General features: G+C 44.0%; 1 protein-coding gene across 1 annotated transcript; it reads left to right on the top strand.

The window, feature by feature from the left end:
• The first annotated feature begins 691 nt into the window (after positions 1-691).
• On the top strand, positions 692-91,799 carry LOC115085097 (ADP-ribosyl cyclase/cyclic ADP-ribose hydrolase 1-like). The gene is made up of 8 exons (XM_029590699.1): positions 692-987; positions 28,166-28,295; positions 52,005-52,140; positions 69,462-69,544; positions 78,092-78,168; positions 80,498-80,590; positions 84,351-84,437; positions 91,457-91,799. Exons 1-8 carry the CDS (start codon positions 701-703, stop codon positions 91,527-91,529), a joined length of 966 nt encoding a protein of 321 aa, XP_029446559.1. The 5' UTR covers positions 692-700; the 3' UTR covers positions 91,530-91,799.
• The last annotated feature ends 30,097 nt before the right edge of the window (positions 91,800-121,896 follow it).

Below are 121,896 nucleotides of genomic sequence, written 5' to 3'. Positions count from 1 at the left end.
GAGTTGACTACTAGGTGTGCCACCCCAGAGGCTCTCCTCTCTACCTACCCCTCTCTCCTCTTTCCCCACCTGAAAAAGACCAAAACAGAATTTGCAGTATTTATTACAAATCCTGCTTTAGGAATATTGCACAGTTTAGCATCAGGAAAAAACTAGAGTTATTTCTAGTGTTAAAAGCATGCAATAGCATGCATTATGCTATTGCACGATGCAATAATGCCCCTTGTTCTCATTGATCCCACCCAATCCCACCCCCCTTAAATAAACTCAACAAATGTGCATTCGCATTGCAATAAATAGTGCATGCTTTATGGCATTATCACAGGCATTAGGCCCTAATGCTCACCATAACACATTTTGATGAATGACCCTGTCAGTTCGCAGACTGGGCTGCATCTCCGAAGGCAGTGGTACTCTTGCCTTAGCTAGCTCTGCCTGTGTCAGTCTCCCATCTAACGCTTCTCAGCTTCTTGCTCTGTTACTGTGCAGTTTTACTGTGGTTTTTTCCCTTAGTTCCTTGTCCTCGGATCAAATAAATCTATGCAAGGCAGTCTCCCAGGTGCTGTATCTGCATGGGAGAGAGAGAAAACCCATTGCATTGTTAGGCCAATAAAGTTGCCGGAGTCTGAATCTAATCTGAGAGAGCGATAAATAAGAGTGCGCGGGGAGGAGACAGGGTGACACATGAGAAAGCCGCTGCATGGCTCAGCCTCCCCAGCAGAAGCGCAGCGCTCCGGCAGGGCTCGGCATGTCTCCCCGGGGGGCTTCGCTCTGCGGGCAGCGCCAGAGGGTCTTGCTGGTCCTGGCACTGCTGCTCGTGGTCATTGTGGTGACCTCGGTGGTCGCCGTTCACGTGACGAGCCACCGGCGAAGCCCGGAGCTGCTGTCAGACGAGGGCTGGAAGGGTCCAGGGACCACCGGAAACCTGCGGGAAATCGTCCTGGGGCGATGTTACGACTACGTCAGAGCGTCCAGTCCCGGCGTTGGGTGAGTGCCGAGTGTGAGCCCTGCGCGCTGTAAGCAAACGCCGGCAGCCACGGGCAGAGCTGAAAGCGGATGAAATGTTTCTGTGCGTCTCGGCCAAGTGGAGGAAGCCGAGATGAAAGAGGGACTTCGCAGAACAGTTTAGCTCTAGGTGTTGCATCTGAGTCCTTTATGCTGACATTTACAATAATGCAGTGGCTCTGTTTTTAATCGTTTGTGTTGCAGGTACCCTATGTACCAGAATGTTCACACCGAAAATACTGTTACCAGGGGAGTGAGCAATATGGTATGGACTTTCCTATTAGGATCTGCTGGGTTCTTCCAAAGGATCCAAGCTGGTCACTGTCACAACGCTGGGCTGAATGAATGGACCACTGGTCTGTCTCAGCACGGCACCTGGTGTGCTCTTATCCTTTCTGATGAGAAATGAAAAGGTGCCCAAGGAGATTTTGCATCTTTGTTTAAAGCAAATGATAATGTATTTTGTAAAGCATCATGGGACAGAGAGTACCAAAGTGCAGGCAGGATGGGACGATTTGGGAATATTAAACCACACTAAACCAGCACATTTTATAACCTGTGGATCAGAAGAATATAAACAGACAGCCAGAGAACCAAGGGGATTTTTTGTTTGTTTGGTTTTTCCACTATTTTCTCACTCAGCATAGATGTACATCAGCCAGTGACTAAAACCTTCTGTGACTTTGTGCCAACAGGAGTTGCCTCTACTCCTTACTCCCCTTCCCACCAAGAACAGTACTTCCATGACGTGCCTGTGATCTTCCTTGCCCACTGGCAAGGAGACTGGAAGGGGAGTCTCCTGCATCTCTACTGTGCTTTAAAAGCATGAGCCATCCCACCAAACATATTTGCACACTTCACATGTTGTGCTCAATACACGATTTTCTGATTGTGCAACAACTTAGAAATGTTTCCCACAATTGGGGCAAAACACTAATACAAATAGTGAGGCCCATATTCAAAGTCATTTAGCTGGATAACTCTCAAGTTATTTTTATTTATTTAGATTTATATTCTGCTTTTCACACTTTTTCAGCATTTCAAATCAGATTACATGCAGGTATTTCCCTAAGCCCAGATGGCTTACAATCTAAGAGGCTAATACAGTATGGTGTGCTCGGCTGAGCGCACAGTTAGCCCCTGTTTGGCCGCGCATTTTTGAAACGCTATTTTTACCCCTTATACAGTAAGGGGTGATAGCGCATGGAAAACACGCGGCCAACCCCCCCCCCCCCCGAAACTAATAATGCTCATCACATGCAAATGCATGTGATGAGCCTATTAGCTATTCATCCGCAATACAAAAAGCAAAATGTGCGGCCATTGATGGCACCGGGTAAGTGTACAGAAAAGCAGAAAAAACTGTTTTTCTGTACACTCTCCGACTTAATATCATAGCGATATTAAGTCGGAGGCCCCAAAAATAAAAAATAAAAAAATCTTCTGAAAAAAAAAATAAATCTGCCAGCAGCCTACGGCCCACGGATTGGAAAACGGACGCTCAATTTTGCCGGCATCCTTTTTCCGAACCTGTGGCTGTCAGCGGGTTTGACAACTGACGCGGGTAAAATTAAGCGTCGGCTGTCAAATCCGCTGACAGCCGCCTCTTCTGCCAATAAGGAGGCATTAGGGACGCGTTAGTGACCCTAGCGCCTCCTTATTAGCGTGGGCCCTAATTTGAATACAAAAACCACATGCCTAGGAGAGGGGCCTGGGCATGCATTGGGAGAGCAGGCTCTCCCACACAGTTTACTGTATTGGCCTGTAAGTTTGTACCTGAGGTAATCTGACTCATGCAAGGTCACAAGGAGTGACAATAGGACTGGTCTCCTGGTTTATAGCCTACTGCTCTAACCACTAGGCTACTTCTCCACACAAGGAGGAGCTATCTGGCTAAAGTTATCTGGCTAAAGGCTGAGTTTTCACACTCTCTGGTGCTTATCTAGCTAACTTTTAGATCTTGAGCGAGCTAGGAGAAATTGATGAGAAGTAAAGCTTTAGGTGGCTTGGAACTTCCAAACATCAAGTTACATGTGCTGCACACCAGAATTCTCTGCCTGAGACATTACGTATTTTACCTGATAGGAAGTTTTAAATGCGAACTAAAAAAACGTGTATGAATTAACCTAATACACCTGAAAGTTGAGAACCATAAGGATAGAAAGGAGAAAAGATAGTAATAGAAACCTGTAAATTAATCCAGTGAGAGATATAACTAATATGTAATATAAAATTCACGAGATAGATATGAATAGATAACAATACATGTACAGGAATACTACATCTGTAATATATCATTGTTTGTTTGTTAAGTCATAATTATGATTGTCACTTTGTAAACAACAGTATATAAAATGTCCAAACAAACAAACAAATAAATACATAAATAAGGGAATGGCTAACAAGAGAATATAAATAGTGCATTTCAAAATTTGAGGAAAATATAATATCCTCTTATTCACTTCTATCAGATGTCTCAGTACTTTAGGTAGCTAAAGATAATATACTGACTCGACTCCTAGTGTTGACTCAGAGGCATGTTTGTAAGTGATGGGAGTTAGAGTCAAATAAATATTTATAACATACAGGAAGATGTAGATTGATTTCTTGCTGGGAATGGAAAGTCACATTTTCTCTGGGTGAAACACTAGGAGATTATGTTTATTTAAATATTTTTTTTTTTATGATGAGACAGGTTATTTGCACAGCTTTCCTCAAATTCAGAAAGATTATAATATCCCACATAGGCATTTTTATGCTTTTTTGCAATTGAGACACTGTGAATTTCTTAACTTTTGTTGAGGGGAATGAAAAAAGCTAGAAATGGAAATGGATCAAGCAGGAATTAGGAAAAACTGTCTTACAATGGTATATGATATGCAGCTAAAATACAATACATGACTGTTTAATGGATTTAGCAGGCTTTTGGCAGAGAGAAATAGGATTCGCTGTGACAATTGAGCAAATATAAAGTGTTCCTAGAACCTCATAAACTACCAGCTGACTTTGTGCTAAAGGAAATACGATTTAAAATCCTACATCACAGTTCTGTAGACAATGTGAAACAGAAAAGAATGGAGTTAGCTGAAATAAATTGTTTCCCTAACTGCAAAACTATGCAAGCTCTTTGGTTCACAACTTTTTTTATTATGTTTTAAACTTTATGAAGTCCATATTCAGAAGCATTTAGTAGGATAACTCAGAAGTTATCTGACTAAATGAAGATTTGGCTATTTATCAAGCTAACCTCATCATAATGTATTAATATATGAGAGAGAGAGAGAGAGAATTTACAAGGCCCTCATAATAGTTATGTATTTATATCTCTATAGGAGGGGAACCTAATAGGTCGAGGTGAGGTGTTAGTGGTGGTTATGGTTTAGGGGCCAGTTTTGCATGTAGAGTGAGACGTACAAACAGCACAGTACACCTTGGTGAAGGTTTGACATCATTTGTAGTGAGGAAAGTCTCACAAAGATGACATTTTGTACTATGTTCTCTCACCCTAACTTGATGGACAAATTTTCACCAGCCAGAGTTCACCAGCAGAAAGGAGGTCCAAGCCTCTGGGGCCCTAGGTGGATTGGATATTTTCTATTACAAGTCACTTTTAGCCATGCTCCAATTAGTATTCACTGATTACTCCTGGGGGAATTATATGCAAAAAAAGTTAAAATTCTGCACACAAAAACATAAAATTCTGCAAAATTCTACATATTTTATATTGGTCAAAATAACACAATATTCATGACAGTCTTTAAGTAATTAATTAAAATGTAATACAGAAAAAAGTTATTATTTAAAGAGGCAGAATTTAAAATATTTTGAGCAGAGTTCCCCTAGAAGTTCTGTAAAAGTGTCCCTTCCACTCTCTCTCCCTAATCCCCTGGCCACTTTGCTCTCTCAGGCCCCACCTTCTCCATCTGCCAGTATCTCTCCTCTCCCTCTCTAGGTTCAACCCCTTCCACTCTATCTCCACTCCCAGAGTTTGACCCCCTCTCTCTGTCCTGCTCTGTCTCTCTCACACACAGGCTTCCTCTCTCTAGTGCACATTCACATCCCCTCATACAGAATCCCTCTCTCTCGCACACACATATCCCTCAAACAGAGTCCCTCTCTCTCTTGCATACACACCCACACAGGCTCCCTTTCTGTCCATGCATACACCCTCACACAGGCTACCTATGTCTCTTTTTCACACATACACAAACCCTTCACACAGGCTCCCTCTCTCACAAACAAGCAAGCACATTCACATACACATAATCCCTTTTTCACACACACCACTCCCAATCTCTCACACACATATACACACTCCTTCACAGTCTCCTCACATAGGCTCCCTCTCTCTGGCACTCACACTCTGTCCCCCCTCCCCCCCGCAGGCTTGCAGTCCTACACACACACACACACACACACACACCCCTCTACACACATTCACTCTCCACCGGGGCCTGCTCCATCTTTGCTGGGGCCTTCATCTTCACTGCAAGCAGGATGGGCTCTGCTTGTGGCATGCCAGGGCCTCCTCCATTCTGCACAGAAAATGGCAATTATGAGCGGGGGGAGCGGGGGGAAGATTTCTGCTCAAATTCTGCGCTCCTCAGTAGTGCAAAATTCCTTCAGGACTAACTGATAGCAGTCTTCAGCAGCCAGGAACAATATGGAGAAACCTACACAGTGGTTTGGATGGGATTCAAGAAAAAATAGGTTGACTTGGAAGGAACAAAATCTTTTAAAGGAACCAAATTTTAAGGATTATAAATATCAGGAAATGCCAAATGGAGACTTTTTTATTATAGGCCCTAAGATGTGGCATATTTGAGGAAACTGGAGGAGTTAAAATTGTTTAGGAAAATTTAGAAAAATGATCTTTTTAAACAAGCTTATGGAGTATAATATGAAAACATTTAAATAGTGTACAGTCTTTGTGGTATGATAAAAGTTTATGTATGTTTTGTACTGTAAACCACATAGATCAACAATGTTGCATATTGTGGATTATAAATGTAACAAATAAAAAAAGAAAGAAAGAAAGAAAGAAAGAAAAGAATCCATGCCAAAATGGCAAACATCTTCATTATCAACAAAAGAATTATAATCCTTAGTGTCGTAGTTTCTTTATCCATTGTACTTCTTTCTACTCTTTTCTGTGGCTCCTCCTCATTTGGCATAGGATGGGAGATAAGAAAGAACTAGAAAAAATGCTCTCCTCTAAAACGTCTGGGTATTTCAAACTTCTCACACAAATCCCAGTTGTTTAATCCCACTGTTAAATGGTTGTAGGCCAAACAGCTGCCAGTCTCTTAGAGCAGGGGCCTTTAGCCCTACTAGTCAAAAACCTTCTCCAACAATTCACCCAACTTGCTCAAATAAAAAAAATGCACTTCGTCATCAGTCAAGGCCGCAGTGTTGAGTTTGTGATGGATCTCGTTATGTGGGCGGTGCAACCTACTGGAACATCTCTCAAAACTGTGAACATCCAAACAAAATCCAGCTAACCCAGAGAGCAAGAAACAGAGAATTCGTTATGACCATGCTTAACTCAGTATTTATTGAGGAGCAGGACCAATCCCAAAATGGTCAAATACCTAGTGAGAGATCAAAAATACAAAACATTCCCCAAACCCCTGTCACAAGAGGAAAGTTTAGTGAGGGTTGCAATGCTGCTGTCACAGAGATTTCCTCTAGAAACGTTTTTCAAACCTCTTTTAAACCTTCCTATGCTAGTCGCCTTGACTACGTCTTCTGGCAACAGATTCCACAGCTTAATTGTGCACTCACTGAAAAAGTTTTTTCTACAATTTGTTTTAAATCTGCAGGTTGTTAGTTTCATGGCTTGTCCCCTTGTTTTAGGATTTTTTGAAAGGGTAAATAACTATTCTTTAACCATTTCACGCCACTCATAGTTTTATAAATTTCTATTATGTCCCCTCTCAGCCATCTCTTTTCCAAGTTGAAGAGGCCTAGCCTGCATAGTCTCTCATTATAGGAGAACCACTCCATCCCCTTTAACATTTTTGTCTCTCTACTTTGCACCTTTTCTAGTTCTGCTATGTCTTTTTTGAGATAGGATGACCAGAACTGCACACACTACTCAAAGGGCCTGATTTTCAAAAGTATTTACATGCTTAAAAATGGGTTTTACACATGGAAATGTACTTTACCCAAGGAAATGGGCTTTTGAAAATTGCTACAGTATATTCCATTGAATTGTCCATAGGATATTCACATGTAAGGGCACTTTATGCAGGTAAATGAGCTTTCGAAAATTGCTGCAATAGTAGTTACATTTATACGTGTAAATCCTTTTGAAAATTACCCCATGATGTGGTCACAATATGGCTCGATACAGAGGCAATATGATGTTATCTGTTTGATTCTCTGTTTCTTTTTGGATCATTCTTAACACTCTATTTGCTTTTTTGACCTGTACCATGCGCTGAGCTGAGGATTTCAATGTATTGTCCTCAAGAACTCCACAGTGCCCAGCATTGTGTACCTGTTTTTTCCCTATGTGCATCACTTTGCGTTTTTCCACATTAAATTTCATCTGCCATTCAGTTGTCCAGTCTTCTAGTCTTATAAGGTCCCTCTGCAGTACCTCACAATTTGCTGCTGTTTTAAGAACTTTAAATAAATTTGCTTCATTTGCAAATTTGATCACCTCACTCATCGTCCCCATTTCCAGATCATTTATGAATATACCAAACAGCACAGGTCCCAGTACCGATCTTTGTGGTACTCCACTAATGGCCTTTCTCCATGTCTCCTTGATCATTTTGTCCTACCTGTTTCCTGTCTTTTTAACCAGTTACCATCCAAAATAGGACATTGCCTCTTATTCTATGACTTTTTAATTTCCCGAGGAATCTTTTCATGGGCGACTTTGTCAAATACCTTTTAAAAATCCAAATACATTATATCAACCAGCTCAACTTTATCTATGTGTTTATTTATACCTTTATCAAAATCTAAAAGGTTGGTAAAGGCAAGACTTTCCTTTGTTAAAAGCATGGACTCTTCCCCATTAAGCCTTGATTATATTTGGCCAGTGATTTTGTTTCTAAGACTGGCTTCTACCATTTTGCTTGGCACTGATGTCAGGCTCACTGGTGTAATAGTTTCCCAGATCACTCCTGGAACCTTTTAAATATCAGCGTCATATTGGCCATCTTCCAGTCTTCTGGTACCATGGCTGTTTCAAATGACAAGTTACAGATTACTAGTGACAGGTTAGTAATTTCATGTTTTTAGTTCTTTTAGAACTGTGGGGTTTTAGTAACAGCACAAGAAGTGCTTTTTAAATTTCTTCATTAGAATTTACATTTGTGACTGGCTGATACCGCCAAATCCACAGCGATTTACAATCATAATTTAAAAAAAACCCAGAATAAAACAACCACATATTTATTTATTTATTTATGTAGAGGTTTTATATATCGTCATTCTAAGTGAGAATCACTAGATCACAACAGTTTACAGCGTAAACATTCACAATTATAAGTGACCAAAGGGAAAAAAACACAGCTTGAATGCTAATTGAGTCATGGTTCACAGGTAGTAAGCAAGTGTAGGAGATGGAAAAGTCTCTTCATACAATCAGTTTCATAACTATAATTTTCATGGGAATCATTCTATTGGATTTGTTATTTAGATATTATGGATCTGAGAAATCAGACAGTTTATTTTATTATCAGATTGTGTAATCAGACAGTTTATGTTAAGTTATATGAGTTTTAGAACAGCAATGTTTTCAGGTCCTCCCCTTATCACTTAAAACTCTAACATCTCCCTCCTCCAGTGCTCTTTCTTACCCTTTCTTCCATCAGCAACTGGTTTCACAATACAAAACAGATTCATCAAGAATGGCTCTACTTCAGCCTGAGTCTCCCAAGTTTCACACTCTCGCTACCCATCTCTCTACACAGTACCTGCAGGGCTCTAGCAGCAACTCACAGAGCTTCACTGTGATGCCACATTATCAGGCCGATACAGTACATTAGTCATTAGTCATTAGTCATTAGTGTTAACCTGCTCTTGGACGCGTGTTTTCCCTTACCCCTTATTCAGTAAGGGGCGGAAAACGCGCGTCCAACCCGCGGCACCTAATAGCGCCCTCAACATGCAAATGCATGTTGATGGCAAATGAAAATGCATGTTGATGGCCCTATTAGGTATGCCCGCGCGATTCAGTAAGTAAAATGTGCAGCCAATCCGCACATTTTACTTTCAGAAATTAGCGCCTACCCAAAGGAAGGCGCTAATTTCTTCGGGCACCGGGAAAGTGCACAGAAAAGCAGTAAAAACTGCTTTTCTGTGCACCCTCCAACTTAATATCATGGCGATATTAAGTCAGAGATCCCAAAGGGTAAAAAAAGTAAAAAAAAAAAAAATTTAAAATGGGCAGATTACAAATGAAAATCATAATAAAATACAAGAGGCAAAAAACAAGACAAATTAAAACAAATAAAACATGAGCAAGAGTACAAAAGCCTGTATAGCTAGAGCCTGGATGTTAAGAGGCCTGTAGTGAAAATATTCAAAGTATTAAATAAAGATAATGCTAAAAGGGCCTGAAGTGAATCTTAGTTGGCAAAAATCTTTGCATGCTTGACTGAATAGATATTTTAAGGCTTTTTTGAAATCCTTTGCTCTTGGTAGCGATCTTAAATAGGATGGAATGGAATTCCATATAATTGGACCAGCAATAGAAAAGGCTCTTTCACGAGTTATGACCAACCTGATAATTCTTGGAGAGGGGACCTCTAGCAAAAAATTGATTTTTTGATCTTGGACTGTGTAAGGGAACAAAGAAATGGAGAATAGCATGTAACCATGGCTGTTAACATTGTATATTAGGCTGTGTATTGTAGATAATAATTTATATAATATCTTCCACTGAACTGGCAAACAGTGTACAGAAAACAAAACTGGTGTGATGTGATCATGGAGCTTTGTGTTAGTAATCAGGCTGCAGAATTTTGGACGAGCTGAAGGGGCCTTATTGTAGATTGAGGAAAACTAACATATAGCGAATTACAAGTCAATTCCTGTGAATACTACTGATTGAAGGACAGTTCTGAAATCATCAGGCTCAAATAATGGTTTAATTTGTCTGAGAAGACTAAGGGGCGGATTTTAAGAGCCCTGCTCGCGTAAATCCGCCCGGATTTACGCGAGCAGGGCCTTGCGCGCCGGCGCCCCTATTTTCCATAGGCCTACCGGCGCGCGCAGAGCCCCGGGACTCGCGTAAGTCCCGGGGTTTTTCGAGGGGGCGTGTCGGGGGCGGGGCCGATCGGCGTGGCGTTTTGGGGGCGGGACGCGGCGTTTCGGGGGCAGGCCCGGGGGCGTGGTTTCGGCCCGGGGCGGTCCGGGGGCGTGGCCGCGCCCTCCAGAACCGCCCCCAGGTCGCGTCTCGGCGCGCTAGCGGCCTGCTGGCGTGCGGGAATTTACTTCTCCCTCCGGGAGGCGTAAATCCCCGGACAAGGTAGGGGGGGGGGTTTAGATAGGGCCGGGGGGGTGGGTTAGATAGAGGAAGGGAGGGGAAGGCGAGGGGAGGGCGAAAGCGAGTTCCCTCCGAGGCCGCTCCGATTTCGGAGCGTCCTTGGAGGGAACGGAGGCAGGCTGCGCGGCTTGGTGCGCGCCGGCTGCACAAAATTGGCAGCCTTGCGCGCGCCGATCTTGGATTTTAGCAGATACGCGTGGCTACGCGCGTATCTACTAAAATCCTGCGTACTTTTGTTTGCGACTGGTGCGCCAACAAAAGTACGCGAACGTGCATTTTTTGTAAATCTACCCCTAAGTTTATAGTAAGATGATTGCAGCGCTGATTAATAACTAGATTCATCATTCTGCTATATATAGCAGAATGATGAGCCACAGTAAAAAAAAAGGGGCAGGGGTTGAAACTGTGCAGCCGGCCGCATTGCGGCGGTGCGTTTTCACCTGCCACAGTTGCGGCTGGGTTGCACACTTTTGCACCCATAGCACCATGGGAAAAGGTGGTGTTATTTCCTGCGGTGCTGCTGGCGATAATGTGGAAAACATTATCACCCACAGTGCTGCCGGGCCATAACCCCACCTAAACCCCCCCCACTCCTCCCCTTCCCCTCATTTCAATAATACTGCTGCAATGCGGCTGTTATCGCATGTGGTAGGGCGTTATCGCACGTGATAAGGCCCTAACGCCCATGATAAGGCCACATTGCATTTTGATAAATGACCCTGTTAGTTTGTAATTTCATTTTGAGATTGTTGTGAAAGACTACTCCAGGGTTCCGAACATGTTGAGAGATGTGGAAAGTGATATTATCAAATGAGAAAGTTCTGGGGCTGTTAGAGAAAGCAGGATTACCAAGGATTTTTATTTTAGTTTTTGAGAGATTCAAGCAAAGTTTGTTGTGAGATAACCATTTATTAATAGATGATAAACATAGGGAGATGAATTGGGTTATGGAATGCCAGTTCTGTCGGATTGGAACGGAAAACTGGATATCATCCGATTAGAGACGGTAAGAAAACCTTAAAGTGGAAAGAAGTTGACAAATAGGAGAGTGATATAACTGCCCTTCTGACCCTCACCCTCTCTATTCTCCCTCCCTACCTCCCACCCACTGTGGGTATACTCCCCACTTCCTTCCCCCCCCGTCCCCTTCCCTTCATTACTTCACCCTACTAATTATCCTGACTGCTTTGTTTAACTCTCTTGTTAAATCTAACTTGTACATATGTATATAATTCTCGTTTTATCATCTCCTGCCCTTGTTAACCCTCTCCCTGTTAATGTTTTTATTGTAAAGCTAGTTGCTAAGTTGTGTTACATTGTGAACCGAGGTGATGTTTTGCAAACGTGCCTCGGTATATAAAAAACCCTTAAATAAATAAATAAATAAATAAATATATTGAATAAAATTGCTGAACGTGCCAAATCTTGTGGGTCACAAGAGTTAATTGGAAACCATGAAGAAGTTGCTATATGTAAATGTATTTGCTGTGACTGGTCCTGTAAGTAGGATTTGAACTAGGAGTGTACTGTGCCAGCTAGACCGATATTGGCAAGACAAGAGAGACATATGGCTTGGTTGATGGTATGAAATGTGGCAGAAAGATCTAAAAAGATCAGGACATAAGAGGTACCAGAATCAAAGCCCCTATGAATTATATTAGTGCTGGATCTAAATGCAAATTGGTAATGGTCTAGTATGGAATGGTCATTAAGGTAATTAGTGAGTTGTTTTAAAACTACAGATTCAATAATTTTGGAAAGAAATGGAACAGAAGAAAAAGGATGGAAATTACTAAAGTCAGTACCGGTGGCTGATGGTTTCTTTTGAATTGGTACAACGGAAGCAGCTTTTAGTGGGCTTGGGAGGATACCAGTTGACAAAAAGGAGTTAACAATTTGAGCAGTTGGTAGGAGATGTCGTCCCTAATAAGTTTTAACAGTACAGTTGAACAAGGGATTAGGGAACAGGTAGAGGACTTCATTTTGGAAATAATATGAGTAATTTCAGTACTGGCTGCATATACAAAGTATCCTGCACATTGTCTGGTGGGACCTTGGGTGTTAGTAAGATTCCTGTGGGAAATGAACGTAGAATTTTCAAATTTTTAAATTAAAATAATTTTCCAAAGCATTACATAATTCAGGCAAAGAATTATCCTCGGGATATTTAGGTCCACTGTCTCGATTTTTTGTAAGACATTTTACAGTATTAAAAAGAATCAGAAGGTTCTGGAAGCACAAATGCATTTTAAGAAATGGTTCTTCATTGCTAGATTAACTGCAGTTCTATATTGGGTAAGCTGAAAAATGTAGTGATCTACTTGATTCTTAGGTGTTCTACGTTTTTTCCGCGCATTTTAGATTTACGGAGATCTTTCTTTAGAAATAGTAGAGTATGCAAGTACCAAGGAGCATAAGATTTCCTATAACCAGATAACCTTTATTTGGGGGCAAGTTTGTCCATAGGGGTAGATTTTAAAAGGAGCGCACGCGGCGTACATGTGCGCAAGTTATAAAATCAGGGGTCGGCGCACGCAAGGGGGTGCACAATTGTGCACCTTGTGGGCACCGAGCCGCACTGCCTTCCCCTGTTCCCTACCCCCACCCCACCTTACCTTCAACGTGCTTTCATTTATGAATGTATCTAGTTGAATGAATAGCATCAGGGTGAATTGAATTGATCTCAGTTGCAGCTTTAATTAAATAATGGTTCGTCTAAGCTAAGGAATAGCAGAAATAAAAATATTGGTAGGGTCATAGTAAAACTCTAATAGATTAAGAAAGAGTAGGTCTAGTATACGTCCAGCTCTATGAGTTGGTGCAGTTATAATTTGTTGCCAGTCACATGCATTCATCAAGTTAAGAAAATGTTTGGTTGCGTTGTGAGGGAGGGTCTTGGTCTATGTGTAGGTTAAAATCCCTTAGGATTAGTTTTCTCAAGGTAGAGAAGAGAAGTCGATAAGAATTCAATGTGGAGAGAACAATTATGAGCCAAAAGGCCTGGAGGGCAGTATACCAAACATAGATTTATATCTTTGCTAGTAAGGAGCATGACTTCAAAAGGTGAAGGTATGTTAACCTGAATCTGAGAGAAATTAAAGGTGTGTTTATGAAAAAGTATAAGACTTCTACCACAGCAACGAGTCTAAGGTTGACAACAGTAGATATAATCTTGAAGACTGCATTGATTAAATAGAGAGGTATCACTGTCCAAGATCCAGGCTTCTGTGATGCAGAAGTAGCCTGGCTTATTAGTGGCAAGAATATCTTAAATGATTGGAGCTTTTTTAGTTTTTTTTTTAATTTTTAATTTATAGATTTTCAATAATTATAACAAAATTATAGTGTATACTGATAAATAAGCATACAGTGATTAAATTCTCACATATAATTTCAACATTTAGTTAAACACAACGTATCAATATTTTCTAAAGGAAATCCAAAAGATACAGATTATACATATTTATGAGCAATATAAAGTTAATTGAAAGAGAGAAAATAAACTCTCCTTCCTACCAATTTCACACTCCAGAGATAGCAGTTGTATTCTACGTTTGCTCTCTAACCAATTTCTGCATTTAGGGGGTGAGAATCTAGGAATGCCTGAAAAGCATTTACCTCATAAAAAGCTTATTGTTCTTTAAACCAAATTTCACATTTACAGGGGTACCTTAGAAAGAATTTGGCACCCCTGACCAAGGCTTCAGATTTTAATTTAAGAAATTCTTGCCTTCTTATTTGAGTTTCTGTTGCCCGTGAAATTTCTCCATCCTATGTCTCATGAATAAACGTAAAACGGTATCACTTTCCATCGGGAACATAAATGATACAAATAAGGATGCTCTTATCGCTATTTCAGTATCTATCATCATTTCTATCATTTTGGAAACATTCAAGGATATCTCTGGTTGCATATCTCCTGTTTGCATTCTTTTTTGAGGTAAATAATACATTTTTGCTTTGGCTGGAATAGACTGATTTGGCATTTTCAAAATATGCAGTAAATATTCCTTAAACATTTCCCTAGGTGGAATCAATTTCTGAAAGGGGAAGTTTAAGATCCTTAAATTAGAATATTTTAAATTATTTTCTAAATATTCTAACTTCTTAAAGTTAGATAACTCAGACATAGCAAAATTTCTGGAAAGTCTCTACTTTTTCCAATCTTTCATCATTAGCTGCCAATTTATTACTATATTGAGATACAGAATTTTCCAACTCCAATACTTTCTGTTGTGAATTTACATTGATATTAGTCAATTTTATAATTGCTGTTTCTAACGATTTAATCGCAGCCCAGAGAGTATCCATTGTAATTTCTGCCGACTTTACAGGTATAATTATTTCTAATTCAGGCTAATCCTCTTTACCACCCCCAGCAGCTTGGTCCCCACATCCCAAACCTTTATTAGGCAAAACATTTAAATCTAAAGAACTCCCTCCAACTAAGAAGGGATCTACCAAATTTTTTATAGAAGAAATCGGCGGAGAGGGGGTATTGGGAGCTCCGGGGCTCAATGAGATGGCTTCGGCCTGTGGTATAAGTTCTCGCTCAGGAACTATCTCCACTACGGCCCTCTCCTCTGGTGATACTCCTGCTGCAGCCATAAAGAAAGATGATATCTGAGGCTGGGTTGATCCAGGTAAAGGAGCCGAGGTCATAGCCTCCCTAATTCGGGCCTTCCGTTTTGTATGAGGCATATTGTTTTAAGGCAGTGTTAGTGTTAGATTACCAAACCAGAGCCTCTGTTTCTTAATGGATATCCCTTTAGTCAATTTTAATCTAGTATCTCTTGGTATAGGGGGAAAGAGAGGAGAACAAAGTAAAATTTTACTTACTAAAGTTGAAAGTTCCCCAAATCTTCAAAAGATTAGAGTTAGAATTCAACAATAATCAAAAAATCAAAGAAAGCCGTGCGCCCCTTTGGTGCGCGTGGCTTTGGCAGCGCGCTGGTGGTGTCTGCGCGCCACGAGGGGGCCGGTTTTAAAGCTTACCAAACCCTCCCCTGATGACGTCAAAGGAGCAACAGCGTTGAGTCAGGGCCAGGATTTCTCCTCACACGCTGGATTCAAGGGTAATTGTCTCTCTTTCAGGGCCGGGCTGCTCCTTACCCCGGAGGTAACAATTCTCTCTCCTCTCTCTCCTCCGGAGCTTTTTTAGTTATGGAGCAAGCTAAAAGTAGGGCAATGGTGGTGGAAACAGTTAAAAGTTTAATCGGATGTAATGATATATTAATTAGGGCCGACTTTGATCGGGAAGAGTACTCCCTTGGTCGGAGATCTCCATATCTTCCTTGATCAGTGATAGTTGTGATATTTATGATGAGAAGAAGCTCAAAGTTCTACATGGTGAAATCATATGAGGACAAATAAAGGGGCAAACAAAGGGGCAGGCTCCTTTGTTTGTGCTTCTTCATGCCGCACCTTTGGAGCACGCCCCACCAGCGCAAACACCTCCAGCATCCATGGCCCAAATTAGTAGAGCTGATGCCCCTAGATGTTGTCACATAAGGGGTGGGACATGCAGCTCTAAAGTGGGAGCTCTGATTGATGGCAATAGAGCTGCACCTGGAGCTGGTGATGAGATTTGCGCTGGTAGGTAACACAGTCCAACAGAGTGATGTTAATCAGGAGGGCAGACAGCAAACAAACTCATCCTCTGGTGCCCACGGCCCAAATTGGTAGGGCCTGTGCCTCTAGATGATGTCATGGGAGAGGGCGGGACTTGCAGTGCTGAAGTGGGAACTTTGATTGATGGCAGTAGAGCTGCACCCAGAGCTGGTGATGAGATTTCTGCTTGTAGGTAGCACAGTCCAAAAGAGTGCTGTTAATCAGGTAGGTGACAGCAAACAAACTCATCTTCCAGCATCCACGGCTCAAATTATTAGGGTCGGCACCCCTAGATGATGTCACATAGGGGGCGAGACTTTCAGCACCAAAGCGAGAGCTCTAATTGATGGCAGTAAAGCTGCACCTGGAGCCAGTGAAGAGATTTGTGCTAGGTGGTAGCACAATCCAACATAGTGATGTTAATCAGGCAGGCAGACAGCAAACAGGTATTTTTAGTAGGGATGTGAATCGTTTTTCTGACGATTGAAAATATCATACGATATCGTTTTGGGGGAGGGCGGGAAAAATGGCACACAGAAACAACCCCTAAACCCACCCCGACCCTTTAAAACAGATCCCTTAGCTTCCCCCACCCTCCTGACCCCCCAAAAAACCTTTTACAAGTACCTGATGGTCCAGTGGGGGTCCCGGGAGCGATCTCCCACTCTCGGGCTGTCGGCTGCCACTAATCAAAATGGCGCCGATGGCCCTTTGCCCTTACCTTGTGACAGGGTATCCGTGCCATTGGCCAGCCCCTGTCACATGGTAGGAGTAATGGACGGCCGGCGCCATCTTTAAAAATGGCCGGCTTATTCTCTTTTTCCAAATAGGAGGTGTATTGGTGTTCTAGAGCCTGATATAATATTTGCAGTGTTATTTTTACATAGGTAGGGTCTTTACTGTTTGAGTGCTGGCAGTTAGTGCTGTTTTGGTATTAGAGGTTTGCTATATTGTAATTTTTAATTCATGAATTTCTGAGGGCCAAACCCACACCAAGTACATTTTACAATAGGCCGAATGCCAATTAGGTTCCGAGTGTCATCTGTGTCTTGGGAAGAGGAGGTTGAGAGAGCAAGACTGCTAGAGACCTGAAGAGTGGGTGTGAGAGGGGACTGAGAGAGCAAGACTGAATCCCCTGCTATCAATGTCACCGCATACCACTGCCTTGTCCCCGGAGGGCTCACAATTAATGGGCATGTTTTACCAAGGTTTTTCTCCTTTTCTATGTCTATGGGAAAAATGCTTGGTAAATCAGGCCCTTAGTTTGTACTTGAGGCAACGGAGGGTGACCTATGAAAGTATGTGCATGTTTTCTGGCAGCTAAAAATCCACTAGCAAGATATAACTGATTTAAGAAAGTTAATTTTATTGTTCTGTGTGAGAGCTAAGAGACAATGAGTGGTTGAGCAAAGATCTAGGTCCTTGTGACAGCCTGGGGGCCCACCAGACCTGCGCCAGACAGAGAGCAGCAGTCATTTTAGGGCTTTGAGGAGTTTGCACGGAGTAAGCTGAAAAGACAGTGGCTTGGAAATTGGTCCATGGGATTGGGAGGCAGGCTCAGAGGACTCAGCCACAGCAGAGGACCTTCACAGGAAGTTTATATAAGAGCAGTAGATTTCCATATTATTTGTGTTTTAAATGTGATCACAAAAGAAGACAACTTGATGCTGCTTTTTTTTTCTATAATTTGGAGGGGAGAAAAGAGCCTAGAGCAGTGATGGCGAACTCCAGTCCTCGAGTGCACGAACAGGCCAGGTTTTCAGGATATCCAGAATGAATATGCATGAGATAGATTTGCATACAATGGAGACAGTGTATGCAAATCTTTCTCATGCACATTCTTTGTAGCTGTCATGAAAACCAGGCTTATTTGTGGCACTCAAGGTGTGGCGTTCACCATCCCTGGCGTGGGGGGAAGGAAAGAACATAGGGATTAACGCGAGAGAGCTCATGAGATCAGACCGGGGGGAGTGGGGTACAAGAGAGCACATGCTATACAGCTACCTGATCTTACAGTTTCTGGAGTTATTTTCATTTTGCCAAAATATTTCTTGCATATTCTTGGACTTAGATTCTACCTAACAATCTGTGCTGCTTGTGTTTTGAAATCTTTTTTTTTCTTTCAAGTATATATTTAAAATCTTTTGCTGGCCTTTTTTAAACTTGTGCTGTTTTTAAAGGGATTTTAAAAGAGACTTGAGCCTAAAGTTTTTTTTTTTATTCCTTGCCATCCCTAGAGTCTGTTCTTCCTGAATAGTTCTTCCAAGGACAAAGGTCAAATATTGTTCATTTTACTTAAGTACTAGTATTACATCTTATAGATTAGTCCCAATAAAACCTGTTAACAGAATGACATTTATTCAGTGTAGTAATTGTGGTAATTTAGTCCCAAGGCTTACCATATGGAGGTTTAAGGATTATCCAATTTTCCATCACCTGTCTGCAACAAAAAAGGAGTTGACTCACCTGAAAGAGGAATTGTCTAGGTTTAAAAAAAACAAAAAACCCTCCCCAACTATACAACATCCAGAATATCTGCTCCCAGCTCTCACAGAGGACTTGAAAATTCAGGAATAAATCGATTCTAGTGGACTCTGGTAGGATAAGATCTGTGATCCAGAGCTACTCGCTCTCCCCCAACTGTGCAGTAGGGATGTGCTTTCATTTGAAATGACACTTGAGGTGGGATGTTTGTAGGGGTGATTGTTTTTTTTTTTTTCTGTTTTTTGCAAATAGTGCACACTATTTTCCAAAACCGAAAAAAATGGAAAAACCCCTGAACAATACAGAAATTGGTCCCCAAACGAAATAAAGCAAAACACAACATTTTTTTGTCCTGCACATCCCTACTGTGCAGTAATCAGGATATCCCCCCCCCCCCCCCACACACACACTTCCATAGACAATTCAGAAACCAATGAATAAATGGATTACAGTGGACTCTGAAAGGGTAAGATCTGGGCAGAGACACCTGTGTGTGAAAAAGTAAAAGGCTATACAGTAAAGATGATCTGCTTCTGTCCCAGGCAGGAAAGAAGATCCTAGACGAGAAGTTGAGTTCATATGTCATTAAAGCATTTAAACTAGAGGATGGGGATGGCAGAAGAAAACCCATGGAAATGAAATGTTTTCTCACAACAAATACAGGAAGTGGATGGAGATATTAACAAAATTAATTAGCTCAATAGTCCACTCTGAAGCAAAAGGAGAGAAAAGTTGACCAGGAAGAGCAGCCAGCTGATGGAGAAAAGCTAGAAAGCTATGAACACAAATGCTCATAGTCTGGGCAACACAATTCCAGATCTGCAGGTCCCGATTGGAGGTGGACTTGGACATTGTTGCTATGATCCCCTATCCAGCTGACATTTATCTGCTATTCTTAGAGTGGCCAACTGTCCTGATTTTTTCAGACTGTACACATTTTTGGGGTATTGTATGGAAAAAGAAGGAGGGCTAAATTGTTCGGAATTAGCATCCAGTCCTCCTCTTCAATTATATAATATAGAGAGTGTGCTTTGGTAGCCACTCTATATTCAGTATGGGGCAGATTTTCAAAGGCTACGCGTGTAACCTGAGAAAATCTGCTCCTGCGCGCCTATTTTGCATAGGCTTGGTGGCGCGTGCAAGCCCCGGGATGCACGTATGTCCTGGGGCTCGCAAAAAGGGGCGGTTCGTGGGCGTGCCAGGGGCGTGATGGCAGTCTGGGGCGGTTCAGGGGTGGGGTCGAGTGCTCCTGCATCAAAGGTAGGGGGGGGATTTAGTAAGGGATGGGGGGTGGGTTAGATAGGGGAAGGGAGGGGGAAGGTGGGGGCCGGAAAAAACATTCCCTCCAAGGCCGCTCCAATTTCGGAGCGGCCTTGGACGGAACGGGGAGCCATCGGGGCTCTCCTTGGGCTTGGCGCGCGCAAGGTGCACATGTGTGCACCCCCTTGCGCGCACCGAGCCTGGATTTTATATCATGCGAGCAGCAGAGTGCACATGTTATAAAATCGACCGTAGATTTGTTCACGCCAGGTCGCACGTAGATTTTAAGATCTGGCCCAATGTGTTGACTATATTTATTTTGTGTCACTTACATAGACTTCAGTCCATGATTAATCAGAGGACTAAAAATGTTATAAAACAGTAGTTTGGCCCCTCGGCTGGTAAAAGCAAACCTTTTTCAGAATAAAGAAGTTTGAGAACTAGTGGCCATGATATGAGGCTCCAAAGAGGTAGACTCAGGAGTAACATCAGAACATATTTTTTCACAAGATTGGTGGATGAATGGAACAACCTGTCAGTGGAGGTAACAGAGGCAAAAACAATAACAGTTCAAGAAAACATGGGATAAGTACAGAGGATCATTAATTGCAAAATAGTGAGGGGAAAACCAGGGATCAACTGGAGCCTAAGACACTATAGCAGGAAGTAACTTGGGCAGACCAGATGGGACTTTATCTGTTATTTGTGTTTTTCTAATGGTTGCATGTGTGCAAACCTCATCAGTGAAGATATTAAACAGCATCTCCAAATGTTTATAAGTTTGATGGTTAAAAGTTGGCAACCATAGCTGTGCTTTGGGCACCAACTTTCTCTTTTTCTGCTTGGGAGCCCAACATGACATTATTGGGCTGCCCCTTATAGCCACGAGGTCTATGCCAAAGGCACCGCTTCTTGGAGAGTGCATGAAAGAGCATGACAAAGGAACGGCTTCGTTATGCACGCCATCATGTGCTCAAGTGGGCCAAGTGTCAGTGTTTTGAGCCAAGCACTAGGGCAATGAAGGAGCCTATCGGTGTCTCCCAACAGATACCAGTAATGTGAGGCAAAGGTCATTATATTGGGATTAGGCAGGTACCATAAAAGCCTTTTTCACATTGCAAAGTCAGTTTAATCACCGTGCCAATTGAATCTTTTGTTGATATCTCTTCTTCTATGGTATTATCAATCTTTCTTTTAAATGTTAGATCTCTTAAGAAAAAATCCTCTATGGTTTATGATATTCTGAAGGATCAGCAGCCCGATATTTTTTGTTTAACTGAGACATGACTGTTGAACTCTGATGTTTATTTATTTATAATAATTTCTGTTCTGCAACCTTACCAAAAATGTTTGTTTGAAGCAGTTTACAACAATATAAAAAAAAAATGCAAACAAAGAAATGAAACATTAAAAGGTAAATAAAATAAAACATCTCAATTAAAAGCAAGCCTGAACAAATATGCCTCCAGTGCTTTCCTAAAACATCTGTAATCTGTGATTTCACCCAACTCCAACGAAGGGCATTCCAGAGCGAAAGAGCAGCAAAAGTAAAAGCACAACATCTGGTATTTTGGAATTGAGTTGCTTTACTGAAGGGGTCACCAACAATAGCTGGTTCTCTGAACGCAACACTCGTATCAGACAATATGGTTTTAATGTGTTTCTAATATACAATGGACCTTCTTCTTGTAAAGTGCGATAAGTTATAGTAAGGATTTTAAACCTAATTTGTGATTCTGCAGGCAATTAATGTAACTTCTTTAGAATAGGAGTAATATAGGCAGACAAAGGACACTTGCACTAGTCTAGCTGCTGCATTTAGTAATAGTTGTAGTGCTTTCAGATGGATTTCAGTAAGCCAATGTAAAGTGCATTGCAGTAATCCAGAATAGATAAGGAAAATGCATGCATAATTGGTTAGTAAACCAATTGTGTCCTTCTTTATATGTTACCTATTCTAAGCCTAGTGTGGGCAAAAGAGGAGGTAGAGTGCTTATAGAAGAAAACACTTGAGTTGTTACTCAAGGACATTGATATTGATAAGAGATATTACATGCTATTCTTAAAAGTTCAACTATGGGGTGTGTGGCCTCTCCAGGGCTCTTAGTTGAGAATTTTTCAACTGTAATTGAAGCCTTGACTCTGTTAGATGCTGATTTAAAAATGTTATTGTATTAGGAGATTTTAATTTGCACATGAACAAAGTGTTTTTATCCTTACAGTGTGAAGAGTTTGTATTGATTATGAGTGCCTTGGATTGGGCTCAGATAATAAATGATCCTACTCATGAACTTGGACATTCGCTAGCCCATGTTTATAGGTAAAGCTTGGAGCATGGATCTTTATTATGAGCAGTTTTCTGAGAAATTTCTGTAGTCTGATCATTAACTATTAAAGATGAAAATTCCAGTTCTAGGGAAGAAATGTTCTATGCTGAGAACGGGTAGTTATCGGTATAAATGAGGCTATATTCAGATTGACAAGCTGTGGAACAACTGGTTATCTATGTTAAAACTGACCAAGGTATCTGATTTAGATTGAGCTATGAGCCTTTGACAGAATTCTTTAATAGAAGTTCTGTGTAAAGTGATCCTATAAAAACTGAAGAGAAGTCTTTAAGCCCCTTGGTTCTCAGCTGAACTTAAAGAAAACAAAACAAAAGTTAGACATGCTGAATGGTCTTGGTGAAAAACATAGTCCACACAATAGATCAAAAAAGCTGTGTAAAGTGTTTAGAAGAGTACAAGTATCTGATTGAACACTCTAAATAGAATTATTTTACAATTTGCAACAATTCAGCTCTGAATCCCCTGAACAGCTATTTCATGCTGCTGCGAAACTTAGACATTCGAACATCCAAACTCAAGTGTTCGGAAACTGTAGCGGATATAATTGCAAGGATTTCATCATCTTCTTTAATAAAGTTGCAGTTATATGTGCCAACTTTTCCTCTGATTTTTTGGAGGATCATGAGATGAAATAGTAGTCTCTGCGATCTCTTCTTTGAAGGATTCATTCTGCCACATGAGTTATTCCTCTGCTGTGGTATTTAAGGCTGTGCAGGGAGATAATATTGCTGAGTTTCTGGCATATATGGTTAATGTATCTCTCACCAAGAGTCTTGCTCCTGCTATACTAAAACATGCTACAGTGTGGCCTGTCTTAAAACAATCTGTTTCTGACCTACAAATTCTAGAAAAATATCGACCTATGTCCTCTTTGCCTTTCCTGGCGAAGGTAATCAAGCATGTGGCCCTGAAGCAACTTCAAGATTTCCTAGACAGGAATGAGGATTTATTCCAGTTTGGTTTTCAGCCAAAATGCATAATGCTGAAGCCTTATTGCTGTCTTGTCTAGATGTGTTCCACCATGCGTTTGATGCTGGTACAAATTTTGTGTTGGTGCTGTTGAGAGAATTTGGAATTTCTCCCACAGTCATTAGGCGGTCTGAATCATTTATTTCAGGTCGCACTCAACAGCTAAAAGTCAGTTCAGTTACTTTTTGGTTTGATCTATGTTCAGGTGCACCCCAAGGATTGTCATTAGCAGTAATACTTTTCAATGTACCTATTCAGCCTATATGTCATTTGCCGACAGCTTTAGGGATTGGCTATCATTTATTTGCAAGGGATATTCAGTTTTTCATTTGTGTAGAGTCAACCATTTGAATGTTGTCTGCAGAGACAAAGTACTGGAGTTCAGATTGATCTCATCGATGAGGGATCTGAGGTAGATATTGAAAAGGGTGGAAAGGAGGATGGATCCCTGTGGGATACCACATAACAGGGGTTTGGGGAATGTGGAGTTTACCTTTGAGAAAGTCTCCAGCTGTCTATCTTGTATCAAAAACTGGTTGGACCAAGAACAAATTATCCTTGAATGTTAAGAAAAATGAGATAATGGTTCTAGCAAGATTTATGCTAACAGATATCCTAGATTCTCTCCACTTTAAAGGAGATGATATTCCTATATCCCACCAGGTTCATGATCTAGGGGTAATTTTGGACCCTGCCTTATCATTTCATCCACATGTTATCCAGTAAATAATAATAATAATGTTAAAGCTGTGGTGAAAGCAGTATTTTAGAAATTATACTTGCTGCAAAAAATTAAGCCATTCCTTGAGTTGGAAGACTTTCATACAATCCTACAAGCTGTGATTCTTGATGGGTTGCACTACTGCAATACAATATATGTGAGGTTGCCTGCTGTGACTTTTAGGGCATTCCAGATCTTCCAAAATGCGGCAACCAGATTCTGACTGGTGTAGTGTTGAGACCTGTTCTCATTGCAGTGGTTTCCTAACTATCTATAGGATCAAGTTTAAAAATTTGACTTTAATTCATAAAGCTTTAAATGGAGATACTTCCATGTGTATGAGTAGTATATTGAAACATATATAAACCTCTCTCTATTCACTAAGGGGTGGAATTTAAAATGTGCGTGCGTGCGGGTATTTTATAACATGTGCGCATGTGCAAGTGGGTCGGAACTCGCGTGCTTAGGGGGGGAAATTAAAAAAGCTATGTGCGGCGACGCGAGTAGGGCTTCTTCAGTTCCTTCCCAGTCCGCTCCAATTAAGGAGTAGCAGTAGACACTGCACGCCCGCTGGCTGCCGGCGTGCGCTTCCCCAGGACAGTGGCTAATGGCGCTGTCCCGGCCTGCCCCTAGCCTCACCTTGCCCAGACCACGCCCCCTGGCCTGCCCCTTTCAGACAGGCCGACACTTTGGCGTGTATTGGGGGATACTCGCGTGGCCAGGCTCGTTAAAAAATGTGCGTGTAACCTACGAAATTTATGCATGAGGCCTTTTTAAAATTGGGGCATACGGTTTTTAGGTCATAATCTCTTGGATATTCTATCCATATGGCTGGTTTGTCTTGCAGAATCATGTGAAAGGATGCTAGCAGTAGCTGGCCCCTTGGCCTGGAGTGTGCTTCCTAATACTCTGAAGCAAGAGCCATGCTTTAAATCTTTCCAGAAACAGTTCAAATCTATCTTATTTAAACAGAAATAGGTAGGAAGGTAATCTTAAGTAGCTAGTGAGCACAGTAAGCACTCTGGATTTTGGCACATCAAGGAGGACTAGCAACATCAAGTTGCAGAAGTAGAAGTTGAATGTGTGTCTAAGTTTGTATTATTAGTTATTTATAATTTTATGGATGTTTTTAGATGTGGTCTTCCTAGAGCCAAGGGTGGTATGCAATACAAATGTATTCCACACATTAAGAAAGGTGGAAAGAAGGCAAAACGATTACCGGCATGGTTAAAAGGGGAGGTGAAAGAAGCTATTTTAGCCAAAAGATCTTCATTCAAAAATTGGAAGAAGGATCCAACAGAAGAAAATAGGATAAAGCATAAACATTGGCAAGTTAAATGTAAGAAATTGATAAGACAGGCTAAGAGAGAATTTGAAAAGAAGTTGGCTGTAGAGGCAAAAACTCACAGTAAAAACTTTTTAAAATATATCCGAAGCAGAAAGCCTGTGAGGGAGTCAGTTGGACCGTTAGATGATCGAGGGGTTAAAGGGGCACTTAGAGAAGATAAGGCCATCATGGAAAGATTAAATGATTTCTTTGCTTCGGTGTTTACTGAAGAGGATGTTGGGGAGGTACCCGTAATGGAGAAGATTTTCATGGGTAATGATTCAGATGGACTGAATCAAATCACGGTGAACCTAGAAGATGTGGTAGGCCTGATTGACAAACTGAAGAGTAGTAAATCACCTGGACCGGATGGTATACACCCCAGAGTTCTGAAGGAACTAAAAAATGAAATTTCAGACCTATTAGTAAAAATTTGTAACTTATCATTAAAATCATCCATTGTACCTGAAGACTGGAGGATAGCAAATGTAACCCCAATATTTAAAAAGGGCTCCAGGGGCAATCCGGGAAACTACAGACCGGTTAGCCTGACTTCAGTGCCAGGAAAAATAGTGGAAAGTGTTCTAAACATCAGAATTACAGAACATATAGAAAGACATGGTTTAATGGAACAAAGTCAGCATGGCTTTACCCAGGGCAAGTCTTGCCTCACAAATTTGCTTCACTTTTTTGAAGGAGTTAATAAACATGTGGATAAAGGTGAACCGGTAGATATAGTATACTTGGATTTTCAGAAGGCGTTTGACAAAGTTCCTCATGAGAGGCTTCTAGGAAAAGTAAAAAGTCATGGGATAGGTGGTGATGTCCTTTTGTGGATTGCAAACTGGCTAAAAGACAGGAAACAGAGAGTAGGATTAAATGGGCAATTTTCTCAGTGGAAGGGAGTGGACAGTGGAGTGCCTCAGGGATCTGTATTGGGACCCTTACTTTTCAATATATTTATAAATGATCTGGAAAGAAATACGACGAGTGAGATAATCAAATTTGCAGATGACACAAAATTGTTCAGAGTAGTTAAATCACAAGCAGATTGTGATAAATTGCAGGAAGACTTTGTGAGACTGGAAAATTGGGCATCCAAATGGCAGATGAAATTTAATGTGGATAAGTGCAAGGTGATGCATATAGGGAAAAATAACCCATGCTATAATTACACAATGTTGGGTTCCATATTAGGTGCTACAATCCAAGAAAGAGATCTAGGTGTCATAGTGGATAACACATTGAAATCGTCGGTACAGTGTGCTGCGGCAGTCAAAAAAGCAAACAGAATGTTGGGAATTATTTGAAAGGGAATGCTGAATAAAACGGAAAATGTCATAATGCCTCTGTATCGCTCCATGGTGAGACCGCACCTTGAATACTGTATACAATTCTGGTCACCGCATCTCAAAAAAGATATAATTGCGATGGAGAAGGTACAGAGAAGGGCTACCAAAATGATAAGGGGAATGGAACAACTCCCCTATGAGGAAAGACTAAAGAGGTTAGGACTTTTCAGCTTGGAGAAGAGACGACTAAGGGGGGATATGATAGAGGTGTTTAAAATCATGAGAGGTCTAGAACGGGTAGATGTGAATCGGTTATTTACTCTTTCGGATAGTAGAAAGACTAGGGGGCACTCCATGAAGTTAGCATGGGGCACATTTAAAACTAATCGGAGAAAGTTCTTTTTTATTCAACGCACAGTTAAACTCTGGAATTTGTTGCCAGAGAATGTGGTTAGTGCAGTTAGTATAGCTGTGTTTAAAAAAGGATTGGATAAGTTCTTGGAGGAGAAGTCCATTACCTGCTATAAAGTTCACTTAGAGAATAGCCACTGCCATTAGCAATGGTTACATGGACTAGACTTAGTTTTTGGGTACTTGCCAGGTTCTTATGGCCTGGATTGGCCACTGTTGGAAACGGGATGCTGGGCTTGATGGACCCTTGGTCTGACCCAGTATGGCATTTTCTTATGTTCTTATGTTCTTATGTTTAAATAAATATCTACAATGGCTAAGCAACAAAGGGAGGAAGGTGAAGGAATAAAAACAAAGGAAAAATTGCTTTGTTACCCCGAATGAAGACTTATAGAAATAGCTCTAGCTGGGGCAGGTTTCAATTGTATATGGAGCCCAAAAGGTTGGGAGGAAGCTACCAGGCTCTTCAAAAACGAGAGAGGAATTTGGGCATGCTCATTCAGACCCTAACAGATGACTTCATTCCAGTTCATGAACATAGCTAATATAACCATAACAAATTTCTGTACTTCATTTTTCACACCCATTTTCCCTTTATTTTGCTTTGGTTAGATCAGTGGCTCTCAACCCAGCCTTTGGAGCACATCTTGCCAATCAAGTTTTCTGTATATCCAGAATGAATAAGCACGAGAGAGATCTGTCTGCACTGCCTCCATTGTATGCACATCTATCTCATGAATATTCATTGTGGAGATTCTGCAAACCTGACTGGCCCCAAGGACAGGGTTGAGAACCCATGGGTTAAATAATGCAACATTGTAGTTTCCCATCTTCCCTGGTGTTCTGTTGACACCTAGCACTGTCATCACTCTTGCATGACTGTCACATTAAGGAGACTTCCTCAAAAGTGCCAGTGCTGAGCATGGAGGACAGCGCGTTGGGCTTTTCTATACCCTGCCTGCTTTCCCTTGGATATGCATTATTATACATTACAAAGCAAGGCTGGAAACACGGGGAAATGCTTGCAACTTTGCATGTTTTACAGATCTACCAACCTGCATAGAGAGATTCTCAATATTTTCAAGAATATAAAAAGGAGTATTTATTCTTTGTGGATCTTCCCTAGTGAGTTTGGTGGCTTTTAATAGAATAATTGCCTTAGGTAATTTTTTGGTTAGAGGCATATCTTTAAAAATTATTCTAGATACCTTTCTTTTACATTTTCTGCAGAGAGAAGAACTGTATGCAAATTTGGGAAGAACTCCAAAATGTATTTGTTTACAAGAATCCATGCAGTGTTATGAAAGAAGATTATCAGCATTTATTGGATCTGACGGAACATCCATTACCCTGTAACAAGGTAATAATGTCAGATGTAAAATTGTAATGCTTTTTTTTCCTCTGTGTGCATGTCCTTTAAGATTCATTCATCCATCAGACATATGCTGTAGGTTGTTTGGGATTGAGAGCACCCTCTGATTAGCATCCTTATCACTTCATCAATTTCTGCAGAGAAGCCAAGGATTAAATAATTAAGAAAAACCGAATCACACTTTCAACTATAAAGCTGGTCCCCCTAGATCAGGTGCATTGATGGAGAAGTGTGACATAGCTTGCATTGCCCTTCCTCTACTGTTCTGAAGTTCATATAATGGACTTCACTTTCCCCTTTCATGAAGATTACATTTCTCTGGAGACAGAAGAAAATAAAAAAACAAAGACTTATAGCTTTGATTGCAGAGGAACATCTGTTTCTTCAGGCTCTTGTCCAGAACAATGCTTTCTAGTAGATTCTATTAAAGCATGGAATGTTTTTATGAAAGGAATAACTAGTGGTCTTATAATTACTCTCTGTAAAAGTCACAAGCTGTTGTTTCCTTAGAAAAATATTCTGTTCAGAAGAACATTACATTTTTTGCTGGTCAGGAAGTTCTAAACCAAGAGGTCATGACATGAGGCTGGAAGGGCCAAGACTCAGGATAGGAGCAACATAAAACAATATTTCTTTGCTGAAAGGTTAGCAGATTAATTGGAACGGTTTCCTAGTGAAGGTGGGAAAGGGGACAAGGGAGGGAAACTATATCAAAATTCAAGAGAACTTTGAATAAGAACAAAGGATTTTTTTTAATGGTCAAAACTTTTTATTTTATAACATATAAACCAACAAAAAAACCCCCCAAAACAAAACAGTTACATCTGTAGCTGCAATGGCAGGGAAGCATGAATAAAAACAGAGACCAAGTGAGGTTTGTGATCTTGTAGTAGGCAGGGGAAATTGATAGACTAGATAGGCTTTGCAATCTTTTTCAAAAGTGATCATATTCATAGAACAATTAATAACTAGAAAAGGAGGTCAGTAAAACTTTCTTAAACCAGAAACTGTCTTCAAGTTGATATTTTGATCCATCTGTTTTCTTCTGATAAGACTGAAATTAAAAGTCCTCTTACAATGGTGTTTCCCAACCTTTTCAAGCTCAAGGCCTACCTACTTTAACAAAAATGTTGTGTGGCACGCCAGCCTCCACAGGCAGTGCAGATACGGCCAAAACAAGAGCCAGGGTAGCACTGAAAGCTACCCTGGCTTTCAGTGCTACCCTCTTTCAAATTTTAAAACAAAGCGGGGGAATCCATCATGATGGACCTCTCTATCTATATACAAATGCCGGATGAGGGAAAAGTCGTTGTGATGTGGACTCCTGACTCAGTTACCTTGGCTGCTGCACGTGCCAGAGTTCCTCCGCTGCTGTTGCTCCCAGCACTCAAGAGTGAGTCACATCCAGTGCTCAGTGCACACTTTCCCCATCTCATTCAGCCTGGGGATAGGACAAGGCTGGAAAGACTCAGAGGAGGATGATCACGAAGGGAAAGGGAAACAGGTGCTGTGCGCAATGTGTGTACTGTACAATGCAGGGCCAAGCCATCTGCGCCCTACATGCTGCCCTTTTAACTACTACACTGTGGGGGCTCACGCTGTAGAAAGGAAGAAGAGGCATGCATGATTGCAGATGATCTCAGAAAGGAGCTCCTCTGGGTTTAAGGGCCACCACTAATGTCTCTAGTAGTTGCAAGCTGCTAAGAGCAGAGCACCAATGTTCCCACAGATTAGAGCATCAAGCAGTGGTGACATTTCTGTGGCACACCTGATCAAGCCTGAAGGCACATGCCGCTAGTTAGGAAACACTGTTTTACAACATATGAGGGTGGATTTTCAAAGGCCCGTGCACGTAAAAATCGGGGTTTATGCACGTGGCCGGGCCTTGCGCGTGCTGCGTGCATTTTAGAACGTGCCTGGCCACGCGCCTAAACCCCACTACGCGCACAAGTGCCGGGCCTCTCTGGGGGGGGGGGGGGGGGGGGGGGAGGCCGGGAGGCGGGGTCGGGGCAGGGAGGGGCGGAGCAGGGCAGGACGGAGGCTGCTGTCCCGGGGGAAGGAAGCATGCCAGCAGCTGGTGGCTCGTGAAACTTGCTTCTGCTCTGGAGGAGAAGTAAGTAATAAAATAAAAAAATTTCGGCTAGATAGGTAGGAGTTAGGGGTCGGGGTGGAGAGGGGAAAGTGAAGGAAGGTTAGGCAGGGGTGTAGGGAAGTTCCCTCCCAGTCCGCTCCTTAATTGGAAATTCGGCCCCCGCCCCTGCATGCGTCGCATGCACATGTGCGCACGGATTTTAAAATCGATCCATTAGAAAATAGCATTTAATAGAATTTTGTTAAGTAATTATTTGAAATCTGTGTTTCTTTTATCAGTTGTTTTTGTTAGTTATTTCAACTACAAATGGATTGAAACTGCAACATTTGTTACCATCACTATCACCATCATCATCATTTATATCTACCATGCTTTTCACCAAGAGAGCTCAAAGTGTATTATAACAGGTTAGTGTCTACAGTGGATATACAGAACAGTAAAAATATACAGAAAAAAAATGGTCCAGTGTAGTACATAAATAGTGCAGTACAGAACGTACTGTTACAATAGGTTAATAACACAGTGACAGTGACAGAGAGTAAAAAAATAGCACAGTACCAAATGTACTGTTATAGCAGGCAGGATCTGTCGTAGAAATAAGTTTTGAGAAATAAATACTAGATACATAGAGTCGGATTTTAATATCTATGCGCGGGCGTAGATTTGTGCGCGCAACCCAGCGCGCACTGATCTACATCCGTTTATAACATGTGTGTGCAGCCGCGGGCATGTTATAAAATCCGGAGTTGGCGCGCGCAAGGGGGTGCACACTTGTACACCTTGCGCGCGCCGAGCCCTAGGGGACCCCCGATGGCTTTCCCTGTTCCCTCCACCCCCCCACCTTCCCCTCCCTTCCCCTACCTAACCCGCCCCCTAGCCCTACCTAAACCCCCCCAACCTTTATTTAGCAAGTTGCGCTTGCCTCCGGGCAGGCGTAGGTTGCGTGCGCCGGCCGAGTGCCGGTGCGCGATCCCTCGGCCTAGCAGCCTTAGGGAGGCCTCTGGCCACGCCCCCGACCGCCCCCTGTCCTGCACCTTTTTTAAAGCCCTGGGACATACGCACGTCCCAGGGCTTGCGCGCATCGCCGGGCCTATGCAAAATAGGCTCAGCGTGCGTAACTCCCCTGCACGCGTAAATCCACCAGCTGGATTTACACGCATTGGGCTTTTAAAATTTGCCCCATAGTCATACATAATTTATAAATTGTGTAATGTGGAGCAAATTCAGGCCTAGATTCATCAAAATGATATAAATTTTGCATGAATAATGCCCGCAATAAGGAAAAGGGGTGTGGCTATGATAATTTTAGAGTTTCTGCACCGTGTGCTATTTTAGCGCTTCGCATAGGTATTTTATCGCAATGCATGTTAAATTTATCACTTCATAAGCTGCGAAGTGCCCAGACATGCATTTTCTTATGTTGGGCTGCTGAGAGAGAGAGAGAGAGAGAGAGAGAGAGAGCCTCTTTATAAGGCCTTCATAGTAGTAAACTATTTATTTCTGTATAGGATGGACTCTATAACAGTGTACTATCAAGCTAGGGTGAGAGAACATTGTAGAAATCTCATTTTTGTGAGGCTTTCCTCCCTCGAAATGACGTCAAATCTTCACTGAGGTGTACAGTGCTGTACGTATGTCTCACTCTGCATGTCAAACTGGACCCAAAACCCTAAACCACCACTAAAACCTCACCTCGTGTTATTAGCTTTCTCTCCTATAGTGATATAAATAGTTGAATACTGTGAAGGCCTCCCCAGAGGTTCTCTCTCTCTCTTTCTTGGATTTTGGTGTTCATATCAGAACAAACAGCACTTCAAAACACACCACAAATGTTAAGAGGAGTTTAAGAACAGCAGAATCCCAAGATTTAGCTGTGTTCAGCGCAAAGTAAGTTATTTATACAGCTTTGTGAGAGCAGCGTTGCGGCAGCTTCAACCCTCTGCATCTGGTTAGGTGCAGAGCATAACTGGTAGTCTGTTTCTGGGTATCCTGATTGGATCACTATATATTTTTTTTTTAATTTGCTCACTGGTATTGTGAACCTTTCTCTTACACAGGGCATTGTTCCTGATTTTTGTAAACAAGCTGTGGTAACCCCAGTTTTCAAAAACGCCAACCTACCTATTTCCTCTGTTAGTAGCTATAGACCTAACAAAACTGTTAGAGAAGCTGGTCTTGTCTCATTGTACTAAATTTGTTCAAGATAATCACTTGTTGCATCTCAATCAAAATGTCTTTAGAGCCTGTCATAGTACTGCAACTTTCTTACTCTCTTTGTATGATTACATCTTATGGCATTTTGATTTGGGGAACTCCCTAACCTCGGTATCAGTGGATGTTTCCACAGGCTTCAACTGTGTCGATTATTCTGTTCTTTTGGATCGATTGCAGTATTATGGTTTTAGAGGAGTGATCTTTTCCTGTTTTCGTTGTTATCTATCACAGCGTAGATTTCATGTCAAATCTGGCCAGTCCATCTCGTCCTGGAAGTCTTTAGAGAGAGAGGTTCTCAGGGTTCGGCTCTCTGCTCTATGTTGTTTAATCTATATTTGGCACTATTGTGTTCAATAACTGCTTCTTTCATAGATGATTTCAAAATCTACATGGATGATATTCAGCTAGTATTTCCTGTTACCACTTCTTTAGCTACCGTATGTGAGAGGATAGAATCTGTGTCTCTTCTGTAAACTATTGGCATAAAATCAGTGGCCTAACTGTCAGTCTAGCTAAAACTGAACTTCTATGGTTAAGAAGACAACCTTCCTTCTTGCCTTTTACCTAAAATTGTTGTTGATGGCCTTACACTTACTTTTGCTACTACTATTCGGGACCTGGATGTTCTTTTAGATACTGCCTTCTCTCTCAAGCCTCAATTGAGAGCAGTAGTCTGGTCATCTTTTTTTTAAGCTACGGATGTTTCGCCCTTTGAAATTTATTCTGCCTGCCAATGACTTTAGAATTGTAGTTCAAGCTTTCATTTTCTCTACCTTAGATCACTGCAGTTCCCTATATGTTGGTTTGCCACAGTATATGCTGGGTTCTCTTCAACTGCTTCAAAATGCTGCCATTCGCCTACTCTTTTCACTTTCACTCAGAGATTTTATTTCTCCCATGCTTCGGCAGTTTCATTGGCTCCCAGTAAAATATAGAACCCAATTTAAGTTGATGACTTTAGTTTATAAAGCTCTTCACTTAGATGGTCCAATTTATCTCACCAGTAAGTTAGCCAAGTAGGTTCCCCTGCAGTCTGTCAGATCAGCTGATCACGACTTATTGTCTGTTCCTAATGTTAAAAGTTGTCATTTGCAAATAATTCATGTTAGAGCTGTTGCGCTAGGGGGTGGACCCTTGTCCTGGAGCAGTGGAGAACAGCTCCCTGGTAGGGACCAGGAAGCACCTGCCCCCAGGGGGCAGAGCACTGGAGGAGACAGAGACTAGGATGAGCTTCACCATTGGAAGCCCGAAATCCCCCCGGGAGGAGCCTGTAGGGACCCGGGCCACTTGGACTTAGGTGGGCCTCACAGGGTCTTTTGGAGAGATGAAGGTCAGGCGTGCCCACAGACAGGAGGGGAGCGTGGTCAGGTTTGAGACTGGAGGTCAGGTGGAGCAAGGAAGACCAGAACAGCGTAGGTGATGACAAGGCTAGGAACAGAGCCAGAATCTTGAGATGTGGTCAAGCAGGCAGAGGTCAGAATCCGGGGATCAGTCCGAGGAGTGGTCAGCAAAGCAAGGGTCAGGCTCCGGAGGTCAGACGAGGTCACAGGCAGGCCGAGGTCAGAAGGCAGACAGCAGGCAGACAAGTCGAGGAACAGGCTGAGGTCAGAAGGCAGGCAGGCAGGTCAAGGAGCAGACTGAGTCAGCAGGCAGGCAGCAGGCAGGCAGGTCGGGGAGCAGACTGGAGTCAGAAGGCAGGCAGCAGGCAGGCAGGTCGGGGAGCAGACTGGAATCAGAAGGCAGGCAGCAGGCAGGCAGGTCGAGGAGCAGACTGAGGTCAGTACCAGAGAGACAGTCCGAGGGTACTACCTGGGTAGATGAACAGACGAACAGGAATAGGAGGACGCTGGAGAACTAGGATGCAGGAACAAGGCAGGAACAAGGCGGGAACAGAAGGATCCTGGAACGAGACTTGGAACAAGACTGGAACAAGGTTCAGACACAGTGATAATCTAGCAAGACACTAACCCGATTGCCAAGGCAAGGAAGTACAAGCAGGGACCTGAAGTTCATTCCTGTCAAGGTATATCCACAACAAACCCATTTAGAGACACTGCCCCTGAGAGATAACCACAAGGACATATGGTAAGTACAGGAAATGGTCACATTTTGAAGTAAGGCTTGACCTTATTTGATCTGCTTAGGGCAGATTTAATATATCGTATATCAGAGAACATCAGATTTGGAAAAAGTGATAATTAGTAAGGGGTTTATAGACAGGGGGTTCAGATTACAGCTGTGAAACGAATGTTGTTTCAAAGAACCAAGATTTTACTTGTTACCTAAAACTATTAGATCGGAAGCTAATCTAATATGAGGTGGTAGAGAGTTTTATAGGATAGGGATGGATCCTGAGAAGAGTCTCTTTTCTGGTTCTGGTGAGAAGTATTTTCTTACGGGCCGGCATCATTAGTAGAAGTGAGCGCAGATGGCAGGAATGTGTAAAAAGAGTGAGACATCTGCTGATGGTTAGGAACAAGATTTTAAATTTGACTGGGAGCCAGTGTAGGGTTTTTAGGACTGGTGTGATTCATTAAAATTTACATGCATTTAGCATCGTTCGTTCTGCAGTATTCCATATGAGTTGCAGATGTAGGTATGGTTTGTTTGGGATTCTGATGCAAAGTGAGTTATAGTAATCCAGATGGGAGATTACACATCCCTGAATAACGGTAGCAGAGGTAATGCATTTGAAGAAATGACAAAAATGATAAGAGTTAGCTTAATTGGAAGAAAGTTGATTTGACTAGTAATAGGACCTGGGCTTTGGTGATGAGCCGAGAGTCCAGTTTGAAGCCAAATCTCCAGGCTTGAGAGCTGAAGGGAAGGGCTGCCCCTTTAAGGGTAACATTTGAGCATGGGTGTGTGTGAGGCCTTTTTCCAATCCATAATACCTTATTCTTTTCTGTGTTTAGTTTCAGTTTATTTTGGCACAGCTAGTCCGAGATCTTTCCTAAGCAGTTTGTTAGGTTTGTAATTTCCTTGTCAGTGCTTGAACCAAGAGGGATCAGCAGCTGAATATCATCAGCATAGGAGCAGTAGATGAGCTGATAGTCTCTGATGAGTTGGCCTAGGAGGGGGAGGAGGTCATGCAAATGTTGAACAGGAGAGAGGGGGAAGGATATAATCCAAGTGAGTCAGTCTGAAACTGATTTTGCAGAAATGATTGAACTAAGCAAGTATTGACTTTATAGTCCTAGGTCTTTTAAGCAAGAGATTAGAAATTCTTAGTCAACAATGTTAAATGCTGCTGAGAGGTCAAGGAGTACCAGCACAACTGATTGCCTATGATGTAAACAGAGTTGTAATTCATTGACCAAGCCTCCTAGTGCAGTTTCTGTGCTGTAGTGAGGCCTGAAGCTAGATTAAAATGGTCCAAGCTATTTATGATCTGCAGGAACTCACAGCTGTTTCGATGATCTTACCTAAGAATGGAAAATTAGAGAATGGGCAGTAATTACACCAGACATTTGTGTCCAACTTGTTTTCTTTGTAATGTAGCTCTCACAATTATGTTTTTAAGCACTCCGGTAGGTGGTTCTCTACTAATGATGCATTGATGGTGGGTTAAGGTGACCAAGTAATTTGGATTTGGCTTCTTTGATTATCCAGGAGCAAAAAAAAAGATCTTCCTGGCATATTGTAGCTTTGAGGTCAATGAGAAGAATGTTGGTCTCTTCGCCTCATAGTAGGCAAAATTGGTGAGAGTGTGGGAAGGCGTAGTGTGTTGTGCCTGTGGTAGACTTATTACAGTATTTCTATCCAGTTCTGTCCAGATGCATGTGATTTTGTCAATAAAAAATGTAAGTAGTTTGTTGCAGTGTATTTGAAGGGGGCAGAGGGGGGCAGGAAAAATGTGGAGCCTAGGAGATTATTGTCATGAATAGTTCTCTTGGGTGAGTTTTTTCTTGGTCAATTGTTTCTGTGAAATAAGCCTTTTTTTTTGCTTTGATAATAGCCTTGCAGTAGACTGCCAGGTGTTGTCTGCAGTTATTCCTATTGTGCTGTGATGTTGATTTCCGTCATTTTTGTTTTAGCCGTCTGTCAATTTGCTTTAATTCTTTTATTTCTGGTGTAAACTAGGAAATAGGTTTGGGATTTTTGATGTGGCAGATTTTCACTTGGGCAATAGCATCCATGTTTATTTTGAGATCTGTGTTTCAGATGTCAACCAGAGAGGTTGCAGCAGTTGGTATGAAGCCAATATCAGGGCTAGTGTGATGCATACAGTACGAGTAGGTTTGTTGACTAATTGAGTTAGGTCTATGGCTTCCGATAATGTCAGATTCCAAGTTTCTTTTAATACTTTTTTTAGTTATTTGATTATATTTTATGTATTTTATGATTGTTTTGATTGTAAGCTGCACTGGATGGAATTTTTCCTGGAAGTTTGTGGAATATAAGAATTTTTAATTTAAATAAATATAGTGTGGTATTTTATCATGGATACTGAAATAGTCTAGGATTAGTGTTCTAGGATGCACTCTGATATCTCTGATATTAATGTTAGGAGGTCCTATAGAGCTTTATTCATGTCTGATGGTGGGTGATACACTAAGCAGATCTGTTATTTGGAGTAGGCATCAGGCTGCAGGAAGACTCTAAGCCCTCCTGGGCAGGGAAATATCTACAATACATGAATTGTAATTCGCATTGAACTTGGATTTGGAAAAAGTGAGTAATTAAATCTAAAATCCAATTCTACCCAATCCAAGAAGGACTTGACTCCCTTGACCTCCCGTATAGGGGAGTGGATCAGGCTTAGTGTTTCTTTAGAAATTATTGCTACCCCATCTCATTTACTTCTATGTGGGTTTGGGAATAGGTCAAGCCTTGAGGGCAAATTTTGAGAAACTGGGGCATGTCGGCCTTCTATGCCCATGTTTCTGTTAGGCATATTTATTTATTTATTTATTTATTTATAGGCCACTTAAATCAAGGCCCTAAATGGTGTACAAATCAACATTCATAATCCAAACAAAATAGCATAATCAGAAAAAATAATAAATACAAATCAGTAATAAAGTCTGAGCAACTATAGCTGTCCTTTGGTAATAGGAGAGCAGACTATGAGTAGAAGGCCAGTTTGAAAAAGAAAGTTTTAACTATTTCCCTAAAGGTTGTATGACAGTCCATGAGACGAAGTTCCTGGGGCAAAGTGTTCCATAACATTGGTGCCACAACTGAGCATTCTTGCTCCCTCATGTCCATCAGTCTCACCTGCTTTACAGAGGAACATCCAACAAGCCTCTTTGTGCAGAGTGCAATGCTCGATCTGGATTATAGATATGAAGTAGAGCATTGGTCCATGGAAATGCATCAAGGGCCAGTAACTTGTGCACAACCCAGCCGTTTTATACTGAACTCTCTACCGGATAGGGAGTCAATGGAGGCCGCAAAGTACTGGGGTAATGTGGTTTCTAATGCTGTCACTGGATATCAGATGAGGGGCAGCATTCTGGAGTAATTGGAGCACTTTGGTAGCTGTTAGTGGGGCTCTCAAATACATAATATTATAATAATCAATTGCAGGAAAGATCAGGGCTTGTACAACTGAGTGAAAGGCATCTGGAATTAATAACAAGCGCAATTTGTAAAATCCAGTTTTAAAAACAGATCTAATCTGTGGGGTCATTGTCAATTTAGAGTCCATAATGAGACCAAGACTCTGCACAAGGAAAGATTTCTATTTCAATATCATCCACTTTGAAAGCAGGGGGGATTAAGAAATTCTCCTTATGTCGGATTACCACAACATTAGCAGGTTCACCTATGAATAAATTATGTATTTGGTCCAACTTGTTATGGATAGATTGGATGTTCAGGGAACATTTTACCTGACAGTTACCTCCACTATGCATTGAGTTTCTTTTTGGGGAAGAGTGACAGACCTGAGGTCTCTCATATATTTTCACAGTTAAAGGTGTAGTTTGGGGAGTATCTATTCTGACCTGTGATAGTTATGATTGATGATGAAGCAGGGGAGGTGGAGGCTAGGTTGGAATGAGGCGCACATTGAAATAATTGGTGGGGGAGGCATGTGGTGAGTGGGCAAGGACAGTGGAAGTAGCTTACAGTCCCTCTGAGTCAAAGCAATGCTGAATGCTGCCAGAAATGGTAAGAATGCACCATGCTCCTGACAGCCGTGGGGTTTTAGGGAGATTATAGAAACATAGAAACATAGAAATGATGGCAGAAGAAGACCAACGGCCCATCTAGTCTGCCCAGCAAACTTCACACTTCTTTTTTCTCATACTTATCTGTTTCTCTTGGCTCTTAGTAACCTTTTTGGTTCTATTTCCCTTCCCCCCTCCATTAATATAGAGAGCAGTGTTGGAGCTGCATCTAAGTGAAATATCTAGCTTAATTAGTTAGGGGTAGTAACTGCCGCAATAAGCAAGCTACACCCATGCTTGTTTACCCCGACTGTGTAATTCCAGGTGGGAAGGGGAAGGTTGGGGTTAGGAGGAGGTTAGAAGCTGCAAATGTTTGGCAAATTTGGGGGGGAGGCTCCTTAGGCAGATATAGCCCACAAAGTGTTTTCCTTCACTTGCCAGGCTTAGGGCGGGGGAGAGGAATGGAATGGATTCTATGCCCAACTTCATTTTTAGTGATCTTTGACCTGTTATGTATCAAAAAATCAACCTAATAAATGAAGGTTGACTGACGTGCCGCAAATGCGCAGTAGAGAGCAGCTCTACTGCGCATGTGCGGGCAAGCACGTCGGTCTCACTAAAATGGCGGCGGCGGTGGCATCGGGCGGCGGCGTTGTTGAACGGCGGCGGCGACGATGAGGAGCGGCGGCGGTGGCATCGGGCGGCGGCGGCGTTGTCAAGCGGCCGTGGCGGCGGCGACGAGGAGCAGCGGCGGCGGCGACGAGGAGCAGCAGCGGCGGCGACGAGGAGCAGCAGCGGCGACGGCCAGTAGCGAGGGAGGAGCGAAGGAGGAGCAAGTGAGAGGGAGGGAGGAGAGAGAGAGGGAGGGACTGAGTGAGAGGAAGGGAGGAGAGAGGGAGGGACTGAGTGAGAGGGAGGGAGGAGAGAGAGAGAGGGACTGAGGGAAGGAGGAGAGACAGAGACTGAGTGAGAGGGAGGGACTGAGTGAGAGGGAGGAGAGAGAGAGAGACTGAGTGAGAGGGAGGGAGGAGAGAGAGAGAGAGACTGTGTGAGAGGGAGGGACTGAGTGGGAGGGGGCGTGAGAGGGAGGGACTGAGTGGGAGGGGGCGTGAGAGGGAAGGGTGAGGGAGTGAGAGAGGGAGGGAGAGAGAGGGAGGGAGAGAGGGAGGGGGCGTGAGAGGGAGGGACTGGGAGAGAGGGAGGAGTGAGTGTGTGGGAGGGGTGGGGAAGAGTGAGGGGAGAGAGAGAATGAAGGGGAGGTGAGAGACAGAGGGATGTGAGTAAGTGGAAGGGTAAGAAGTTGTGGAGCAGAGAAAAAGGGAGTGGAGGAGGGCTGAGGGAGAGGGGATGGGATTGAGAGAGGGTGGGGAGTGACTGAGGGAAGGGGAGAGAGGTGGGAGTGACTGAGGGAAGGGGAGGGGGGCGTGAGAGGGAGGGACTGGGAGGGAGGGAGAGGGAGGAGTGAGTGTGTGGGTGGGAGGGGGTGGGGAAGAGTGAGGGGAGAGAGAATGAAGGGGAGGTGAGAGACAGGGATGTGAGTAAGTGGAAGGGTAAGAAGTTGTGGAGCAGAGGAAAAGGGAGTGGAGGAGGGCTGAGGGAGAGGGTGGGGAGTGACTGAGGGAAGGGGAGAGAGGTGGGAGTGACTGAGGGAAGGGGAGGGAGGTGAGAGTGAGGGGAAGGAGGCAGTGGGAGACAGAGGGTGAGTAAGACTGAGTGGAGGGAAGGGGGTGAGTGAACGAGGGGAAGGGGGAGTGAGGGAGAAAAAATGTAGAAGGGTGCTGTGTTTGAAAATGGACTGAAATTTTTTTTTAATGTAGCCCGTTTTAACGGGCTTAACGGCTTGTAAATACATAAAATAAATCCTAACCGGCTATATATTTAGTATATGCAGTTAAGGTAAAAGTTAGGTAGATGTACATACCCATATAACTTTAAATCTAACTGGTTATATTCAAAACATAGATGGATAGATTTAAAAGTTATCTGGGTAACACTAACTGGATAACTTTAGCTGAATATATTTGGCAAGAGATTTGTCCTGTTGAATATCTGCCCAGCAAGTATTTTTTTCTTTTAGGCTAGTACTGCCACCTAGTGCATGTTACCCCCATGCCTTCTGGTAAGGGTAGTAACTGCCACTCTGTGCAGGTAACACTTGTAGCCAGCTACTAATTTTGTCCCCTATTTTTTTAGCCATTTAAAGGGGGTTGCATTTTTTAGGTCCACCCCTTGCTTTTACCCCACCTCTTTGTGGGATGGATCTCAGGGGTATAAATTGCCACAGAGCAAGTGCTGTAGTTGGTGAGTGTGGTGGCTTAGTGGCTGCTTCCCTGCTGGACTGTTACAGAGGAGTTGGAGTTTTGGAGAAATATTGTGGAGTTTTGAGGAGCTTGGATGTTTGGAAGATTTTTGGAGTGAAAAGGAATTTTTCCTTCTATTGGAACCCTGTGCTCTAGCTCCTGAGGGACAGGCAAACCCCTGGTCTTGAAAGGGCTGGGTTTCTGGTTTTCACCTTTGCGCAAAGGGTGAGGATCTGAGGGGATCATTTTTAAGAAGTTTTGGAAGATTTTGGAGACCAGTATTTGCAGTAAGGCAGGTCATCCCTGACAGCAGGAGGAGCATAGCTTTCCAGTTTTTATCCCTTGGCATGTAGTTCTTATAGGGCACATTTTCTTCCCTTTTGCTTAAGAGTGGACTAATTTTGTTCTTTTTCCACCCACTTCCTGTATTTGTATGTGTTGGGGTGACATTCCATTCCATAGACTTCCTTCTGTCACTTCCATCGTCTGGTTTAAATGCTTGACTGCAATTATATTCTAAGTTTCTCACTTAGGATCCTTTTACCTGCCACAGACAGATGTAACCTACGTAGGTAAATATAACATGCATATCCTCTGAAAATAGACAAAGTGATATCATACAAATCAGAGGTGATAAAGAACAAATTCTCCTGGTTATACTTTATTTTATAACATATTTGCATATCTTCAATATTTATCGCGAATGGACCATGTACAGATCACACTTTTGCAATTGTTAACACATTAAGACAATGTTTACATCCTAAATTTTAAATATCATACCCACTAACATACCGACTCATGCTTGACCCCCATTCATACCACACCTCATGCATACATATCCTACCATATAAACATAACCCCACATAATTAAAACGTACACAGGTAAAAACCACTGTACTTTCTTCAAAATACAATATTTTATGTAATTTGAATGAAAATTCACTTCCCCCTACGAGAGCCTCGTTTCGCCTTGTACCACATGGCTTCCTCAGGGAAATTCAATATGCTGTCCCACTCTCGACTATCACCCCGTATTCTATTCTTGAATTTCGTTTCTTCACGTAACTACTGCAGTCAGCTGTATCTCATTACTTCAGATGTCTGAAGCGGTCCATATCGCAAAGTCCCATCTATAATATAACTATCAGTAATCAATTCCCATTTTAACTCCTTCTAAACTCCAAAAAACTTTATCCCACAATACTCTCATAAGAGCCAATTACGGCTCCTATACTCATATGATTTTCAACAAACAACCATATTACTGGTGCATATAATGTTAATGAATATACCAGTTATCATCTAAACTCACTTAAACTGCAACCAATTCACAAAATCACCCATTATCCACTTCTCCGATGACCGATTTCACTCCTTTACAACAGCAAGTCCACTTATCATTTCACAATGTCTGAGCCTCTCAAATCTGCAACACAAACACTCGCTATAATTTCTCATCAATATTAAACCTTCAGTTTCCCCTTCTATCGATAAATACTCATACAGCCACTTACTATTTCAACATCATTCACTCAACTTCACCGTAATTTCTCTCCTCAAAGCTGTTACACCGATCATTTTCTCAGGATGTTGAACACGTCCACAGCACTTGGGCATGTGGAAGCCTCTCTGACACATAACCCAATTTAAATATCCTTTCTCCAATTACAAAAACGAACTAACCCCTACGTCACCTAGCCTTACATCCGGGTTTTTTAGAATTTCAACAAACTTTATACAAGACCCTGTATACCTTCAGTATACAACTAAGTTGTCTCAATAGATCCATCTTTCTCTATTCTTTTCTTAGTTATTCTTTACCTACATAACGTCACCACCTGCAGGAGTGACATAGGACAGGAGGATGGGAACAATAGCAGATTATCTGGTGAGGCTGGGTAGAGTCTCTGGAGCCGGGTGCAGGATGATAAGAGTCTCTAGTGCTGGGCGCTGGCTGAGAGGTGTCTCTGGAGCTGGGCGCTGGCTGAGAGGTGTCTCTGGTGCTGTGAGCATGGGGGAAAGGGTGAACTTCAGGAAACACTGGAACAGCATGTGGGTACACGTGGATGTGAATGCAGGTAAGAGTGGTCTGTTATACTGGAACTGAGTGTAGGAATGGGTGGAATCAGGATAGCGTGCAGGTAAGCATGAGACTGGATTCAGGTAAGTGTGAGCTGGATGAGGGGAACCAGGGCAAGTAAGACAGACAATGACAGGACTAGACAAACAAGGACAAGGTCTACACTGAACATGAAACCACCAATGCCGAAGGCAGCAAGGCAAGGAAGTCCAAGGAGACAGGGGGAGCAGAAGAGTAATAGGGCAGCAATAGAAAGGGATTCGGGGACAAGAAGGCAGGCAAGGCTAAATGCCTACAGAGCAAGATCAGCAGAAGCCCGAAGGTGCAGAAGGCTAAAGCAGGGAGCCCAAAGGAACTCGATGCCGAAGCACCAAGGCACGGGCTAGGCAGGGTTAAATAGGGAGTTCTGGACATGGAGAAGATAGGCAAGGAAGACTGGGCCAGCCAGGGGAGTGTGCTCATGGGGGGGCCTCTGGTGGTGAGGAGGCTGCACAGCAGCCATAGTCGTAACAGAGGGTAATATGATATAAGGCAGGTGGCCAACTGTCATCTTGTGAGCCACATATAACTTTTTCAATTTCTAATTTTGGCTTCTGAGCACTGCAGAAATCTGGCACCAGTCCTCCAACAACCCCTTGATGCGTGCTGGCCTACTGTCTGCCTCCTGGTGATCCTCCCCCTTCTGAGCAGCTAGCGCTATAATGTCTGCCAGCTGCTGGCTATTCGGAAAGGAGAGGATCACTATTTGAGAAAGTCACAAGGCTGTTATGGCCACTACTGCTGCATGAGAGGGTTGTCACTAGTGCTGCCACTCCTGAATGCTGCTGGTCTTATGGACCAAAGTCCTCCAGTGTCTCCTGCTGCTGCCACACTAAGGAGGTTAGGACATGTGCTACACAGATGGTAGGGGAGAGAGAATGAGAAAGGGTAGTGGGGAGCAAGGGGGGCCAAGTGAGAAGCGGGAGGGTAGAGGAGCTCATGATGGTGAGTGTAGGGGGGGTGGTGGGAGAGACAGAGATAGGGAAGACTGGATTCATTTTCCTTGTCAGAGCACAACATCTCCTTCCCTTCCCTGCTGATCCCATCTCCTGATATCATCACCATCCCTTCCTGCCTTTCCCTCTACCTCTTGGCATCACTACCTTTAATTCACTCTCTCTCTAACATGATCATCTTCCCTCCCTCAAACTCAAACCGTAGTATCACCACCCTCCTTTGCCTTCCTTTCCCACCAACCTTTTGCCATCTTCCTTTCCCTCCAACCTTTTGCCATCTCTCACTGCCCGCATCACTATCTTCCCTTCACTCTCTCCTACCCTCTGGCATTATCACCTTCCCTTCCCCCTTTTCTCTAACCCCTTGGTATTACCACCGTCCATTCCCTCCCTCCCTCCTCTCCCACTTTAGCTCCTCAAAGGTGAGACCGTCTGTCTCCATCTGTGCATTCTGGTTTCATGGTTCATGATGTGTGAAAGGTTGACTAACCCTGATGTAAGTGATCACGTTAAGCTGGTTCCATATGGTTCTGTAGAATGTAGGATCAGACCAAATGCTTTTAAAATAGCAAGAGGTGTGATATTTTGTTTAGAAAGTGGCCAAACAGGTGGATAAATTGACGGCAAAAGAAAGATTCTTGGCTACATAGGGAGAGGAATGATCAGCATAAAAAGGGAGGTGATATTGCCCCTGTATAAATCCCTGGTGAGACCTCATTTGGAGTATTGTGTACAGTTCTGGAGACCGCACCTTCAAAAGGATATAAACAGGATGGAGTTGGTCCAGAGGATGACTACTAAAATGGTCAGTGGTCTTTGTTCTAAAGCATTTGAGGACAAACTTAAGGATCTAAACATATATATCCTAGAGGAAAGGCAAGATAGGGGACATATGATAAAGACATTCAAATATCTCAAAGGTTTCCAAGCACAGGAGGTAAACCTCTTGCAATGGAAAGGAGGCTCTAGAACAAGGGGGTCACAGGATGAGGGTGAAAAGGAGTAATCTTAGGAAATATTTCCTTACAGAGAGGGTGATGGATGCATAGAACGGTCTCCTAGTGGAGGTGATGGAGTCAAAAACAGTATCTGAAGAAAGCATGGGATAAATACAGGGGATCTCTAATGGAGTGATGGGAATTATAAAGTTGAATTAATTGGGTGGATGGGCAGACTAGATGGGTCTTTTTCTCCATCATGTTTCTATGTTTTTAAAAGTAGCTTTGACCATCCAAAACTTTAAATGCTGATTTTTAGTACAGAAAGGTTTTTAAAGATTTTCTTCTGATGGCATGTGGTCAAGGCCGGCGGAAGCACTAGGCGAACTAGGCGGTCGCCTAGGGCGCCAGCTTCCCGGGGGCGGCACTGCCCCGGTAAAATTAAGAGAGCCGCACTCAGCTGCTGCCCCGGTAAAATGAAAAGAGCTGCATTAAGCCGCCACCCCCCCGATAAAAATAAAAGAGCCGCTGCTGGCAGCCCGCCCCAAAAGACCCATCTGACCTCCCCCAGCAGTTCGCGTGCTCCCGGTCTCTCCCGCTGCTCTTTCTTCCCTGCTGCCGTTGCCGCTGGGCTATCAGCACGTTCAAGCCCAGCGGGAACGGCAGCAGTGCAAAAAAAAAAAAAAAAGCTGTGGCATCCGCGGCTGCCCTTTTCTTCCTCCCGCCCCCCCCTGACCCAGAACAGGAAGTGATGCGCGGGAAGGAGAAAGAGCGGTGCCGCATGAAAAAAATAGCGGCAACAGCAGCATCGGCCCCCGAGCAATTGAAGCAGCCGGTAATCGGGAAAGGAGTCAGCAGCATGAGCCTCCCGCGGCCGATGGGATTCTTCCTTTTTGGCCTGCGGGGGCTGGAGGAGGAGGCTGTTGCAGCTACCATTTGTGCTGGGGGGGGGGGGGGAAGTGAGTGAGAGAAAGAGAGAGAAGCAGCCAGCCTGCCTGTGTGTGATTGAGAGCCTGTGTGTAAGTGAGAGAATGTATTTGATCGAGAGCATGTGTGTGTGATTGAAACTGGTCAGAGAGCTGATGTATGTGTATATGTGAGAGACAATGAAAGTGACTGCTCATGGAGATGACTGATGTGTGAGAGTGTGAGACAGTCAGGGATGTGACTGGTGTGTGTGTGTGTGTGAAAGAGAGAAAAAGCATGGAAGTGAGAACTCTGGGTATGTGAGAAAGCATGGGAGTAAGAAGCCTGGTGTTGTGGGGGTGTATGTGAAAGAAAGCATTGGAGTGAGAAGCCTGATTATGTGAGAGAGAGCATGGGAGTGGGAAGCCTGTGTGTGTGTGCATGTATGAGAGAGAGACTGGTTGGTAAGGTGACGGTGTGACTGGTGTGTATGTGAATGTGAGAGAGAGAGAATGTGATTCAGGGAATGAGAAGCCTGTGCACCTGGAGAGCGAGCATGGAAATGAGAGAGAGACTGGTGTATGTGTGTGTGTGTGTGTGTGTGTAACAGAGAGAAAGTGATTATGGGAATGAGAAGTCTGTGCATGTGAAGAGAGTGAGCATGGGAGTGAGAACCTGGGTGTGTGTGAGACACAGCATGGGAGGGAGAAGCCTGTATATGTTAGACAGAACAGGTGACTGGTGTGTGTTTGTGTGTATGTGAGAGAGAGAAAGAAAGTGATTATGGGAATGAGAAGCCTGTGCATGTGAAGAGTGAGCATGGGAGTGAGAAAGCTGGGAGTGTGTGAGATACAGCATGGGAGTGAGAAGCCTGTATATCTGAAAGGGAACATGGGAGTGGGAAGCCTGTGTGTGTGTATGCATGAGAGAGATCAGGTGACTGGTGTGTGTGTTTGTGTATGTGTGTGAGAGAAAGAAAGTGATTATGGGAATGAGAAGCCTGTGCATGTGGAGAGAACAAGCATGAGAGTGAGAGACTGGTGAGTGTGTGTGAGAAAGAGAAAGTGATTATGAGAGTGAGAAGCCCATATATGTAAGTGGAACACGGGAGTGGGAAGCCTGTGTGTGTGTGTATGGCATGAGAGAAACTGTTCAGGAAGGTGACTGGTGTGTTTGTCAAAGACTGTTTGGGAGATGATTGGTGTGTGAGAGACAGAAACTGGTCATGGGGGCATGACTGATATGGTGTGTGTGTGAGAGACATGGGCCTTAAGGAAGAGGACCATGAGTATAGAGCTTAGCCACTACTGCTGCTTCTGGTGTGTACTACGGCCTGCATGGAAGAGGAATAAGAGAGCTGCTGGAGGGGGTAAGTAAAGATGGCTTTTTAAGTTTATTTTTCTTGATTGACTGCCATTTTAATTATTTAATATTATGTGATGTGTCTGCTTTTTTTGTTTGAGCAACAAGTATAGCTTTGGTTTATGTTTATTTAATTTATTTTTATTTATTTATTTATAAAAGTTTCTATACCGTCGATAAGACAAATCATCTCAATGGTTTACATGGCATAAAAATGTCAAATAAGTGTTCTGTTATAAATACAGACTTCGTTATTTTCATTAATGCACAATGTAAGTTAATTGTGTATGGAGGCGGGGGGGGGGGGGGGGGGCGGCATAGCTGACGTTTCGCCTAGGGCACCTAATACCCTTGCACCAGCCCTGCATGTGGTACAGTAAAATGCAGGGGTTGCTAAGGATAGGTTCCCAGTTCTGTCAAGAGAGGAAAAGAAGTGTCAAAATTCCTCCTATTGACTGTAATGAGAGCTGCTCAATTGTGCCAGTGCTCTGATCCGGAGTAAACATATTTAAGTTTGCGGGCTCCGGAAAGCAAGTAAAACGTGCTCTTGTGTGTGGATGAATAAGCATTTATGAATTGGTTTGGGGGTGGAATGGAAGATTTGCTCTTATCTGTGCCCTTTTCCTCCACTACTAACTTCCGACTCCTTGCTTTCCAACTTGCTGCCCTGTATGTTTGGAATAGACTTCCCGAGTCAGTGCGTCATGCTCTCTCTCTGACTGTATTCAAATGTAGTCTAAAAACTCACCTTTTTGAGATTGCTTTCAAATTTCACCTTTTTGAGGTTGCTTTTAAATCGTAACCATTTCTCTACATTAAATCCACTTCTCGTAGACTCTTGTTTGTCTTGACTATACGGTAAGCTCCATGGAGCAGGGACTATCTTATGCGTATCTGTACAGTGCTTCATATGTCTAGAAGGACTTTAGAAATGAGCGATAATAGTAATATTATCAGGAACAGCTTTTGTGGAGGGTCTATGATAGTTCCTCCTCTTGTGCACCCTGAATATAATTTTTTTTCAGGCTGTGATGAATATCTTTTTGACCTTCCTGAATATCTTCTGAATAGCCCCTTTCACAACCATTGCTATTTGCCAAAACCCAAACATCTGGAGATATTCATGCATCAGAGTCCAAAAATGCAGCTCTATCTGAGCAGCTGTCTGCTTGCTAAATTCTGCATGACTTTAACTCAAGGTCATGACAAAAGCAGCCAAAAAACATAAAAGATAATGAGGGACTAAGAAGCCTTTGCTTAGGCAGCTGGATTTTTAAATCAGACCTCCAATGGAGGGTCCCAAGTGCTACTATAATAAAAGTAACTTATTTATAGATGGGTAGGTTGATGCATAGGAAGGTAAAGGATCCTATCCAGGGTAACAGTCAGCGGCAGAACTGTGTCTTGAGTTCAAAGCTGAAAATTCCTCTGGATTTGAAGTTTATTGCTCTTTCCAAGACATTGCACTCTTTTACTCTACAGAAAATGTAGTAGGCTATTTTTATTCTCAGCAGTTTCTTTGTACTTCCTTGAACTTCCATCTCAGATGGAACCAGGGCTTCGAACTCATGCTATAAGCTTTCATTTGGAGCTACCTGGGGATTATATCCTTTCTCAGCTTGCTTTAGTCTAGCCTTTGCAGGAACAATCCTTGACCAGGGGCCATAAACCAGGACTTTTCCAAGAACCCTGCAATCAAGGGCCATAAATTTATTTATTTATTTATTTTTAGATTTTTATATACCGGTGTTCCTATATGAAATAAAGATCACATCGGTTTACATTGAAACAGAACATGAAAATTGCCAAAAGGCATTACATAGAACAAGGTTATGAAACTTGGAACAGTGTACATAAGTTCAAATTTAACAATAACGTTGTAACATTGATGACCAAAAGATAAAGGAGAAAAAAAAAAAAAAAAAGACTTAAACAATTAAGTTGACAGGTCTTATTGAGCATAAAAATTATAACGTATAAGTGAGAAAGTCTCAAGTGTCCTGCAGCAAGAGATAGATACCGAAGTAGGTAGTGGTATGGAAAATGGGGGTTTGTGAAGAAGATATGTTCTTGCTGGTTGGAGGGGAAAAAATGATGATCATGGTCCTGGAAAAGCTTGGCTAAAGAGCCAGGTTTTAAGTTTTTTTTTGAATGAAGAGTGGCAGAACTCAAGCCGAATGTCTGGTGGGAGCGCATTCCATTGAATGGGGCCTGCTGTAGATATGGCACGTTTATGATGCGAGGATTTTGTTGAAGGTACATAGAGTGTGCCTTTATATGCTCCTCTGATGGGTCTAGAGGAGGAGTGAGGGCGTAGTTGGTTACATAATTGAAGAGGAGAGATATTGTGAATGGATTTATGAATTACGGTGAGTACTTTATATAGGATCCTTTGCTTTATAGGCAGCCAGTGGAGGAGCTTGAGAATGGGGGTGATGTGATCTCTTTTATTCGTATTGGTAAGGATTCTGGCTGCAGAGTTCTGTAGCATTTGGAGGGGTTTGATGGATGAATATGGAAGGCCAAAGAGAAGCGAATTGCAATAGTCGACTTTTGATAGAATAATGGCTTGTAGGACCATCCGAAAATCGTTGAAATAAAGAAGAGGCTTCAATTTTTTTAAGACTTGTAACTTATAAAAACAGTCTTTGGTGGTTGTGCTTATGAATTTTTTAAAATTGAGCTGATTGTCTAGCATGATACCTAGATCTCGAACATGTGGTGAGTGATTTAATATGGGAGTGGATGAGTTGAGTAGGTCAGCTGGGTTTAGAAGTTTGATGTTGATGTCTTGATTGATGATTAGGATCTCAGTTTTGTTGTTGTTAAGAATGAGGCAAAGGCTGGAGAGAAGATGATTGATCTGTTGCAAACAATTGTTCCAGTGAGCCAAGGTTTTTTGTAAGGATTCTGAGATTGGGATGAGTATCTGGATGTCATCTGCGTAGAGATAGTGAGTTAGGTTTAGTTTAGTAAGTAGATGACATAGAGGTAAGAGGTAAATGTTGAAGAGGGTAGGGGAAAGGGAGGAACCCTGAGGGACCCCCCGGTTGGAAGGGATCGGTTGTGATTCTTTGTTGTTAATCTTTACTTTGAATTGTCTATTTGCTAGGAAGGATTTGAACCAGCTGAAGACTGTTCCTTTAATGCCTATATCTGCCAGACATTTTAATAGAGATGAATGGTTGACAGTGTCAAAGGCTGCAGAGAGATCTAGTAGTATCAAAAGATGTGGTTGTTTTTTGTCCATATTAGATAGAATAGAATCGGTAAGAGAGATAAGGAGAGATTCAGTGCTTAACGATTTCCGAAAGCCATACTGGGAAGATACAAGAATGTTGTTTTCTTCCAAATATTCAGATAGTTGTTTATTGACTATCTTTTCCATAATTTTGGCGATCAATGGCAGATTAGCTATTGGGCGGAAGTTAGCTGGATCTGTGGTTGGAAGGTTAGGTTTTTTAAGTAGAGGTTTGAGAATGGCTAATTTAAGTTGGTCAGGAACTAGACCCTGGGAGAGAGAGCAGTTAATGATGTCTGCAATTGGTTTTGATATGGAGTTTCTTATTGCGATGAGAAGGTTAGTAGGAATTGTGTCTAAGGGATGAGATGACGGTTTCATTTTTTTAAGTATGTTTTCTATCTCAAGTGCTGAAGTGGTCTCGAAAGTTTCCAGCGTTGTATTTAGTTGAGGTGAGGTAATGTGAGGGAAAGGGGGATATGAAAAAAAAATCTCACCACTAGTGTCACTAATGTGCAATGATTCTGATTCCCTTCCCTTTTCTATCCCCTAGGACCTGTGAATGCCTCCTCCTATGACTTCCCTACCTTACTTCCATCTTAAATTCTATTTGCTGCATGCACAAATCAGCCCCTGTATTTCTTATAGAATAAATAAAATACTTAAAAAAAAAGATACATTTCCAGCCTTGGTGAAGAATCTAGGAAATACAACTTAGCGAATGTGTGAGGTCAGTATTCAACAAGCTGACTAGCGCCAGTATAGCCAGCTAAATATGAATGGTCCAAAAGAGCAGAAATTTTCAGACATCAAGAACTTATTAAGCTAAGTCTAAATATCTGGCTAGAAATATAGACAACTAACTTTATATATGAATGTTGCCATATCTAGTCACCTAATGATTTACAAAGCCCTTGAATTATAAGAGCTTATCCGCATGATAACCATTTTCTTTTGGTATCGTATGAAGGTTGACTAGCTTATCAATAGAGAAATTCCATCTAGCAAGTCTTATATATAATGGAATAGAGAATTGCATTAGTGTAAGTGACTGGTTATTAATGTGTATATCATGGTAGGTAGGATATGTTTATAGAAATAATTGTGAAGTTGGCAAATCGGGTTCAGATGCATAAAGTTTGAAAATAAACAAAATCACTATTGCAAAGAGCCCATGTGAAAGCGCCAGTGAAAATAAACAAAAAAAAAACAAAAACACAATTGAAAAATAACAACCAGGGTGAAAAAACAGGTAATTCTGCTAGCAATAAATATAATATGGCAGAACTGTTTGTTGTCTTACAAGTGGTTTGTGTAGGAAAATGCATTCTTAGCTATCAGGCTTACCAGTATCCACATATTGCTGAGTCTGCAAACTATCTTTAATTTAAAAATCAAGAACAATAACAGAACATTTTTAATTTAAAAAAAATTGTTCTTTTTTTCTTAGTCAGTGTTTTGGAGCAAGACGAATGATCTGGTTCATAAGTATGCAAAGGTCTCTCCAGATGTTTTCACCCTGGAAAACACAATGTTAGGCTATTTAGCTGATGGCCTCTCTTGGTGTGGCAAGCTTTCTAGTCCAGGTAAGAATTTATTATTCTTTTTGACATATTTCATGAGCCACATTATAAAGTTAACCTTTAGTGGAAAAATAAGTGCTTATTAAAATGAGAATATCATAAACAATTATCTTTTTTAGTCATGTTTTGTGACCCTAATTAACCTGAAATAAGGTGGTACAATCCAGCTACTAAAACATCTCAACTGACATCATTTTATTTATTTATTTTATTTAAAAACTCTTCTATACCGTTGTTAAGTTAGATAACCATCACAACGGTTTACAGAAAGGCACGATAAAGAAAATTATAAGTGGTATAGATTACAAATTAAACATGTGCCATCAAAGTACCATAACATATTTTAGTACGATAAGCTATGTGTTTAAGTTAAGCCTATATGTTGGTTAGGAAACTGTTAAGCGGTTCAAATCTAACATTAATATGCATTTGTAGGTTAAAAACAACAACTGCTTGCTTGGTGCATCCTTATCTATCAACTGTTTTTCTCCTTCTCTTTGTCTTTATAAAAAGCTTGTTTAAAGCGCCAGGTTTTCAGGCTAGTTTTGAATATTTTCAAATTTCTCTGCAGCCTTATTTCGAGTGGCATGGTGTTCCATAGCACAGGACCAGCCACTCTTTCTCTTACTTGAGTGAGGCGTGCTGATTTAACCGAGGGGACAGTTAGTAGAGCCTTATTAGCAGATCTCAGGTTTCTGTGCGGGGCATGTACGCGCAGTGCTGTGTTTAGCCAGTCGGCTTTTTCGTCGTGGATTAGTTTATGAATTATACACAGTGCCTTATATTGTATTCTTTGTTCAATTGGAAGCCAGTGTAGTTCAGCAAGTGTTCCTGTAATGTGGTCACTTTTTTTTGCAGTCAAAATTCTAGCAGCAGAATTTTGCAATATTTGTAGTGGTCTAATTGTAGATTGAGGTAGCCCTAATAGCAGGGAGTTACAATAGTCTGTGCTTGTGAATATCATTGCCTGTAGAACTGTGCGAAAATTGTTTAGCATTAGCAGGGGTTTCAGTCTTCTCAGGGTCATTAGTTTGACGTAGCATTCTTTTATTTTCTGTGAAATGTGTTGTTTCATGTTTAGCTCAGGGTCAGTTATTACCCCTAGATTCCATACATTTATTGCTAACTCCACGGCTTGATTATTTTTGATTGTGAATGTAGGTTGTATAGGGTGTATGTTTTTTCGTTCAAGGTGTAAGAATTCAGTTTTGTCGATGTTTATTACCAGTTCCATTTGGTGTAGGAGCTGTTTGATTATTTCAAGATACATATTGGCTAGTTTCATTGTTTCTTCAGTGGTGTTTACGATGGGTAATAGTAGTTGTATATCGTCTGCGTATACGTAATGTATGATTCCAAGTCCTGCTAGTAGGTGACATATTGGAAGTAAGTAAATATTAAAGAGTGTTGCAGATAGGGCTGATCCCTGTGGGACTCCTGTTTGTAGTTTGACTTTATCTGAAAGTGTGTTTTTGATTTGTACTTGGAAATATCTATTGTTTAAGTATGACTCAAACCAGTTTATTGTTTTGTTATTGAGTCCTATTTCTTTTAGTCTATTGATTAGTATTTTGTAATTTACAGTGTCAAATGCACTGTAATTTACAGTGTCAAATGCTGCGGAGAGATCCAATAGAATCAGAATGTAGTGTGTTCCTGTATCGAAGCCTCTTAAGATATTATCTGATAGAGCTAATAATAAAGTCTCTGTACTGTAGTTTTTGCGGAATCCATGTTGTGCTGGATATAAAATGTTGTTACTTTCAAGGTGGTTTGACAGTTGTTTTTGTACTGTTTTTTCAATTAGTTTGGCTATTAGGGGTAAGTTGGAGACTGGTCTATAGTTGCTAAGATTTAGGGGGTCCAGGTTCTTTTTCTTAATGATAGGTTTGATTATAGCTCCTTTCAAGGTATCCGGCATTAATCCTTCATCTAGGGAGAGGTTGATGATTTTAGTTAATGTTGGGGCTACTGTGTTGGCTAGTTTTTTAAATTCCGTAATGGGTATGGTGTCAATTACGTGGGGAGCAGGATTCAGTTTTTTTTTATCATGTTTTCGACTTCAATGTGTGATATCTCATCAAAATCTGACCAGTTGCTGATGTCCCTAGTGGGCATCTTAATTTCTTGTTTTGTTGTGTTAGGGATTTTTTTTCTTAGGTTCTCAATTTTATCTTTAAAGAATTGAGCTACCTCATTGCATTGGTTCTCTTGTAAAGTTAGGTGATTGTTTGTATTGTCGCTAGTTAGATTTTTTACTATGTTGAATAGGGTTAAAGCGTTATTTGCAAATTTTTCTATTTTGGTGTCTAAAATTGTTTTTTTGTAGTAGGCTAGTTGTTTCCTGTACTTTGTTAAATTCTCAGTTGTTTTGTTATTTTTCCATTCTTTTTCTTTCTTTCTAAGGATCCTTTTTACTTCTTTGATTTGTTTGCAATACCATGGATTATTTTGTTTTGGTTCTTTAATTTTTTGAGGGTTTAATTCATTTGCTAAAGTAGTGGTTCTGTTTATCCAGTCGGTTGTTGCGGTGTGGCTATTTGTGTAATTGATGTGTGTTAATTCTTCATGTAATTTGTCTTTTAGAATATCTGTGTTGAAAGGGGGACGGAATGTGAATTTAGCTGGTTCCATGTTTTGTTTCTTTATTGGGCCTATGTGTTTGATCTGAGAGTTAATGAGAAAGTGGTCAGACCATGGGATTTGTGTGTATTCGGTTTTTATGTTTTCTAGGAGGCCACTGTTAATGAAGGCTAGATCTAATGAGTGGCCCACTTTCTGTGTTGGTTTATCTGTGATAAGTTTGAAACTTAATGCAGTCATTATGTCAATTAGTGTTTGACAGGTATTTGATAGGGGGTGAACGTCCATGTGAAGATTAAAGTCACCTAATACTATGGTGGGTGTAGATGGGTTTAGATGAGTTGTAAAAAATTCTATTAGTGGGGAGATGTTTAGTTCGAGGAGACTGGGTGGGCAGAAGACCAGGCAGATTTCAAAATGGTTGGTGTCGAAAAAGGCAATTTCATGATTTGCTGGCGTTGTGATCGTGAGTAGTTTAGTTTTAAATATTTTTTCAATAATTAATATTAATCCGCCCCCTCTTTTATTTATTCTAGGGATCGAGAAGACCTCGTAGTTTTTGTTTTGTAGCTCTTTAAGACTGCATCTGAATTTTTCAGCCATGATTCTGTTATTGCTATAAAATTAGGTTTTGTGTCATATAGCAGGTCAGTGATGATGGGAATTTTTTTTGTCACTGTTTGTGCATTAACTAGAAGAAAAGAGATCATTAGTAGGCTGTTTAATTTGGTGCTGTTGGTACATTTTACTGGACTAGCTTATTTGTAATCGGATCGCTACTTTCTTTTTTACTGTGATGGTTTTTGTATTGTAGTCTCCTTGTGTTATTTGCATACTTACCATTTCCTGTGCATACTTGGATGGTAAATGTCAAGTTTATGGTTGTTGGTATGGTTCTGTTGCTGGGCAAGTGGTGGTCTTTGTCCATTAGGAACTCTCCTAGATACAGAACTATCAAGTGGTCCAGTTAAAGAAGAAGGACTTTTGGCCAATTACTGGTTTTGGCCTTGCATATGTGGTATTTGTAATCCCTACTTCTATAATTTTGAAATCAGTGCTTCAGGTACCTTAATGCACCAGGTTGGGGTAAAGCTACAGGAGTGTCCTGTAACTGGGGAAAGGTGCTGGAGGACAGAGGAAAGAGGCTGCTGTGGACTGAACCTACTCCCTGGATAGGTTCTTTCCGCCGTCTTCCCACCAAAATCCTATATGGCCCCCTTTCTACTGAAGGACAATTACCTCTATAGTAATTGGGCCTCCAACTTTCTTAAAGGGAAACCTCCCACACACAGCAGCAACCACTTCTCAATTTACCCAGACAAATGGATAGTGCAAATTTATTAGAAGGCATGCCATCTGGTGGTCATTCTGCATACCAGTACTTAAATTTCATTTAGCAGGCTAGTGACACTCTATAGCAGCATCCTGGGCTATCTCCCCCACCCAAGGTCTTTTTTTTTGTGATGGTTAAGGCTTCCTCTATAGGAGTAAAATAGTTTATAGGCTAACTCTGTGTTTCAGACCTGAGACAGAATCATATTTTCAGATGAGGAGTCAGAAATCTTTTCAATATTTAAGGACTATAGTTTTATAGAATTTTTTTTCCTTCCTGAGATGGGAGTTCTTCAACCCTTCATGTCTCATTTGTTTGGTTTCCCCTTTGTGTATTGAGTTTTGCTGGGTTTCTGCCTGCTGTAGGGGGTCAGTTTTAGTTTTGGTTTAACATCCAAAGTAGGGGTCCCTTCACTGGGATGGAACCCAAGATCAATTGTATCCTTGAGGTGAGATGACTTGCAGTCCACAGAAAGAAGGGGAGAGGAGTATTTGTGTACCCCCATAAGGGTTCATTTCAAGCTAGTGGGAGCACTGAGATGAGAGGATTACCTTGCTGGTGGGTGAAAACAATCGGTAAGTACTGCTTGGGGAAATTGTAGAACTTAAATGTTTTGGGGAGAAGTAAACTATTTGGGGTATATTCTTTAGTGTGTTTGTATGTCTGTATTTTATAGCTAGTCAGAAGGCAGACAAAAACCAGGAGTTTGTGTGTTCGTATTAAATAGCTAGCCAGAGAGCAGGCAAAAACCAGGAGTTTTTGATTGTATTAAATAGCTAGTCAGAGGGCAGGTAAAAACCTGAAGCAAGGACCTGTTCTCCAGGTGGTGCATTGTCCTCTTGCACCGAGAATGTGTCTCTCAGGGCTGCTGTCCAGGTGGGAAGGGTTAGGTTGGCCATCATAGCTGGTGATTCGATTATTAGGAATGTAGACAGCTGGGTGGCTGGTGGACATGAGGATTGCTTGGTTATATGCCTACCTGGTGCGAAGGTGGTGGACCTCACGCGTCACCTAGATAGTATTTTAGACAGTGGTGGGGAGGAGCTGGCTATCATGGTACATGTGGGTACCAATGACATAGGAAAATGTGGGAGGGAGGTTCTGGAAGCCAAATTTAGGCTCTTAGGTAGAAAGCTGAAATCCAGAACCTCCGCTTAACATTCTCTGAAATGCTCCCTGTTCCACATGCAAGTCCCCAGAGGCAGGTAGAACTCCGGAGTCTCAATGCATGAATGAGACGATGGTGCAAGGAAGAGGGATTCAGTTTTGCAAGGAACTGGGGAAGGGGAAATCTTTTCTGAAGAGATGGGCTCCACTTTAACCAGGGTGGAACCAGGCTGCTGGCACTAACCTTTAAAAAGGAAACAGAACAGCTTTTAAACTAAATCAAAGGGGAAAGCTGACAGTCGCTCAGCAGTGCAAGGTTCAGAGGGAGGTATTTTCAAAGGATACTAATGAAGCACTAGAGCTAGAGCATCCCAACAGAGAGGTTCCAATAATAAGAAAAGTAGTCCAAGTGCCTATAATTAAAGACTCACCTGAGCTAAAAGATTCCAGTTTATCTCCGTCAACTAAATAGCAGAATGTTAATACAAACAAAAAATACACTTAGAAATGTTTGTATGCTAATGCTAGAAGTCTAAGAAGTAAGATGGGAGAGTCAGAGTGTATATCAGTGAATAATGACATAGACTTAAGTGGCATCTCAGGGACAAGGTGGAAAGAGGATAACCAATGGGATTGTGCTATATCGGGGTTCAAATTATATTTCAATGATAGAGAGGAGCAACTTGGTGGCGGGGTGGGGCTTTATGTCTGGGATGGCATAGAGTCCAACAGGATAAAGATCTTGTAAGAGACTAAATGCACAATCAAATCTTTATGGGTAGAAATCCTTTGTGTTATGGGGAAGAGTATAGCGATAGGAGTAAAATACCATCCACCTGGCCAAAATGATGAGACAGACAGTGAAATACTAAGAGAAATTAGGGAAGGTAACCAAATTGGTAGTGTGGTAATAATGGGAGATTTCAATTACCCCAATATTGACCGGGTAAATGTATCATTGGGACATGCTAGAGAGATAAAGTTCCTGGATGGAATAAATGACAGTTTTATGGAGCAATTGGTTCAGGAACTGATGACAGAGGGAGCAATTTTCTAATTCTAATTCTCAGTGGAGCGCAGGATTTGGTGAGAGAGGTAACGGTGGTGGGGCCACTTGGCAATAGTGATCATAATATAATCAAATTTGAATGAATGACTGGAAGGAGGACAGTAAGTAAATCCATGGCTTTACCACTAAACTTTCAAAAGGGAAACTTTGATAAATTGAGTAAAATAGTTTATAAAAACCTGAAAGGTGCAGCAACATGGGTTAAGAGTGTGCATCAGGCGTGGACGTTGTTAAAAATACCATCTTAGAAACTCAGTCCAAATATATTCCACACATTAAGAAAGGTGGAAGGAAAGTCAAATGTTTACCAGCATGGCTAAAAAGTGAGGTGAAAGAGACTATTTTAGCCAAAAGATCTTTATTAAAAAATTGTAAGAAGGGTCCATCAGAAGAAATAGGATAAAGCATAAGCACTGGCAAGTTAAATGTAAGACATTGATAAGACAGGCTAAGAGAGAATTTGAAAAGAAGTTGGCCGAAGAGGCAAAAAATAATAATAAAAGCTTTTTAAAAATAAATCCTAAGCAGAAAGCCTGCGAGGGAGTCGGTTGGACGTTAGATGATTGAGAGGTTAAAGGGGCACTTAGGGAAGCTAAGGCCATCATGGAAAGACTAAATAAATTCTCTGCTTTGGTGTTTATGGAAAAATATGGTAGGGAGATACCCATTCCGGAGATGGCTTTCAAGTAATGATTCAGATGAACTGAACCAAATCATGGTGAACCTAGAAGATGTGGTAGGCCAGATTGACAAACTGAAGAGTAGTAAATCACCTGAACCAGACGGTGTACACCCCAGGGATCTGAAAGAACTAAAAAATGAAATTTTAGACCTATTTCAGTTAATTTTTACCTATCATTAAAATCATCCATTGTACCTGAAGACTGGAAGGTAGCCAATGTAACACCGATATTTAAGACCATAAGAAATTGCCATACTGGATCAGAACAAGGATCCATCAAGCCCAGCATCCTGTTTCAAACAGTGGCCAATCCAGGCTACAAGTATTTGGCAAGTACCCAAATACTAAGTAGATCCCATGCTACTGATGCCAGTAATAGCAGTGGCTATTCTCTAAGTCACCTTGATTAAGGGCAGTTAATGGACATATCCTCCAAGAACTTATTCCTACACTAACTTCATTAACTACATCCTCTTGCAACAAATTCTAGAGCTTAATTGCGCATTGAGTGAATTAGAATTATCTCCAATTAGTTTTAAATGTGCTACTTGCTAACTTCATAGAGTGCCTCCTAGTCCTTCTAATATCCGAAAGAGTAAATAACATTCACATTTACCTGTTTTAGACTTCTCATGATTTTAAAGACCTCTATCATATCCCCCCTGAACTGACTCTTCTTCATGCTGTACAGCCCTAACCTCTTTAGCCTTTCCTCATAGGGGAGCTGTTCCATCCTCTTTATCATTTTGGTTGCCCTTTTCTGTACCTTCTTCATCACAACTATATCTTTTTTGAGATGCGGTGATCAGAATTTTACAAGGTACTCAAGGTGTGCTATCACTATGGAGCGATACAAAGATATTATGACATTTTCCGTTTTATTCACCATTCCCTTCCTAATAATTCCTAATATTCTGTTTGTGTTTTTGAATGCCGCAGCACACTGAGCCATGATTTCAAAGTATTATCCACTACGACGCCTAGATCTTTTTCCTGGGTGGTAGCTCCTAATATCGAACCTAACATCGTGTAAATACAGCATGGATTATTTTTCCCTATATGCATCACCTTGCACTTGCCCACATTAAATTTAACCTGCCATTTGGATGCCCAAACTGTTGCGCATCCTGTCCACGCTAGGCCCGCACCTGGGCCTGCTCACCTTGCTCCTGCGCTGTAGGGCCCCTGGCCGACTTCTCCCGCTGCCTGTGCCTCCCGTCCACGGCGCTCCGCGGCGGCGTCTCCCAGGCCCTCCACTTCGGGCCTAGCTCCACGCCGGGGTGCGGCATCCTCTCTGGCGCCAGCCCTGCCCCTAGGCGCGGGCGCGCAGACTGCCCGGCCCTTTAAAGGGCCAAGGGCGGGAGCCAGCTCCGCAGCGCAGCCCAAATACGTTACGTAGACTTCATATAAAAGCGAGGCCCTGCTCCCCAGGACTTTACCTTGGCAATCGGGTCGACACCATCGTGTTCTTAGTTTGCCTAACTCCGTGTTCCAGCGTCTCCTCGTTCCAGTGTCTTCCTGTTCCTGAGTCTCTGTGTTTTCCTGCATCCTTCCCAAGTAGTACCCCTACGGACTGTTCTCTGGTACTGACCTCTGCCTGCCTGACCACTCTCTTGCCTGCCGCCTGGAACTGATCTTTGCCTGCCTGACCATTCTCTTGCCTGCTGCCTGGAACTGACCTCTGCCTGCCTGACCATTCTCTTGTCTGCCGCCTGGAACTGACCTCTGCCTGCCTGACCATTCTCTTGTCTGCCACATGGAACTGACCCTTGCTTGCCTTGACTATGCTCGGACTGACCTTGGTATTGACCCCTGCATTGGTTGACCACTTCTGGACTGATATTCTGGCTCAGATCCTTGCGCTTCACTCAGACACTCTCTTCTGGCCTACTGTGACTACCAGACCAAACTATTAGGAATCCACTTGCAGCTTCCACCCGACTAGACCCGCAGGTGCTGTCTGTCTTGCCCGGAGAGCCTTCCTGAACTGTGACCTCCCTGAGGTCTCCGGAGCTTCCAGTTCGAGTCTACTCCCTCCTATCTGCGGCCTCAATCCTTTCTCTGTCCCTTTGGAGATACAGTCTCCAGAACTGAACACAGTACTCCATGTGAGGCCTCACCAAGGCCCTGTACAAGGGGATCATCACGTCATTTCTCTTACTAGATATTCCTCTCTCTATGCAGCCCAGCATTTTTCTGGCTTTAGCTATCGCCTTGTCACATTGTTTCACCGACTTCAGATCGTTAGACACTATCACCCCAATGTCCCTCTCCTGCTCCGTGCACATCAGCCCTTCACCCCCTATCAAATACAGTTCTTTCAGATTTCCACACCCCATATGCATTACTCTGCACTTCTTGGTATTGAATCTCAGCTGCCATATCTTCGACCACTCTTCCAGCTTCCTTAACTCCCGTCTCATTCTCTACACTCCTTCCAGCATGTCCACTCTGTTGCAGATCTTAGTATCATCCAAATTGCAGATGAAATTTAATGTGGACAAGTGCAAGGTGATGCATATAGGGAAAAATAACCCTTGCTGTAGTTAATACAATGTTAGGTTGTATCTTAGGAGTTACCATCCAGGAAAGAGATTTAAGTGTCATAGGGTTAAAACATTGAAATCCTCGGCTCAGTGTACTGTGGCAGTTAAAAAAGCAAACAAAATGGTAGGAATTATTAGGAAGGGAATGGTAAATAAAATGGCGGATGTCATAATGCCTGTGTATCGCTCCATGGTGAGACCGTACCTTGTATACTGTGTGCAATTCTGGTCACCACACCTTAAAAAGGATATAGTTGCACTGGAGAAAGTGCAGAGAATGGCAACCAAAATAAGGGACATGGAATGACTTCCCTATGAGGAAAGCCTAAAAAAAGTGCTGTCTAGTTTGAAGAAGAGACGACTGAGACGGGATATGTTAAAGGTCTATAAAATCATGAAAGGACTTGAAAAGGTTAATGTAAATTGGTTATTTACTCTCTCACATAATAGAAGGACTAGAGGGCACTCCATGAAGTTAGCAAGTAAGTCTTTTAAAACAAATCAATGAAAATTATTTTTCACTCAGCACATAGTTAAGCTCTGGAGTTCATTGCCAGAGGATGTGGTTATGGCAGTTAGTGTTTCTGGGTTTAAAAAAGGTTTGGATAAGTTCCTAGTGGAAAAATCCATAAACTTTTATTAATTAATAAGCAATAGTAGTTTGAGATCTATTTAATGTTTGAGTACTTGCTAGGTACTTGTGACTTGGATTGGCCACTGTTGAAAACAGGGTGCTGTGTTTGATGGACCCATGGTCTGACCCAGTATCTCATTTCTTATGTTCTTATAAAAGATGTTCGGAGGTAAGGTGTTCAAAAGGTACTATTTAGGTGCAATGAGGGAAGGAGTTATCGGAAGAACTACTGGAGAAGGTAGGAGAATTATCACTGTTAATTTGGAGACATTTACATTGGACTGGACATTTATATTACCAACTACATGGGAAGGAGGTTTATTAACTACCCTATATTATGGAGAATAACAACCTAAATTCAGAACCGGAAAACTGATTTTTATTTACATCATCTGGAAAAAGAGGAGAAGTCACAAATTTATCAAGAGAATACTATGTAAAACAAAACATAAGAACATCAAGGCTGGAAAGATTCTCTTAATCATGACATAATCATTCAACAAAGATTATGTTGGAAACCAGTGTAGTTATTGCTGTCATATTCAGAGAGAGACCCCCCCCAAAACAGTACGGTAAGCGGTCTAGAAAAGCCACGGATGTGAAAAAACAAAGCAAGACCGGAGCCTTGGAAAGAAGATTTATTGATTGATTATACACAGCCTGACTCTGGCCAATGTTTTGCCTTTTATGGCTGCATCAGGGGCTCTTAATTATGATAAAATATAGATTCTATGTCCAGGCATCATATATGCTTATGCGGTGTTTTTACTTGTTTGATCACTTGTGATATAAGTTGGTGGCTAGTCCTTCAAAGGTAACTTGGAAGGAACAGCGATATTTCTCCAAACAAAGATATTAAAATAGCAGCAAAGCAATACAGAGGGCCTAGAAGATCTCCCTCCCCCCCCCCCCCCCCCCCCACTCAGGGAATCATGGACACTCAGATAATTGTACATCATGGGACGATTTACTGTTAAGAGACTGTGGTGGGATTTTGGCCCTTGGGACCTTATCTGGGTCTATTAGCTCAGGGGGGTTACACAATGCACTAGTCTTAGAATTTTTTAAATGAAAGATAAAGAAATTATTCCTCCTGACAGGACATTGGGGAAGGACTGAAAGGGGAAGATGAAGATGTCACTGAGAGCAGGACATAAAAAGTAGAGAACTTAAGATGCACTTGAGAGCCAGAGAAGGGAAGAGAAACTGTTGTAAATCAGATGGAAAGTCCACAGCTACAGAAATAACAGCAGTGCCTGCCAGCCCCTGAATTTTCAAAGGGAAGCTCTGTGGGGAGTTTCCCTTTGAAAACCTGCTTGTGAGACTGCTGTACAAAGTATCCATGGACTTGTGAGCAATACAGGGATTTAAAAATTTACCCCGTCACTCCTGAGGAATGTATTTAAAAACATCCTAGGGAACAAAGACAATATTCAGTTTAGATTTTTTTTATACTTTCTTATGGGAATAATAATAAGCATGTCTTTTTTTCTAGAGTATCCCTACTACAGTTGCCTATAGGAATGTAAGGTAATTTATTAAAAAATAAATAAATACACATTAATGTTGTGCTTGGGGGGTTCTACTAGCCATCTTGGTCTTGAAGAGATGCTGAACATGAGTTTTCAAGACTACATAAATTCCAGTATGTACTGATCTCAGAAATTGTCTGCCTTTGTTTGAGTTGCTAAACAGTTAGCTAAACCTTTTTTCTTTGCTTCAGATATCAGAGAAAACTCAGTTCTTAATACCAAACATTTACTGAATGATTAACACTTTAACACTCACTGCGAATGACATGGAATCAAAGATGGCAGCACAGATAACAGAGCCTGGTATAGCTGTGAGAAAAATATCTGAAAACCCAGTAGTCAGAGATAGAAGCTGTGGATATTATTGGATGAGGTGAAAAAAGTGATGCTTCTAGGAGCTTGAAGAAATGTTAGTGTAACATTGGCCAGTCACGGTGTTGTCCACGACCGGCATCCCTCACCCCAGGACACTGATGGCCTCAGAAGACACAGGAATGCCACCATGACACCGTCTTCAATGATGCTCCCTGGACTCCCCTAGGTGTGCATGCATGCAGTGCAGCACTTTATGAAGTCACTGCAGTAGGAAACCCAGCCGCTGGCACTCAGCGATGACATCACATGGCTGGGTATATAAGGCCCAGATGCACTCCTTAGGATTGCCTCAGGAATAGGTCTTCTTGCTCGGTTGTAGTTTGTGTTGCTCCTGCTTTGGCTCCTGATCCTGCTTTGGTTCCAGCTTGCCTTGCCTTGTCCAGCCTGTTCGGCCTTGCCCAGCCTTTCTTGCCCAGCCCAGCATACTCTTTCCTTGGCTTTCCTTCATCCCAGTCCATCTCCAGTCTGTTTGGCACTGACCTCTGCCTTGGACCCAGATCTCCTTCTTGCCTTCCACCTGCCACAAATCTCTGCCATGGACCCGGATCTCCCTCTCGTCTGCTCACCCGCCTCTGAATTCAGCTATGAGTTTTTGTCAACACACCCTGCTTGCTGCCTGCCTCGACCTCTGGCCAGCTCCTGCTAATTTTCTCACTGCAGCCTGACCAGACCTTGGCCTTGCCCCGGACTCTCTCTCTATACGCCCTGTGGGACTTTGGCCTAAGTCCTGCCAGGCCCTGGAACCCAAAGGCTCAACCCACGGGGAAATGGGCTGGTATAGGTGAAGCTCCAGTCTAGTCCCAGTCCAGGGCACGTTTGCCAGCTGTTGGCATGGGCCTGGTAGGTTCATCTATTAGGCTATGTCAACCACGTTGCAGCACAAGCATCCACTATCCTTACAGTTAGCTTGCCAAAGGCCTTTGTCCAATTGAAAAACCCCATAGGAAATGAGACAGATCCAGGCTGCTTTGGTCAAGGTAAGAGGAGAGAGACTCAAAGAGACAGAGAACAAGCAGGAACAGATCCAATAAGAAGTTCAGAAGCATTCAACCAGTCCAGAAACATTCAACCAGTCAAGAGAGAGAAAACTTGTGCTCTGTAGAAAATCTAAACTAAGCAATCTCTCAAGATGACATAGAGTGACAGTATACTAAAGAAACATATAGATATAATGTAGAGACAAAATAAACTGTAAAGGGACCTCTTGTCCATTCATTAAGGGTCAACACTTAGGGGCAGATTTTTAAAAAATACGCGAGCACGTACTTTTGTTCGCACACCAGGCACGAACAAGAGAACGCTGGATTTTATAAGATAAAATCCGGGGTCGGCGCGCACAAGGGGGTGCACATTTGTGCAACCTGTGCGCGCCGAGCCCAGTGCGAGCTGCATGTTCCCTCCGAGGCTGCTCCGATTTCAGAGCGGCCATGGAGGGAACTTTTCTTCACTCTCCCCCCACCTTCCCCTCCCTTCCCCTACCTAACCCACCCCCCCCGGCCCTATCTAAACCCCCCCTTAACTTTGCGCGCGTCGCCGGCAGCCCCGCTCCATCCTCCGGTCCCAGGGGCTGGTCCGGAGGCCTCGACCATGCCCCCGGGCCGGCACCACGCCCCCGGGCCCGCCCCCGAAATGCCGCGTCGTTTCGGGAACGCCCCGGACACGCCCCCTCCCTCCCCTTTTCGAAAGCCCCGGGACTTACGCGCGTCCCGGGGCTTTACGCGCGCCGGCGGCCTATGCAAAATAGGTGCGCCGGCGTGCGAGGGCCCTGTGCGCTTAAATCCGGAAGGATTTACTCGCGCGGGCCTTTTAAAATCCGCCCCTTAATGTCTCTAATTCCCAAACATTGAGCTAAGGAAAAAAGTTAGGAAGTAGAGGGAGGCGCATACTTGCAACAGTGTGTCAAATTCTGTCCCCTAAGGGTGGTTTTTCCCTTTAGTGGAATGGTATTTATGGCCTGAACAGGTCATCCTGCCAGCAGTGTGAGCCAGAGAAATCCATCCATATCTTGTCCCAGTGTGTGAAGTAAAAATAGTATAGCACTCCTCATTGGGAGGGGTTTGAGATCTATCAAAACTCTTGTGCCCATGTGCTTTAGGTGGAGTTGTGAATCATCCTTAGCTCAGGGCCAAAGGAGCTGGCACCTCTCCTCTTGGAGAATATTGGAGGGGCCACATCTTTCCACAGGGAAGGGCTGGAGACAGTAAGGAGAGGATTCTAAGCTCTGCGGTCCTGCTGGTGTTTGGAGCTATCTCTTCACATAATGTCACCAGGGCCCTTTCCTTCACAGAGAAGGCTCAGAGAAATTTGAGGGAGAGGATTCTAGGAGAGGTTCCTGGAAGTCCAGAAATTGAGGAAAAGGATCCTGAGGACTGTGGATAAGTATCCTAGGAAGGGTCAGAGGAAGTATAGCCTGCTTGGCAAAGCCTACGAGAGTGAAGTTGGAAGCCCTAAGGAAAAGAGGATTTCCTTGGAGAGTGTGTGTGGACCACTGTACTGGGAGGTGTCAGAGAAAGGGCAGTCTGCCTGGGAAAGTTCATCAGAGTCTAAAACTGATTCAACTACAATCAGCCTGAGACACTAGAGAGAGAGAGAGAGAGTGATAAAGAGAAATGGAGCTTGGAGAAAAGATTGTAGCTACCAAGCAGGTAATTGGAGGGCCCAGGGTGGAAGGGGTTCCTGTAGAAAAGAGATGACCTGTTTTGGAATGAAGAGGTAAAGAGAACTTGGTTTAATTTTGTGACTTTTTAATTCAGTAACTGCTCAAGCACTACTCAGAAATGTATCTATTTTTAGATTTTGATTTCCCAGCCACCAGTCAGTAAAGATTTTATTTGAAAAACAGCACTGTTTTTCTGTGGACATAATCTTCTTTGAGAGTGACTGGACTGGTGAGCAGGAAGAGCTCCTGTGAGTTCAAAACCTGCAGCCCCCTTGTAAAGACTCTGCTTTTTTCCCCCCTGTGTGGGAATTCTGGGAGGTCATGGGGGCCTTATGTAGTCCTTGACCCTCCCCGTGTGCCCCCGCACCCAGGACCAGAATGGGATGGGGGCTATGTACCACTTTCAGAACGGCACCTCCACCACTGAGGCTGCTGATGTGGTCAGCCCTCCCCCCGCCTGTATAAAAGCAGGTTGCATCATAGATTTGCATGGCAGGGCAGATTCAGCTTGTGTGTAAGCAGGACATTTTTACTGTTTCTAGTTTTGGCCTACTCCAGGGACCAGGCCACATGGTCTGCAATCCAGGATAGGTGGGAAACTAAACCTTTTTCAGTATACAACCTGTCTAGTTGGGTTGTCTCCAGTGTTTTGTTCCCAGTATTTTTGCTGAGTTTTGGACTGTTTTGTGAGACCCCTGATTCTTGGCCTGGAATAGATTACGGGAAAGTCCCTTTCTGGGGTGGCCAGGATAGAGAAGTATCCACCTCACAATTCATGGCTGACCTGCTGCAGGAGAGTTCCAGTTTTTGGATATTTGTGTAAGAAGTCTGTTTTTGTGGATCTTTGAGAAATAGTTTTGCTGCTGTTTTTCCTGCCCTGGAGTGGGGAAAATTAGAAGAGCTGATTGTTCTCTGCTGTGTGGACCTTTCACCTGTGTTATCTGGAGAAAGAGCGCTGTGAGTAAGACATTTTTCAATAATTTGGGAGACCCCTATCTGGCATCTTCATCCTGGGGAGAAGAGGCAGAATTGGGAGTCAAGCAATGTGGAAGCCCTGTTTGTCTGCCAGTATTTTTGGAAGGGGATTTCTGCTCTTAAATAGGATAACTCTGTCCATCTGGAATGTCTTGCTTTTCCAAGCCCTGAAGGGTGAGATTTTCCAAAGCCCATCTACTGAGGGGCATCTGCGTAAATAAGGAAGATTGGAAAACGGTAATAACAAATTGTTTATTCCAAGAACTGGTATGTAGAGTATCCAAACTTAATATTAAACAATTGCTGCAGGAAAGTTTTTGTTTGGATACCCGACCTGAGCATCCAGAGCATTTTGTTTGCACTCACATCCCTCCCTCTGGAAATCTCTCCAGAAGAGAGAGTCATCCCCCTGCCTTGGAGGAGTATTTATTCCCCATGTTGGAAAGAATCTTACCCCCAAGCCCAACACAGAGAGGATTTAGCCCTGGGATCCTGTGTGAGACCCCCCTCCCTTCTAGGCTCACCCATGGAAGAAGGGCTGCAAAGGTTTATGCGCCTCCCACCAGAGGACGCTTTGAGGTTGTCAGGGTAGTAAGTTAATTGAACTATATACCCTTCCGAATCTACCTGACACATTTTGGATTATGATATGCTAATGTAACTTACACTCACAAAATCTCAGTTACTTTTTAAAGCCTAAATTTACCGTAACCATAATTATGCTACATTGCTTTTGTGTTTATATTTCTCTGTATCTATTATTATTAGCCTGCAAATTCTATTTAGTGATGAACCCTGTACTTATAGTAAAGTCCAACCCTCTTAGCTTGCTTGGAACTCCTTTGCTGGAAAAGTGTGATATAAATGATGATGATGATGATTTACCATTTACTATGGCAATCCCCTCTAGGGATGGCCATAATAGTGCAGCCCAGAGTTTGGTCCATGAGGCTTGAAGACAGTCTGGTCAGAGGGTTTGGAGTGGAGAGGGAGAGGAGTCCAGTCTCCTGTCTTTCCACAGGGGTTTGGGGTTGGGGAAAGGGGACAGCTTGTCTTCTGTCCCCAGTTGTTTCCATAGTGGGTATAGAGGCCACACTGAAAGAAGCACCACCACAGGGTCTGATATTGCATTATAAGAAGCTGTTCCTGAGGGATCCAGTAGAGGGGAGGAGAGTGTCTGCCTCCTCTGAGGGAGGAAATGTCTTATCCTGCGTTCGTCTTTCTTTGGGGGGGAAAGAGTTCCATATGTGAAGAAAGATCTTCACAGGAGGAGTGGGGAGTGAGTGTCAGGTGCCTGTGCAGAGCTAAATAGCTGCGTAGAAAAAAAGAAGAAAAAAAAAGAGAGAGCTGCCCACTCGGTGCGCTGATGAAGGAGTTCAAGAGAGAAAAGTGTGCAGGAGAGATTCAAGCGTTTGGAGAATCAGGTGCAGATAGGGACGTCAGGGAGCCCAGCATCCTTCCAAGAAAGTCTTTAGCCCTAGGAGAAGCAAGGATTAGGACCCCCACCTGCCCCCCTGTTTGAGGATTCTCCTGCTTAAGGGCTGTACAAATTGCAACCTTCTAATTTTCACTGTTTAATAAAGACTTTTATTTTGGAACACCAAAATCTGGTGCACAGTGTTTCCTTGGTGAAATCCTTTCCTCCATCAGAGGATTCATGCCGGGGTTTGCAGGACTGTGCCGGGACTGAGCCCTGATACTGAGTGTCCCCCCAGCAGAGAGGCACACCCGGAGGTGGGGGATACACAGGGATCTGGAAAGAAAGGGTATAACTCGCAGAAGTTACTGCGCATCGTGTTCTGATTTACTGTTGCTATAATGTTTTTCAGGCATTAACTATCAGTCTTGTCCAACATGGAGGGAATGTGAGAGCAATCCCATTTCTTCATTCTGGAAAATGGCATCGGAATATGTAAGTATATCTTTGAGATCAGGTGCACAGATTCTAGGGCCCACAGTTTTTAGGTGCCTAAATAGTCCTGATTACAAATTAGTCAGAGAAGTAAAAGTGGCCGAGGAAATAATGGGGCTTAATAATTCTTATCGTGACATTAACTTTTAACAGATGGATTTATTTGAAAATACATATGGAAGAAAAGAATGTCTGTAGCCCTCATCCCGGTCAGTTCTTAGGCAAATGGACACATGAGGAGAACCCCCATGACCTCCTAGGGTTCCCGCAGAGGTAGGGAAAGAAAGTATTTTCAAGGCCCTTTGGAATTTCTCTCTCTGGGGCTCTTCTGCACACCAATCCAGTCACACAAAAATAATCACTCTTCACTCCAAAATTGGCCAAAATAAGTCTTTACAGTAAATTGGTGGCAGGAAAAACAACATCCAAAAATCTGGAGATTCTAGTGGCAATGCTCCAGATACTGAAACTCAGAAGTCCAAGATAGCACAGAACACAAATTCAGTCTCTTTTCACAGTTCATCATCCTCCCTAAACAGGTCAGCTCTTAAGGGCAGGAGTCCCTCCTTCCAGGGCCCTCCTAGTACCTTTTGAGTAGCAGATCTTCTTCTCATTTTGTTTCTCTTATTTCTGCTTCTCTTGCTCTCTCAAGCCTCTGGCTGATTTGCTAGGTCACACCAAATCTGTGGACTTTCCCAGGGCAGGCTGTTTCTTCCTTAGACCTTACTAGTACACTTGTCCCTCCTACACTGAAGACAGTCCCTCTTCCTTGGACTCCTCAGACTTAGATTGTTCCCACCACAACACTTCTTCTCATTCTGGAATCCCAAGCCCGCTCCCTCCTGGACTCCTTCTCAATAAGGCCTGGCCAATCTCTTCCTTAGGTCCCAGCCACCTTCTCTGAGAAGGAACCGCTTCACTTTCTGTCTCCTGGTACCTTCCCTGTGGAGAGGGTCAGGCCTACTGGCACCACTCTGTGAAGAAGAGATGGCTAGTCTTCCGGACTCCAGCTCCTGACTCAGGCCTGAGTCTGTTTTCTGGCTTAGGCCGAAGCGTCGGCCTTGCACAGGCTGAGGCTAGGTTCATGGGGACCTGCCTTGGGCTAAGCAAGGCCGATGTTTCAGCCTGGGCCTAGGCCTCACCAGCAGATCCACTGCAAGTTAATTTGAATACAGAGTTAGCAAAGACCTCCTTTTCTCCAAAAGCGCGATCTCCACCTCCAAGGCCTCAAACTCTGATAGTTTTGCAGGAAGATGTTAATAAAGTAATCCCTCCTGTGGCAGTACAATATTCTGATGGTGGGATGTCAGATACACCTGATACAGAGAACAGAACTGTTCTGATAAGATCTGCATGTGATATTTTGGATCCCGTGCAAATATGTATGCCTTTGAAGAGGACTGAGTTGGGTTCTTCTGTGGGGCCAGCCGAGATTTCTTTGAGGGATATTTGGAAAGTGATTTCCAGGACTGAGACTACTCTTTCCAGGACTGTGAATCAGCTTTGTGAGTATACAACTGGAGCGACCAAGAAATTTTCTGATGTTGAGACAAGAACTATTACTCTAGAGTCTAATATTAATGCTTATTCTGGGGCTATCACTAATATTCAATCCTCTGTGGCTGCAGGGATAAAAGATGGTTTGGTTCTGCATTATAAATACAAAATACTAGAGAATAAATTGCAATCCAGGAATCTTCATTTATTGAATTTTCCACAAACCCGTTTTCTTTTTGGTAATGAATTGTTTAAGAAGTATGTTACTGAAGTTCTACAATTTCTACCTAATAGGAATTTTCCCATGTTTAAGTGTTATTATTTACCTGATAAGAGGAAGATCATCAGTCTAGAGGAGGATGCCTCAGATATGTTGGCACCATCTTCTGGCTCTGATCTTTCACTTTTTCTTCAACCTTCCTTGGATATCATAGCAACGAGAGCTATCTTTGTAATTACTTTTGTGTTAGAATATGATAAGGATATTTTCTTTTGCCAGTACTTTAAATATGTAACCCTTTACTGGGGTTGTGCTGGTTCCCCTAGGGCCTTAAAAGTGTTTATAAGTCGGGGCTGCTCTTGCCTCCTTCTCGAACTTCCCAGGGAATGAGCTTTTTCTGAGTGGGGAGAGGAAAACCTCTGTGGCCGTGGTGATAGAGAGTCTCTTCTAGGGTGTGTGCATCTTTCTCATGTAGTGTACTCTTCACAGACAGACTGGACTCAGACTGGGTATTCAAAATCATATTTACTAATTATTTCCAAAAGGTTAATCACTGTCCCACAATCATTTGGCAAATGAAACTGTACAGTTGAACTATTTACATGGAGTCTCTGCTGGGAAGCTGGTGTCCATCTCTCCGGCTCCTGGGAGGGAGCCTGCCACTGCATACTCATTCGTGCAACAACCCAGTAGAGGGAGAATCCTAGTGGGGGGGGGGGGGGCCCACACCACAAAAAGACCCTACCTGAGTCCATCGTTCAGTCTGAAGCCCACAGCCTGTGTCCCGATCCCTTTGGGGTGGAGATCTGATTGGGAGTCTCCCAAGGCTTGATAGTATAACCTTGAGAGACCTCTCTGGGAGAGAGGCCAGATGTTCCAGTTCAGCTCACAGTTCTCTGTCCTTCACCAGTTTGTGCAGAGGGGTGGGGAAAAAAAAACTTCCACACAAACAAAAAGGGGAAAAATCCAAAAGTTTCTATTCAAAAAGTCTCATGCTGGGTAGTGCTGTCACTGCTCTTGCTTCCTCTGTGGAGTAGAGGGGGTTGCTCATAGGTCTCCAACCCCTGCTCTCAGGATTGGAGGGGGTTGCTCCTTTCCCAAGGCACATGGTATTCCCCAGAATAAGAAAACTTATAAAAACTGGACAAAATCCACAAAAACCTTAACTCTCTACAAAAGAGAGGCAGACCCTCTCAGACAGGGAGTGTACTGAGAAGGGATCTCCCCTAAACAAAAGAAAAATACCAGGCTGGGTTAGTGGGCCCAACTCAGCAGAGAGAAAACAAAAACAGCTCCTTAGTCCACAACCTCTAACTCAGACTGCCACACCCTGTACTTCTCTAACTCCACTTTATACCCCTGGGATAGCCAATCACAGTCAGCTCAATGGAGAGACTGAAGGAAAATGGAAAATCCCATGATGTTACTAGTCCAGATGGTAAGGGACCTAGGGCCATTTAGTGACAAACCGAAGGGTTGGTCACAAATATAAGGGTAGCTTATTTTGAAGACAAAAGATCCTGGTATTTCCTGAAGTCTCTAGAGAGACACAGTTCAAAAGAAAACAGTTTCTCCAATTGAAGTCTTGAGTCTTGGCTACTGGAACTTCTTTTTACCTGAAATTTCCCTGTAAATGTGTGATAACTTTTCAAGATAATGGGTTTATTTTTACAGACCCTGCACATCTTGAAACTTTTCTACTCAATAAGACTTAAACCTGTATTCGTAATTTTGAGGCTGAGGTATGTTCCTGGGTTACTTTTTTTGAGTTTCTACTTTGATTTGCTTAACAAATTGTCCCCTTGATATGTGGACTTGTTGATTATAGTGTTTTGTTGGTTATTGGTAGATTGAGCATTGCCTATAATTGATTTTCTTGTATTATATCATTTATATGAGGATGAAAAATTTATTAAAGAATGAATTAAAAAAAAAAAAAAAAGGGCTTCAGGGGTGTTCCGGAAAACTATAGACCAATGAGACTGACTTCAGAACCAGGAAAAATAGTGGAAACTATTTGAAAGAACAAAATCACAGAGGATATAGAAAGACATGATTTAATGGAACACAGCCACCATGGAGAAACTGTTGTGCTGGAGGTGGACCCTTGGCCTGGTGCAGGATTGATACGGCCCTCTGGTTGGACCCAGAGAGCGCCTGCCACCAGGAGGCAGAGCACACGAGGAGACAGAGGCTAGCTGGAGCTTCACCAATAACAGTCCGGGGTTTCTGCAGGTTGAGCTCTTGGGTACCCAGACCGCCTGGACTTAGATGGGCCTCAGATGGTCTCCCAGAGAGGTAGTGGAGGGATATGCCCACCACGAGCAAGGGTGCGCGGCTAATGCAGAGAGAATGGACCAGATCTGAACTGGAAGCTCCAGAGACCTCAGGGAGGTAACAGTTCAGGAAGGTTCTCTGGGCGAGGCAGGCAGCGCCTGAGGGTCTAGTCACGTGAAGGCCTCAGGTAGATTCCAAGCAGGTTGGTCTGGTAGTCACAGCAGGCCAGAAGAGAGTGTCCGAGAGAAGCGCAAGGGTCAGAGCCAGAGTATCATTCCAGAAGTGGTCAGCCAAAGCAGGGGTCAATACCAAGGTCAGTCTGAGCGTAGTCAAGGCAAGCGAGGGTCAGTTCCAGGCAGCAGACAAAGAGAGTGGTCAGGCAGGCAGAGGTCAGTTCCAGGCAGCAGACAAGAGAGTAGTCAGGCAGGCCGAGGTCAGTACCAGAGATCAGTCCAAAAAGGTACTACCTGAGTAAGGATACAGGAACACACGGAAACTCAGGAACAAGGAGAGGCTGGAACAAGGAGACACTGGAACACAGGATTAGGCAAACTAAGTACACCATGGTGTCGACCCGATTGCCAAGGCGAGGTCCTGGGGACAGGGCCTTGCTATATATAGGGCTTTCATGTGATGTCATCAATCTGAGCCCACATCGGTTTTCCCGTGCTTGGCCCTTTAAATCTGAGGACGTCGGCCGCGTGTGCGCCTAGGGGTGGGGCCGAGGCGGCCGAAGACACAGAGCCCCAACGAGAGCTCCGCTGTGAGGCTTGTGGCGTGGAGGAAGCCGGAGAGGGCCGTGGTGAGTGACGGGGATGGCGAGAGCTGGCAGCAGCGGCGAGACCAGAGCTAGTTGAGGGCAGCGCGAGGTGAGCAGGCCCTGTCGCAGCACCCACATGGCCAGGACACGCAACGGAAACTGTGAGTCTTGGCTCACAAATGTGCTACATTTTTTGAAGGGTTAATAAATATGTGGATAAAGTTGAACCGGTAGATGTAGTATATTTGGATTTTCAGAAGGCGTTTGACAAAGTCACTCATGAAAGGCTTCTAAGAAAACTAAAAAGTCAAGGGATAGGAGGTGATGTCCTTTCATGGATTGCAAATTGGTTAAAAGACAGGAAACGGATAGTAGGATTAAATGGTCAGTTTTCACAGTGGAAAAAGGTAAATAGTGGAGTGCCTTGGGGTTCTGTACTTGGACCGGTGCTTTTCAATATATTTATAAATGATCTGGAAAGGGATACGACAAGTGAGGCAATCAGATTTGCAGATGACACAAAATTATTCAGAGTAGTTTAATCTCAAACAGATTGTGATGAATTGCAGGAGGACCTTGTAAGACTGGAAGTTTGGGCATCCAAATGGTAGATAAAATTAAATGTGGACAAGTGCAAGGTGATGCATGTATGGGAAAATAACCCATGCTGTAGTTACACAATGCTGGGTTCCATATTAGAAGTTACCACCCAAGAAAATACATTGAAATCATCAGCTCAGTATGCTGCAGTGGTCAGAAAAGCAAACAGAATGTTAGGAATTTTTAGGGAGGGAATGGTGAATAAAATGGAGACTACCATAATGCCTCTATTGCTCTATGGTGAGACTGCACCTAGAGTACTGTGTAAAATTTTGGTTGCTGAATCTCAAAAAAGATATATATGCACTGGAGAAGGATCAGAGAAAAGCAACCAAAATGATAAAGGGGATGGAATGGCTCCCTAGGAAAGGCTAAAGAGATTAGGGCTGTTCAACTTGGAAAAGAGACAGCCGGGCATCGTGTGCATGCCCCTTGGTGTGCCCCTTTGTGCTGCCCCCTTTGAACTGCCCCTACTGAGCTTCACCTACCTCATCCAACCCACCCACTTTAGCAATAGTCAACTCTACTCCTCCTGACCTGATTCGCTCCCCAGCATCCCCAGGACCAAATTATCGAAGCAATATCTTCAACTCCCCTTATCCTGAGATCTCCCAACCACTTCCTAATACGCCTGTCCCCTGCCTTCAACCCCTCACCTCCCCCTCAAACCCCCCACAAGCTACCCAGAACACCCAAACACTTTTCTACTGGTACCCCAATCTACAAACCCCCTTGACTCCATGATCCTCCCCCTGAGACTCCCCGCGTATAATTACTGTGATCCCCCAACATACTTGGAAGAGCATCACATACCAATTATCAAGAGTCTGACCCATAACCTCAGAAAAACGTTCAACAGATATCCCACCTCTCACCCTAGAGCACTAATCCCAATCATGATATCCCCTCTGACACAGTTCCTTGGCCTCTCAGCCTTCTTTCTAATTCTATTCAACGCCCAATCACTAGTTAAAAAAAAAAACATTCTGAATGACATCCTCCTTGACCACAATCCTGACATATGCGCCATCACAGAAACATGGTTCAAACAAACTGACCTAGTCCTCATAAACCAACTACTAACTCACTTCTATGACATCTTCTCCATTCCGAGCCAGAAAACGAGCCATATCAGTAGCCGGCCCCTCTTTATGGAACTCACTACCACCCCATCTCTGAACAGAACCCTCGACTCAAACCTTCAAAAAACACCTCAAAACATGGCTATTCTTGAAAGCCTTTCCGCTAGAAACCTATCACCCCCCCCCTCCAAAAATCCCTGCCCAGGCCCACCCATTGCCTGGTAGCGAACCATCTTTCGTCCAAGCTACCTTTCTCACCTCAGCCCCATTCCTTGAATTTTCTCCCTTTAGTTCTCTGTTAACTGCTCCCAGGCACAATAAAACAAGCCATAGTCAAACCCATCCTAAAAAAACCCAATCTGAACCCAGAAGATCCAGCTAACTTCAGGCCAATCTCCATTCTCCCCTTCTTAGCCAAACTCCTTGAGAAAGTAGTTAACCCCCAACTCACGGAACACTTAGAGAAACACAACTTTCTATACCCATCCCAATTCGGTTTTCGCAAATTCTTTAGCACTGAAATTCTACTAATCTCCCTAACTGACACACTCCTCAAAGGAATAGACAATGGACAATCTTACATTCTAGCAATGTTAGACATCTCAACAGCCTCTGACGCCATCAGCCACAAAATTCTTATAGACAGACTCTCCGAAATTGGCATAACAGGCACTGCCCTACTCTGGTTCGAATCCTATCTAGCAGACAGACAATACAAGGTCAAAATAGGAAACAGTGAATCTACATCTATCAAACTAACCCGAAGCATCCCCCAAGGTTCCTCACTATCAACTACTCTTTTCAACATATACATGCTGCCCATATGCAAGCTCCTATACAACCTAGGTCTCACACACTTCATCTACGCCGATGACATCCATTTATTAAATCGCATTAATGCGTTTTCACATGCGAAAAAGCCTTAACGCATGTGATAAGCACCATAACGCATGGTGCGATGCAAATTTTTAAAAGGGGTTGGGAAGGAGTCAGGGGTGGGATTTCCATAAAAGTGGGCTGGCTTTGAAATGAGCACATTGCAGGTAGGAAAATGTCATTATGCAGATATTACCACAAAAAGTTAACACACTTTGCAGTAATACCTATGCAAAGCACTAAGATAATGCACATTGCAATAAACAGGCTATTGCCATAAAACACACCCCTTTTCCTATTGCATGTGATATTTACTGCAGATTGATAAATCTAGGCCTAAGAGATCACAACTTTCTCAAGAATTTTAGACAGAAAAGAAAAATTAGAAACTGGCCTATAATTATTCCAGTCATCATTCCTCCCAGCTTTAGATTTAAAAATAGGCTTTATCTCAGCTTGCTTTAAACTAGCTGGAACCGGTCCTTCAGATAGAGAAATATTGACTAAATTGGTAAGTTTATAATAATAAACATTCCTCATCTCTTTCAGAGAATTTACTGGAATTGGATCAAGAGGATGAAATGCAGGATTTATTTTAGCAATAATTTGACTAATTTCAAGTTCAGTCACAGATTCAAAAGAATCCCAGTTAAACCGTATAAATGCTCTGGAGCTTTCAAAGAAACAAAATCGGAAATGTTTTTCCTCAAAATGAGAGCTTTATTCAAAAAAAAACTTAGCACAATCATTGCAATTCGACTGCAAAGGTAAAGGATTATCTAATAAAGAAGAAGGATGTTCTCTAAATGTTTGACTGTAGTATAGAGCAATTTAGAATTAAACTTCACCCCATGAATTTTCCTTGCATAACAGTCCTTTTAAGCTTTGTTAATCAGAGCTCTATCTATCTGACATCGGGATAATATAGGAAAACCATAGATATTCCTCCTTGCACAGAACCTAAAGAAATATAAAATTGAATTAGATGAGTACAGGAACCCTCCCCACTCCCTGCATATATACATTGTATACACACACACCTATCACCCACACTGCCTCTGACTCTTTCTCGCTTCCTTGAGAGGGCTTTAGGCTGCTGCTTCCCAGTGTTTTCTGTTTGTTCGGGAGCTTTACCTCCACCAAGAGTTTATGGGAAAACTGCATTCCTGTGCTGTTTAAGCATTTACATAAATGTTTAGAAGTACATGTAAAGCACGGTATGTCTTTGGTTGCAGTTTGCAAAAGCATCGTGTGGTGTGGTTCGAGTGATGCTGAATGGATCATTGCCTGGCGGAGCTGTCAGGAAAGACAGGTAGAGTGCCTGCTTACTTATTTTATATCTCTTGTTAGATTTCAGTAAGGCCTTTAGTATCAGCCTGCAGAGGACATTCCTAAGCAAGATGGGCAGCCTGGAGGTTGGTCCGAAGGTGGTAAACTGAGTTCAGAACCAGATGAATGACAGGCAGCAGGATGGTAGTGATACATATAGCACAAAAAACAATATCTTTATAAACAATGATTTATCAGTATTGACTGTCATACTAGGCACTCCTAGCCAAGAGGCTTTCAATTGCCTTAACAACTAATCCTAGGTCAAATGTCCTTGTATACTTCTTTTTGTTATTCTTCAATTGCAAATAAAACGTATCTATGTGGTTTCTTCTATATCAGTGCCCAGACATGGGTCCGTGTTTCAAAATAGGGATCCGCTTCAGGGGGAACCATAGCCATCTCACAGAAAATTAATGCTTCTTCTTTCATTGCACTGCTAGTATTTTCTTACTGAAAGGAAAGCACATTAAAAAATATACCGTATGTCTTCAAAACATAAAAAGAAAAAACCGCACTTAGCATTACTTTCATTTTTAACACACAAACCTTGCCGTAGTCTGGCATGTTATCACATTGGTGCCAAACTCACTTTAAAATTGAAGATAAAGCTCAATGACAGCATATTGTAAAAGACACATCTTGACTTAGCAGCTAACCAGTCATTGAATTGAATCAACTATGTAACCTGCTGACATCATTCCTTAACTGTAGAAATGTGTTTGTTCCATAATTAAAAATTACATGAACCGAAAAGGAATGAATGCTTTAAAAGAACTACAGGCTACCCACAATCCTTACAATTCTGTAGAAGAACTGAACCACCCCTTACCGACAGGTTTTATGATGAAATTGTGAGTAGCCTGTAGTTCTTTTAAAGCATTAATTTCTTTTCGGCTCATGTACGTATGGACGCGCATAGTATTACCTAAAGGGGTAATTTTCAAAAGGATTTATGAGCATAAAACTGGGCTTTACACATGTAAATGCACTTTACCCGTGTAAGTGGGCCTTTGAAAATTGCTACAATATATGCCATTGAATTGTCCATAGGATTTACATATATAAGTGCACTTTATGTGCATAAATGGCTTTTGAAAATTGCTACGATAGTATGTTATGTTTACAAGTGCAACGCCTTTGAAAGTTTCCTCCATGGTATTTTATAACATGAAGGCATGATATGTGTGCTTATTATAAGATGCATGTATGTTTACCCACAACATGGGCCGGTTTTTAAGAGGTACACGCGGGCGTACATTTGTGCGCGCAACCCGGCACCCCGATGGTTTTCCCCGTTCCTTCCACTCCCCCCACCTTCCCCTCCCTTCCCCTATCTAACCCACCCTCCCCAGCCCTACCCAAATCCCCCCTACCTTTATTTCAGGAGTTACGCCTGCTGGCCATCTGCTGGCATGCCATCCCCTGGCACGACCGCTGTGCCGGAGGACTCGAGACTGCCCCGGACCGCCCCCGGACCTCCGCCCCGCCCCCAGCCCCGCCCCTTACCCGCCCCTTTTTCAAAGCCCTGGGACATATGCGCGTCCCAGGGCTTGCGTGTGTCGCCGAGCCTATGCAAAATGGGCTTGGCGCACGCAGGGGCAGGTTCTCGGGGTTACACACGTAAGTTACGTGCATAACCCTTTGAAAATCTGCCCCTAAGTTAACTGGATAAACTTATCTGGCTAATTTTGGAAGTATATTAAATAGTGCAACGGCACTAGTGGCATATTAAGGGGGCTGAGGGAGTGCGGTCCACCCCAGGTGCCAGCCAGAAGGGGGTGCCATCAAAAGACAGCTCAGCAGCCACGAGTGGCGCCCATCCTGCTCGTGGCAGAAGAAGAGGGAGGCACCAGTGGGCTGCGAGTGGAGAAATGCAGTTTGTTCGGTTGGATAGATTCAGTCTTGTGCAACAGAGGAGGATTGAAAAAAACAAAGCAAAAGTGATCCAGCTGCAGTAATAAATTTGAAATGCAAACTAAATTTAGTTAAAATTTCTGTGCAAATTAAAGTAGTCTTTCTGTTTGTGTTTCGATTTATGAGCAAATCTCATGTTTTACTGTAGAGGCAGCAGCTAATTAAACAACCAGATAGAGCCATCTTGCTGAGTCAGTTTTTAATAAGCTGCTGTTGCTGAATCTCTCTTACTTTTACTTTCATATTCTTGCTGCTGCACCAGAATTGTGATCAAATCAGCCATTCCGTTTTTTACCAGCTCTGATGGTGTCCCTTGTGCACAGTGAAGCATATTGTAACACACTAGCAAGCCTAGGGTTGGTACTAATCACCTTGTTCTACTTCTGTTCTTGCAGTCTGTTCAGAAGTGTTGAGGTCATGAATTTAAACCCCAACAAAATCTCTGAAGTGAGACTCTGGATTATAGATGACATTGGTGGACCTGACCGGTAAAGTTAACTCATGCAAAATAACTCTCAAATCTGTTCTGTAGTTGTTGTTAAAAATGATTGGAAACCTGACCTTTCTTTTAGCCAATTTAAGAATGTGACAACAAATATAAAAATAACTGTTTGTTGAGTTCCCTTGCCTTATTTAAAATTAGTTAATTTAAAAAAACCTGCTACATGTACTTCAGCTACAAAGGTTCATAATTAGAATGCAGCATGGACACCTTTGCAAATTAAAGCATTTCTTAGCTTTTGCAACTTCTTTTTTGTTCTTGTTTTCCTTCTATTTATTTCTCTTTTGATTTATTTTAAGTAATTTACAGGTTTTGCAAAAAATGATCTTGTGCAACAAATTTGATTTGCTGGTGCACAGAACCCCCGCAGTGAGAATAGGCAATAGGCAGTGGCTATGCAAAGTGCTAAAATAGTCAAACTAGTTGGATATTCCCCTATCCTAGTCTGTTTTGGAATTGTGTGGCTGAGCAGTGAGCGCACGATCCCATTTTAGCATACAGCTGAGAGGGAGAAATAGGCTGTATCCTAGCCTGCTTCTCCCTCCCAGCTGAGTATGAGGATTGTTTGCATTATAAACATCATAGCATGTGATGCCCACTCACTTGGCTGTTGCCTCTGAGCAGCAGCTCATGCCAGTGGATGCTTCCATTAAAGGGTCTTCCTCACTCCCACTAAAACTTTGTGCGACAAATTGTTACTTGCACAAAATATATTCAGGTACAAGAGGCAGCACTTGGGATGTCGCCAAGGCATGGTTTCACTTTGTGTGGACAGAGTTAGCCGGGTAAGTCTGCTTGGCAAAGTACTCGCCCTAAAGTTATCCAGATAACATTATCCAGGTAAGTGTCTGATGAGTATACCCACATAAAGTTATCTGGGTAGATAACTTTCCCATTCGTCGGCTTACTCAAAATGGACCTCATTCACTTTAAATCTGTTTTAAAAAGCAGGAGCAGCAGTTCGAGATTCATTGTTCTTGCTGGAATACATGCAAAGTTGTGTTCTAGGGCTTTTTAAAGCATCGAGGTGGAGGAGATGGTGTTGTGTCATTTGTGATACCTTAATATTTCTCCTCCATGGTTGCCCCGAGATGGTTTTCTCTGCTGGGGATAAGAAAGCCACGCAAGTGGTAAAGTAGACTTAGGGTTTCAACACAAGGCAGAGTTGGTCCATCAGGCACAGATTTCAGGATTAACCACTTTCTCATGGGATGGGCTGAATTAACAAACACAGCTCCATGTTTCAGAGCAGTCAGATGTCAGAATTAATAGCATCCATTTTCTCCTTGACACGAGAGAGAAGCTTTATTTAAGAACACGAACACTCCTTCAGCAAAGTCGACTGGAGTTTAGTACTGGACTCCCAAAAGGCTATATTCAGGCAACCTTGCTATCATCTGCCACTCTTCCACTTTTGGACATTGTCATTGTTTTTCCAATTTACTGACAGGTCGATACAGCAAGGCCGCGTTAGAAAGAGTGCGGCAGTGCCGGGCGCACCCTCGTTCCCCGCACGCACAGTCCTGCTCACATACCGCTCGATACTCTATTTAAATTGCTTGCAAATGCAAGCCGCGTCTGTGAAGCGTTAGGCGAAGGGTTAGGCCCGCGCAACCCATTTTACTGTATAGGCGCTTAATACAGCGCCTATGCAGTATCCTGGGTGCGCTGGTACCTGTCATTTCAACTGACATTTGAAATGACAGGTACCAGGAAGTGGATGGTTCCCCCCCTCCCGAAGCAAGGTGCAGGCGAAAATTAAAAACAAAAGTGTAAAAAAAAGTTAACTTACTGGTGGGAGCCGGCGGGCGCGCGCGTTCGAGGCAGGAGCGAGTTCATCGAGGCAGTAGCCGGCGGGCTGTCATCGAGGCGGGAGCCGGCGGACGGGCGTGCTGTCATCGAGGCGGGAGCCGGCGGGCGGGTGATTGTCAGCCCTCACCCCTCCTCCCGAAGCAAGGCGCGAAAGCAGCCTTGCTCCGGGAGGAGGGGAGACAGGACTGGCAGTGTAAAGCGAAAAAAAAAGTAGCAAGAGCGAGGGGAGAGAGGACGGGCGATCCTACGCTCGGGATGGCCAGCCCCTTTCCCCTCCTCCTGAGGCAAGGCGCGAAAAGCAGCCTTGCTCTGGGAGGAGGGGAGAGAGGACTGGCAGTGTGAAGCGACCAAGTGACTTACTTTTTTTTGCAGCCCTCCGGAGGAGACGGCCATCAGCAGAAATGGATCGCTGCTCCCAGCGAAGATAGACGCCTGCACGGGGGAAAGCGGCCCCTGTGCGTGCAATTGGCTGCTCAAGACGTGACGTCACAATGTTTGGCGTCACGGCATGCGACGTCACGTCTTGAGCGGCCAATTGCACGCACAGGGGCCGCTTTCCCCCGTGCAGGCGTCCATCTTCGCCGGGAGGCAGGGGAGGGGAGCCGCGATCCGTTTCTGCTGATGGCCGTCTCCTCCGGAGGGCAGCAAAAAAAAGTAAGTCGCTTGGTCACTTCACACTGCCAGTCCTCTCTCCCCTCCTCCCGGAGCAAGGCTGCTTTTCACGCCTTGCCTCGGGAGGAGGGGTGAGGGACTGGCCATCCCGAGCGTAGGATTGCCCGTCCTCTCTCCCCTCTCTTTCTTGCAACTTTTTTTTTCGATTTTTTTTGCTTTTGTTGCTTCGGGAGGAGGGGAGAGGACTGGGGCTGCCCCAGAGACCAGCACCCATGGACGCGGCCAGGGCAGGAGAGCGGGGGCTGGGGGAAAGTTTGCTGCCTACCCTTACTCCTACCTCTAAAGCAGGGGTAGGGGTAGGCGGTAAGTTAGCAGGTTAAACGCGCGGCAAAACGGCAGGGTAAAAAAGGGATAGTCGGGGCATGCGTTACTGGATGGTAGGGAATAGCTAATTCGATCATTTGCATGCAATATACATGCCGCGTGCGGAAGGAGTTGCCCGGGGATTTTAGGACGCGGTAGGAATAGGTTAAAGGGGATAGTGTATCGCAGGAAGGGCTAACGCGGCCGGAAAGTGAGTAGAACGCGAGTTAGGAGCGGGGTAAACGCGGCCGCACTTTACTGGATCGATCTGTGAGTTTGTATTGTTAGGATGGGCGGTCATGATCTAGTAAACTTCTGTGAATGAATACCCATATTAGAAAATAGTTTATATCAGGGGTGGTTTTCAGGATATGTCTATTGAATATGCAAGAGATTTATTTGCATGCACTATCTCTTGTGCATGCAAATAGTTCCCATGCATATTCATTAGACATATCTGGGGGGGGGGGGGGGGGACACCCGTTTGAGCATCCCTGATATGTATAGTTCATCTCTTCATTTTTTTCTGTAAGATTTAAGAGGTTACATTGTGTCCCATTGCAAGAACTTTCAGAATTCTCCATTCATATATATCTAGTTGTAAATTGCTTAGCATGATTTTAGCTGTTACCAATGGTATATAAAATGTTTTAAATAAATAAACACATAGCCTTGGGCTCACAAGATAATATGGCTTCATAAATGCAAATAAACTAAACTGAAAATCTATGATCAGAGATGATGAAGCACTTTTGAACTTTTAGATTTTAATTTGGAAACAGCAGATGTTACCAGAATTCACAGTGCAGCAAATGCCATTTTTAAAAAAGAATGTTTTCTCTATTGAGAGAGAATGCTTTAAATATATACAACTATTCAAACATACATGATATGAATTAATACATGTAGTTCATTACACCCTTGATATGCCTTATTTTTATATATGATTTCCTTTTCAGTGAGTCTTGCGATGGCCAAAGTGTTACTGAGTTGGAAAATGATCTTAAGAGAAGAAATTTCAAATATTCCTGTTTTGACAATTACAGGTAATTCTTTGCTTTTACGTATAGAACTTAATTCATCAAGAATATTTCCTTGCTACAGTAAAAATACCAAATAGAAATGTACCTTCTTGCAGATAAGGATAATTTATCCAAATGAGATTGATTATATATAAGATAGGGAAATAATTTTTGTGAGCTTCGTTTGTATCAAATCATCCATGACAAAACATATTAAAGACAAACTGTTATGGACTGACTGATTAGAATATAACCTCACTCTAAAAATGTTTTAGCATGCATATCAGTACAATTTATATGTGCATGATGAAATGCCTGATAATGGATCATGTGCTAAATTAGAATGTGTAGATATGAAAACGGTCTTCCCAAGTGTCCATACTAATCCATTACACTTTAGCTTCAATGTGCTACTAGCACCTATTTGCTGAGCAACGTGTGTATGCTAAATAGAGCATGCACTCTTGGCCTCCTTGCTGCAAATCTTTGTAAATGTATTCCTGGCACATATGACTGCTTGCCAAGGCTGTGTACAGAACCAAAGAGCATCCTGGTAAGCTGCTGAATGTCCTTATCTATTTTAAAATTAGCTGCCTAGATAAGTTTATCCAGCTCACTTTAGGACTGCTGTTTAGCAATCCTAAAGTTCTTTGGCTATATTAGCCAGATAATGCTTAAAATCTGGAGCTGGCTCTGCTCCAGAATGCCCCAAGCAAGCTGGATAAAAAGTTATCTGGCAATCTCGGATCCGGTCAGCCTGGCGGGATTTTCAGATCCTGCTATTTATCTGGCTAAATACAAACTTAACTGGATACACGGCACTGAGTATGAACCTCAAAATGATCAGTATAAAGTTTTAATGATCATTTTAGGACAGTTCTCCTGCACAAAACAGGCTTACCCAGATAATATTAACAGACATTCCTGTACGTACCCGGATCAGTCCAGACAGTGGGTTGTGCCTCCTTTCCAGCAGGTGGAGACAGACTAAAACTTGAAGGATGCCCTATATCAGGACAGAGCCTATCCTCTATCCCTTCAGTATTCGTCTGTCTCCAGCAGGTGCAGCATCTCCCCTTCGGTTCTCTGCTGTAGGCTAGTCAGCCTCTTCTTCTTTCTTTTTCGGCTCAAGCAAGTAGTTCTTTTGATTCCCACTTGTTTTAGAAACAAAGGAAAAAATCTATGAAGGAAATTTTGCCTTCTTTTAGTGCTTTTACTGTTTTTGTGTGGGAGATGTCCGTCTCCCAGCTCTTGCCCGGCTCAGGGGGGCTTTGCCCCTTTTGCAGGAGGGGGTTCCCTGCATAGTCCTGAGTCCGTGGACGCTTCCAGGTGTGGGGACCGACGCTCTCCGGGCCTCGTTCCCCCTCTGGCTGCTGAGAGGGTTTTTTAACCCACTGCTGCGCTCAGTAAAAAAAAAAAAAGGAGTTTAAAAGTTTCAAACTTTCAATAAGTTGCAGGTACTCACCTACCTCTAACTTATTTGCAGCAGTTGACCAGATTTTTATTTTTTTCTGGTCAGAGTAGGGCTAGAACTGGCAGCCAGAGAAGCAGAAGGCAGCAGGTTTCCCGCCTGCTCTCTCCTGCTGTGCAGGCTGTCAATCAAGCTTTTTTTTCAGCTTTTTTTCTTCAGCCGAGGCTTAGCTATGTCCCGGCTGGCAGCCTGCCTTTCTTGTGGGCTGCCCTCTTCACGTTTTTCGCGGCAGGACCTTTGCACTGCTTGCCTGCCGGGTGGGGAAGGTCCCTCCTCGGCAGGACAAGCAAATTTAGCCCGGGGCTCCACTCCTCCCGGCATGGCTAGGCTTTTCCCGGGTCGGCAGAGCCCGGGAACGGCCGCCATCTTGGATTTTTCATCGGGGCCGATTTCAGTGCTCCCTGGGGCTGGGGGGCCAGATGTTTTTTATTTAACCCCCGATTTGGCCCCTGCGGGTGCCCAGGAGGGGGGTCCTGACCTTCCCTCGCCCCCCCTCCCCCCTGCCAAATCCAGGGTCCCTTTTTCAGCGTATTTCGTCCTCCTCATGCACAAATCTTATCTAGCTAGCCTGCATGAGCTGAATGAAAGCCCCCCCCTTGCCCACCCCCACCAAAGATACCTCGTTCAGCGCTGTTGACCACTGGACCGGCCACGGAGCCCCAGGGACCAGTTCGGATGCGGGTGGTCCTGGGGGTGCACCCCCTCCCCCCCCCCCGGTGTCTCCCATGTCCTCTTACCCCGCTGCTTCCTCGGATTCGGCGGATGCCCCCCCTAGAGGGGGATGACCCTAGAGCCCTCTGTCTTTTTCGTAAGGAGGAATTAGAGCCCCTCCTCCCTTTTGTTTTGCAGGAGCTGGGTCTGGAGAGTCCCTCCGTGGATAATCTCATGGCCTCGCTCCCTAAGGATATGAACCAGGTTCTGGGAGGGCTCCGGGCTCCAGTCTCGGCCTTTCCCTTCCACCCCATGCTTAAGCTCCTTATCCTGTGGGAATGGGAGGCTCCTGAGGGTGCGCTTCGGGTGGGGCGTGCGATGGATAAGCTCTATCCCCTCCCGGAGGAGGGCTTGGAGCTGTTGCGATATCCATCGGTGGATTCTTATGTTTCTGCAGTGGCCAAGCACACCACGATTCCAGTGGAAGGTTCCACAGCCTTGAAGGATTCACAAGATCATAAGCTGGAGGCTCACCTGAAGCGCATCTTCGACGTTCTGGCCCTCGGGTTCCGGGCGTCTTGCTGTAGCAGTCTCATGATGCGAACGGGCCTCCAGTGGGTCCAACAGTTACTCTGCTCCCGGGAGCTTCCGCCAGGTGAGGCAGAACAAGCCGAATGTCTGGAGGCAGTAACCGCTTACGTATTGGACGCCCTCTACGATCTGGTCCGTGTCCAGGCGAAGGCGATGGTTTCAGCAGTGGCGGCCCGGAAGCTCCTTTGGCTACGCCACTGGTCGGCTGATCAGTCCTCGAAGACCCGGCTGGGCACGCTGCCCTTCAAAGGTAAGATGCTCTTTGGCGAGGATCTCGAGAAGCTTATGGACTCCTTGGCTGACAACAAGGTCCATAAGCTCCCAGAGGACCGCCCTAAGTCTTCCCGATCCTTCGCGGCCTCTCGCTTCAGGGGCCAGCGTCGCTTCGCTCCTCGGGGGCGGGGCGGTTCTGCGAGGGGGTCTTCTCGTGCGCAGTCCTGGTCGCAGTCCTTTCGTGGCAGATGGCCCTTTCGCGAGGGCCAGCCCGTGCGTGCCACCGCTAAACCTGCCACGCAATGAAGTTCAGCTGACCCATTCCTCGGTTCCTTACCTCGGCGGACGCCTCTCCCTGTTCTTCGAGGAATGGGTCAAGATCACGTCGGATCAGTGGGTCCTCAACATTATCAGAGACGGGTACACTTTCGACCTCGTCAGGGAACTTCCAGATCTCTTTCTTTTCTCGCCTTGCGGCCGGGCCAAGACGGACGCAGTGGTCTAGACTCTCTCCAAGCTTCTGGATCTGGGAGCAGTGGTCCCAGTCCCGGAAAGGGAAATTGGCGCCGGCCAGTATTCTATTTACTTCACTGTGCCCAAAAAGGAAGGGTCCTTCCACCCAATATTGGACCTCAAGAGGGTCAATAGGGCTCTCAAGATCCCCCACTTCCGCATGGAAACCCTGCGGGCGGTCATTGCGGTGGTCCACCCCGGAGAGTTCCTTGCTTCCCTCGATCTCGCAGAAGCTTATTTTCATATTCCCATTCACCGCGACTATCAGAAGTATCTCCGATTCCACATTCTCAACCAGGACTTCCAGTTTCGAGCTCTCCTCTTTGGCCTCGTGACCGCTCCTCGCACCTTCATGAAGGTCATAGTAGTAGTAGCGGCGGCCTTGCACCGGGAAGGGGTTCTCGTCCATCCCTATCTGGATGATTGGCTCATCAGGGCCAAGTCGGAGACCTCTTGCCGGCGGGCGGTGGATCGCGTCTTGGAGCTCCTTGCCTCTCTCAGGTGGATAGTGAACTTTTCCAAGAGCAAGCTTCAGCCCTCCCAGGAGTTGGAATTTCTGGGAGCCCACTTTGACACCCGAGTAGGCAATGTTTTCTTACCTCGGGCGCGAGCCCTCAAGCTGATCGATCAGGTCCAGACTTTGATTGCCCTACCTTCCCTGACAGCCTGGGATTATCTCCAAGTCCTGGGATCCATGGCTTCTACCATCGACCTTGTCCCCTGGGCTTTTGCTCATATGCGTCCGTTACAGAAAGCTTTGCTGTCCCGTTGGCAGCCAGTGTTGGAGCAGTTCCACGTAGTCCTTCCGTTCTTGGATTCTACTGCCGACGAATTACAGTGGTAGCTGTCTCTTCCTCATCTTCTGCAAGGGATGCCTCTTCAAGCTCCATAGTGGACGATAGTGACCACGGACGCCAGCCTGTTGGGCTGGGGTGCGGTCTGCCTTTCTCAGTCCACCCCGGACTGAGAAAGGCAGACTCAGTCGCAGACTCAGTCGCGTTGGCACATCAATCGACTGGAAACTTTGGCGGTCCGCCTGGCTCTTCAGGAGTTCCTTCCCCTGATCCGCGGCATGGCGGTACGAGTCCTGTCCGACAACTCCACCACAGTCGCCTACATCAATCGCCAAGGGGGCACTCGCAGTCCCCTGGTAGCCTTAGAAGCCAGCCGTCTCCTCGCTTGGGCGGAGCGTCACCTACAGTGCCTTGCGGCCTCTCACATCGCCGGAAGAGACAATGTTCAAGCCGACTTCCTCAGCCAGCAGTCGCTCGATCCGGGAGAGTGGGAGCTCTCGGACGCGGCCATGGCTCTGATAGTGGACAGGTGGGGTCCTCCTCACCTCGACCTCATGGCGACTCTGCACAATGCCAAGGCCAATCGGTTCTTCAGCCGCTGGAGGGAGCACGGCACAGAGGGCATGGATGCTCTGGCTCTACCTTGGCCAGCGGACGTCCTTCTGTATGTGTTTCCCCTGTGGCCACTGGTGGGGAAAGTTCTCAGGAGAATTGAGCTCCACAGGGGACCGGTGATTCTCGTCGCTCCCGAGTGACAGCGAAGGCCGTGGTTCACGGATCTCATCAATCTAGCGGTGGACGGGCCCCTGCACTTCAGTCATCTTCCTCGTCTCCTCCGGCAGGGGCCTGTATATTTCGACCAGGCCGATCGCTTCTGTCTTGCGGCCTGGCTTTTGAACGGCGTTGCCTGAGGCGCAAAGGTTATAGGGAGGAGGTCATCTCCACCCTGCTGTGAGCCCGGAAGCAGTCGACTTCTCTGGCCTATGTGCGCATCTGGAAAGATTTTGAGTCCGCGTGTACGGTGGCGGGTGTCCCTGCGCGCTCCACCTCGATTCCTTTGATTCTTTCTTTTCTTCAGAAGGGTCTCTCTAAGGGCCTCTCCTTCAGTTCTGTATGCGTTCAAGTCTCTGCGCTCGGCTCTCTCCTGGGTCGGGTGGACGGTCATGCCTTAGCAGCTCACCCTGACGTTTCCTCAGGGGCGTTAGACACCTCCGCCCCCCCTCTCGGGCCACGTGTCCGTCGTGGAGTCTCAACCTAGTCCTTCGTGCTCTCTGTCCGGCTCCCTTCGAGCCTCTTCGCCACGCTACGCTCAAGGATCTTACTCTAAAGACTGTCTTTCTGGTCTCTATTTCCTCTGCTCGCCATATTTCCGAGCTTCAGGCGCTGTCCTGTCGGGAGCCCTTCTTGCGTTTTTCAGATTCCGGGGTCTCTCTCAGGACGGTTCCTTCCTTCTTACCTAAGGTTGTCTCCGCTTTTCACGTCAACCAGTCGGTAGAACTCCCCGCATTCTCGCCGGAGGAGGTCGCGGATACGGCTGGTGGCGACCTCCGTCGGCTGGATGTCAAACGAATCTTGCTTCGCTATCTCCAGGTCACTAATGACTTCCGCGTATCGGACCATCTCTTTGTCCTTTGGAGTGGTCCCAACCGGGGTAAGCAGGCTTCTAAGACCATGATTGCGCGTTGGTTGAAAGAAGCCATTTCCTCGGCGTACCTTTGTCAAGGTCGTCCGCTTCCTGAGGGTCTGAAAGCCCATTCCTTGCGTTCTCAGGCTACTTCATGGGCAGAGAGTCAGTTTGTCTCCCCGCAGGAGATTTGCAGGGCTGCCACTTGGACGTCTCTGCACACTTTTGCTCGGCACTACCATCTGGATGTACACGCTCCGGTGTTCGGTTCCTTTGGGCGGCAAGTGCTTCGAGCGGGACTGTCTTGGTCCCACCCAGTTTAGGGAAGCTTTGGTACATCTCACTGTCTGGACTGATCCGGGTACGTACAGGAAAGGAAAATTAGTTCTTACCTGTTAATTTTCGTTCCTGTAGTACCACGGATCAGTCCAGACGCCCTTCCTTGTCTGTCTTCTGTCCTCTCGAAGCTTGTTTTCTTGCAGGTCTGCAGATTTTCATATATTTCTTTGTGCAAGATTACTGAGCAATTACACCGGAAACCTTGGTCGTTTTCTTATACCAAGTTGATGCAAGAGCGTATAGGTATACCATGTTTTTCTACATTATTCTATATTTGCTCCGTTGAGCTTTACAGTTACTTGCTTGATCCTATTCTTGGGTTTGTTGTTTTATGCTTTGACATACGTTATACTGAAGGGGTAGAGGATAGGCTCTGTCCATTGAAGTAACCCGATGATCTGAGTGCAGTTCTGTGGAAATCCCAGGCTTTTTTCCTGGATCCATCTCCTGCTCCTTGAGCCATCTGTAGTAGCACTGTGGAGGCAGTGTCTGCAGCGCCTGGGAGGGAGGGAGTCTCAGACATCACTGAAGAGTGATATCCACTCGTTAACTCGAGTGGACATGTGCTGGGTTCCACGGGTAACTTTGATCCATGCTTGTTGCTACAATGGTTGGGCTAGGGGGGAAAACATAAAAAATAGAGAGCAAAAAACTTCAGACAGCTGTACACGAAAGCTGCTGGCACTATCGCTGTAGCCCAGGCTGAGGTTATGTTTTTATTTTTCTGCGAGCACGAAGTAGGGGAAGCAGCTGGAATTAAAAAACAAAACAAAACACCACCATCATCAACTGTATTACTGTGCATAAAAAAGCCCTATTTCTCACCCTCCTGCTTCTTTGATTACAGGCCAGTTCGTCTCTTACAATGTGTAGAAAACCCGGACCATGCAGATTGCAAGTCTCTTCATATGAAAACATAGCATACAATGCAGGAAATCAAGAAGGTTTTAAGCAGCTGGATATCCAACTTCTTTCATATGGACAATAAGGAATATTAGAAGCTAGAGAGCTATTGTATAAACACAAGCTTTGGAAGTTCAATGTTACCTAACGATTGTTTTAAAAGTATATGCACTACATTTTAGTGCATTTTCGTGGTATTTCCATGTTGATTTTTTGGGGGGAGGGGCTCTTGTTGCAGTTTTCATTTTTTAAAATCCTGATAGTGTATTAAATTTTGTCAAATACTATTCAGATTGTGCACTTTATTCTTTGCCTCTTTTTTTCAGTAAATGTGAAAGGTGCAGAACGGAAACTGAAGTCTTCCGTGTATCCACTGAACAGGTGCAGTATGGCTGCAGCAGTACAAGCTTCCCCATAGTGGCCTGCCAATCTGCTTCAACCCTGCTCTAGAAGGATTACCTCTACGAGTAAGAAGAGGGCACTTTAGTCCCCTGTGTCTGAGCATTCATTGGCTACTCTACTGAGACTGCCAGCATGCTACCAAAAACCCCCTAATTTATGACTTACTGCATGAAGAAGAGTTTTGATGGGCTGGAACCCAGGTTGGCACCATTCATAGATATTAGTAGAACAAAGACGTGAGAGGCAGCAAGGTACCTTGTCAAGAGATGACCTTCAAAGAAGGCGTGTGCATGGGCTGCTTACAGGTTTGCATTAAGAAGTACTTTAGATTGAACTGAAATTGCAATCAGTGTGTAGCATTTACTTCTCAACCAAACATGCCTTATTTCTTTCAACTATTTTTGCTAAAACAGTGAGGAACTTCCCTTTCAATGCTGGGATTTGATGTTTGGTTTCTCTTATTGTACTAATGGACACCTTCTGTGAAACGTCTTGTGGAAAGCAAGAGTTGGTGAAAGCAGGACTTTCCACTGGATAGAAAATGCCCTATTAACTTGCTAAACTATTTTGCTTGCGGAGGGGTGTGTGACTGAGTTTTAAAGTACAATATTTTCTGCTTGGGAGTGTGATTGAACTATAAAGTATATTAGTTTCTGTTTGTTAGCTTTAAAAGCATACTATTGTGCTATTTCTAAATGTGATTGAGCTTTGGCGAGTATTATTTTCTATTTTGGGCTATGATAAAGTTTTAAAAACATACTATTTGGATGTTTGAGAGTGTGACAGAGATGTTTCTTTGTTTGTTTTTCTCACTTACCCTCTCTCAAATGTATAGTTATAGACTATTGCCTAAGTATGGGATAGGGAGAAAATTTACATAATAGAAACCAACTAGTGCTTTGGAATAATAAGTGCAAAATAAACCCGCACTCAAATTTAAAAAGAAATAGCAGGTGTATTTAAAATATTTGAACACAAAAGAGCCAACAAAGTCAAATAAATTTAAGAAATAGATTTATATAATAACTTAAAAGGATATGTGCAGCAGAGAGATGTGGACTACCTGATCTTTTTCTCCAAGTGCCATATGTTTATTTGTCTGCTTGCTGGGGAAAGGCCACATGGTTGCGTTTTGTGCAAATGGCTCCTAGCTCTCAGAGAATGAGTCTGATCTCTGGAGGCTGGGTGGCAGATGGAGATGTATATAGAGGAGACCTTCTGTTGCGATTCTGCCCGTGGCTAAGGCCACGGGCAGCCTCTCACCTCTGCCTGCACGGCAGGAGCCGCCATCAGTGCTGCCATGAGCCGCGGCAGGGAACCACCGCCGCTGCCATTTCTGTTGTGGCAGGAGCCGCCGATGTTCGCTGCTCCCACGCAGCCCGGAGACCGTCCTGGGGCATCTCTCTTTGTGGCAGGAGCCGCTGAAGTCCTCTTCATCTTCACGGCCCAGAGGCCGCAGACGCCAGTGTTTCCTGGCGGCTGGAGCTTCCCTTGGTCTATCTTCTGTGGCAGGGAGCCACCTCTAACATCGGGGCCTGGTTCACGGCCCAGCTCCTGCTCCTGCACTCTTCAGCGGCAGGGATGCCGTTCTCCATGGTCCTGCCCACTTTTCCTTAGGTGCAGGGCTGCACCTTCTCCTGGGATTTAAAGGGCCAGTTCTCCTGGCCCCTCTTGATGACATCACTTAGCGAGTTCTCCTTCAGCCCTATAAAAGGGCTCTGCCTTCATTCCAGAGTCGCCTTGGCAAGGGGCTAGTCCTTCTGTGACTTCTTGCTTCCTGCTCCTGCTTGGCTTTTTCTTTTTTCATTTTGGGATCCCTTGTCATTATGTTCTTGGTCTCTGCTGACGACCCTCTTGTTCCAGAGGTTTCCTGATGTCCGTCTGTCTGAATCCTGAATCTGAACCCTGAATCTGGATCCTGAATCTGAACCCTGAATCTGGATCCTGAATAATCCTGTTCCGACCTCCTGATGTTCTGTGTGTCTCCAAAGGTTCCTGAGGCTCTGCGCTGTTCCATCCCTGCTGGGCTGTGTAGGGCATGCAGTGGTCTGTGTGGTCTGCGACCACCCCGGCTGGGGTGTGTAGGGTGCTCGATGGGACTACTCCTTCCGTTGGGGGCCGAAGATCCTTCAGGTCTTTCGTCAGTCCACTACCATCGTCTGGAGTTCCGTGACGTTCTTGCCTCGCTCTTCCTCGCTGCCTCTTCCTCACTGCCCAGTGTCCTGGGAGTCTGTTGGGATATCTTGAACCTTTGCCGTGGAGGCCTGATGTTTTAACCTTCCTCCGATTTCTTGGACTCCGGCTTCGCCTAGTCTCCGGCAGATTGTGCTCAGTGGATAGCCTGAGGGCCTTCCTGGCCATTGAAGCCTCCTTTCCGGCTGAGTGAGTTAGTGTGCTATCCGGATTCCATTCCATCCTGAGTTTTACTTGCCAGATTTTAGCATGCCTTGCCTTGCCATGCCTTGCCTTGTCATGCCTTGCTATGCCTTGCCTTGTTCCAGTACCTGAGTCTTCATTCACACCCGAGTCTTTGTCTTCGTCAACGCCGGAGTCTTTGTTTTCTTCAACCCTAGTGTCTTCTTCAGCACCTGTCCAGTGCCTGTGGCCTTCGTCCACCTCTGCCTCCTGTCCGGCCTGCTGCCTCTGCCGTTACCCAGCAGCAGGTCCGAAAGGGCTTGGAGAGATCAGAGGACTACTCAGAGACCAACCTTGCGTGGTTGGCCTTCTGGAGGCCTTGCAGGTCGGCAGGGGCTTGGGCTTCTGGTCTCCGCCCAGACGAAGCTCCGTCTCACCTGCCTCGGTGCTTCCTCGGAGCTCCTCTCCCGGTTCGCCGAGGTCCAAGGGCACACTCCAGTCGTCCCAGTGCAAAAGGTTGCCAAGGCCTCGAGCGCAACACCTTCAGGGACATAGTAGAGCAGTCCCACCTCCACTTTGGCAGCCTTTGTACTGCTTTGGAGAAGCAAGGTCTCCAGGAAGGTGCAGACATTGGAACCCGGCCTCCGGATCTCGTTGCAATGTCAGGCCTAGACCAAGGGCCAGATGTGTGGACTCAACCTTCAGGTTGAGTCTCGTTGTCGGGCCTGTGTCTGGGCCGAGGCTCTAGTGTCAGGACCTGATCTCTGGACTGGGTCACGACATGGAGCCTGGGTCCGGGCTGAGGTCCTGGCGTCAGGACCTGGTCTCTGGATTGGGTTGCAGTGTCAGGCCTGGGTGTGGGCTCAAGCCTAGACCAAGGCCCAGGTGTTTGGTCCTGGCCTTAAAGCCTGGGCCTTGCGTAAGGCATAGGTCAAGGACACAGCGACCTACCATGGTCTAAAGCCTACACAAGGCCGAGGTTTCAGTCTGGGCCTGGGCATCGGGACCATCTCGGGTAAGTGGGGGTCGGGGAGTATCCTGGCCCTTGCATTTTTTTCACCAATGACCTATACAGGAGTATTATCACCTCCTTTTTTTTTTTTTTTTTTACTGGTTATTCCTCTCTCTATGCAGCCCAGCATTCTTCTGGTTTTTAGCTATCACCATGTCTTTTATCTCTGTTACATCAGGGGATGACAGTCTGAGACCTGGCATTAAGCTATATAAGCATTTTTTCTTTCTGTATCCATTTTAGAAAAGACCTGATCAATTTACTCATATATAATAAATAAGCATATTTTTATATGAATTGTTTTTGTCTGATTATTGAGCTCTGTCCTTATAAAATAATTATTGCTCTCACTAATACATGAATTCATAGAAGCAATGATGTGTTCTCTTATATGACATTGGGGTCCTGGAGAGAGAGAGGGACCTATAAGGGTACTCCTTGTTAATGATTTCCTCATCCAGTACTACCTGACAGAGTATGAACCTGAGACAAAAGTTGATTAAAATGGTACATTGCATGTTTCTATCAAATTTCTGGTTGCTGCTGCAATGGGGAGGCAAAGGTTATGCAACACCCAGTAGTGTATGTGGTTCTTGTTTTGTACTAATTGTGATTTATTTACAGGTGTAGTGTGTATTTAACTTTTGAATCCTAGGTGCTGCCCTATGCTAGATCATTGGAGACGGATCCACTCCTTTGGAAAATTTCTTGGACAATAATAGGGATGTGTATTCATTGTTTTTTTAAGGCCATTTGTTTAATTTGTTTTGGCAGTTGTGCGCATATCGAAATTGGCATGTATGCGCACAAAACCGCTGGTATGCGCTCATGTGGGCACCAGCCGAATACGCACGCACAATCAGTTTTGTGCGTGTACCTTCTGATCAGGAGATACGCGTATACAGCCGAAATGAATGAAACGAAAGGCCTGACAAATGCACTTCCCTAGAGGATAAAGGGGTAAACAGGCTTTGCCTTGTGTTGTTATTATTATGTATTGACAGTTTGTTGTTTAGGGAAAATGCTTACCGTACATCCCCATTTTGTCTTTGCCAGGGGAGGGTGTAGCCTACTTAGGGTCACTAACCTGCTCCAAAGGTTCTAACACTTTCTGGATGTTCCTGCTGTCCAGGGTTCACCCAAAGTTCAGGGATTTCTGTGTAAGATGCAGAACTCTTGCCTTTTGCAAGCATCCTCTGTAAGGAGGGTACTAAGGGAGATGAGGTAATGCTTGCTGCAGAGGCACAGATGCATGAGGAAGATAGGATAATATAAGAGGGAGGTGCATTCTCCCCATGGGGAGTAAGTTTGGGAAAAACATCTATTTAAGATGCTGTTACCTGCATTTTTGGGGAGAGAGAGAGAAAGAGAAGAGTGAAGGAGTACTCTGAGAGTGTAAGGGCTCCCGAGCTTTAAGAATTCTGAAGTTCCTGAAATTATTGAAGATTCCTGATAGTCATCTAGAGGGAGGAAACCGTAAGGGAAAGGGTGAAATTCCTGCTGGAGAAGCCCCACGAAAAAGAATAGAGTCTATTGCTATTGGTAAACTGCTGCCTGTGGGCCCGGGGCTGAAGTGTGACCATTGAGATTTATTCTTCATAGAAAGAGTAGAAGAAGCTGAACTGTAACCTCCTGCTATCTTTTGAAGAACCATCTTATCTGAAACTCTGCCTGTTTTCCTTTGGAATTACAGAATACATTTTTCTGTTTTGGAACCAATTCAAAGTGTGGACAGTGAACTTTGTGCTTTTGATAAGTCTTTCCTTGGGCCTCCCAGAGGCAGTCTGGTTCCCAATTGGCGATCCCTGGTGGACTCAATCTGTTCTTGGGGCTGCAGCAGTGGCACTCATATCCTCTGCAGCTCTGAAGGTGATTCCAGAGGAAAAGGGGTTACATATACACAATTCTAGGAGTTACCACCCAGGAAAAGGACTTTGGTGTCTCTGTGGACAATGTTGAAATCTTCAGCTCAGTATGCAGCAGAAGTCTAAAAAGCAAAAAGGATGCTTGGAGTTATTCAAAAAGAAGATGAAACTGGGAATATAATAATGTCTCTCTATCAATCCATGATATGGCCTCAGTTTGAGTACTGTGGGCTATTCTGGTTGCCAGATCTCAAAAAGATATAGCAGAACTAGAAATAGTACAAAATCGAGCAACAAAATGATTACATGGGATGAATTGGCTCCCCTATGAAGAATGGATAAACAGCTTGAAGAAGAGATGACTTAGAGGGGATATGATAGAGGTTTAAAAAATTGTGTGGTATAGAACAGGTCAATACGTTATTTACACTATCACATAGTACTAGGACTTTTAGCCTTAAACAGATTTTCTGATAAGATGTTCCATAGCTTAATTGTACGCTGGCTGAAAAAATACTTTCTTAAATTAGTTTTAAATCTGTTACCTGTTAGTTTCAGAAAACACTAAATGTGGTTAAGGCTAAAAGTTTAATTGAGTTTTAAAAAGGTAGACAAGTTTCTTGAGGACAGGCCACAATAGTTATTAGCTAGAGAGATTTGGGTTTCTCTGCCTCTTAATTCTTGGAGAGAACAACATGAAACAGAGTTTCATATTGGGATTTGCCAGACCTGGACTGGTCACTGTCAGTGACAGAATGCTGGCCTCAATGGACCATTGGTCTGACCCAGTATGGCATTTCTTACATTCAGTAAAATAGTGTGATAACCATATTAGCCTACTTGAATGCACAGAGATAAACAGTAACAAAAACCCAAAATAAAAAAATATGTAAGGTAATACCTTTTTATTCAACTAACTTGATATATATCTTGACTAGCCACTTTTAATAGCACAAGCATGTTTTGAAACCGAGAGTGTTGAAGAATGGGACTCAGTTGCCTGAAATGACTTTATTCCAATACGATTGTCCCTTTTAAACAGAGAGCTGTGCAAATACCGGTCCCATAGTTTGAATTAGAAGGAAACAGTTTAAAATGTGAATCAGTTCTAGCAAGAAACATAGAGTAAGTGCTAAAGTGGAACAAGTTAGTGTATATCTCAGTTTGGAGTGAAATGCATCCACATCAGTACTATTGAGGGGCAAACAGCCACAAACAAACCTACATGATGTATAAATGCGTCTCAGCTATAATAGTCATGGTATCAGCTACATCTGACTTCTGGGGAGAACTCAGATGTGTAGTTTAATATTAGAGTACAGGCAGCGACGGTTCATTCTCAGGTGAAGGTCTTAAACTTCTGGAAAACGAACTGTGTTAAAATAGGAGAGTAACTCAAGAGTCAGCTGGATGGGGAAGCAGAACAGTGGGCAAAACTAAAAGGAGATATTATAAGAGCAACTAATCTTTTTGTTAGGAAACTAAATAAATGTAAGAGGAAAAAGAGGCTGCTATGATTTTCTAAAGTAACCTAAAACGTATGGAAAAAAAGGTTAGTGTTCATAAACTACAAGAGATTGCAGAAAGAGGAAAACAGGCAAAAATATCTGGAAAAGCTTAGAGAAGCAGGGGAAAGTAGTCAGGAGACCAAAGATGCAAATGGAAGAAAAAATAGCTAATATGATTATGGGGAGGGACAACATTTTTTTTTTAAATATGTTAGTGATAGGAGGTATTGTGAGACTGAGAGGTAAAGGGAATGAGTATATAAAGATTGCTGAGGAAACAGTAGACTTGCCTAACATATTTTTCTGTTCACTGAGGAAGAGCCAATGTAGAACTGCAGAAAACAGACACAAATTGGATTGGAAGTGAGTTAAACTTAAATTGATTTTCAAAAGACTGTGTTTGTGAGGATATAGCTAACTAAAAGTAGATAAAGCAATCGTTGTGTGCCCTGACCGAGGTAGGCCCGTGTCCGGGCCTACTCACCTTAGCAGTACTTCTCCCAGACCCGGTCCATCCTCCCTCATGGCTGTGGGCAGTTGCCTATGCTCCTAAGCCCCTGCTGCCTCCTCGGCCATTCCTAGCTCCTCCACGGACCTCCCCAGCACTCGGCGGGTCTTCCCGCGTGGGCCGCAGGAATATGCTGCCATCCAGACTCCTGCGGACCCTCGCTTAGGCGCACACCTGTTCAACCTTTAAAGGGGCCGCGGCGGGAAACTAGCCTGCAGCCCCGGATGATGACATATTGGGCCCTGCTACTTAAGGCAGGGCCCGCCACTAGTTCCTTGCCTTGGCAACAGGTCTCCACATTTGTTCGTGTGCTCGTTGCTCTTCGTTCCTGGTTCCTGATCCTGACTTCTTTCCTGGTTCCTGATCCTGACTTCGTTCCTGGTTCCTGTTCCTGATCCGTACCTGGTCCCTTCCTAGTCTTGCTGGACTACGCTCAGGACTGATCTTTGGCTTTGACCCTTGCTATGTTGGATTATGTTCAGGACTGACCTTTGGCTTTGAACCTTGCTATGTCTGGACTATGCTGGACTAAAAATGGCGTGGGCCATCCAGTGCTCCTACCATGTGACAGGGGCCGGCCAATGGCACGGATACCCTGTCACATGGTAAGGGCAAGGCCGATGGCCTGGGAGCGGGCAGCCGATGGCCCGGGAGCGGGAGATCGCTCCTGGGACCCCACTGGACCACCAGGTACCTGTAAAAGGTTTTTTGGGGGGGCGGGAGGGGGGGGAAGCTAAGGGATTTGATTTTAAAGGGTCGGGGGTGGGTTTAGGGGTTATTTTTGTGTGCCATTTTTCCCGCCCTCCCCCAAAACGATAAGAGAACCCCCACGAATAATATCGTGGGGTTTTCCTATCGTTTTGGGGGAGCCCCTGATTTCTGACGATTTTGAAAATATCGTACGATATTTTCAATCGTCCGAAGCCCGATTGAAAATATCGTACGATATTTTCAATCGTCCGAAGCCCGATTCACATCCCTACTGCTTTTAATGTTTCTTTAGAGTCAGGAGTAATTCGGGAGGACCAGAGACAGGTAATTAAGATTCCTCTTCACAAAAATGGAACTAAGAAGGTGGCTGGGAACTATAAACCAGTTAGTCTGATCTCTGGGGGAGAGGGGAGTAAATTAATGGAATTGTTGCTAAAACAACAGTTTCTTGAATCCAGTGGATTACAAGATCTGAGGCAACATGGTTTTATCAGAGATAGGTGTTGTCAGACAAATCTGATCTATTTCTTTGGGTGACTAGAAAGTAGGATTGGGGAGAGAAATATAGTGTACTTGGATTTCAGTAAGGCCCTTGACACAGTTACACACAGGTAACTTATAAATAAACTTATGAGAACCCTTGGTATGGGCCCTAAAGTGACTGGGTTAGAAACCAGTTGAGTTGGAGGTGACAAAGGGTAATGGTAAATGGCATTCATTTCGAAGAGAGGGGCATTACTAGTGGTGTACCGCAGAGATCAGTCATTGGACAGCTTCTTGTAAACATTTTCTTAAGTGATATTGTGGAAGGAATATCGGGAAAGATTTACCTTCTTGCTGATATCAAAATTGGCAATAGGGTAGATACTTAGGAAGATGTGGAAACCATAAGGAGGGATTTAACGAATCTTGAAGTAGATTCTAGAGTCTAGAAGCTAAGATTTAATGCTAAAAAATGCAGAGTCATGCATTTGGATTGCAAAAACCCAAGGAAGTTCCTAAAGAGCAGTACAATATGGGGGGGGGGGGGGGTGACATTCTATGCATAGAGCAAGAATGGAATCTGAGTGTGATCTTATCTGATGATCTCAAGGTGACCAAACATGTGGATAAGGTGACAGCAAAAGCCAGAATGATGCTTGGAGGCAGAAGAAGAGGAATGGTCAACAGTAAAAAGGAGGTGATATTGCCTCTGTATAAGTCCCTGGTAAGAACTCATTTATAATACTGTATACAGTTCTGGAGACCACATCTTCAAAAGGATATAAACCGGATGGAGTCTGTCCAGAGGCTGGCTACTAAAATGATCAGTGGTCTTCATTGTAAAGTGTATTTTATTTATTTAAAAATATTTTTATACGCTCCTTATCCATTATCCAGGGCAGGGAACAATAAAATATAAATAATAATAAGACACCTAACAAAAATGAACTTAACAGAAAAGACCTGCAAAGAAAAGAGAGAACATCATAAACATGGAAGCTTATGAGAGAAATGACTTAAAATGACACCTACACCTTGAATGCTTCTCTACAGAAAAATGTTTTCAACAGCTTTCTAAATACCTGCCCAGAAGATACTATACAAACTCTCAGGCAGTGCATTCCAAATCTTGGGACTGACAACTGAAAATGCCCTTTCAAGGGTATCCGCCAAAAGGGTTGAATTCAGTGAAGGGATCTCAAGTAGATTACATTTGACTGATCTTAATGCATGTGTTGGCATATAAATCTGCAATATTGTAAATATCCACAGAGGGGTATTATAATGCAGAAGCTTATATTGAAGACACCTTAAATTTCACTTGCCATTGCACAGGATGTCAATGTAGTGATTGAAATACTGGTATAATATATTCCCTCATTTCAGTATTTGCTATTGCTCATACTGTCACATTCTGTTCCAGTTGGAGAGGTCTGAGAGTAGTTCCAGGAGCCCCAGCAAGGACTCATTTGCAAAAATCCATTGGTGACAATACTAATGGCTGCAGAACAGAGCAAAAATAATCAGGATTTAATAGTGGCTCCACCTTCCAGATCATCCTTATTTTAAAAAATGTCACTTTTGCAGCTGTTTATATCTGAGCAGGAAGTGATAGATTTGTCTCAATCCAAACCCCCAGGTTCCTAACTTTAGAAAAGATAGCTATAGAACAGACATAAAATTGAAATTCTAATGAGGCATCATTCATGAGGGAATGACTAAGGATAATAATCTGTCTGATCAACATTTAATGCAACATTTTATGTTCTTATGTTCTTATGTTGTGGAATAACCACTATTTGATGGCCGATAGGTAGATGAAAACTAAAGCAAAATTTTCTGATCATGTTGCGGCTTTAGGAATATTTTATGCATAAATATGGTAGCCATTACTAAGTTTAGCAAGAAGTTTGTAGATGGGAATAAAGATGTTAAAAAGAACTGCTGACTATGTGGAGGTGTTATATTCTGTGTGTCTTGAACTAGTAGTGGGCCCTTGGGTCGTGGTGCGTGAAGACTCCGCCCACTTACCACAACAGGCAAGGTCTAGGCAGTGATGGACAACAGAGGAAACAACTTTATTATACAGCCAATGGTGATCCGAGGAGCGGATCAATTGAGTTAGTCCAGAGAGCGTGACCTGCAGCTGGTCGGTCCAATAGTAATCCGCAGCGTGGAATAGTCCGGTGAATACCTTCTCTAGGCGTAGCTTGTGCTGGCAACTTCGGTAGTGGTCCGCAGAGTGGGATAGGCCGGAAGCCGATGGGAAGTTGCACAAGACTGGAGGGATCCGGTAGTGGCCCGCAAGCGTGGTAACCCGAGGATCCGTGCCACAAAGGTAGAAGAGCAGATTCTGTACTCACGCCAGGTACTATGGAAGTAGATGGAAGATCAGGCACCGATAAGGGCCAGAACCAGAACGGCAAGGGTCGTCTGAGGACGATGCAGGTATTCACTGGAACAGAGAAACAAATAGAAATGGCTGTCCGAGAAGCGGATAACCCTGAGTGCAGCAAGGCCCCCGAGGATCGGGTACCTAGGTCACCCAGCAGGATAGCGAGACAAAGTCCCAGTGAGGCGGAAATAACAGGATAGGAATCCTTGCTAACTCATATTGCAAGAAGTCAGCTGAGTTTAAGTATAGTAAGCAGATGACGTCATGCGGTAGGGATGCCCCCGAAGTTCCCGCCATGACGTGTTTAAGAAGGGGGCAGAACTTACGCTGGCTCCTGAGCTGGCATAAGTTGTGCGTGCCGGAAGGCTGCCAGCGCATGATCCCCTAGCACAGCAGCAAATACTGCTGTACTGACCACCTCCAGCCCGACCCTCCCTGCTCCCCAGACTGCCCCGCCCTGCCCCAAGGACCACCCCTTTGAAGAGGCCTGGCTCTTGTGCACATAACGGGGGTTATGCGCGCAGCCGGGCCCCTTCTATAATGCATGTGGTGTGCACAAGGCCCAACCTAGCTTAACGTTACCAAGGTAGAGAGTCCATCAAGCTAGGTTGAGAGAACATTGTACAAATCTCATCTTTGGGTGAGTTTCCTCACTCCGAAGGACATCAAATCTTCACAAGAGTGTACTGTTCTGTTCATACGTCTCACTCTACATGTCAAAGTGGCCCCTAACCCCTACACTACTACCTAAACCTCACCTTGAGATACTAGGTGGGCCTCATATAGATGTATAAATACCTATGTACTAAAAGGGCCTTATAGCTAGGCTTAATGTAAATGAAAAAGGTGTAGTTGAAACTGTGCGATATGGCTTTGCAAATTGCAAAGCCAGCCCACTTGGCTAGAAATCCTGCCCCAAACTCCTCCCCTTTTCCTAATTTGCATAGCACCATGCGTTATGGTGCTTTTTGCATATGTTAAAGGCATTTTTCGCATGCAAAAACGCCTTAACACATGCAAAAACGCCATAAAGTACTTTGATAAATGACTCCCTTAGTCACAATATTCGGTGACATGTCTTCATTGCTAAATATATCTGGCTAGCTTTCATTTTCTTTATTTACTGCCTCCCCAACTTTAGAACTGCTCTTCAGTTGTCCTAAAGTTATCCAGCTAGAAAATCCAGACTTAACTGGCTTGCATAGTTGGAAAATGGCGCTCTACCATGGAATGCCTCCAGATCCCCCTGACATAATTGGATAACAGTTTGACAAGGTAAAAAGTTATCCAGATATGTCAAGGGGGGTGTCAGGTTCCCACCCTCTGGATACTCACAGGTAAGGAGTAGGGCTGAGGGGCTTTAGGACTGGTCCTAGGACAGGTTGGAGACAATCAGGACTCTGGAGGTTGCACAAAGGAACGGTAGCAGGCTCGAGTAGCAAGCTACAGTGCTGGATAAGAACTAGAGTCAGGAACAGTTCACACAGAAGCAGGCTTAACTCAGAAGATGGTTTAATAGGCCAGAAACTGGAATCAGAGACAGATTCACAATGGAACAGGCTTGAACAAAAAAAAGCTGGTCTTACAGGCCAGAAAGTGGAGTCAGTACACAATGGAGCAGGCTTGGAAAAGAAGCTTGACTTACAGGCTGGAGTCAAGAGTAAGTTGCACCTTTAGAAAGTAGCAGGCTCTGTAGCAAGAGGCAGGTCAGCCGTCGGGTTGCTGAAAACAGCTTCCTGCTTCCCAGCAACCCCTTTTAGCTGAGTCCCAGCCAATCTCTGTTGCCCAGGGATGTGGCCTCCAGGGCTTTGTGAGCCAGACTTCTCTCTTGCCACTTCTGCTCACTTCACATCCTCCATTCCATCTTCACTCTCCCATCTGCTCTGTATTTCCTCTCAGCCTCACCTTCTTCTCTTTATCCCTTCTCTTACATTTATTTCATTCAATTTAATATACTGCTCATAAAAGGTTTTAACCAAACACTTTACAATAAAATAAACATAAAATCCAATCCATTAAGTAACACATAAACAATCATAACAATACCAGCCAGATTACAAGAACTGAGTGTCAAACATCCTCTTCTCTAAACATCCTCCTGGGCCAGGGCCAGCATCAACATTTTCCTTTGGCCCTCGGGATGACAATTGGTGAGAAGAGAGGGCAGGATGATAGAAGCAACATATTTCTCTTGGTTTGGTTCAGTGGTGGGTGAGGAGAGAGGAGCCATGGCAATCTTCACCAGCACATGCACACTCAGCCCTCCCCTCTCCTCATGGCCGATTGCAAGCCTGATGGTGATCTGCAAGTGGCAGCAGCATCAGGAATGAAAGTGAGCACAGAGGGCCTGTGAGCCAGTGCAAAGCTCACAAGCCCTGCAGCAGCTCTAACCCAACAGAAACTCATGCAATGGTGTGGCCTCTGCAGGCCCCATGATTGCTTGTTGGCTTGCAGGTTCCACAGTAGGGATGTGAATCATATTTCTGACGACTGAAAATATCGTACAATATTTTCAAAGTCGTCAGAAATCGGGGGCTCCCCAAAACCGATAGGAAAACCCCACAAAATTGTTCATGGGGGTTCTCTTATTGTTTTGGGGGAGGGCGGGAAAAACGGCACACAAAAATAACCCCTAAACCCACCCCGGCCCTTTAAAACTAATCCCTTAGCTTCCCCCACCCTCCCAACCCCACCAAAAACTTTTTACAGGTACCTGGTGGACCAGTGGGGGTCCCGGGAGCGATCTCCCGCTCTCGGGCCGTCGGCTGCCACTAATCAAAATGGCGCCGATGGCCCTTTGCCCTTACCATGTGACAGGGTATCTGTGCCATTGGCCGGCCCCTGTCACATGGAGGGAGCACTGGATGGCCGGCGCCATCTTTAAAAATGGGATTAGTTTTAAAAGGTCGGGGTGGGTTTTTTGTTTATCGGCTCGGGCGCAGCCAATAAAAAAAAACCCGATCGGGCCGGATGAAAAAAAAATCACGATGTGAATTGGAACCGGAATCGGAACCGATCCGGTTCCAATTCACATCTCTATTCCACAGTGCTTTCCACTACTAATGCTGCTGCTGGCATCTTAAGACTGCTGCCATTTGAGGCACTTGTGACCCCAGCTAAATGTTTTCTGACCCCATTTGTGGTCCTGACTCACAGTTTGGGAGGCCCTGGTCTAGTGGCTAAGACTCTGATCCTGAGCGGTGACAGGTGATCAGACTGGTGGGATTTTTAAATCCTGGTATTTGTCTAGCTAAGTAACCATACTTAGCTGGTCAAATGTGCAGCATAAGGACTTCCATATGTATCATAGTTTCCAGAAAGAAGGATAGGGAAAAAGGAACAATATTATTGCCCAATTATATCTGAGTAAAATGAGATATGGAGGGGGGGGGGGGTGGAATAGTCAGTGGAAGACATTTGAACTGATAGGTTTTCCTGACTAAGGGCCCAGAGCATGGTAAAACGTGTGCTGACATACTTACCCAAATGGTAAAAAGAAATTAATTTCCATTGCGGTAAGTAAATGGGAGTGAAAAAGCATGCAAACTCAACTTACAATGGGCGCTCTGTCTTTTACATAGGCTGTGTATACATTTTAACTCTGGTGGGGAAAAAGGAGTTTCCTGGACTTACAATTTATATGCACAAAAAAATATATTTTGTGCGCATAAAAGTCTTTTATGTGTAGAAAACCTGCATTGTGTACACAAAGCACGTTTTCTGCGCATAAAATATGATTTCAGTGCATAAAGCATGAATTCTGCATTTAAAATCCAACTACAGGTCCTGGCACTGGAACCCCAGCTCCCACCCATAGATTAACATTAGCCCTGGAAACTTTACCTCTGACAAACAGTTGCGTTTCCGGTGCTAGGAAAACACAAGGTAAGCCTGTGCACCTCTCTACATTTCGGGGGCAACAGCTAATACCATCATTAGCATGGGAGCATGTGGTTTGCATGAGAGGGCACTATCCAGTACACATATGTTGTGCTGAAAACTCCTGGCTGCATTGGCAGTAAAGTCTGTGCACAAAAAAATGTGCGCATGTGTGAAGTTTAACTGTGCGCTCTGTTGCCTCTTAGGGAGGGAATTTTCAAAGGGACTTCTGTGGCTATAAGAAATGTCCCATTTGAAAATTGCCTGCTTAAATATGCATATAAAAGTACATGCAAATATCCGGCATGCGCAATATTTTACATGCATCTTGGAAAGGCCTTCCAGGGCAGAGCCTGGTTAGGGAGTTTGCTGGGAGATTTTTCAAGGCCAATGCAAGTTTGCTTTGGAAATTTGTGCAATTTGTGCATGTAACAGCCCACACATTTCTGTAGGCTCTGATAAAAATGATCCTCATCGTTCATTTCTGCAACCCTAAGACCACATATTCTTCCTGCACACCGCTCATCACATACAACAGTTGTAAACATTTCAGAGAGAACTTTATTTCTGCATTTTATTTTTCTCACATCAATCAACTTTCACATTTTAATGTGAGGGTAATTTTGGAAAAAAATGTGAGAATGGGACATGCTTTTCAATAATTCTCTTTTTTTTTTTTTTATTCTTTATTTATCAGTTTTTTCCTTTACATCAAACAGAAGGTTTATATCATATACAATCATAGTAAAACATAACATTTTAATATAAACTACTCTTCTGTAAATCATTCAATAATCATTCAATAATTCTCTTTTTTTTCACTTTTTTCTCTTCTTTCCTTTGAGGTTGATTATTTAATTTATTTCAGTTGGCCTTTGATTTTGTGATTATATTTTTTAAAATTATTAAGTAGACATTTGTGAACTGAAATTTACAGCCTGGGAAGCCTGCAAACCGAATCCAAACCACTACACGACAGGTGAAAAGGATGAAATGAAAACTGAAGCAGCAAGGAGTTACATTATACCAAGCTTGGGAAAAAGGTATAATATTTTGGCCTCTCTGTCCTACGTTACAGTGCTTGCAAGGTCCAGCAGAGGGTGGCAGAACATCATAAACCTGCTGCTACTTCCTACTGCAGCAAAACAGTTTTGCACTAGTGTGCATGAATGCAATTTGCATAAATCAAATAACGTGTGGCTTAGGTTTACTGTGCCCTGTGGTTTTTAGGGCCCTGAGCAGATGTGTCTTTTTTTTCTGTATTTACCTCATCCTTTTTTGTCTTTAAGGCTAGGCCTTTTTTTTCTTGAACTTATAAAATCCGTTTCAACTTCCTCCATCCCTGTTTGCTTCTACTGTGTATTAGTGTGATGCAAAATAGGCATTCATTTGCAATGGGTTCCTTAGTGCTTTGTGCATCTCTACGCCAGCATGAGCTTTCAAAACGTACTACTACTGAGGCATCTGCTATGCCTTTCCTAAGCCTCCTTGAATTTGCCATGTTGAGTGTTTTGCATTTGGAATGAAATGCCATACTGATGTTGGATAGTTCTTTATCATGATGCAATAAAATGCTGATCTAATTCTCCAGTTTAAGAACATAAGAACATGCCATACTGGGTCAGATCAAGAGTCCATCAAGCATAGCATCCTGTTTCCAACAGTGGCCAATCCAGGCCATAAGAACCTGGCAAGTACCCAAAAACTAAGACTATTCTATGTTACCATTGCTAGTAACAGCAGTGGCTATTTTCTAAGTCAACTTAATTAATAGCTGGTAAAGGATTTCTCCTCCAAGAACTTATCCAATCCTTTTTTAAACACAGCTATACTAACTGCACCAAATACATCCTCTGGCAACAAATTCCAGAGTTTAATTGTGCGTTGAGTAAAAAAGAACTTTCTCCGATTAGTTTTAAATGTGCCACATCTAACTTCATGGAGTGCCCCCTAGACTTTCTATTATCTAAAAGAGTAAATAACCGATTCACATCTACCCGTTCTAGACCTCTCATGAGTTTAAACACCTCTTTCATATCCTCCCTCAGCTGTCTCTTCTCCAAGCTGAAAAATCCTAACCTCTTTAGTCTTTCCTCATAGGGGAGCTGTTCCATTCCCCTTATCATTTTGGTAGCCCTTCTCTGCTGTACCTTCTCCATTGCAATTATATCTTTTTTGAGGTGTGGCGACCAGAATTGTACATAGTATTCAAGGTGCGGTCTCACCATGGAGCGATACAGAGGCATTATGACATATTCTGTTTTATTCATCATTCCCTTTCTAATAATTCCCAACATTCTGTTTGCTTTTTTGACTGCTGCAGCATACTGAGCTGACGATTTTAAAGTATTATCCACTATGATGCCTAGATCTCTTTCTTGGGTTGTACCACCTAATATGGAACCTAACATTGTGTAACTAAAGCATGGGTTATTTTTCCCTATATGCATCACCTTGCACTTATCCACATTAAATTTCATCTGCCATTTTGATGCCCAATTTTCCAGTCTCACAAGGTCTACCTGCAATTTATCACAATCTGCTTATAATTTAACTGCTCTGAACAATTTTGTATCATCTGCAAATTTGATTATCTCACTCGTATTTCTTTCCAGATCATTTATAAATATATTGAAAAGTAAGGGGCCCAATACAGATCCCTGAAGCACTTCACTGCCCACTCCCTTCCACTGAGAAAAGTGTCCATTTAATTCTACTCTCTGTTTCCTGTCTTTTAGCCAGTTTGCAAACCACAAAAGGACATTGCCACCTATCCCATGACTTTTTACTTTTCCTAGAAGCCTCTCATGAGGAACTTTGTCAAACGCCTTCTGAAAATCCAAGTATACTACATCTACCGGTTCACCTTTATCCACATGTTTATTAACTCCTTCATAAAAGTGAAGCAGATTTGTGAGGCAAGACTTGCCTTGGGTAAAGCCATCATGATTTTATTCCATTAAACCATGTCTTTCTATATGTTCTGTGATTTTGATGTTTAGAACACTTTCCACTATTTTTCCTGGCACTGAAGTCAGGCTAACCGGTCTGTAGTTTCCTGGATTGCCCCTGGAGCCCTTTTTAAATATTGGGGTTACATTAGCTATCCTCCAATCTTCAGGAACAATGGATATTTTTAATGATAGGTTACAAATTTTTACTAATAGGTCTGAAATTTCATTTTTTAGTTCCTTCAGAACTCTGAGGTGTATACCATCTGGTCCAGGTGATTTACTACTCTTCAGTTTGTCAATCAGGTCTACCACATCTTCTAGGTTCACCGTGATTTGATTCAGTCCATCTGAATCATTACCCATGAAAACCTTCTCCGGTACGGGTACCTCCCCAAAATCCTCTTCAGTAAACACTGAAGCAAAGAAATCATTTAATCTTTCCGTGATGGCCTTATCTTCTCTAAGTGCCCCTTTAACCCCTTGATCATCTAACGGTGCAACTGACTCCCTCACAGGCTTTCTGCTTCGGATATATTTAAAAAAGCTTTTACTGTGAGTTTTTGCCTCTATGTCCAACTTCTTTTCAAATTCTCTCTTAGCCTGTCTTATCAGTGTCTTACATTTAACTTGCCAACATTTATGCATTATCCTATTTTCTTCTGTTGCATCCTTCTTCCAATTTTTGAATGAAGATCTTTTGGCTAAAATAGCTTCTTTCACCTCCCCTTTTAACCATGCTGGTAATCGTTTTGCCTTCTTTCCACCTTTCTTAATGTGTGGAATACATCTGGACTGTGCTTCTAGAATGGTATATTTTAACAATGACCATACCTCTTGCACACTTTTTACTTTTGTAGCTGCTCCTTTCAGTTTTTTTCTAACAATTATTCTCATTTTATCAAAGTTTCCCTTTTGAAAGTTTAGCATGAGAGCCGTGGATTTGCATACTGTTCCTCTTCCAGTCATTAATTCAAATTTGATCATATTATGATCACTATTGCCAAGCGGCCCCACCACCATTACCTCTCTCACCAAATCCTGTGCTCCACTGAGAATTAGATCTAAAATTTCTCCCTCTCTTGTCGGAATCTGAACCAATTGCTCCATAAAGCTATCATTTATTCCATCCAGGAACGTTATCTCTCCAGCGTGTCCCGATGATACATTTGCATATGCTAAATTCAGACTTTCATTTCTGTGATATTTGAATGTAACAGCACTAGCAGATTTGAGAATGGATGGCAGAGAGGAGCTGACATTTTGGTCAAAAGATTGTGATCCAGGGACCATTGACTGAGTTGGGTGATCCAATCCTTATCCACACTTTTTCAATAAAAAAGAATTTGATTTAATAAGCTTACACATGTTTTAGGGCTGTAAAAGCAGTAGGCTATGAAATAAAAACAAGGAAAAATACAAGAGAAGCTTATTATTTCTGAAATTTTAGACCATGAGGGTTTTTGTACAAAAGCTCTTTTGCTCTAGTGTAAGGCCTGTCAAAAATATACACAAGTACTTTTATACCACCAATCTCTCTTCGTCCCAGGAACGCTCCTTTCCTCAATGGCTGGAAGTACAAGTGCTGTATAATAATGCATTTACTTTTCCCAATGGACAGGCAAATGTGTGCTGAGTCAGCATACCCATTTTCCCCAGCAGGTAAAGGTATATGCGCTGTTACACAGCATGCATACTATTACACTCAAAGAAGCTGGGCAATGATTAGACTAAACATGTGAAATGCACAGACCAGGGCTGGTGCAGGGATATTAGGTATCCTAGGCAAATCTTCTGCCTTGTGCCTGCCCCCCCCCCCCCACCTCCCCGGTTCAGGCCCCGGCTCCGGCCTAATCCTCATTCACTCAGACAGGCCCCTTCTCATACACGCACTTAGGTTCCTTGTCTCATTCACACATGGACCCTTACACCGGCTCCCTCCCTCTCTCTCATTAACACCACTATACTCTCATACACATACAATCCCTCTCACTCACACACACACACACACACACAGAAGCGCCGCTCGTGGCCTGCCGTGACTCTGCTTCTCTAGGCCACATGCAGGATGGGCGCTGCTTGTGGCCTGTCAAGTCTCTGCTGCTCACGACCCGCTAAGTCTCTACTCCTCTCAGCTGTGACTGGGATGGGCTCTACTCTTGGCCCTCACACGGCTGCTCTTTGCTGCCTCCTAATGGCTGTCTCCCTAGATGAACGCCTAGTTCACCTATTGGGATACACCGGTCCTGGCACAGACAATTAGCATTTTGTGTCCCATTAGAAAATCTTTTTTTTTTTTTTTTTATTTCATCTTCTGTTAAGATTATTCAAGTACAATTTTTGATGGGATAACAAAAGTGCACCCTATGAAAACAAACATAGCCATAACATATCATGAAAAGGCAGTCACAACCACACAAACATAGCAAATTATATATAGCAAGGTATCTATCTATTAGGTCAATATTCAGAAAAGTGGTGAGTGGAAAAGTTATCCAGCTCTAGTTACCTGGATTATTTGTCCCAGATAATCAATGGGACAAGTTTCCTGCTGAATATGCTTATCTGGATATACGTACCTGGATAATTTTAAGCTTAACTTTATCCACAATGTGCTATTATCAACAAAAAATTCTATCCAATGATTTTTGAAAAAATGTATAAAACCGCATCAGCAAGCCTGACAACGGCAGTGAGCCCACTTGCCGTCCGGACTTCTCGTCATGTGCGGCGTGTTGTTGTATCAAAATTTTTTATCTCTTTTGTTATTTTTATATAGAGACGACTTATTATATATCCTCTAGGTCCCGTCTGTAAGTTATGAAATGCATCTTTTGTCCCGCTCTGTCCCAAATATCACCCGACAGTGGCCGGTGTTTCGCGATCAAAATCGCTTCATCAGGGGCAAATTTCCAAGTTATATAACGGCAGTAGCTTTCTGTTGGACCCTAGTGTCTCAAAAAATTTTTGCAGCCGTCCGTTTTTGTTTTTTTTTTGATTGCTTACAGTTTGATAGATAAAACAAGAGCTGTGGTTCTTTGCGCTTGAATTAATTTTAAGCTTAGCCAGCTATGTTTGAATGTAGCTGGTTAGGGTAAAAGTCATCTGGGTACATATATTATTTTATTCTGTTATTTCATGGCTGTACATTGCTTTGGGCAATTTTTAATGTATAAATTGATTCATAAATGTGATTGAATAAATAAGTAAGTAAATAAATAAATAGATAAATAAACCTGGATAACTTATATCTTAGGCTAATAAGAAGTGGAGGTGATAAGCGGTATATGGAGTAAAGTGAAAACCACAATGGTAGATAGTATAGCGCTGATTAAGTTCATAGAACCTTGTCTTACATAACTCAATGGATGAGACTTAAGATAGAGTTGATTTCAACATATTCATCGTTTATTCACAGTTGCTTGAAGAGACCAAAATAATTTTTTTTTCTTCAAGCAACTGTGAATAAACGATGAATATGTTGAAATCAACCCTATCTTAAGACTCATCCATTGAGTTAGCTAAGACAAGGTTCCATGAATTTAATCAGCACTATACTATCTACCATTGTGGTTTTAACTTATATCTTAACCAACTATATTCAAAATATAGCCAATTAAATGTCACAAAAGAAAATGCTTGTGGGCCTACAAAACCAGTCCCCTATCCCCCAACACCATTAAATGACTAAAACTGCTGTCGGGCATTGTGCCAGACTGATGCCGCCCCACCAACCCAAAAGATGCAAAACAATTGCGGGCCTATTGGCCCAACGAAACTTTCCCTCCTCCAAATTAAAGAAATATGTGTGGCCTCCCATTCCCCTCCTCATGAAAACTCTCACCCTGTTCTCCTCAGCCCTGCAACCCCGGTGCAAATTCTTTTGCCCCACCCAGCACTCCACAAGAGGCCCATGGCCACTGAGAGCATGGTACGATTGTATTGCTCCTGGTGACGTCAGGCATTGCTGTCAGATAATATATTAATAGCACTGTTTGACATCGTAGGGAGTGGTGCCCCTAGGCCTTTTCAGGAGTGCTGGCCGGGTGGGGCAAGAGGTTTCATGTTGGGGTTGTGGGGAGAAGTGGAGAGGGGAGGGTGAACATGAGGAATGGCCTGGAGGCCACACATATTTTTGGAATTTGTGGTAGTGGTAGGGGGGAAAGGGGGAAGCCAATAGGCTTGCAATTATTGTATATCTTTTGAGGAGCTGGTAGGGAAGGTTGGTGGGTTGGGAAGTAGAGTAAGGGAATCAGGCCTACAGGCCTGCAAGGATTTAAAAAAAAAAAAAAAAAATGTTTATCCAGGACTCATCCAGCTATATTTTGAATATAGCTAATTAAAGTATAAGTTATCCAGGTACACATACCCAGATAACTTTAAGACTGTTCTGATACTGAATATTGGCTAAGTTAGCTAGATAACTCTATTCCATCCCGGAACACTCCCAGACTGCCCCTGATATAACCAGATAAGATTTTAGCCGGCTAAATACTTAACCATCTAAGTCAGGAGAGTTCAGACTGGTGGGATTTTCAAATCTCAGTATTTCTCTGGCTAAATACCGAATTTAGCTGGACAAATTCACTGAATTATGGACCCATACATATTTCCATGCTCTGTAAACTAAGATGTGCTAGAAAAACCTTATCTCTGCATAGATGGGACTGTGCAGGCTTTTTCACTAGGATACTTACTCTCTTGGTGGAGATTATGTTTGAGTTTTTGTCTCTATATGTCTCTTTGCTCAGGGGTAGGCAATTTCAATCCTGCTACAAATAGACCTGTTTTGCTCAGGTTATCCCAATGAATATTCATTGTGCATATTTGTTATTTAATTTATATTCCACTTTTTCAGGCACTTCACAGCAGATTGCATTCAGATACTGTAGGTATTTTCCTATCCCCAAAGGACTCACAATCTAAGGGCCTGATGTACTAAGGCCTTTCTCTCATTCGGTGTCTATGGGAAAAATAAGGCTCCAAGTTTGTACCTGAGGCAATAGAGGGTGAAGTGAACTGCCCAAGGTCACAAGGAGCAGCTGCGGGATTTGAATGCTGGCTTCCCTGGTTACAGCCTGTTCCTCTGACCTCTAGGCTTCTCCTCTATGCCATATGTTTGATTTTAGAACCCATTTAATTTGCATATTTTAGGTTCTTCATAAAACCAGATTTGTTGTGGCTCTCCAGTGCTGAGATTGCTTATTCTTGTCCTAGACTTCATTTGCGTGCCTCACTTCTCTGCTCATCTGTTATCACAGCTGCCAAGTAACCCAGTTTCCCTAGAAATACCCCTAGGTTATAATTTAATTTCTGGCTCATTCTTCCCCTCCCATCATGTATTTGGCACAGACGGTCATAGTAACATACCAAATGATGACAAAAAACTAAACAAAACACTAATTGGCCCATCCCGTCTGCCTAGCTGTACTACTCTGCAGGGAAAGAACCTAGATGCCAGCTGTGGATGCTTGACCACTTATAGAATCTTTCTCCAAGTCGCTTTTTTTTTTTTTTCTCCTTTCTCCTTTCCCACCCTGGGCAGATGAACATTTTCCTACACGGAATCCAACACCCTGTTCCTCCTCCCCCATGGCTTACCTCCAAACTTTGTAATAATCTAAACAGATAAAAGAAATAGCAAGGCTGTTGCTGGAACATCCAGCCTCCTTTGTCTCCGTGGCCTTGCTGGACAGCGACCCTGCCACCACCAACCATCTTTATTTTATAGGTAAGCAGCAGGACCACAACTAGCACAATTCACCCGGTGTAACTTCAGGTATCAGGATTTTTTTTCTGTATATATTTGATATCCCCCTCCCAACTTCCATTTAGTCTAGTCATCCCAGTGATAGTCCTTAGCCAAGGGCCATGCACCAGATCTCTGGCTGGAACCCTGCAAACATGGGCCCTGATTCAAGCCACGAGGTGTCAACATTTCATGATGACTGTGACTTATTCCACCTTCCCATGGCCAGGAGCTCGGAACACTGCCGCTGTGGTATCCTCATCTCCAGCCCAGGAGGGGGGGGGGGGGGGGCAGAAGGAAGCCCCGAGCGGGAATTAAAGCCAGATCCCTCCTTGTGGAAATACTGCCACTGAGCCGGCCCCTTTAACAGGTTGCTTTCTTCTTAACATGCTAGGAGAAATTTGGCAGACAAAGGACAAAAAGAGGGAAAGAAACTCAGGCTTATGGATCAACATTCTGAGGACAGTCACCTCCGGATGATTCCTATTTAAAGGATTAAGGGGTTTACTCAAAAAAGGAATTTTTCCCATTCTGGGTCAAACAGAAAAAAAATCTTTATTGGTTAAGATGTGAAATGCTATAACATCCTGGGTACTGAGGCCAATGATGCTTCAGAACTCAAAAAGAAAGGGTGAGACACTGATAAAATCTGCAGCAGATTTCTAGTGAAAAACAACTGCTTACCGGAGGGGGGGGGGGGAGGAAAATGTAATTGTCTACAGTGATCTGCACATTTTTTAAATTGAAGCCCCCCCACCCCAACAGTTATAATGTATAAAGCCTAGGTGGCATTATAGGCAATTAAACAATTAATAGTAAAGACCTACTACATAATTACTTTTTATTTTGATTAATCCAAACATATTTCATGGAACTGTCTAATAATGCTGCTGTACTGATGGCATACTGGTGAATTTTCAAATGAGTTAGGTATGTAAATGTTACATAATATAGCAATTTTCAAAAGCCATTTACCCGTGTACATTCACTTAACGTGGGTAAATCCTATGGACAATTCAATGGCATATATTGTAGCAATTTTCAAAAGCCCACTTACATGGGTAAAGTGCATTTACACGTGTAAAACCCAGTTTTAAGCTTGTAAATGCTTTTGAAAATCAGGCCCAAAGATTTTTAACAGTCATTTTTATCAGTCATCAATCAGTAGAATTTCCCATTAATTACTCTCTTTCCATTTCAAGGGCAAATTGAGAGCATGTATTTTTTGGAAAGCTCCTCCTGCTTAGTTATTTCAGTCATTGCAGATCTTTGCAAAGTGGAGTGTATCTATTCTGGCTGCACAAGGAAAACATGTAATACAGCTCAAGAGTGAACTCACCTTTTCACTAAAAGCCAAAATGTTACGCTAATGCGTGAAAATGTGGACCCCTTGCCTGAGGGGGAGTTGGCACTACCTGAGAGGACAAACCCCCGCAGGTCCCCTCCATGGGGAGGCGAGGCTGACTGATGCAGGGGCTGGCTGGAGCTTCACCAATACCAACCCCGTTCCCCGCGGGTTGAGCCTTTGGGTACGTGGGGCCGGCTGGTCTTAGGTGGGCCCCGTGAAGACAGTAGAAAGGTCAATGTTCAGTCCGAGGTCGGAAGCCTGAGGGTCGCCAATAGCCAGTCCAAGGTCAGAAGCCAGAGAGTCATCGGAAGCCGGTCCAGAGTCAGAAGCCAGAAGATCCATCCAAGGGAGAAGGAGAAGGAGCTGGAACCAGGCAGGAAGACAGGAGCAGGTACGAGGAAGGCAGGAAGCGGAACACAGGACACAGGAACAGGAACTCAGGAAGCAGGAACGCTGAAGCAAGCACGGCACCAGAAACAAAGCCAAATAGACCTGTTGCCAAGTCGGGGAGGAGCAGGTGGAGTGGGCCTAAATAGGCCAGGAGTGATGACATCATCCAGTGGCACCTCCCGGCATTTCCCACGCCTGTCCCTTTAAGAGGGATCCCTGATTGCGCGCGCCTAGAGGGCAGGCCCAGCAGGTCAGGTGGACGGCGGCTTTCCATGGGCCTGCGGCAGCCCGGCGTCATAGGAGGAGGGCCCAGGGTTTCCGGGAGCGGCCCTGAGGCAGGCGGCCGACCGCATGCAGCTGAGAGCTGCGGCGAGCGGGGGTGGCGCGGCCGTGGTGCGGTAAGTACAACAGTACCCCCCTCTCTAGGGCCCCTCCCCAGATGTTTGGGTTTTCCTGGATGGGAGAGATGGAACTGCTCTAGCAGATTTTTATCTAATATATTGGAGGCGGGCTCCCAAGAGTTCTCTTCCAGACCGAAACCCTCCCAGGATAGGAGATATTCCCATCTTCGACCTCTTTTTCTAACATCCAGGACATTGTGAACCTGGTAGATGGACTCTTCTTCAGCACTTAAAGGTTGAGGTTTGGGAGGAGTTCGAGCAGGCCAAGTTAGTACCAAGGGCTTCAGAAGGGAAGCATGAAAGGAGTTGTGGATCCTGAGGATAGGAGGTAGGAGTAATTGATAGGTGACAGGTCCGAGTTGACGGAGTACCGGAAAGGGGCTGATATAGCAAGGCGCCAGGTGCATAGATGGAAGCTTCAAGTGAATGTTTTTTGTGCTGAGCCAAACCTTTTCCCCAGTTCGGAAGTGAGGAGCGGGTCTTCGATGAGCATCCACTATCTTTTTGGATCTTTGGCCTGCTTTTTGTGTGAGGAATTGGGTCTGTTTCCAAAGGTGATGTAACTCCCCGACTGTTAGCTGAGCCGCAGGAGAAGGAATTGACAAGGGGAGAGGCAGCAGAGGGAGAGGCTGCTGACCATAGACCAACAAGAAGGGAGAGGTTTTTGTAGTGGTGGAGATGTGGGAAGTAGAGAGGCCCAGACATTTTGTTGCAAGTTAATGTAGCTTTGAAGAAACTGTTTCAGGGTGTGGTTGGTCCTTTCTGCCTGACCGTTGGCCTGTGGGTGGTATGCTATAGTGAAATCCAGGGAAATACCAAATTTTTTGCACAGAGACTGCCAGTAGCAGGCGGTAAACTGTGTACCCTGGTCCGAGACAATATGTTTTGGAAGGCCGAGAAGCCGGAAGATATGTTGAATGAAAAGTTGTGCCAGCTGTGGTGCTGAGGGCAGTCCAGTTAGGGCGACGAAGTGCACCATCTTGGAAAAACGGTCCACTATGGTCCAGATGACCGTCTTACCTTCCGAAGGGGGTAAGTCCACGATGAAGTCCGTGGCAATGTGTGACCAGGGTTCAGCAGGAGCTGGTAGAGGTTGTAGCAGACCCCAGGTAGGGCCCATCAGGGGTTTTTGTTGTGCACACACTTGATAGGAGTCAACGTAATTTTGGATGTCCATCTTTACAGTGGGCCACCAGTAAAATCGCAGTACCGAGCTTAGAGTGCGGGCTTGTCCAGGGTGCCCTGCCGTGCGGGAGGCGTGGGCCCAGCGAAGGATTTTGTTGCATAGTTGGCAGGGAACCTCGGTTTCCCTAGTGGCACAGTGGTGGTAGCTGAAAGAAGGATGTGGGCAGGATCAATGATATGACGTGGTGTTCAACGACGTCCTCTGGTGTAAAAGCGCGGGAAAGAGCGTCCACTTTAGTGTTCTTAGCGGCAGGATGGTAGCGTAAAGTGAAGTTGAACCGTGTAAAAAAGAGCACCCACCAGGCTTGGTGAGGATTCAGTCGATGAGCTTGCTGGCGGTATTGTAGGTTTTTATGATCCATGTAAACGGTGATGGGGAACTGAGCTCCCTCCAACCAGGGATGCCACTACTCAAAAGCGAGCTTGATCGTCAGCAGTTCTTTGTCCCCGATTCCGTAGTTTCGTTCCGTGGGGGAAAACTGTTTCAAAAAGAAGGAACATGGGTGGAGAGTTCCAGTAGAGGCATGCTGGCTTAGGACCGCCCCTACTCCTTCAGAGGACGCATCGACTTCAAGCACGAAGGGGCGCAGAGCGTCCGGATGTTGAAGGCAAGGTTTGTGGAGGAAGGCGGACTTCAAGAATTAAAAGGCGGTGATGGCTTCTGGAGGCCATTGCTTAGGATTGGTGCCCTTATGGGTCAAGGCGGTTATAGGAGCCATGAGTTTGGCGTAGTTGTGAATAAATGTGCGATAGTAGTTCGCAAATCCAAGAAATCGTTGAACCGCTCGAAGACCAAAAGGCTGTAGCCATTCCTGAATACTCTTCAACTTTTCCGGGTCCATGCGGAAACCATGACGTGAGACGATGTACCCTAAAAAGGGTAGACTCTCTCTCTCGAATGAACATTTCTCGAGTTTAGCAAAGAGTTGGTGGTTGCAAAGCCATTGGAGCACTTGGGCGACATCCCGGCGATGAATAGGGAGGTCTTTGGAGAAGACTAAGATGTCATCCAAATAGACTACCACGTATTGGTATAGGAGGTTGTGGAAAACCTCATTTATCATGTTTTGAAACATGGCTGGAGCATTACAGAGGCCGAACCGCATAACCCGGTATTCATAGTACCTGTCACGTGTGTTAAAGGCCCTTTTCCATTCGTCTCCGGCCCAGATACGAATAAGGTTATAAGCCCTGCGTAGGTCCAATTTGGAGAAAATCCAAGCCCCCTGTAGGTGGTTGAATAATTCTGAAATAAGAGGCAAGGGGTAACGATCTTTCCATGTGATGGCATTGAGACCTCTCTAGTCGATGCAGGGGCAAAGTGAGCCATCCTTTTTGGCCATGAAGGAAACCCCGCTCCTGCGGGAGATTTAGAGAATAAAGCCTTTGGCCAGGGTCTCTCGTACATAGTCCGACATGGCTTTGGTGTCTGCTCGAGATAAGGGATAGATACGACCTCGAGGAGGTTCAGTATCGGGAAGCAGGTTTATGGCCTAGCTGCATAGGCTTGTCCGGAGGAGAGTTGGGCAGTGTAGCCCATCCGGGAGATGGGGAACACCGGGGGCGTGGATGAGTAGAGGACGACTTCCTAGAAGACTGCTGTTCCTTGGCCCGTTCCTGCAGCTGGCGGTCGATGTGGCTGGTCAGCTCGATGAGGGCGTCGCGAGAAGTCAGGAGCTCTCGAGCCGCTAATTCATCCTTAATGTGGGTGGTGAGTCCCTCTAGGAAAATGGAGCACAACGAAGTTCCGTAGCCAAGGTCCGAAACTCAATTACGTAATCGACCGGAGGTCGGGAACCCTGGTGCAGGCGTAGGAGCGAGGAGCTAGACATGACCTGCCATCCAGGGTCCTCAAAAATGTTGCGAAATTGCCCCAGGAAGCTGGATAGGTCCTGGAGTATTGGGTCCGACCGTTCCCACAGAGGAGAAGCCCAGGCCAGGGCATTGCCACCCAGTAAAGAAAGGATGTAGTTAGTCTTAGTGAGGTTGTTGGGGAAGAGAGCAGACTGAAGCATAAAGTGCCTACTGTACTGGTTCAAGAAACCTCGACACGATGCCGGATTCCCTGAGAAGCGTGTGGGAACCAGAAGAAGGAGCACCGGCCGGTTCGTAGGCATGGCCGCCACGAACCTGGGAGCAGAAGAAGCCGATGGGAGCACCTGGGCCACTGAATCCAGACGAGAATTGAGCCTCCAGAGCCTCCAGTGCTCTTTGCTGTTCCAGAATTTTCTGGGCCAGACCGGGAATTGCCTGCAAAGCGGAGGCCTCCACCAGATCCATGGATTTGGTAATCTGTTACGCTAATGCACGAAAATGTGGACCCTTTGCCCGAGGGGGAGTTGGCACTACCTGAGAGGGCAAACCCCCGCAGGTCCCCTCCATCAGGAGGCGAGGCTGACTGATGCAGGGGCCGGCTGGAGCTTCACCAACACCAACCCCGTTCCCTGTGGGTTAAGCCTTTGGTTGCATGGGGTCGGCTGGTCTTAGGTGGGTCCCCGTGAAGACAGTAGAAAGGTCGATGTTCAGTCCGAGGTTGGAAGCCTGAGAGTCGTCAGGAGCCGGTCCAGAGTCAGAAGCCAGAAGAGTCTTCGGAAGCCGATCCAGAGTCAGAAGCCAGAAGATCTGTCCAAGGGAGAAGGAGAAGGAGCTGGAACCAGGCAGGGAGACAGGAACAGGTATGAGGAAGGCAGGAAGTTGAACACGGGACACAGGAACAGGAACTCAGGAAGCAGGAACGCTGAAGGAAGCATGGCACCAGAAGCGAAGTCAAACAGACCTGTTGGCAAGTCGGGGAGGAGCAGGTGGAGTGGGCCTAAATAGGCCAGGAGTGATGACATCAACTGGAGACGCCTCCCGGCATTTCCCGCACCTGTCCCTTTAAGAGGGATCCCTGGTCGCGCGCGCGTGCCTAGAGGGCGGGCCCGGCAGGCTGGGAGGACGGCGGCATTTTGCGGGCCTGCGGCAGCCCAGCATCATAAGAGGAGGGCCCGGGGCATCCGGGTGTGGCCCTGAGACAGGCGGCCGGCCGTGTGCAGCTGAGAGCCTCGGCGAACGGGGGTGCTGCGGCCGCGGTGCGGTAAGCACAACACAAAAAAATGGTAAGGAGATCAAGGCATCAGAATACTACAGGGAGGAAGAGGCTAAGAAGCAACGGATTAAGCAGTTTTTGAAATCTGCTTAGTACTGTTGTTTCAAAGGGTGAAACATATGCCATGAGTTTTCTGCACCAGTCATTATCAGTT

Source organism: Rhinatrema bivittatum, chromosome 1 (assembly GCF_901001135.1).
Source record: "Rhinatrema bivittatum chromosome 1, aRhiBiv1.1, whole genome shotgun sequence".
NCBI classification, from domain to species: domain Eukaryota; kingdom Metazoa; phylum Chordata; class Amphibia; order Gymnophiona; family Rhinatrematidae; genus Rhinatrema; species Rhinatrema bivittatum.
This window is presented reverse-complemented; position numbering and strand designations above follow the sequence as displayed.

Bases quoted from the DNA above. Each gene is read 5' to 3' on its own strand.
- LOC115085097 (XM_029590699.1), top strand. From the start codon at position 701: ATGGCTCAGCCTCCCCAGCAGAAGCGCAGCGCTCCGGCAGGGCTCGGC. The intron at 78,169-80,497 runs GTAGAGTGCCTG...CTGTTCTTGCAG, and splicing joins GGAGCTGTCAGGAAAGACAG to TCTGTTCAGAAGTGTTGAGG. The intron at 84,438-91,456 runs GTAATTCTTTGC...CTTTGATTACAG, and splicing joins TCCTGTTTTGACAATTACAG to GCCAGTTCGTCTCTTACAAT.